Source organism: Cajanus cajan, chromosome 1 (genome assembly GCF_000230855.2).
Source record: "Cajanus cajan strain Asha chromosome 1, NIPB_CcT2T_4, whole genome shotgun sequence".
Taxonomy (NCBI): domain Eukaryota; kingdom Viridiplantae; phylum Streptophyta; class Magnoliopsida; order Fabales; family Fabaceae; genus Cajanus; species Cajanus cajan.
Genome location: NC_138517.1, coordinates 83,846,983 through 83,991,161, shown reverse-complemented (window position 1 = coordinate 83,991,161; position 144,179 = coordinate 83,846,983). Strand labels below are relative to the sequence as shown.

The following is a 144,179-nucleotide window of genomic DNA, read 5'->3' as shown; positions in this document are numbered from 1 at the left end:
GGTAGAAGTTGTAGTTGTTTTTAGTTGTTTAACCAACAAATTAGAATTTTTATTTTTAGTACTAAATGATTGTATTTATATGATCGTATATACTTTTCAGATTTTACTTCTGCCGTGCATTCAAGTATTGCTATATATTAATTCTAGGTGATTAAATTTTTTTTGTTACTAGTAGATAATTCTATAAAATATAAAGATCATGACGGTTTATTATATTTTTTTAAAAAATATTGATAGAGTAAATTACTATATTTCGAAAAATATAAAAACTGTATGCATTGGATCAGAAACTAAAACCTCAATAAGAAAAAGTATCGATTACGGGTAAGATTTTTTCTCACTTGAATTACCTATTGCATCACTTAATATTATAAGAATAATGTTATATCTAGGAGAATTTGTATAACATCAATTTATTGTTTATTTCTTTTCATCACCAATAAATATTTTTTGTAATAAATAGTATCAGACATTTTTTTTTTTCATACAGCATATTAATACCCGGTTGTGAAAGGGAATTGTGATGCGACTTAGAGATTTATACATAAGATTGTGTCTTACAAAGAACGGTAGTGGTTCTTACAAATTTAGGTCCTCCTCTTTATTTTAAGTTTCTGCTTAGTCATATGCAAGTTTGCTTAAAACAACAACATTTAGGAACATTTTATTATTAGCTAAGACTTAGACTATTTTTGTCCATTTTTCTATTTAAAAGATATTTTAATGTTAAAATTTAGAATAAGAACTAAAAAAAAATTGTTTGACAAATTTAATTTTTTTAATTCAAAAGAAATGACGTGCAATAGAGTAAAGACAAAGGAGAGACAGATAAAAAAGGTGAGGAAGAAAGTAAGAAGAGAGGGGAGTGAGAATGGGAGAGAAAATATATATTTTTAAAAGATTTTATTTATCTATTTTTTAAAAATACTTATTATTTTTATATAGAATAAGTACTTAATTTTTTTTTAAAAAAAACTTTTTTTCCTTTTAAAGAAAAAATCTTAAAATAATTTAAGCCAAATACACGAGATATTTGATAGGGAAAAAAAATCTCCTCTATATATAAACTATTATTATTATCTTTAACGACAGTGTTTTAGCTATTATTTTTCTAGCGAGAGCGTTTTTATATTTTTTCTTAACATATTATCTCTCTCAATTTATTATTTCTATTTTTATTTTTAATTAAATTTAATATTTTTAAAAGAAATTATCAATAATTAAAAATAAATTTATATCATATAATTTTTATGTCACAAATTTAAAATACAACTTATATATTAAATTTATTATTTATTATAAATTTTAACAACGATATATGAATTTCAAACCTTTCATTTCAATTGAGTAAGAACTAATTTCGTTATCGTGATTATTAGTCATTTAAAGGATTTTGGTACATGCCATGATGATCCGTATAATTTTACCTTCGATCTAACAACGTTTTAAAAGTGGCTTACATGCTAAAATATTAAAACTTAAAAAGTAATAATAATTTATACAAGTAATGAATCAACATGTTCTCCACCTCACCCACAAAATTTGACAAAAAATTGTATTATTATCTTATAATAACGTGGGACGTGGGAAGATGTATAAAATTGAAAAGAAATGAAAAAAGTTACGCAATATATACACCAAGTGCCTCATTCCTATTTCTTAAGTGGAGCTTCACTTCCTTTACCCATTCACTTTTTTTATGTTGTCCGCTTTGGACCCAGTCTTCACGATTTTATTTTTGAATATCACCAAAAAGACCTATTAATCAATAGAAAAAATTGTGTGTATATAAACTTATATCCATCTTCTTATTTGAATAATGTGAAACTTTATTTACATCCCAACATCATATTATATAAGTTTTATGATTTTCTTTGTTCAACTTTTAAATTATAGCTTTTATTTCTTGAGTTGAGTTATACTAATAATCTATGACCCACATGTAATTTGCAATGAGAAGGGTAATTTTCTCCTATGTGAAATAAAAGCCACATGTAATTTGTTAAAAAGCATTCTATTGTTAAGAATAGAAAGTAGGTAGCTTGAATTCCTAATCTCTTGAATTGTTGACATTGGTTGGTTAGTTATTATATATGATGGTAGATACTAAATATAGAATATTTAGATAAATAAATATCTAAGAAGTTAGATGTTTGAAGAGTGAAGAGGCACAATAAGAGCATAGTGTGTGGATGGAATTACAGATAAGCCAAAAGCAAAGAAGAAAATGACAAAAAGGAAAGACCACATGAGATGGAAACAAGAGTTTAGAACAAATTCGATAAAAGAAAAAGAAAAAGAAAAGTGATATTATAGGTTGAGTCATACTCATAGTAGCACTAGCAACTTTATTACTCACCTCTTCCAACTCCACAGCTTTTCAACCCATAAATAAATATTGTTTTGAGAGAAAAAAACAAAATAAAGTTAATGAGGTGATGCTATTGCTAACACAGATATCATATTATTTCTTTTTCCATGGCGAGAGATGGTCACAGATATAATATGTGGAGTTTTTTTCCAGCTAAAAAAAAGTTTAATTTTTTTCATTCTTTGTTATGTTTTACAATGGATTAATCCTTGATTTTTTTTTATCAATTTTTGGTTTTAGTTTTTAAATATTTTTTTTACTAAATTTAGTTTCTAAACTTTTATTGATTTCTACTTTTAATCTTTGAATTTTTTCTTCGGTTAATATTTTAGTCTCTGATGTCAATTATTTTTTTCATAGAAAGTTTTTTCAAAAATATTAAACATATTTAATTCTTTTATAAATTTGTTCAAGGACTTAAAAATAAAAATTACAAAATTTAGGAATTAAAAATATATTTATTTATTTATTTTTATAAATTTGACTTGATGCACAATAAAATTCTCAGCCACATTACATTAAATTTATATTATTAATCTTAAATTTTATTCTTAAAAATAGAATAATCTCTCTATATATTTACTTTCTTATGAATTCACTCACGTCTTTTTATATTTTGCATCTTATAAATTTATATATCAAATTTTATTAGTCATTTAGTTTAAGATTATTTTTGTTTTGTTGATTATTTGAATCAACATTTACATATCCTACATATTAAATATTAAATATATAATGAAATATTTGTGCAATATTATTTTATTAGTAAAATATATGTTAAGGATTATACATTTTTGCATTTATATATACGTACACATATTTTAAAATTTATATATACATACTTTTAAATTATACAAATTTACAATTTATTAGTAGAAAAACCATTTTATATAAGAATAAAAAAGTAAATTCAAATCATTCAATCATATTTAATTAGTTAAATTTAATAACATGTAAACTTAAAAATATCACTTAATTTATGTTTTAGTCTTAGTCATTAATAATAAAATATAATTAATGTTTAAATATATTTTATACACAGTTGATGAAACGGAAAAGTGCACAAAATCCACCAGAATAGAAACAGGTGGCGCACCACCTCCTGTATGCATTAATTTTATCTCCATCCGTACAACCATTTCTAATATTGTTATATTGCTTATTACTATATTCTTATTTTTTTTGTGAACATTTTTTAATTTTATAATAATTTAATCGTCATCCGTACATTAAAAAACAAAAATTTTGCTACATTAATTTTTATTATATTAAAGATTTGTATTTACAATGAATTTAAATAAATTTTGGCGACAATCTATGTACCACTCTTGTTCTTTTAGTGTACGATAACTAATAAAGTTCGAATCTGGACATTAAAAAAGAACTACAAGAAAAAAATAGTAAAAAGAATTAAAATATTTAAAAATAATTTTATAAGGACTAAAAAGTATATTAAAAAAATGAAAAGCATATTTTAGCTTAAAATGTATAGAATAACAACAATAAAATAGCGTTAGAAAAGTAAAGTAATTTTTTATCTTCACCGATGTGAAATTAAAATAAAATATCTTGGGATTCTTTGAAGAAAGCATTAGCCTACTTGCAATCAGCACGTGGTATGATGTCATCTAATACATTCAAATTAAATTTCGAGTATTTTGTTGATTTATTTTTCCAGGTGGCATAAAGGAAGAATCTGCTTTTAGATATTTAAAAGATTTGGATCAAATGTTGACAATCCCCATCACAAGAGACAAAAAGCAGTCCATGTCTACGGCCATGACTCATGGACAGGAACACCAATTGAAATCATATTTGCTATGAAAAATTCTACATCCTCCGAATTGCAGTCCAGAATTTGTTCTAAATACTTAAAAAATTAATTTAAACTATAAAATATTAAATTAAATAATTATTTTATAATAAATTTATTAAAAAAATGAATATTTTAAATATTCAAATATCTTTTTTCAAAAAATGTATTGACAATTTACAAATTACCAAAAAAAAGAGCATAATAACATGTTTAAATAAAATACCTGAATTCTCGTTGAATTGAAGCATTGATTCTTATCACACTGCAAATTTTGTTAATTAGTATATTTTTTAATAATTGTGTTTGACATGTAATTGAGTGATTATCAGAGTAAAGAATTCTTAAGAGTTTGATTAGTTTTGAGTTTGTCGAGTTTGAGGTCTAATTGACTTTGTAAAGAGAGAATATATAAGATTTCTTTGGAACTTAAGCTTCATAAACTCAAGTCTCAAAGAACCCTAAAGTGAGAGAGAGGTTGAGAGAAGGACTTTGGAGCTAATATTCCTTCTTCTTTCTAGGATTCCTGGTGGAGTAAGAGATCCTTAAGAATTGGAGTGTGTTGATTCAAAACTTCTAGTTGAGAAACAAGTGTAGTAGGTTCGAAGTTTGGAAGCTTGGAGTTCTTCCATCTTCCTCTTCTCCTTTCTTGTTTAACTTGGAGTTGAGATAAGGGAAGCTAAATACGTGTTTATGATGAGTTGTGTAGAGTTACTTGTGGTTTGATTGTTATCAAATGTGGTCATGTGTTGAATTTTTGGATAGTATGATGAGAAGGAGGTTGTCTGGGTGCTTTAAGCATGTGTGGATGAGTTTTGGATGATTTGATTTCATTTGTTGTTGTATGTTACCATTTTGGTGTGAAATAGTTTGTTGACGAGCTATATGGATGATTTGTTGCATTACACATGGAAATTTTGTCGAGTTTCAAGTGGTTGGAAGAAATTTGTGAGTCTACTAAGTGCAAAACTCACTATCACATAGGAGGCACCTTCATGGTGTCAACCATTGTTCAGTTAAAGGCACTCTCTAGTTCACGTCGGGTGCAGGATTGATGTCACAAGATGTGAAGAAAGAGTTTTGTCTCGGATTGAACTAACATTGGACGAGGCTTAAATGACACATGAGGTGAAAGAATTATCTCGGGTTAGATTGACATTGAGAGTGAGGAGAGAGAATTGTTTTGGATTGGCGTGAGGCTAATTATGGGATTTTGCCACACTAGGTGTGAGGTCCTAGGGGTTCCCTACCTCAATCACATTGTGAGAGTTAAGTGGCGTCTGTAACGACCCGTCATGGTCTCTACACTTAGTGGAATCGCACTACTACTAGTGAACTAAGAAATATTAAGCTGGATAACTCATACATACATGTACAAAATAAAAATAAATTAACTAAATTTTTGTTATAAAATAAATCTACATATATGTACAGTCATCCAAAAATAATATTCCCTAGTGTCGGTCAACCACAGACAAAACCGTTACCCAAAATGGTAACTCCAACACGAGGATCAAAACTCCCCGTCTCGCAGCGGACACCTCAACTCCAAGCTAGTATGATCATCGCAATTCCACCACATGGAAACAGAAGGGTAAGCTAGAATTCACAAATCAATCATACAAGTATAGAACAATAATCTATATTACACAATCATCTAACCATCAATCATATTCATAGAGTCTCACCATACACTCTATCCAATACTACTCATGCATAACATACAATGCACCAATCATGAAGTCAAACACCACACTTCATCATATTAATAATCATGCAATAAATGCATCTCATGATAGATATCAATGCATATCAATCATCAAATGTGTCGTCACGCATACACCTAGGAGATCTCCACAACAATAGAGCTGTATAAGTGACATTCCATCCTACCGAAACCACCCCAACCGTTTTCACGCCCAATGCGCCCGCTCGGTCACAGCTAAACAGGATATATAATCCTCACTCGAGTTTACTCGGATGATGTCACTTACACACTTGGAAGTCCAGATCCACCGTCAGGTATAGCACAGCTGGGTACGGGCTTACCACGACCTTGGCATGCATTAACCAAGTCAATTGTGGAGTTCGCCCACCGACTATCCGCAAGGATCCACGCACCTTCCCGAGTACTTGGTTAAGGGAATAACCCTGACCTCATACCCCGCTCCAACACTAGCTAAGGACTTAGAGGAGACTCACCCAACCCAGTGGCCTATCTGAGCACCACTCTCCCAAATCCAGTGGCCTCCCAGAGCACCACTCTCATATATCAGTGGCCTATCCAAGCACCATTCTCAAGAGACTCTATGTGAGCTCTTCCCGTTCGAAAATATTTTTCCTCTCCTCAAGTCCTAGGCTAGACTCATGCCATAAGGCATCACATGCAATCATGCATCATACATCATATATGGTCTGCCCACCATCATGATCAACAGTCATACACATGTCATAAGACATCACATGCAATAATGCATCATACATCATACATGGTCTACCACCATTATGATCAATAAACATACCATATGAACATATACACATGTCATATCATATTCAAACATTCATATATATCATCACTATGCATACATATGAATCACACCTCACCATACATCATATATCATACATACATGATCCAAATCTTTAACTTTAAACATGCATAAGCATCAATTATTTATAAACATATTCGCGCTCGCGTTCAACTCACGCTCGGTGTCCCTGAAACAGAGACTCTTAAGAGTATCCACGCTTGACGCAACCAAATCACGTCTGGCCCAACATCCAACCTAAGAGCCCTAAGCTCTTCCATGCCTGGCGCACTCAACCTGCGCCTAGCCTAATCCCAGTCAGAGAGTTTAGAAACTCTCATCCAAACCAACAAATCCAGCCTATACATCAAAATCATCAAAATCCTCCTTTTTCTCAAAACCCCAAAAGATGAGATTTTCTTCAATCCATCTATGGATTCTCAACATTCACGCACCTATTGAGTTTCTAAACTCACATGCAACCTACACAACAAACATTCTAGCTTCCCTTACCTGAAGGTTGGCTCAGAATAGCCAACAACTCTGACGAAATAGAATCCCCTTCCAAAGCTCAACCTGAAACTTCAATCATCCCAAAGCAAGCTTTCTAATCTGAATTTCAAGAAAAGTCAGAAGGCATTAGTGGTCTAGAGGAGAAAAGGAGTCAAACATAGAAATTTGGGAGAGAAAGGAGCTCACCGACCCAGAGACCTTCTCTCTAAAAACTCACATTTTCCTGAAGGCCCCTAACCCCTATTTATATATTTTCGGATTGCCCCAGAACGGCCCGTACCGAGTTCGGAACGGCCCGTTCCGGGACTCATCCAGAACGGCCCGTTCTCCCTCCGGAATGACCCGTTCTCCATCCGGAACGGCCCGTTCTCCTTCCCAGAACGGTCCGTTCTCCTTCATTTTTGTAAGGCCAAATCAGTAGTTTGGAACGGCCCGTTCCAATTTGAGAACGGCCCGTTCTGGCTACTGGATCATTTTTTCATTTTTCATTTTTTTTCTACGTTACAGCGTCGGGTGTGAGCAAGGCAGAGAAATCCTTGCCTCAATGGCGCCAAGCATGAGTTGTGTGGCATTGTGTGTGGATTATTTTGAAAATACTTGTAGATTGGTGAACATAATTAGAATTGTTTAATCTATTGCATGTTGTATGTTGAATGATGATGATAGTTCTATGTATACTAATTTGAGATAATATATGTAGATTTCAGTATGTTGAAATTATTGATAAGCATTGATATGTTGTACTTGAATGATGTTGTTGGATCTCTATACGTATTGACCTGGGGTAATGCATATAGGTGATGTACGTTGAGGTGTTAATGCTAAAAATATTATGGGCATTAAAATATTTTGATTAACTTAGGATTAGAGAAGAGGATATTGATTTAAAAGTTGAATATCCCATGTAGGGAATATTATTGTGGCGCTTTGGGAGACTAGTTGTTGAAAATCCTCCTTATGTAGGTGTGAAACTCTTGGAGAAGATTTGTTTAGTCTTTTTTAGGTCTTTAGTCAATGTTGGAGTAAGGTATGAAAATGAGGGCTACAACCCTTAATTGATTACTGAAAAGGCTACATAGTTCCTCAAAGATAGTTAGTGGGCTAATTTCATAAGTGACTTGATAATGTCTATCCAGATCATTGTATGCATATACCCAACTATACTAGTCTTGACGGTGGAACCAAACTTTTCTAATTTAAGTAATGACACGCGAGAAAGCAAAGGAAAGGAATTGATATCCCAATTTAGTTGTCGATCTAGTGAACACATGAGGCATGAAAATGAGCAGGTTGGTTTAATAAGTCAAGTCACTTATACTACTCAAGTGTGTTAGGAAATCTTTGTAGGTGAATATGTGACGATACATCATTGTGATGTATGCATATGATTTGGTTTGAATTGTTGTTGTTCATATGCGTTGGGTGAATATCTTTTTGTATAATATGGTTGTGGTGCAAGTTTGAATTGCTTGGGTGTTGAACTTTCAAACATGTTGATGTTATGCTAATGATTATATGATGAGCCATGAGGTGTTGCTTGTTTGGTTTACATGTTAGTGTCTATAATATAATTATATTTCTTCTATATTTGTTATATGTTTGATCTTTTTTAGAAATCTAGTTTACACTTGCTTGTTTTTATTTGGTTGGAGTACAGTGATCATTCTTGAAATGAGACTAAAGTAGGGATAGTAAAGGTGTTCATGGATCAAGTTTTTGAAAAATTCAAACCGAACCTATCCATTTTATAAAAATGGATCAGTTTATTATAAAGTAGATCAATTCAAATTTTTAAAATATGGATCGATTTTTTTTTAAATTGTATTGATACAATGCAATTATCTATTTTATACACATAAATAGATTAATTTTTATAATAAAAAAAATCAAATTGAACTAATTTACTTTATAAAAGTAAATTGAATAATTGAATAATTTTGCAAAATGAATTAGTTTGAATTTATTCTCAAAACAAATTGGATTAAATGACATGGATCAATTTATTTATAGATCGAAATCGGTTTAAATTTTATTTTACAACCCTAAGGAATAGGTTTGAGATGTGTAATAAAAGGCCATCAGACAAATGACACCGCAATTAGTTGTTTTGACGATACTTTGTGCAACTTTTGCATAAATGTTTTACCAACTTAAATTATATATTTATATAGTTATTTTACATATACATGTTATATATTTTTTTTTAGTAAAAATAGGAAAGATTACAAAGATGATCGCAATAAGAATTGAACTTAGGTGTTCATGCTTCTAATTACCCAAACCCCTCCCCACTCAACCACTAGGCTAACCCTAGTGGTCTATATACATGTTATATAATATATATCAAGATATTTATAGATATATAATTCTAAATATTTATAGTGTTTCCGTGCTAGTTAATGATTCCAAATAGTATAATAATCATAATGTGTCATTACAATTCACCACTCGCATCGAACCTTCCGTTGGTAAGGAGAATGTGGTGAATATGCTACAATGTTCATGTTAAGCATGAAATTGCACGAAAGAACAACGTGCTATAAATATTAATATATTTACTATGCTCGCCGAAATACAATAAAACAGAAGGTAACTGTTCCTAAAGTGTGCTTTGCGCGACACGCCTTTCTTTTTCCATCTAAACTACTTTAAAAACTAAATTCAAATATACACCACTGAATTTTCAAATATACAATCACAAATTCCCGGTTTCTTTTACGTACCGTAACTCGCAATAAAGCGAGGCGGATTCTTTGCTGGTCCACAATAAAATAAAAAGGAAAACAAAAACGAGTTGACAAAGATAACCTACCTGAAATTTTGTATTTATCAATACGATAATCATTATCAACAGGCCATATCTGATACCTGGCCCAGACCAACAAGAACTGGACTATGAACAAACCGAAAAAGAGTTACCCTGTTTGGCAAATTTAATTTAGCGTATAATTTTCAGAATCCTCAGAAGAAAAATATAAAATTTGTAATAGAACTTGCAAATATAGCATTCTGTGATCCTGGATAAATAGCATAACAGATTATCTCCAGAAATATTCTGTTTTCAACAATGCTTTCAGAAAAACCTGGAGATACAGATTCACCAACATGAATAATAAAGTTTTAGTCTGATTATCAACTGATCATATTGATTACCAAGCCCAAAACTCTAAGAGCATCTCCAAGCAACCCCCCTTGCCACATCAGCCCATTTTCTCCTTTTTTCTTAAGTACCGAAGCTTGTACAAGAAATTTTGATAAAATTTAAGCAACTCAAATGGGCTGATGTGGCAAGCAACCCCCGTTGGAGATACTCTAACAGCTGATAAAATCGTAAAATCTTCATGTCCAATTACAAATATATTCTTAAGAAATCTAGAAATATCAAGAATGATGCAATCTGTTACGCAATGGGCCTGACTTACAGGATATAAGTAGTTCAGCATCGATAACAGAAGAGAAAGTAACGACTAACAGAATATAGAACTAACAATTTCTTCATTTCCATCCATTATATGACAAATTTGTTTTCATTTACAAAGCAGATAACAGGATAAACAATTTGAGTAATTTACTTTATCAGCTTCAAAAAAGGAGCTAAATCCTAACATCATGTATTGGTTACCTGTACCATCACCTACCCAAAAAAATTCCACCAAGATTATTAAATAACAGGAACACTCCCATTTGGTTGCTGCATTTTTCCCAGTGAATTTCCTACAAAAAGACAGCAACTAATTCTTATCAACAACTTATTCCCATAATCATCGTAGTGTAACTGTAAATTCAAAAATAACAAAACAAAAACAGAAAAAGAAAATGCATAACTACAAGTAAAACATGCTACATATAGTTAGAAACACTCTTTTGATGATTACTAAATTTCTCATTTCAGCATACAATAATTGGCTCATGCAGTTAGTATAAGAATAAAATAAAGACAACTCAATAACAATTAGATTACCTGTGTTGCTTGCAAAAGAATAAGACGCTGGAAGAAAGTTGCTTCTAGTCAAACCCACATGAGTGGCTGCAGACCTTGAAACATTATCAAGAAGAAACTGATTTGACAAGCCACTACTTGGCAGGCCTCCTGCTTTTAGCAAGCAAATTTCAGAGCTTTTTGCAAGAATATGATCAGATTTTTTAGCAGGCAGTTGGCTCTACGTTTGAAAAACAAAGAAAAGAATCAGAGTCAGTTTAGTTAGCATGGAACGAAGCTTTTCTTGGTAGGATTTGATTGGATCTATTTTTTCAAAAGAAAGAAATGATCAGAGTCAGTTTCATTAGCATGGAACTAAGATTTTCTTGGTGGGGAAGGGGGTTGATGGAAGGTATTTCCACCTAGCCTTCAGACAGAAAGTCATAGCCAGCCAGTAGAGTGTAAAGCCTAATTCCTCATAATTTCCATTTCTAACGATCAAAAGATTTAAAAAAATAATACCCGAGTAAATAACTTGCAACATAATAAATTATTACAGTCTGATATGTACATCTAGTATTCTGCATAACTTAGGTCACAAGACTCGACCTATAATTTAAATAGTCCACCATAAATAAGAGTAAAGAATATCACACATTCATACCTCATGCACATTGTCCATTTGATCAAATGAAGGGTCCTTCAGAGATGAATCATGGAATGCAACCATCTCTGCATGTGATGTCTTTGGACACACAACATCAGTACACAATTGCTCATTTAAGCCCTGGAAGTAAAGATGACGAAATCTGGCACGCAGTCGATTGGTCCTTTGTGAATAATATATCTTTGTAGCCAGGGGTGCAGGAAAATCTAATTCAACAAAAGAATGTGTTGTATCAACACCAAGTCGGATTAGAAACACACTTAAGTAACTGAAAAATTAAAGGAGATAAATGCCTGAGGAAAGGCATTCCAGTTAACCAGTTGCCAAAAGTTAATGACTTTTAATACACGAATTATATAATTTTTTAATACCATTCTTCATTATGTGCCGATGTTGCACAAGGACCTGCCCAAGGGCTTTATGGTTAGGATCTCCATGTTCTGAAATACTTCTTCCAAGCAAATCCTTGCCTAAATGGAATCCCGAAAAATAATTAGGTTATTCATTCCATGGCAAGGTCCCCTACTGCCAAAGAGCTAACAGAATATAATACAGTAAAAGCAATAGCAGAGTTGTCATTAATCAGACTCGATTTTAAAAAAAAAAGTGTTCACTGTTCTTTCCTACATATAAAAAGTCAACATGAACTCGACTACAAACAAAAAATGAAATAGAAGAGGACAAATTCCACTACTATTTTTAATATAAAAAGGATATAAAAAAAAACTTTGCTAGACTAAAATTTATCTGCCCTGGACAGCCACCAAAGGAGGCCCTTGGTTGGTTGTGTAAGAATATTGTGAAAAAATTACAAAGTATTTTCTCAATAAAATGTTCAATATCATTTGGTGTCCATATACATATAATTTTAGAAGTATGAAAAGAACTTCTACATTTGAACACAGTTTTCTTATTTGACGGATACATCTATGTTTTGTTTGGATGAGGGGTGAAATAGAAAGGAAAGAAATAGGAGATAATGAAATAGGGATGATAGAAATAGAGAAGAAATAAATACAATGAAAAAATTATGTTGTTTGGAAAGATAGAAATAGGAAGGAGATGAGAAAATATAACCTTTTAATATATTTTTTTTTTTCTGAACATAAATTTTTTTTTTAATTATATAACAAAATTTTAAAAATTAAACCAAAAAAGCTGAGAAAAAAGAGAGATCATTTCCCTCCCATTTCATTCCAATTTGGGGAGAAAATGTTTTCTGGTGTGATACCCAAAAATAACTTCCTCTCTCTTTCTCCCCTCAAACAAAATTAAAATTTAGTATTTCTATCATATCTCCCTGTTTCCTTCCACTTTATTTCTACTCAAACAAACAGGGTTATTAGAGGATTCTAACTTTGAGCATACACAGATGAAAAAATAGCTTGCATACAAATTTTAATTTATGAATGAATCCAGAGCTTTATTTAACTAACTCTTGATATTTATCAAATTGTAACTTTTGTGAAAAGGAATTTTTTAACAATTCATGCTACCTCTTGAATTTTGATTCATGTTTTGGCATTCAACGTGCCCACACTTGCACAGTAGGATGTCTGTGTTCTAGTGCATTTATAACAATGAAATATGATGAATTAAAATTGATAATTGAATTTTTACATCAAGAAAAGCATTTATTTTTTAAATGATAGTTCATTGACCAAAATCTAGTGGAAGAAACTCATCATGGTAAGTCCTGCAAGAACAAATGATCTCAGCACATAAAATTGCACACTTACAAGTGACTCCATCTGTGAAACTCACAGCTTTTGTCTCAGCAGATTCTGTTCCATGGCTTTCTAGTACAGGTAGATTTGTGCTTGCTATCCTGCAACCAACATAATAGATTGGGTATAGATTTATGAGGGACTGTCAAAGGCTACAAGATGAAATGGGAAGAAATATTGAATTTAAAACATGATTTTTTAACAAATATGTGCATTAACCTAATAGATGAGGTTTTCTAGTTAGTAATGATTAATCATAAATCAATATTTAATATAATCAGGGCAAGTCATACTAATCATAGTTTATCCTGTTTCAGAAAAGAGAAGGCATACTGGTCATATGGCAAGCATTCACTCTGAGCTCAAGCCTTTAAAATTGATTAAAAACTTCTTATTATCCCCGCAGTTTGCATATAGTTTTCCATTTAATATTATAATACTTGCAAATGGAGAGAAGAGAAATGGAAGTCTTATACAAGAAATACAAAATTTCAAATTCATTTTCTATTAATTATGAATTTATGATTATTAGCAAGCAAAGGCACCCCAAAATCACAAAAACATCAATATATTTTCTAGGGACAAAATTAATGACAATGATAACAAAATAACGATACTACAAGTTACAATATATATGTGCCCATCAGATGAACTAAGAAAGCATACAATTTATGACGTTTTGTTGGAGGATGCATTACAGAAGCTGGGTGATCTCTATTTCCAGGATTAATTCCAGTACCATCCATCAAAGATGCTGCATCTACACAAGTTGAGTGTCCCAAGGAAATTGGAAAAAATGAATCAAGTTTTTAAATTGATTGGCATAAGAGACATTGTATCTTATGTGATATACACCCAACCATGTTCCCAACAATATAGGTAAAAATGGATCATGTCTTATGCAATATTGCGAGAGGTTTTAAACAAAACCTCTGAGCCAATGAAAAAATACCTAACAAAACAAGAATAGAAAAAAATTTCCAGGATTGCAGATAAAATAATACGGGGAGGGACAAAATTTAATTGCATAAAGATCATAGTAAAAGGACAGCAGACTTGTTTGGTTGTTGGGGAGCGTCTGAGTGAAAGTCAAAAACACAAGAAGTGACAGAAATGGTAAACTAATAAATCAGATTAACACCACTTATTTGTTCAACAAATACTTGCAAGATAGATTCAATCTTATCAAAAATTAAAACAAGTAGCAATATTCGTAAAAGGAAATATACATCAACTTTCTTTGTGAGAATTCCACCAAATTAGAAAGAGGAAACTTGCAAAAACTTTGGGCTTTTACCTTTTACCTCATTGGAAAAGGGAATCACTCTGATTTGACTGTTCAAGTGGGATTGTGACAAAGCAGAGTCAATATTATCCATAGACTCGGACCTTCTCTGCTCCCCAACTGCAGAAGCTTTGTCTATGAGGGGTTATGAGGCACAAAATGAATATTACAACAACCTATCATCAGAATGTATTAAAAAAAAAAAACTACAAGAGTCCCTTTAAAGATGAAATCTCAATCAAGAAATCCAAAATACAATTTTAAAATAATGTGATTACTGATTATTATATATAGTATCTTTAAAAAGCAATCAGCAGAAGATTAAAGTACTGAATACTAAATTTAAAATATACCAAGTAAAAAAATCTGACACTGAGAATATAGTATAGTATCCAAACAGTATGTTTAACTGAATAATTAATTCCTATTTCAAGGATACGTGCACAAGAAGTTGCTAACTTTTTCTTTTCCTTCCTAGGAGGTTTTCGATTCCCAGTGCTGCCATCCGGCTCCAACGTAGCATGTTCTGTGAGCTTTAATGACCTACAAAGTTCTGGAAAAAAAAAAAGGAAAAAAAAGAGGGGAAACAAGGTTCAATATTAGTACCTTTATAAACAAAAGGAGACCAAAAACAGAAGTTGGCAGTAGACTAGCCAGCAACATATGCAGGTCAATGTGTAACTCAATAATTTGAAAATCAAGAGGATAATATAATGAGCAAAGGGTGTTCGCAGATTAGATTGGATCAGTTCTTTAAAGAGAAAAGACATTTGATCCAATCATTTCAGCTTTCTTAATTCATCATCTTGGCTTAAAATTTAAATTGAATTTGATCTAAACATAATAATAATAGTTTAAAATATCAGATATTTTATGTACAAGTCATTATATAGCTAATAATAGTATAAGTCTTCAAATATACTATTAAAAATAATTTACATAACTTGAAAATTATACTTATATACTAAAAACCATCTTCAATTAAATATATTTTTCATACATAAGTATGAGTTATGTAATAATTTTACAAATATATAAGAAATAAAAATGTAAACATGATTCATATTACAAATTTATATATAAAAATATATATGCATGTGTAAGTTTGGTTTAGATTGGTTTCTAAAATCAAATTTGAAATTTGATGCAATAAAAAAAATTGTTTTTTTGGTTTAATGGATTAGTTTACAGACACCCTGAGCATATAAAGCCACATGATAACTGGTTGTCAAACCTCAGATATCATACAAAAAGGACCAAAAGTTTTATAACAAATAGAAAAGAAGTCGTCAAACCTGCATGAGCAGCAAATTGACTGTCCTTGATTGGTTTCTTGCAAATGTTGCAGCATACCTCAAAAAGGATACCAAACAATCAGTTAAATGAATTGCTTTAGATTATATTTTTTAAGCAGCTAAGGCCTTCAGATGAAGAAATTTATAACATCTAAATCAATTCCCCAATTTAGAAACTCGATATAAAATGTATAAACTGTTTACAAACTGTGTCAGATGAGTTGCTGTGTGCCATTTATGATGAGTATGCCAGTAAGAAAGCAATTAATTATTCAGTAAAAAAGGAAGCAATAATTACTGTTTCCAAACTTAAGGTAACCTAAACTATAAGAAGCAATAACAGGCTATAAATATTATACCATAAAATATCCAATAACATTATGGTGATTCATTGAATTCATGCGAGCCCATGATACCAATAAAGAAACCACATGAAGGGTTAAGCAAGGTACTTGGGAAGAAACCCATACTAGTCCACTAACACACAAGGAAAAGTAGAAATGAAGCAAACCTTACCAGCTGCAACGTATCAGTCATGGGACTCTCACCATAGACATGCATATCTGTGATATAAAAATATGTGAAGCAGCATTTTAAGAATCCCCAAAAGAAAATGAAGATTGTAACCAGACAAAAAACAAGAAAAGGATTGCAACAACAACAAAGCCTTATCTCACTAAGTGACGTCAGCTACATGGATCACACAGTGCCCAATCAGCATGGTTAAAAAGTAAAGCTTCAAGAATATTATTGACCATGGAAAAGAAACGCAAATAAGGAATTATACTCAAGAAATTCAAATAAGGTAATAATAGATAGAAAGCTAAACCCAAAAAACAATAATCATGAAAATTAAAGATGCTTGTTCAAGCATTATATGCAGTTCCACATTGACAAACACTTATCCTAAAAAAATATATATATATATTTACATTTATTCATTTTCAGCATCTAACAATCATCATCTTCATTTTTTATCAATTGAAGTCAAGTAAAACCTAAATCCCATTGAACTAAACAAATCCACAAATCAAAGTTAAAAGGTTTGATTCACAATAAAGGGAAAAAAACCTTCTTCATGAAGCAAATTTGCATCATCTGCCTCGCGTAGTTCTCTACAAATATACTCAGCAGCCAACTTCTGACGGGCAAAGTCATCTTCCAAGCCATGTACAAACAAATGAAGTCCATTTAATTGGAAAAGAAAAATCCAGACTAAAAACAACAGGGACATTATTACTTACTGCGTGTATTATATATAGAAACAAGATCAATTAACACCCAATGTCAAACTTACTTCACCGGTTAATAACTTTTTAAGTAAAATATGCATTTAACCAATCCACCTGTTGAATTGAAACTTTATATAAAGTTGATTAAATTTGTAAACAATCATGCAAATCAAAGACTAATAAGTAGTTAAACATACTGCTTTATTTTAATAGAAAATATACTATTCAAAATATAAGAAAATGTCTATTCCTTGATAACATATGAAAATGTCCAAGTTATATAAAATTTTATATACATGATGAATTTTATATAGATCGATTAAAATTCCTTTTCTATAAAAAATTAATAAGTGGAAAAGTTTGACATGCATAACATGTTGGTAATAGGCACTATGGGTAGGGTGTGGTTGTACCTGCTACGGTCTGAGAGGAACTTCCAGCGGCCAGAAGCCTTGCCATGACTTCCATTCTCCCACTTCCCGGGGAACATACCATGGAGAGGCGAAAACAATGCACCAGCTGCAACAACGATGAAGGCGGAAATATTAAAAACGAAGGAGCAACAGACGAAATTGACGCAAGGAAGGGTGGGAATTGGCGAAATGCCGGAAAGGATCGTAAGCAGGGAAGGGGCTTACCTGGCGGAATCGGGAAGAAAGCGATGAGAACCCTAGAAATTAGGGAATCGGAATCGAATAGGGGAATGGAGATGATCGGAGAGCAATGGGTGTAGAGAAGAGTGGGGAGGAGCAAGGAGTGAGGTGGGCAATGGCGGAAGAGAAACCCTAGAAGACGAAGAGGGAGAAGAGGATTTACCTTTTCTTATATTTATTTAGTTTGGAAGGGAAAGGGAAGAATCTGTTTTCTCTCTCCTCTTCTCTCCTCAGCGGGGGAGAAGAGGGAGAAGAAGAGGCTTGTCACTTGTGGGAGCGACTTCAGCCCTGCGTCTGCGTCTGCGTCTGCGTCTGCGTCTGCGTGTGAAAATTGAAATGCCTTCTGCTGTTCTGCACCACACCACACTCCACTCTCCAACTCTACTGTACCATCAATTGCCACTTCCTTTTTTTATTACTCCACGCCATGCCTTTACCTTCCCTCCATCTAAATTATTACACTACTTACAAATTCAAAAAATAATCTCCAACTAATTTCTTTCTTACATCTCTCTTATTTTTTAATTATCTCCCTATAATTTTTTAGATTTTATTTTTTAAATATTTATAATTACAAAATTATATACCATATTTTATCCTAATAATATAATGATAAAATAAATTATACAAATACTAATTTACTTATTGCTTTTCAGACATATTCTAGACCATTGATAAATAAAATTTACTTGGGAACCTTCATAATAATTTTTCACTTATTTATATCATAACATACAAATTAAATATATTACGATTATACATACTTCATGTTGTTAAATAATAAGAAGAAAATTTAAAAATTCAATTTTTTTCTCCCTTAAACGTTCTAACAAATAGTAGTAATTTGTATTCTTTTAACTATAAATTGTTAGATTATGTTGAAAGGTACATATATACCTTATGCCTGACAGATATATTAATATTATAATTATCCAAAATTCTAAATGTTATTTTATCAATTATTATTAATTAGTATTAGTAATTTTGATATAGTTTAATATTTTATCTTTTTAGTAGCAATTTAATGATAAATATGGAAAATAAAATTAGTACATTATGATTTTTTTTTAAATTAATAAAATAAACTAAAATAGTTATTTATATGTATTCCGACCATAAGCAAGAGAGTAGTATTATTTTTTAATTTTTTTTGTAATGAGAGAGTAATATTATTTTCTCACTCGTTTTCTTATGACAATATATATTTTTCCTCTCACAGCCCCTTTTCTTAAAGCCAAATAAACCCACAAGATCTTTCCCTTCCCTCCTTTTTTCTCTTTTTTGTTAGTCTGACACCTTCCTTTATCCATCACCAAACCGTTGGACGAACTACACTTGAGTTATGAACAAGAATGTTTCGAAAATTACCTCGCTTCGCTTTGTCAATCAAGAAGCCTATAATTTTAGCTCCAAAAATCAGATGGCCGCATATTATTATGCTTCTCTTAATAGATGCAGTTCATTTTACAAGCATTTCAGAAAGGTTCTCACTTATCACATATTAACATTCGTCGAGTATAACCATCACAATTAACAACGAATTGTCCTCTATCGAATCATTAAGGAGAACACCATGATTTTGAAACTTCTGCTACTATACACATTTTCCCCCTTATGGATGAATATAATATCCCACGGCCATACTGACAAGAGAAACCACACAAACAAACAGAAATGGGAAGCCTCCCTGAGCTCTTCTCATCTTGATTTTCTTCTTCAACATCTCCTAATAAAGAAAATGAAAAAACAAGTGTCAAATAGTCATTCAGTAAGTAAAAATTAATTTCAAATATAGTTGCATTTCTTTCAAGCAACAGTGAGTGATGAAGCATTCCAAAGAAACCTCTCCTGGTTTGCGCTGCCAATCAATATCACAATTCCATCGACTAGATAACTATATTTCAGTATGATATATACCATAATTATTTTTTTCAATAAGACAGGAAAATGAAAATCTATTGTTCATTGAAAGGGTAGATAATTTGTTAGTCCCTACCAAGTTAATTGCCATATAGTTCTATTGTAGGAGACATTGTGTTGAAAAGTGTCCTGGAGATGATTCAAAAGTGTTTAGAGTTGTTTGTGATAACTTAAGCCTTTAGTATTGATTGCAACAACAAAAGCTATTCACCTTTTATGTTTAGATCTTAACGGGGTGAGATGATTGAAAAGAATCTACCAATTTATTGCTTGTTTATTCCCTACTTTTTATCATGCTCATTGGTACTGCCTCGACTGTTTCCATTCATGGTGCAAAAGGGGCTATTGAACATGAAAAATGGAATTCATGGAGTTGTTAATTATTTTTTTGCCATGGACGTGCCAATAGAAAGAGTACGTACCAACTCTTGCTTGAGCAATTCTTTTTCTCGTGTGTTCTTTTGCTTCTCTGCAATCAACTTCATGATGGTTTCTTCGGCCTGCAAAGATAATAATCAATTGTTGATTACTTCCATCTTTGAAGGTTTAAGAATATTAAAAGGCCAAATTACAATCCAAGGGACTTATTTAAGGAATTGAACCACATGCAGAGACAAGGACGGAGCCAAGGGGGGACCTACGGGTGCCACGGCCCCCCCAACAATTTTAATTTTTTTTTATATACATATATATTACTATATGGCACCCCCTATTTTTAATATAAACTCATATGTATAATTAAATGAATAACCCAAATTTATTTTTTTATTCAACTTTTGGACTTCTGGTACGGCCTGCTATGTGGTATCACTTTGGAATTTTTTTTTTTTTAAAAAAATGTAGCGCCTCATTTGATCATTCCAATTCTTGCCTTCTCAATTCTCAAGTAACACTGGCAATAGGAATAAGATTGGGTAGTGACTATTGACTAGTTAGCATCACAATTCACAGCTTGCACCACGTCAATCAATAATCATCAATTCGTCATTGATTCTTATTTCATAACAACACCTGCACCGCATCATTGGTTCTTCAATCTCTCCTTGGCTCCTTGCGTCTTCAATCTCTCTTTTTATTTTAGTTCTTCAAAAGGTAAATTAACACTTCTTTTTTGTTACTAATATTTTAATGAATGTTTTCTTTTAATTGTTTTAATATTTTCCCCTTTGCTATTATGCTGAAAACCCTTTTCCCCTCAATTTAATTAGAATTTGTTAAGAGTGTTACTGTGTTAGTGTTGTTACCTATTTCGTATGATTTTTATAGTTTTAAATTCTTTTAGGTTCAATGAAGATGAGGAAGACAACTATTGAATCATTTTTCAAAAGAAAAGAGAGAGATGATGAAGAAACACTGTCTAATACACCAATTTCAAATTTAGATACAAATGTTGATGATGTTGCTGAAGTTGATGAGCAACAGCCACCTCCTCCCAAAGCTTTGAGGACTGAACAAGAAACAATTGAGAGTGGTACCTTGATTCGCGATCCTGGAAAACGTTTACAAATTTGGAACTATCCTATTAATCAACAAGATGATATTCGTAGGGCGTATGTGAAGTTTGGACCATATCAATTTTTAATGGATTTGTATCCACTTTCAGGTCTTGAAGATCATCCTCGCCGATTTCAAGCTCATTGGTTTAGAATGTTTTCTTGGTTAGAATATTCACCGGAAAAAGATGCTGCCTATTGTTTTCCATGTTTTTTATTTTCTAAAAAACCAAGTCCATTCACTTCGGCAGGATTTAGAAATTGGAAGAAAGTGAATAATGGAAAAGATTGTGCATTTTTATCTCACATGGGGAAAAATATTAATTCTGTTCACAATGCTGCTCTTAGATGTTTAGAAGATTTCAAGAATCAATCATGCCACATTGATAAAGTGTTGAACAAGCAAACTTCACAGCAAATTCTAAGCAATCGGTTGCGTCTTAAAGTATCCATCGATGTGGTTAAATGGTTGACATTTCAAGCTTGTGCTTTTAGAGGACGTGATGAGAGTTTGTGGTCAACAAATCGAGGTAACTTTCTTGAAATGATTAAACTCTTAGCTTCTTATAATAACGAAGTAGATCAAGTTGTCTTGGAGAATGCTCCTCAAAATGCAAAATACACTTCACCTACTATTCAAAAAGAAATTTTAAATGTTTTTGCTAGAAGGGTGCAAAATGAAATTCGAGAAGAGATTGGTGATGCAAAATTTTGTTTGATTATTGATGAAGCTCGAGATGAATCTAAGAGAGAACAAATGGCTATTGTTATTAGATTTGTTGATAAGAATGGATTTGTTAAAGAGCGCTTCTTGGATTTAGTACATGTGAAAGATACTACATCATCCACTCTTAAGCAAGAAATCTGTTTAGTATTGTCTAATCATAATCTCAACATTGAAAATATTAGAGGCCAAGGATATGATGGAGCTAGTAATATGCGTGGAGAGTGGAATGGTTTGCAAGCTCTTATTCTTCAAGAATGTCCTTATGCATATTATGTACATTGTTTGGCTCATCAGTTACAATTAGCTCTTGTTGCTGCATCTAAAGATTCAAGTGATGTTCATGCTTTTTTTCAAAACTTGAGTAGGATTGTTAATGTTGTGTGTTCTTCTTGCAAATGCAATGATGAGTTACATGATGCTTATGAGACTGAAATTGCACGTTTGGTTGCAAATGATGAGATTGAAACTGGGAGGGGAGCTAATCAAATTGGCACACTACAAAGACCTGGAGATACTAGATGGAGTTCTCATTTCAATTCAATATGTAGCCTTCTACGCATGTTTAATGCAACTACTTCAGTTCTTGAAGATTTGGTGGTTAATGTAACTGGCTCTCAACGAGGTGATGCTACTTATGCTTTCAGAGTATTGATGTCTTTTGAATTTGTTTTCATTTTACATGTTATGAAAGAAATTATGGGAATCACAGACAAGCTTTGTCAAGCTTTGCAGCAAAAGAATCAAGACATTGTGAATGCTATGTGTTTGGTTTCTAGCACAAAGTCACTAATTCAAAAGTTAAGGGATTTTGGTTGAGATTCTCTTTTAGAAAATGTTAACTCTTTTTGCAATAGCCGAGGTGTACCAATTCCTGATATGAGTGCTACTTACTCTGATATAATTCGAACTCGGCTTAAAAAGGATTCTGTGACAGTTGAGCATCATTATCGTGTAGATATATTTACTGCAGCGATAGATTATCAATTGAAAGAATTGAATAGTAGATTCAGCGAGCAATCAACTGAACTTCTTATGTTGAGTGTAGCTTTGGATCCTAAAGATGCATTCAAATCATTTAATGCTTGTGATATTTGTAGTCTAGCTAAGAAATTTTACTCTTCAGATTTTTCTGACCAAGAAATGATTCATATGGAATATGAATTGCAACATTATGAGTTTGATGTGCCAAAGGATCCCAAATTTCATAATTTGTCAACTCTTGGTGAATTATGTCAAAAACTAGTAGAGGTTGGCAAATCAAATGTTTATCCTTTAATTGATCGATTGATACGACTTGTTCTTACTCTGCCCGTGTCAACAGCAACTACAGAACGTGCTTTTTCAGCTATGAAGATTATAAAAACAAGTTTGCGCAACAAGATGGAAGATGGTTTTCTTACTGACTACATGATTGTTTATATTGAGAAGGAGATTGCACGAAGATTTACAACTGATATGATAATTGATGATTTTTACTTCATGAAACAACGACGGGCACAACTTAAGAAATAAAGGTACATACTTGAATAACTTGATCTTGCAATATGTTCGATATATTTATCAAATGTAAATATGAGAAATAATTTTTATTAAATTATGTTAATTATTATCTAGTTTTGTCAGATAATATGCTTTTGATACTTTAATTTTCATTTATTATAAATTATATATTATTTATTCTCGGCCCCCCAGTATTGAAATCCTGGCTCCGTCCCTGTGCAGAGATAACATCTTTGTAAAGCAAAATGATACTGCATAAGCATTTTACAAGCTTATGCACTTGGCAATGGGCAATCATTTTGCTTGGCTTATATATGAGGATATATATATATATATATGAAGAGTGTTCAAACGATACTAGTGTGACTTTTATTAAGTATTATATCATTATATTAAATGTGAATTTTGAAAATTCAACCGTTAGATTAAAAGTTCATATTTTTTAAATCATATATGTCAAATTTTGTTAAAATTAAACAACAACTTAAAAGTAATCAAAGTGTTCATATTTTAGTATATTTTGAAATGTATATATTACGTTAATTTTGTTTTATGAGAATGAAATATCAAATCATCTTAGATTAATATAAAATTTGATATATATGATATAAGAGATATGAACTTTCAATCTAACTGTTGGATTTTCAAAATTCACATTTAATATAAAGTTATTGAGCAGCGTAACACTTAGTAAAAATTACACGGTGTCGTTTGAACCTCTTCTATATATATATATATATATATATATATGTGTGTGTGAGAGATATAGATTATTGATGTTATACTATAACTAACCAACTGACGGCAAACGAAACTTAAAACCAAAGTTACTGGTGATAACTGTTAATTTAAGTTAAGAAAAACTAACCTCTCTTAGCTTTGCATCCACTGCACTCAACCTGGAGTTCAACCCCTCTGAATCTTTAGCTAAAGTCAATTTGACAACATCATTCACTCCATTCATGTCACCCACCTTCTCAACACATCTTGGAACATTATCCTTATCCGCTTCATCCTCCATATCCTCCGCCGCTGCCTCAAGACGTTTTTCAACCTGACAAAAGGATGAAGAATATTGTCAAAGAACAATGCTTCCAGTTCACCAAAGAGACGTACATGTTCATAAACTTGTACTCATAAATTGAAAAACACAAACACAAGCAAAGCATGGACAGTGAGATCCTTAATGAGGGAGAAAAGTAATGACTGTTAGAGGGGGAGGCATTTGGTTGAAATGTGCATTGACAGGGGAAGAAGGTGGGCTAATGAGGAGGACCCTTAGCTTGGTTTCCTGGACACGGCTTCCATTATCTTTGAGAAACTGTGGAAGTGAAAAGCGAAGGAGTTAATTAATTAGTTAATTAGGAGATGTGATATGATATGAGTTACGAAGGTGACCATGTGAGAGGAGATTTGATCCTGGGTTGTTCCAGAGGGGACAACGGCGGTTTGAAGGAGGAACTTGTCTTTGCAGTTGAAATCGGGTGGGGCAGTGCGCTGAGCCTGCATAGTGACGGTGAAATGGCATGTTCCGTGAGGGTTGACAATGCCGAGGGTTGGCCTGACGCAGTATTTCTTGGGAGAGGTGGTCTTGACCTTGAAGGCAACATGGTGAGAGGCGTTGTTGGAGAGATGAAGCAAGCAGGAACTCTGTTTGTTGGGTTCAACTGAAAGAGAAAGAATTGCAGGAGATAGAAAGTGAGAAAAAGAAGTGGATGAGAGTGGAATGAGTTAATAATAACTTACAGACAAAGGTGAGTTGAGGAGGGTGAACGTGGAGAAGCTTGTGGTCCGTGGCCATGAGAAGAATGGAGAATGAGAATGCGGGAAAGGGAGAGAGAGAGAGAGAGAAAAAGGGGTAAGAGTTGGTGTTGGTTACGTGGGGAAGGAGGGTGTGGGACTGCGACTCACCACCGCTTCTAAAGGGTGAACTTTGTAATTCCGTTTTGTCCAAAGCAATGGTATTTTCGTTTACTAAACATGCCTTAAAAATGAAAAATAAGAGTTTAAGTCCTTCAAACAATAAATTAGTCCATAAAGTATAAGGCATTTTACTCTTTCTTAAGTATTAGTTAAAAATAAAATAAAGGATAATGTTGCAACAAATAAACACTTATATCCATGTTGATCCACGCTTAAGCAAGGTCAGGGGTTCGAATCCTGCCTTGTGTATGCAGTCGCGTTAAATCTTGGGGCCAGCTATCCCACCCTTTGAGGTGCCTCCAACGTAACGAGGAGATTAATCACTGCTGTCGGCGGTGGATACTCCAGGATCGAATCTAAAAAAATAAAAATAAATAAATAAACACTTATATATATATTATTTTGACAGTTTTGCTTTCTATTCATTATGAATGTGTTCATTTTACATTGGTGATAAATTTAAACTAAGTACTAAAAAGAAGTGAGAAGCCTAACGTTTAAAAGTATCCACTTTTTTATCTCTATCTTTATCTTTTTCTCACTTTTCTTTTTGTGATTGGAAAATGGTAGGACCCAAACTACACGTAACGAGAAAGAAAAGAAGGGAAGAAGGATGTCAAGCATTCCATATAGGATCATCAACAATCACACCACCCATTCACTGTTTATTGCTTTGGCTATATTGAATTAACTAGTATTTTAGTATTTTTTATATTATATAATTAGATTTTTTAATAAATTATATATAAATAAATATTATATTTAAAATTAGTATGCATAAATATATTTTTTTACTTAATATATATAAATATTTAAAATGTATAAATTATATTTTAGATTTATAATAAAAAAAATTATATTATATAAAAAATAATTTGTTATTGTTAATTTATTTTAAAATATTAACATTTAATTCATAAATAATCATGATAAATAAAAAAAATAAATTACATAAAAAATTATAAAAAATTACAATTAAGTAAAAGTTTCTAAAAATATTAGTTTCATATTTAATATATAAGAATTAATTAATTAATATTACATGATGATATTTAGTTTTTGCTGCTTGTAATATTAATTAAGTGGAGCAAAGGAGATCTAATGCAAAGTTTCTTCACTAGGTGTTCAAGAAGAAGAACTAATGCAAAGGAGTTTATCATTTGAGTGGTGATGGGAAGAGGATCAAGCAAAAATAAAAATGGGATGAAATAGTTTTTTGTTTTCTATAACAGATATGAAGAGAGACGTTGGAACAGATAAACTTAGATGGGGTGCCTTTTAGAACCATTGACGAGGAGGAAAATATGATGTTAATAATAAGAAGAAGGTTTGATGGTGGGAAAAATTAAAGTGTAGTATAGGATTGTGATGGGTGTAGGAGCCTCAAACCAGATGAGTATAATTTTAATTTTACTAATTTCTCTTGTTTCGTATGAAAACCTGATATTTAAAATAATTTTGGAAGCAAATTTAATGTTAATGGAGTGTATATTGTATGTTAAGGGTTTATTTGATTCCAAGAAAAAGAGAGGCAAGGGAATAATAGAGAAGATACAGATAACAATTTTAATTATATTATTTTTAAAATGTTTAATTTAATTATCTAAATTTCAAAAAATACTTAATATTATCATTTTATATAACTTTACTAACATTATTAATGTATATTTGAATTAAAAAGATAATATTAAACATTTTTTAAAATAATAAAACTAAATTAAATTTTAAAATAGTTAGGTTAATTAAAATACGTGCGTTCCTCCAAAAATAAAAGAAAATAGGTGTATTATACGGAACCATAAAATGGTATCGTAAAAGGCAGGTAAACTCCTTCGGTTGGTGTTGCGCATCGATTGTGCCGTTGGAACATAAAATCACGACGGGTCATTCTAAAATTATTATGGCTAAAACTCTATTTTGGTCCCTTATAATTTTTTTTTATTTTAATTTAGTCTTTCATTAATTTTTGGTCTTAAATTGGTCCTAAATTAATTAATTGGTTTCAATTTAGTCCCAAATTAATTAATTAGTTTCAATATGGGACTTCCGTCCAAATTATTTAAACGGAGTTAACTTTTGGCTACGTGGATGTCACGTAGATGCATACGTGGCATTCACGTAGATGAGAAAATTATTTTTAATGCAATTTGGACGGAAAGTCCCACATTGAAACCAATTAATTAATTTAGGACTAAATTAAAATCAATTAATTAGTTTGGGACCAAATTGAGACAAAAAATTAATGAGAGACTAAATTAAAACAAAAAAAAATTATAAAAGACTAAAATAGGGTTTTAGCCAATTATTATCGTACTGTGTATAAGAAAACCTTTTCACGCTATCTATCAAACGCCAATTTTACCATTATCGATATTCTCTTATTTCACAAACTTATCTCTCGTTGGAATTTTTAAACGTAGCTGAAACTTAAAAAACAAGCATTTTTATTTGAAACTTAATATAGAGTTAAATAATTGAAAAAAAATATTTAGTATAATTTAATTAATATAAAATTATATGAAAGAAATATTTATATGATTTTTATATATAATTAATTAATTAATTTTAATATAAATGACACAATGGCTTGTGCAGATTGGTGAGTTCAAATCCATTTATCCGACCAAAAAAAAAAAAACCTTTTTTTAATAATGTTGCGGGTTGCATCAATTGTCCCGTGGCGGAGGCTAGGTGGGCCAAGTCACTGTCGAATCATGATGCTTGGGCTGCTGCGTTCTTAAGTAAAAAGAGTTGTGCCCTGACGATCAACTATAGCTTTTGGCCTAGTAGTAAGCGATCCAACAAATAAGTACACCTTCTCTCTTTTTTAAAAACATTAATAATATTTTTTTAAAATGTTACATCTGTAATATTTAATTTAATACTTTTTTCTTTTTCTTACACTTTTTTTCTTTTCAGTTTTTCATGCATTTTTTTTTCTCTTTTTTACTTTTACCTATTTTAGTACGTAATTTTACTCTCTTCTCTCTTCCCTTCTTTCAATTTTTACAAACATTCAAGTTGTAAAATTGGTGTGTAACACAATTGTTAGCACAACTATCTTGACAGTGTCAAGAGTACTAAGCTAAACATGAATTCTTTTTCAAATATTTTTTCTCATTTTATACTTCAAGAAATCTTAATATTAAATTTAATATTTTAAAACATTAATTTTAGTATTCTGTAAAGTATTTTTCAGAATAATAAAATCAGTAATTTAAAAGTATTTTATGAAATTGAATTTCTTTTACATACTTTCATAACATTAAATTTACTTTTTCATAATGAAGTCAAAGAACTTTTCAAAATTATGTAAAACTAATATTTTAAAAAGTACTTTTCAAAGCTATATAAAAAACATAACTCTGGAAAAAAAAATTCGTAACACTAATTTCACTACTATGAGAAATACTTCTCAAAATATTAAAATTAATATTTTCTAGAAAGTGTTTTCTATAATTAAATTTAATATTATATTTTCTCACACCGTGAAAGGGAAGGAGGAAGTGTTTGAAGAAAAAAATATGTTTGTCACCTTGAACACTATTAAGAAAGTCGCATTTACTTACGTTGTTGCATACCAATTTTATGTCTCGAGTGTGTTTGAAAACTGAAAAAGGAGAAGAAAAAAAAGTAATAATGTGAAAACTAAAAGATGGGAGAGAGAGTAACGTAAAAATTGAAATAAGGAAAGAAGTGTATAAAAGAGAAAAAAAAATGCTAAATTGAATGTTAAATGTGTAAAATTAAAAAAAAATTAGTTTAAAAAGAAAAAAGAAAAAATGTACTCATAAAAAAAAAATGAAATACACGGTATAAAGACACATCGAGGTTAAAGGTGGGCAAGAAAACCACAACCCAACCCAAATCGACAAATCCCCAGAAAACGGACTTTTTTTTTTTAACGGTTTCAGACGAATTGTCAATGCTGGTTAAAATTTTGGGTAATGATGAGTTTAGATGAGTGAGTTCAATTTTAAAATTTGAAACCCATCAAACTCAATTTACTCTTAGTTAGTTTAAACTTCAAACCAAATAAAGCCCATAGATATATTTTTTTTTGCTCGTAATGGTCTTATAATGTTATAATTAAAATAAAACACTACAAATTGAATAACCAATGCAAAACTTAAGTTGATAATTAAAATTAAACTTTAATATGAATAAGAAATGAAAATAAAAAAAGTGGGTGTTTGCATTTTAGGCTATCAGAAATAAAAACTAAATTTAAAATTATCTAATTACATAATTATGATAGATTTTTGTTTTGAAAAATTTAAAAGTATGTTAAAAAATGTAAAGAATCCAAAAAAAAAAATTGATTGGACATATTTGAGTCAAAATCATTTTAATCCGATTTAACTTACCCGAAATTGTTCAATTTAGAACTCAGAATTTGAAGTAATGTTTAGCGAAAATAAGATTAAAATTATAACATGTGATTTAATTTGGATTAGACATTTTAGAAATGAGTTTACTCAATGTTCAATCCTAATTAGAGTTAATAGTATAGAACCCATCTAAAGAATTGTTGATAAATAAATTTACCCCCCTTGCAATTATTCCGCTAACACTTATGTATAAAGGTATATTCATAAGAAAGGTTGCCTAACAAATTAACATTAAGAAGTTTCACTTAATTCTAATTATTTAACTAGTCACTAAACATCAACAAATCTCATTAGAGAGAGTTGAGTGAGAAGAATTCAAATCTACACTCAAAAAAAGTGAAACTTTATACCAAATTCTTAGTCACTTGGGTCAACTCAATTTCACAAAATTAAGTTTTTATTTTTCACTACTTACTGTATTCAAACTCCTATCAAGAAATTTACAGCAACTCAAATACAATGCCACAATCCACTAAGGTAAATACTTTAACCCATTTGAAAAAAAATTGTCTTTCTTTGTCTCGGACCACTCAACCTGTTACTAGCATAAAAATTTACTGATAATTGTAATGTGCAAATTATATTATTTGCTTAGACTTATGCAATTGACGTTAACCGATGGTTATAATTTTTTGTGGGAGTAGTGTTTAGAAGAAGTAAATTAAATAAAAATAATAATAATGTATTTGGTGGGTGGAATGTGAGTGAATTAATCAACAAAATTGCAAAATTTGTGCTGAATGCCAACCGTCTTGCCGTCCAACACGAGTATAGCGATGTTTTGGAAACCTACCAAACTCATATACATTCAATAAATACATTAATAGCCTTTGCCCCCTTTGCTTACACACAAAATAATATTATTTTTTTTTAACATTATCGATGAGTCATATGGTGAAGAAAATAAAAGGTTCAAATATGAAATAGAACAAAGTCTGAATTGTTACAAGAAGGGTCACTAAATCTTTCAATGAATATTGCTATTTTGAACCTAAGAAAACAATGAAGATAGGATATGGACCTCCGCCCAATTACACACAAATGGAAATCACAATGCAAATTGGACCATTCTTATCACGTGCCTTTTCACCTATTAAACACATTTTAAATCATAAACATACACATTATACATGGAAAAAGTTTAGTAATATTTAACATTATTTTTTTACAATCTCATTCATTTACAAGCTGATGTGGATTTAATAAATTTATTGACTTTATAGAATAATAACTAACTTATTAATCATATAAAAATGTTTTTTAATTAATTGATAATATATATTTTTAACATAAACATCTAGTCATATACGGACATGGATGTAAAAATAATATATTTAACTAAGCTTAGTTTGACTTTGATTAATTGACACACACCGTTTCGAAATTAACAATCACTTATAGTGTCAGCCAAAAAAAACATACATAACAAAAAAAAAATTAGCAATTTAAAATGGTATAGGCTTAGTTAATTATGTTAATGCCATCATCTATTTAGTCAGTTTGTTTAATTTTATATATATATATATATATATATATAAAAGTGCTTTCAAATACAATATTTTTTTTTAAAAGTACTTGTTTAAAAAAATTTCTTTTTAAATTTAAATAAATAAACTCGTTATCTTCGAATAGCATGAGGAATTTAGATGCCTCTTACTTCACCGGCCTGTAAAGAAATTATAAGCATAAACTCCAAATATATATATGTTTGAAAAATAAAAAGAGCGGAAATTAAATGAATTTATCTAACTTTTGTCAGTTTTGTGTATATGCGGCATGTATCACAACAACTTTTTTACATCTAATTTTCAACTTAATTTTATATATTATAAGAATAAAATATGTGTATTATTACTAATTTCACTCTCTTTAAATAATTTTATATATTATAAAAAAAATGTGTATTATCATGTTGGGAGCACCTTCTAGGTGTTGGCTTCAATCAGGGATCTTTGTCTTGCCTATATTGAACACATGATTAATAGTGCTAAATGTGAAGAGAAATAACTTCATTGGATTAGAATTTCGCCAAATGTGAGAAGAAATTCTCATTTATGTATATAGTTTGAGGTCGAATGTGGGACTTTGTTATGCTAGGCATGAAGGATTAGGGGTATTTGTCCCATCCACGTCGTGCATGAGTTGTGTGGCACTAGGCATGAGCGAGGTAGAGAGCTCATTGATTCAATGACATCAGATGTAGGTTGGATAACATTAGGTGCAGATTGCCTTATAAGAATGTATTGCTCGCATCATTAAATGAGAAACATGGATATATTAGATGAATCTATTGCATATTATATGTTGATAAGTGATAATTGGTCTATGTATATTGATATGAGATGATATATATATATGACTATATGGTTGAATAGTTGAGGTGTTTTTATATGTATAAGATGATTAATGTTGTTAGATCTATATCCATTACCTTGGGGTAATGCATATAGATGAATGTTGTTGAGGTGTGATGTTAATGATGCTTTAAGGCATTTAAGAATGATTTATTAACTTGTTGAGGTGTTGATGTTGAGAAAGCTATAAGCATTTAGACATGTTAATAAACTTAAAATTAGAGAATAAAATATTTTTTCAGTGTTAATTTACTATTAAAATTTTGGTTATTTAAGTGCATTTGAAACATTTTCTTAGTGTGTAATTGTCGAACGTAATTTTGTTGTGATTTTTGAAAAAAAATCAGTCATTGACTTGGCCGAACACTATTTAATAGAGATGAACATTACTTGTCATAAATGTTCTTTCGAGTTTAAGAATCGATAATATTTTAGCTTGGAGACCTATTTGATATAACCTTTATCATTAGTTTCTTTGTAACACTATTTATGTGTAATGACATGAACTTATTAAATCAACATGATATATTTGATTTGGTAGGTGGTGATGTGTTACTCAGTGATTTGGATGAAAAAAATGAAGAGTTTGGATGACAATCAATATTTTCTTATGACCAAATGTGATAAAGATGAACAATCAAATTACTAATAATTATATAATAAATTATTAAATGATACATTGTCTAAAAAAAATCAAATACAGTACTATCATATAAATTTAATAATTCACATTACTTAAGAAAATGATGTTATAAAAAAGTTAACAAAATTTAATTTAAAAAGAAGAAGTAAATTTTTAAAATAAAAAAAGAAGAAGAAGTAATTTGACGAATAATGAATTAATATTTGGTGAGTGAAGCAAAGCAAAGCAAAGAAAGGGAAATAGAGGGAAAGGACATGAAAGAGGAGAAAGCATCGAAGTTGAAAGGCAGGAAGGGAAAGAAACAGAAGAGGTTCCACGTGGCAATCCTCGAAAGTAACGAAGCGAAGTTGAACCAACCTTGGAATCAGAACCTTGACATCGCACTTATGGTTTTCCTATAAATACCATAACACATTGTCCCTTACTCCCATCATTTAAAGTTTCAACACTTGGTGCTCTCCGTCCCTCGATCCAGATCTCCAATGGCTTCCCTTTCGCAATCTTCCATGTCCCTCACATCTCTTTCCAATCAATCTCTGGTATATACAAATCTCCCTTCTCTTTCTACCGTTTCCTTTTCATCTTCTTTGCATGCCCAATGCCTTTATTTTTCCTTTTCCAGATATATTATTACATTCTAATCTATTCACCTTGAGACTTCCTTCACCATTCATCTTCCAATTGAAGGGCTCCGACTCTAATTTTCCTTTAAAACCCTACCTTTTTTTCATTATCTATTTTTATGCAAGTATGTTAGGTTTTTAGCAGCTAAATGCTCTTGGTACTGGCTTTTGAATATAATTTATTTCATATGAAAATCTGTTTTATTTGATTGTCCTAGTTTTGAATATATATTCTTAATTTTTAGTCGAATTGTCCTGCAACAACCGCATCCGCCCTTAGAAATAAATTACTAGCATTTCATTGCTTGTGAGTTGTGAGATTTTAGTTTTACATGGTATGGTAGCATCATGATGAATTTGGGATTGATTCTGTTATTTTTTGCTTTATGACTAAAAAGTATAAACTAAACGGCTCTTGTGTAATATTTTGTGGTGCTTCAAATTATATTCTTATATACTGCCTGCACTCATTCAGTTCTTGTTGGATTCGTAAATAGGTACCTCGTGCTAGTTTTTCCAACCCAAGTTCAGTTTCCCTTTCAATTAGGGGGAGAAATTTCCCATCCATTGCTTTGCAATCTAGAGGACGTCGGTTTCAATTCAGATGTGCGGTAAGATTTGCAGATAAAAACCCATATTTTACCATCGCCTAAAGTCATTGTCTCAGCCATGGGATCATGTAGCTTAAATTTACTCTGTCGCCTCTATCTTTAGTTTAACATTCTAAATGCTTAAATAAGTTTTGGATTGTGGAAAAATTACCTTTCAACTTTGGCTTCTGCTATTGAAATTTGCAGAATATCTTTTCATGTTTAATTAACACTGTTGCCGTATGCTCATAATTTTTTTATTATGTGCTTGGAATTATGGATATCCATAACCAAATGTTACCATACGTTATGCAGGCAAAACCAGAGACAGTGAAGAAGGTGTGTGAAATTGTCAAGAAGCAGTTGGCACTGCCAGAGGGTTCAACTGTTACTGGAGAGTCTAAATTTGCCGCACTTGGAGCTGATTCTCTTGACACGGTATTTTTGTATTCATCTATTTATTTACTGGCTTAAAAAGAAAAGAGTTAGGCTACAGTTCATACTGCTGATATAACTGGAAATACTTGGATCAATTTGTTCAACGTCAATGATAGACTACAATTGTTTTCCTTATAAGCTTGAAGTTGTCTATTTATTTCTCACCTTACTATTATCCTGTCCGTGATGGAAGGCCTCAGTTTGTTTAAGCAATTTAGTTCTCTTTTTCTGCGGTTGCTTAATTCCATTAGTCTATAATGTATATCATGGTTATATTCCCTCACCTCACCACACTCTACACCACTCTAGACTCAATTGGCATGGCGTGCTAAACTTTCGTTCTTGTATCGGAGAGATCAGAAGACAATATCTGTAGTTTATGTTTGATGATCTTTTACTTGATTAATGAATATTTCCTTTTCAATTTGTGCAGGTTGAGATTGTGATGGGACTTGAGGAGCAATTTGGTATCAGTGTGGAAGAAGAAAGCGCCCAGAGCATCACCACCGTTCAAGAAGCTGCTGATATGATTGATAAGCTCCTTGAAAGCAAGGCTTAAATTAGTAAAGAGGACATGCATGTCCATTTTGGAGTTTTCTGCTATTTTGGTAGAAGGGAGTTTAAATGTTTTAGTTTTTATCTTTGGTATTACAGTTTGATTGTTCTTCAAGTAACTGCTAGTTCTTTTGTGGTTGCATATGGATTGCTATAATAATAGTTTTAATTTTATAGAACTCGAGCCTTTCTGTTCCCATTGAATGATATTGGTCCTCAAAAAGAATAAAATCACTTCCGTCAGGTATTTCCATTATTTAGGCACTTCTTGTGTTCTTTACTTCAAAATACTTAAATATGCATGGCAACAAAAAATGTGTGAACGATCGCTACAGGCTTTTCGATGGCTGATTACATATCAAATAATTAGGTGGGGCAAAGCTTTTTGTGCTTGTAATTTGTCTTTGTTGAGAAATTAAACTAACCATTAACTAGTGGTTTCTGAATAGTTTTTTTATTGTATAAAATCTGAATAGGCTAGAAGTAAATATTTACTCTTTTCTTGAACCAAGTCTTGGTACATCTTAGCATCCTACTGAGACTATTGGAACAATTAAGGTGCAACTTTGTTAAGATTCAATATTATCACTGCCCTCTTCCCAAAAAAAAAAAAAAAAGTGATGTAAACTAGCTTTAACTTGTCTCTCTGTGACTGTATGTCAACTACTTAAATAGTGTGCAAGGAATGGCAGATTAAGCATTATAGGTATTTTACCAGAGAAAGGGAAGATATTAAATAACATCTTGTTATTGAATAGGATGGAAAAAGAGAAGGAAGGAGTCCTTGTTAGTGTCTGTCACAGTCTAAATCTAAGTTCCTTTTCTAAGTTAAGGATCGAAATCAAATGTTAATGATATGAAGCGCAGTAAAGAATCAATCAGTTAGACATGGGCTAGAACTTGTTATTTATTATTATTTTTGAGTACTTATTATTTAATTTTACTTTACATCTCTAACTTCTTAGCTTGGAGTTGGTGTAACAAAGATCTAATTCTCTTAAAACTAAGATTCATAGATTCCAAATTAAATCCATCCCTGTTAAAATAAAATAAAAAATACTTTATAATAAATATTTTTTTTAAAAAAAGAAAGAAAATAAGCACACACCAAAAACATTTGATTATATTACCGATATATATATGGGAATGAACTCCCTAAACAAATATGAACTACTAACAATATCCATTATCAAATATAAAAAAAAAAACTAACAATATCACAAAACTAGAAATATTAACATAATCTGAAGAACTTGCTGGGCTTAACATTGGATAAATTATTACATGATCTATGAACATTTTCATCATTCTCTACATGAGACATAGTCAAGTGTTGTTAATTATTTGTCGTAGATTAAATCATACAGAGATTAGTCAAAAGTAGTTGAAACTCGCTATAAAGCCGTGAGAGTTCTCTTGACATTCGGAATTGCGAGCAGGTTGAACTCCGATAGATGAAAATGCTCATCGAGAAGACAAAAAACGCAGAGTCCAAACTTCGTATGGCACATTTATATTCATTATTCAACTCTAACTGGAACGTATTATTCTCCTAAATTCACTCCTTATCATTATCTTTATTCTATCTCTCTCTTGTCTCGTGCAGTGCAAATAGGACTTATATTCAACTCAAAGAATCATCACTTACACAAACATAATTACCTTAATTTTTATTTTTAGTATCAAATACAATAACTTGTAAAATTCTGAAATATAACATTGCTACACAGTGGATTATATGGAGCTACACCCATCACAACAATCACTTGCATATAATAATACGATTGGAAACTGTCATTAGCCTAATTAGTATCTGTATTAAGGCCCCAAAAAGCAAAGGATATGCTTCAACTGGTGGTTCCGAGCTAAAATAATTAATCTCAACATTACCTAAACGTATAAGAAATAATTTTATATGTTTTCAACTACATATTTATAATATCAAGTCCTCAAAAAATAAATAAATAAATAAATAAAAAATAATATATATATATATATATATATATATATTCTCAAACGATGAAATATTATTATAGATATAATTTTTAAAGTAATTATTATAAAATTAATATTTATCATATTTGACAATATGACAAAAAAAATGTTTACATTGTCTATTTATTGACTATTTTCTTAATAAAAATTGTAATAATTCATATTCAGGAGTATTTTGTCACTCTAACGTATATGTTACCTTTTTATTCCATCCATTTTTATTTGAATTTTTTTTAATTAAAGTCATAGTTATCAAGGAATTCTAGCCTGATTGATTGAAAGATGCGTGTATGTTATAAATCTCTTTAATATTTTGTTTGATTTAAGGTCATAATTTAGAAGGAAAAAAATTAATTATACAAGATTGATGATTGATACTACCTACAAATACATATATTTGTACATTACAATTTTTTTTTTCTTAAATACAATATTTTACAATTTTTTGCGCAGAGTCCATAGATCTTTTAGACTTCAATATGCAAATAGAACTTCGAGTATCAATATGGATTTCAGAACGAAACATTGACTAACGCTAAATATTTTACGCACTACTAATAAATTTGGGAGTCCATGTCTTGTGTAACAACATTCACTAGCAGAGGACATCTCGGGCATCGAGTAGAACGAACATGAAGACATTTTTTCAAAGACCATGTGTATTGTTTAAGAGGACACGAAAAAATTATGTTGGAGTCGTGTAAAATCTTATACGTGTTTAGGAAGATGTGAAAATTAAATTATTTTAATAATTAATTATAAGTATAATCAATTGTTGTTATAGTTGATTATAATCATAATATATTTTTGTTTAGATGAATTTGTTGAAAAACAACAACAAAAAAATTAACTTTTATGAATTTATATCTAAATATGTTCTAAATAAATTAGCTTTAAGAGAAAAAAAAAAAGCAATTGAAAAAATATTCATAAGCTTCAAAGTTTTATATTCATAAAAAAAAACTGGTTATAAATTAAAAACCGTTGTCTCAAGCAACAAACTTATTTTACAAAGTTTTTTTTTTTCAATAAAAAACAATTGAAACTCGGGAGAAAAAAGCTTTCCCAAACGCACAGTATATATCTACAATTCAAATTTAATATCACTTGGTTAAGTCACGTTAGTTGATCTACTGTGAATAGTGGTGGTCATACAATACATTGTACACTAAATATGATATCCAAGGAATAAGACAGCAAAACCAGACAAGACAGGATTACCTAAACACTATATTATTGAAATTTGTCACTTGATTTGGCAGCATGTAATCGATAATTGGAGGAAAAACAATAAGAAAACGCCTGATTCCTGCTGATTACGTGTTTGTCACGTGCACTTCAGTTGCAAGTTGCAACTTGGAACATATTGGCACTTGCTCAAAACATGTACCGTCACCTAAATTGATTACATGCAAACATGACAGCCGGAATCAAATAAATCTTACATTTTGATCTGAACGAGCGTTACAGCTATACGCAAAGTGAAGCTGGAAATGCAAAAAGGCTCCTAAAAGGTTCAATCATAGGCCTCTGATTGGAAAGATAAAGGATCATTTAACATAATGGGAAAACAAACCAAACAAAAAAGGGCTAACCTCAATAATTACACCTGGTAAATCAACAGTAGAATTATGAAAAAGAAAAATGATACTGTTGGGAAAGTTATAACTTATTCTCAAGCTAATCAAGAAAGAAACAGGGGGTTTATTATATTATCATATGCTACAAGGTAAGAATGAAAAATTAACATACAAGAAAGAGAATCTAGTCTACAATAATCGGAATCTGCCATATCCCAAATCACTCATACTCTCATATACTGCAAAGACCAATATGCTGCTAAACCTGCAAAAGCAGTAGTGGCTAGGTTACCAACTAGAGTTCTAGGAGCATTGGAGGAAGCCTGCATTGATCCAAATGGAGAAAAAGCAGAAAGTGGTCCAGGAGCGATCATGTCATCTGGGTTTGGAGGGCTTGGATTGGAGGGAATGGTGGGAATGTCAGAGCCAGCAGGAGTTGGCAACACACCACCAGGGGAAGGCAACAGTGGAGCAATGTCTGGGGACAACTCTTGGAAAGGGGACAGTGAAGATGGAGGAGGATCTGTTAATGTTGCTGGTGAAGATGAGAGTGTGGGAACTTTGGGAATAGGCTGTAAATATGATGAAAGAAGAAATGAGGGCATGAAAGCCATGATGATCATGAGTCTTAGATAAACAATGTATGATGCTATTCTCATCGTGAAGAATATCCAAGTTACACTGCCTGAAAATGGATATAATTGTTTGAGGGTTTTTCTGAGGGAGATGAAGATGTGTGAGCAATTAGTGGAAATAATGATGGCGAGCCTTTAAATCGTCAGGCCCTTAAGGTCTGCAGGTTCTCGTTTCTCTCTCAACTCCTATCTAAGACTATAGGTGGGTCAGATGGGATACCACGTGGCAAGAGTGTATTGGATGATGACAAGGAAACATAGTTTTTAACCTTGAGGAAGAGACAAAGATTGGAAAAGGCTTCCATGTGATGCGTTTGGTGAGAGAGAATCCTTTTCGCCCCGTGATATTTGGTGCCCTACAGCTCTTTATTTTCTGTTGATTCTTAAAGCTAATTTGTTAATTATAGCAAACAAGAAAACTGACTGTAGTCTTGCTTTACAAATTGCATAATCATAGTGCTTCGTCTTTCAAGGGTGATTTAAAAATACCCGGCAAAGAAAAAACAGAACTAGGATGATGCAAATTTTACTGCGTATTTCTTACTCCTACGAAATGAGATGTATGACATGACTTCATGCGACTATTTTGCATGGCGCATCAAGTCAAATTTTTAACGCTAGGTTGTCTCGTGACGAACATTCCTATTAGCATAAAGGAGGCTAGGCTGGAAATTTTTGTTGCTTTAGCAGTATTATTGTCTTATTGAAATGATTCTTCTTACATAGCTGACAATCTGTCTTTGGATGTTAATGTAATGAGGTACCAATCAAATAGGAATCTTAATCATATTCATGCAGTTTCATTTTAGTGTTTTTTACGCAGTTTTATAATTGTGCCCTATATACGTTGCTTCTTTATGTGTTTAACTGATTGAAAGGAGTCTAAGCTTGGGAAATTTCCATCTCAATCATGTTAATTTTCTATTACATAGATATTAAAAAAATGGAGCGAAAATTCTAGCTTAATCAATTTAAGGAAAAACCTTGGAGATGAAAAAATTAGTTGACTTATATTTTAATGTTCACGAAGATATAAAGTACACATACTTTACATAGAAATACAGTGAAGCCTGGGTGGAATTCACCAAATTGATCAACCTTTATCTGGAATTTAATAAGACCTGAAATAAGGGTAAACGGTGAACTACAGAAGTTACAGATTCTAATGAGAGGAACAGGGCACAAAATGAAACCTACAATTATTCAAATGCAGCGAGGAAGCCGCTGCAATTCCATGGCTGCCAGCCCAGCTGTTTTGGCTAAAGCTGGTACACCTGAACTTTTGAGTTCAGAAACTATGACTTCAATTCTTGAAATCTCTGGTATGGATATTGATAATATCATTGCATGCAGCAAGTATTGTTTGCAAGCATAACCTAAAGCATGAAGCATTCGCTGCACCATCAAGTGAGGAATGCCTCTATTCCAGGTCTCTAGGATCACAGTGACCTTGGGGAGATTGGTTAGTATACCAGTGGTGGCTTCTCTAGGTGCTGCCTTGAGCAGTAATACGACACATTCAGAAGCCATATCAGCAATGGTGGTTTCTGTGGAGGCACTCAACTCAAGCAAAATACTAACATTGCTTCCAAAGTCTGCTATATCTTTTATGCATTGTTGGGGATCAATAGCACCACCACTCAACTCGGGAGGACACTTACCTAAGAGAGTTGGTTCTGTTGTGTAGCTGAAGCCTTTGGTACAGCTGACTGAACGTGCTAGAAAAGCCCTACACAGCCCAAGAGTTGGTTCCAGCAAATCGTCCATACCCTTTGCATATACAAACTCAAGAAAGTTGCCAATCCTCCTAACCACTTTCAAATGAGAGAGTATTTTGGACTCCATCTCAGGAGCTGAAGCCAGAGCAAGACACAGCTTAACATTATTCACATTTGCATTTGAGAGATCACCAAGCAAGAACTCAAAGCATTGTGAAATTGTCTTCAGATGAAGAATGTCCGGAATTGTGATGAAACTGAACTCCAGTAGCATGACAAGAAGCTTCTGTGCATAGATAGGAATAGGATCTTCATCTTCAATCAAGGTCGGGTAGAGAGGAAGAAAACGGGTATTTGATATGAATTTCAGATCCTTCAATCTTTGCTCTTCTTCAATTGGTTCACTCAAAAGTACAATCATCACATCAAAAAGAATTTTAAGGCACAAAAATCTGGCATCACCATCCTTGTTACCCTTGTAGAGAACTGTCAAACTCGGGAGGATTTCACGTATGAAAATGTCAGGATTGCCAAGAATCACAGGAGATTCCTCTGTGAGAGACTCGAAAATTCGAAGAAGGGTTATTTGGAAGTCATCTCTTCCCTGAAATACAATCAATGAAGACAATGATATCAAATACTAATTGTTACCTAAAAGTGAACCTGGTTTTGCTGAAAGTGCCATTTGTCATGCAACTAATTGTATGATCCAATCAACGGTAATCAGTGAAATAATTGATGAAGGACCGAAGGAGAGAGATTAAGTAGCCAAACAATATGTGAAAACTAGGCAGGCCATGAATAAAATACAATTGCTCATTATAATTAAGTTAAAACCTAAAATTAAGCTAAATCAAACATACACTATCTATCAAGGGAAAAATTACCATTTAATGTTGTTAATTACTCAATGTGAACAAATAAGATTCAATAACAAGTAATTCTTCACAAATTTCTTCTTTAAGTTCATAAATCTGATACAAAACTTCATTTACAACTATCACCTGCTCAACTAGAGCAAATAAACATTCTACTGAAAAAAAAAATTATAATCATTCTCCCTGAGCATGAAGTTGAGATTCAATACACCACTTTACTTTTATTGACTGATCTGATAAAAAAGAATTACACCTCTTTATCATATAAAATAAAATCTAAGATGACACCATTTTTTAATGATTCATGGTAATAAATAACAGCTTTTTAATAAGAATTTTCATTGCACATTTTCTGGAAGCCATTTTTTTTTTAACTTTTAAAGAAAAATACTATGCTAATTTTCATAATTTTTTTAGGACATTTTTATTAAAATTATTTTTTATCTATAAAAAACAAACAATTGGCCTTAAACTTTTAAACTGCCTTATGATCAATTATTTATTCTTGGCGGACATCCTTAGACATTAATTTTCCGTAAACCAAGTTCTTAATCAAAAAACTATCTCATGTTTTCAAAAATTCATTGGTATCTATCTAGCGACTATATCTTGTCACACTTGATATCTAAAGAAATTTAGCAGATCCACTATGCTAGAGACATATTCTTTCAACACATTTAAAATTATTATTAAGTGACATTCAGGCAGAATTTACTAAATAAAAGTAAGACGCACGAAATAACCCCTAGGACTTATTTAGTTGCGTAAAATCCACTCGATAATAAAAAGAAAACTAGTTACAAAAAGTATAGAAAAGGTGCTAGCATTTCTCTTAGAAGGACAGAAGATACAACGGCTGAGCCATATACCTGAAACGGTGTCTCCACGAGTTTGATTAGATTCGCTAACTGCCGTAAGACTTGTGGTGTCACGACTTTGTGCTTAAATGTTGAACTTCCAAGAAGATGAAGGACAACGGGAAACAAATGGATGTTGGTTTTTGAAGCAGATCTGCTGGCAAGGGCAGAGATGTGTCCGTGGCGCCTTGCTCCCATCATTTGCTGGACATCCCCTGTTATTATATCCAGTAAGCCAGGAATACTGGATGCCACAATAGGCACAAATGCATCCAAACATTGCCTCACATAGGCATCCTTCTCTTTTCCCAGCCTGTCTACCACAGAAAGTAACTTTTGGCTACAAAAAAAGTGTGGAAGCCACCTCCTGCCATGTTTACACAGGAGAGCCACAAGGACTAGTGCCTTTCCTCTTAAAACTTCAGTACCTTGCTCGACAAGAGCCAAAAGACTTGGGATCAGATTTTTATCCTCAGCGAGTGGTAGAAGATATCTTCCAATATTTGTGAACGTGTTTCCAAGGATTGCCATGTTAAGAAGATTTAAGCTGATTTGTTGCTCTCGTGGACTGCCCTTGACAAGAGCAGAAGCTAGATCCTTGAATGAGAGTTTCTCTATAACCGACTGAATGCTAGGAGGATTAAAACGGACTAAGCGCACCAAACATGATCCTGCAGTGAGCCTCATACTCTCTTGTTTCCCTGCCGCTCTATAGATATAGCAGAGATTACTAATAACATCTTGACTGGTCAAACGCCCTACCCAGAACCCTCCTTGACTGCAAATATTCTCAATTGTTCTCAATGCATACAATTGAGTTATATCATCCTCACCCTTTCTCAATATTGATGACACAAATGATATTAATGAATTTGGAACCTGCAACCAGTTGGAAATAATTGAAACATGAAAAATGTGCACTTAGAAAGCAGGCGAACAAAGTTTAAAGGGCTGACAGGAGGGGACAAATTTGACTAATGACTACAAATACATTACCATAATGCAAGCAACGTGTCTAGAAAATTTTCAATTCTTGTATACCAATATTAGGGATGTCAAGCTTCAAATGACCTAGGGAGGTGGACAACAAACATAATATGCAACAAGCTCGGAAGCTAACCTGCCAGCCATACGTAGTCCTATTGTCCTTTGATGGAGATTCAAGTTGACTGTTATCCTTGCCATCCGCATTTTGAGTGGATATATAAAATAGTAACTCACCCAAAGCAGCCATGGAGAATCTCCTCACCTTTTCCTGCCTATCTCTAAGACCATCAGTCAGCGCACCTAAAATTCCAGAATTAGCCAAACTATCATCAACAAAAGTAGAGTGCCTAATCAACAGACCGATCAGTGAAGCAAGTTGAACACGCAAAGCAGATGCCTTGGATTGACGCAGCAATTTTACAAGCATGAGCATTATTGGCCCATTGGTCAAGATATTAGCTGCGTCAGCATTACTGCTTAACATCTCAAGGTACCTAATCACATTCTGTTTCTCTCCAATGCTGGTATTTCCATTCAAAATGGCTAATATTCGGTTGAGGACTGCCTCCAATTGCTCTTTAGGCATCTTGACAAAATCAGATGCTTGCAATGCCTCAAAAGGGAGAGAAGGAATGACTTCTAAGACTTTATCAACTTTTCTGCTAGGCATTACAGGTCTGACCGAGAGATCAGATGGATGCCAAAGAACCTGGGAAAGGTTGTTAGACAACCTTGAAGAATCAGATTCAAGGCCAGATCCTGAGTCTTCTTTAACTCCTCTATGTTTCTTTACCTGAGGACTCACGCTGGGAGAAATAGCGGATATGTCAGGACAGTCAGGAGCTGATTCATGATCAAATGACCTGGGATCATCTGAGGCTGGAGTGTTAACAACAGATGGGGTGTCCAACTGGTGTGTATTATTTTCAATCTCCTCCACTTTTCCCTGATTAAGGAAATGATTGTCCATTTTCTCACTGGGCACAGGAGTTGTTTGTTCAGCGCCATCAGAGTCTTCATGCGCATCATCTTCAGTATTCTCGTTAAAATCAAGTTCCATGTCAGTGTTCTCAATTTTAACTTCAGAATCATTCTCAGAGTTATTAGGCAAGGGGCGTCGATAGTTTTCCTTCTCGTTTTCTTTCTGTAAATTTGATTTTGCTATCCTTGACAGTCTTAAAAGATTCACACCCTTGCTAATATTGGAAGGATCTTTCTGCTTTACGTCAAGTGTTCTGCCAGAACCCTTTGTCTGAGTTCTGTGGCCATTTGGTGTTGCCCTTGTTGGTGTCTCAATGCCTCTGGATCCTAAAACAGAATTTTCATCCTTCTTCAACACCCCTTTGACATCTTTTTCACGATATTTAGGAGGGGTCCTGTTATGCAAAGCTTTATCTCCATTACGTTCTGATAAGCATGGTTTGGCATGTAGCCCTATCATATCATCAAATGCAGGTTGAGCAGGCAGAGGCACCAGAGTAAATTTGGTTCTCCAAAAGGCATGTCCACAAAGCTCAGGCCAATGTATTCTTTCAGCTGGATCTTTTACCAACAGGGAATTAATTAAATTCACAAAAGGTCGACTTGGATTACCAGGGAGAGGTGGAGTCGGATCAGAAATGATTGATTTTACAAGCTGAGTTAATTCTCTTGCCACAAAGGGAGGCTTCCCAGTATAACATTCATATAGTACACAGCCTAGGGCCCAGAAATCAGAAGCATAAGAATGGACTCCACCATCCTCAAAAAGCTCCGGAGCCATGTAATAGGGCGTTCCACGTTTTGCTCGCGATGACAACTAAAAAGGTATACAAACTTATTAGAAATTAACAGATATTTTAATTCATGGAGAAAAGTGACAAATATTTGAGTAATGATCCGTGTAATCATAAAGATGTCAGAAACTGGTAGAGTTAGTTAAGCATACCAAGGGAGAAGGAGCTTTTGATATATCTTTCAATTTCCTAGCCAATCCAAAATCACATAGCTGCACCAATCATGTTTAAAGTTCACACTTATTTCAAATTAGATTTAAAAAATCTGAAGCGACTGAACCAACCAACAAACACGCACACGGAGCATAATAAAAGGTACCTTTGCACATCCATTTTCATCTAACAGGATATTTGATGGTTTCAGGTCACAATAAATTATTCCATTTGAATGTAAAAATCTGTACAACGTATCAGTTTTAGTGGGGATATAAGAATAATACAACCTAACGGTAGGAAAAACAGAGACAGAAAATTAAGACTTGTGAACCTACTGCAAAGCTTTGACTAGATCATAAGCAAGATCATGAACCGAGTCTTCGGGAAGTTGACTATCCTGCAATTCATTTCATCCACATAATCAATACTAAAGCCAATTTAATATTGCATAACATAGCACAAAAATTACCAGGGTCCACAGATTACAACGGATAATTTAGAAATTAATAGTTTACAGTAAGATGGGGGATCCAGAACAAGCAAACAACCTAAACACAATCACTTGAGATTTTTACAAAGCTATGTGTAACAGTAAGTGTGATTCCCACTTCAAACGAACGAAGCTACAATAAATAAAAAACGCTAAAAAAACTACAAGCAAAGAAATCGGTACCTGTTGTAATATGGAAAGCAGATCCCCTCCAACACAGTACTCCAAAACCAACCATAGGTGAGCAGAAGTTTCATACCTACACAGCATTATTGGACCATACTTTAGAAAAATACTAACCCGAATTAAGAAATAAACATTTAGACGAGACGATTCCCAAAAAAGGAAGTCTCACACAATATATTATTTATTCATACATAATATAACAATTAATAATCACTTCAATATTCATAATTCAAAGGATAAAAGGAAGACTATCCTCGTTTTTATAGTCTTCAAAATTTCAATTCGGAGCAAACATTTTTAATAGGATTTCCTAATTTTTGAATTCTTCCTAATTGCTTCTGTCTGTGAAATGATAACTCTTACCATTCATGAAACTTGAGCACATTTACATGATCCAATGTGTGAAGAATCCTGACCTGCAAGAGGATTAAAGAGGTTAATTCGCGGTGTCAGTACATATCAACACGCACGATACAGCTGAGGATCTGCTAGAGATGTGCGAAAAACACATCACCGATGCAAACAACAACAATTAACAATTAATTAAAGGAAAAACAAAGTCATAGCATATTAAATGAACTGTATCACAAAAGTAACAAAACCTGAATTAGTTTTCCGAAAATGAATTACTTACCTCTTCAAGGACCTTAGTCTTCTGTAATTTATCGACGCTTTTGATGGCGAAATACTCGATAGTCTTCTTCTTCCTGCCTTTGTAAACGGTCTGCGCATACACAAAAAGAGAGAGAGAAAAAAACGATCGCGCGTTAAGACGCTGATTAGAGCTTAAAAACGAAAGGGGGAGCGGAAGAAGGAAGAGAGAGGTTGCGTTACGGAGTGTTTGCCGCGACCGATGGCTTCGTAGATGTGGTATTGGTTCATCTCGATAGGGTTTTTCTTCGCAGATTTCAAATGTTGCGGAGGAACATGAGAGAGAAATGAACTTGTTGGATACGATTGAACGAAGAGAGAGAGAGAGAGAGTGAGACCGTGCGAACGGGCGGGGTATTTCAAAAATCAAAATTATGGGATAGTTCTATTTGTGCATCCAAACAGAGACTAAGGACACAACGAGCGCAATTTTGAAATTGGGAAGGGAATATACTTTTGACTCGAGTAACGTTCACTATCTAGTAAAGTTGTCATTTGTTAAAGTGTTTCCACTTTGGAAGATCGTTTGTAAAATTAATTTTAATTTGTAAAATTAATTTTAATTTGTAAAATTAGTTTTAATTTGTAAAATTAGTTTTAATTTCATATTCTTTCAATTTTACATATAAATATAGAGTTAATCACTTATACATTGTCAGTGTAAAGTTTTTTTTACACTGATAACCAATTATATTTTTTAATTGTGTCATGTCACTGTAAATATATTTACTTTTAAAAGTGACATAGTACAATTAAAAGATATAATTGGTTACTAGTGTAAAAAAAATTTACACTGATAGTGAATAGGTAATTAACTCATAAATATAATATAACCACCCGGTTGAGTCAAGAGAAGTTTGAATACTATACACAAAAAATTTATATTTAAATATTTTTTTATATTATAATTTTATAAATAAAAATATACATAAATATAATATTAATAACTAAGATTAACATGAAGATGAGAATTAGAATAATAAACATAATGATAAGATCATAAATTTGAATTACGTAAGAATAATAAATGGATGAATTGAATAATTTTTTAGATAAATCATAATAAATCGGATAAAAATAATTTATTAATCTAATTAAATCAAATTAAAAACTCATATAAAAATTTAATTCATTCAATTCATTTAAACTAAAAAAAATTCATCCATTGATGATTTCTTTTTTTCAAATGCTAAGTTTTTAATCGAAAGGGTTTGCTTTAAGAAATAAACAAACTTATGAAGACACTACTTCCTGAATTAAGTTTTTCTTTCGCTATCTCTAAAAAAAGCACTCCTATGGCCATGCCTTTATCGATGCAACTGTCAAGTAAAAGATGCACTAAAATAAGATTGGAATGGGAGATCTGGACTCACAAGTAGTTCTACAACTTACTTGTTTTAAGCAAAAAAAAAATTAGTTAGATTAGTTATATCCGATAGGAAATAAGTTTATATTGCTATCTTCCAATCATAGCTTCTACTTGTCTAGTTGACTAATAGAATAAGCAACTCATTAATGTTTTAAAAATAAAATAATTTGTATTTTAAAAATATTTTATTTATCTTTTTTTTCTTTATAAGCTGCTATATTTTTACACGACCTTTTATAATTCACAACTTTTTTATGTTAGAATAGTCTTATAAAATTTCAATCTAATAAATATCTCATTGTAAGCCAGTGAATTTTGAAAAAGTAATGGATAGATCACTAACCATCCAAAAAATTAAATGGATGAATTAGATCTTATCCATTATTTATTTTTATTGTAATAGATAGATTAAGTGGATTTACTTGTGGGTGAATCACGTGGGTGATGGATAAATGGATTAATTTGTCATCCCTAAGTCTATAGGTAAGCATGGTCCAACTCAATCCAACCTAGGGTTTATTTGGATGGGATTGGGCTTTGAAATTGGATTTGATGCCTTTTTATGATAGATTTGAGTTACATTCCAAATTGCCCAACCCAATTTAATACATAATATTTTCTTACACAATGTAGATTTTATTGAATTATAATGTATTCATAATAAAAAAAAGTTGAATAGTTATTAATATTATAACATATTTATAACGAAACTATTTATTTAAAAAACATGTATTACAAAATATACCTTAATTTAAGATTTTCACTTTTTTTTAATTTAAAATTCTAACTAACATAATGTTAAAATTAATACATTGTATCAAAGATGCATCAAACTGGCCTTGTTCTCATGTATTTTTGGACTTCAATCGAGTCGAAATTAGTTTTTAGAAAATAATCCAATTAAAAATTTGGCTCAGATTTAGGCTAGAATTGGTCCAGTCCAACCTGACCTATGCTCACTCCCAGCTTAAACCTTTTTGTCTTTTATTTAATTTCAATGGATAAAATAAATAATATAAATATAATATAAAATAATAATAACCTTATAAAAATACTATAAATAGTAACTAAAAAAAGAATTCAAGTTTTGTAACGTGTAACATTGTACAAAGTTACTAAATATTGTTGATTTTATCAATAATTATATTGTCGTGATTTTAGGGTTAATTCCTGAGAAAATCCTAAGAATTAAGGAGTTCTCAAGAGTTTTGGGCATTTAGGGCATTGCTCTTATCAGAGGTTGAGTTTGACCCTTAAGGAAAAATATATAAGGTTCATTTTAAGGCTTAAGCTTCATATTCATTTCTTAAGAAATCTTAAAGATATAGTAGTGAGAGGAACTTTGGTTTTCTCAATTTTTTATTTTTCTTTCTAACTTTCTTGGGAGTGTAGAATATCTTAGTCAATTAGTTGGTTGATGATTCTAAGCTTAGGAGATTAAGAGTCTTAGTTGGTGCAAAGTTTCAATATTAGCTCAAAATCATATTTTTCCTCTTATCTCTTTGATTCTTTAGATTTCAAGATAAGGAAAACTATAACTTGTTTAATTGTTGAATTGGTTGAGTTGCATGTTGATTGATGTCCACAAATTGTCGTTATGTTTGTTAATGTTTGAGAATTAAATGTCGAGGTTGGTGTTTTGTCGTTCATCAGGTGTGTTGAGGTGAAATTTGATGTGTTTATCGATTTATAGTGTTGCATGTTGGTTTTGAGGATGAAAACGAGTTGTTTTATATGTAAGCATGTTTTGTTCTATATTGCATGTTTGGTTTCTTCTGAGTTTCAGGTGGATTGAGTGAAATCGTGATTTTGCAAAGTGCAAAAATTACCATCAAGTTAGGTGCACCTTCACGATATCAAATGTGGCTCAAATTAGGGGTTTTCTACTCTTATTACGTTGAGCACATGATTGATGGCGTCGAGTGTGAGGAGAGATTAGTCACGTCGAGTATGATTTGAATGGTTATAGGCATGATGAGGGATAAACGTCTCTAACTTGATGGCATTGAACCCCTAGTTGAGAGACATCATACGTGATTAAGATAAATTGTAACTAAATATTTTTTTTTTTAATTCGTAGTCCATTATACCCACTTTAATAAATCAATGATATTGTTTTAATTTTCATTACGTGATTTAGTTTATTACATTTTACTATGTGGACTGCAATCAGAAAAAATATATCAAAATTTGGAATAAAGTGTAAGACAATATTGAGTATTCTTGATAAATTATGGTTGAATGGTTCATTTTAGCATTCAACAGCTATATGTGAATAAGATCAAGAATAGACAAGTGTATTTTAAAATAGCTCGAGAAAGATCCTTAAGTTAATTCATAAAAATGGAAAGTATAAGTTGTTATAAACGATATTTTAAAGATTGAGTTTATACGATCGGTTGGTGAAGCAACTATATGAAGTTTTGTAATTGCAACGGTTAAAATGGGCTGATTTGCATCATTTGGTCCGACTCACTTCATTTTTTAATTAACTTAGTTTTAACTTATTAATTTAAATGTTCAAATTTTTTTAATCTGAATCAGTTTATCATGGGTTAGTAGATTAAATGGGTCGATCTATTAATTCATCTAATTTAAAAATATATATAATTTAGAATAACTTATAATTTAAAATAAAAATTTTCAAAATAAACATTATGCATACAACTTAAACTAACAATTTTAAATAACCAAAAAAAAATGTCATTAAAGTAGTTGTTCATTAATATTAAATTTCATTAAAAACTTAAATAGATAAATCTATAACAATTTTATATTGTTTAACATCGACTATCTTCTTCTACAAAAAAAAAATATCTTGTTAAAGATATATAGTAATAAATAGTTAGGTAGATCATTGGTAAGTTGGATTAATGAGAGGTGTAAGTAGATTCAAAAAAAAGTCTGACTCACTATAAGTTCAACCCGTGTAGATCAGGTCAAAAGTAGGTCAAGTTAATTTTTTTTACCAATTAAAAAAAAAATTTCGAGATTCAATCTGCTTTCAAAAAAAATTGAATTGACGAATGAATTGAAACCCACTTTTCAAGCTCTATTTATAATGGATCATATTCATATGTGTGGTTTGGAGCACTTTACCACGCTCCCAATGTGCAAATGTGCGCATTTCCTCGTGGACACTCAAGATGTTAAAAAAAATATTATTAAAATGAATCATGTTGGTGATGGGTTTTGATCCCATGTACAATGGATGTTTAAAAGTTCAATAACTACAACATCGACACGTCTAATTAATAATTGTATGACTTTAATTATCTTTATAGTATATATTGTATTGAAATTATATATTTAATTATTATATAAATTTTGTTAGATTTTGAGATGTGAAGAATAGATACAAATATGTAAGTTTATTATGTTTTATTTAATTAAGTAGTGAGGAATCATATTAAGATTAAGAAAATAACTCATTATTAAGAGAGAACAATAACAAAATACAAAGAAGAGAAGAAAAGAGAAAAAATTTATTATTTAATTCACATATTTACTAGATAAACGGTTTTTAAATCATAACTGAAGATTCTTCCACCGTTAGATCAAGCTAATTTTTGGATAGTAGAATTATGAAACATGATTATTCGTTTTCAACGATTGGATCGTCAAAAGGATTTAAAGTCATAAAAAACATTTCGCAATAACAACTTTATTTTTAGGATTTTTTATCTTCTCGTTTCTCATTTGTAAGTAATCGTGCTTTATTGGTTTTGTCTGATTGTAAGTATTGTTGGTGTATTCATTAAAAATTATCTTGTACCATTCGTTGATCATAGTGAAGTTTTGGAGGACTCGTGATTTTTATTTTCACATCAAGAGGTTTTTCACTTTAAAAATATTTGTGCCTTTTGTGCATCTAGATTATTATTTTTTCTCTATTTTGTTGGTGTTTTTTTGTTGATTATTGAAAGTACAAATATTTAATTATTGTTATATATTGTTATTTTATTGAGTTGTTGTTATTATGTTAGACTTTTCCATCAAAATTATGTAGTTCAATTAATGATCTGCTAATTCAACCAATGACCCACTAATATGGTACTTTGATTAAGTAAATTATTAGTTCAAGTTTTAATATTGAGCACATAAAAACAATAATCAAGTTAATTCATAAAAATGGAAAGTGTGTAATTTATGACTCAAGTTATAATATGATTATGTATCCATTAGAAACTAATCATGTGATGCCTTCACACACAAAGTTTTACAAATCCATTTGGCTCACAACTTTGGTATAAGATCGAAAAGAAACCCATTAATTGATTAACAAATAAATTAGTGGGAGAAATACACTTATGAAACAAAACCAAAAGAATATATTTAAAGCAAATAAAGTAAGAATTAGCCTATAGTAAAGCACAAAGTTTGGTTACACATTTTTAATAAGGAGGGATTAATGGTCGAGTATGGTCGATTTCAAATAAATATAGTCCAAATTGATATAATCCATGGTTGTATCATTTAGACTTGACAAAATGATTTATTAGTTTAGGTGGATCTTAATTTGAACGGTTATTAGTTTTGATGAAATGTTTTTTATGGATAGAAATACATTAGATTTTGAATCATTTAATTGATCTAAATAAAGTTTTTATCTAATTTATTATCTTGGTTTCTTCAATTATTGTATCCATTTTTTATATATTCAACCATTTCAATATTATTTAGTTGCTTAAACTCAAAATGAATAAAATTATTCAAGTTTCAAATAATTTAAATACTATAATAAGTTTTTTTAGGTACATGATACAAAAAAGAAAGTTACAAACTACACCCTCTAGAGTTTTTTTATGCACCAACAATAAAGATTAAATATGAATCCAAATAAGTTTAACTTTTTTAGTTTGACTGATAATTACTTTAGTCTGTAATTCGTTTAGACGATTGAATTTAAGTATTGATGGATCAAAAAATTTGAATTAAGTTCAATTGTAATTAATTATTTTGATTTTTAAACCATTTTTTTTAACTCGTCTAAACTGGTAAACTATTCAAATTTACCCACTTATCTTTTTTCTTTCTTTCAATTTTTTCCATTTTGAGTAGTTTTGAATTGAGTCTCAAATTGATATTCACTCCTATTTTTAATGGTAAGTCTAGATAATCTTTATTTTTGTTATATTATACAATTCAATAATTATAACGTATATGTTTTTATTATTACTATTATTATTATTATATTGAGTAATATAATTACTTTTGACACCACATATCGCACAAACAAAAAAGAGAACATTTCAATGAATATGATTATACTTAAATATAACGAGAGTTATAATATTTAGAAAAACACATTTAATAATCAAATAATACATTATGAACATTTCTTACTAGAATCAATCATAATAAAAAAACAATTTGATTATTAAATTATTCATATTGTGTGTAAAAAGAAAACATAGTGATTAACATTCAAAAGAATCATTTATACTGATAATTGTTTCAATCATCGTTGTTTAATATATCATTAATTAATTTTGGGTAAGATATAAAAGTTTATCTCCGATAACCCAAAGCGTGTGGTTCAGCGGTAGGGGTTGATCCACGCTTAAGCAAGGTCAGGAGTTCGAGTCCTGTCTTGTGTATGCAGTCGCGTTAAATTTTGGGGCCAGCTATCTCACCCTTTGAGGTACCTCCAACGTAGCGAGGAGATTAGTCACCACTGTCAGTGGTGGATACTCCAGGGACGAACAAAAAAAAAAAATTTATCTCCGATAGTTGATTATAACTAATATTATTACACTACAAAATAAATGTCATTTATGGCGGTTTAAAAAATGTATTTTCTGACAATTAGAAATCGTTACAAATAGTTTTTATTTTTTATTTTTATGAAGTTAACTGATATTATTTGTCTCATTTCTGGAGTCCCTTATCTAAATATGATAGTTCAACTATTTTTAAGTTATTTCATTTCTTTCAATTACACTATTAACCACAACCTTTCACATATATACCAAGCATCACTCTAAATAGATAAATAATTATGTCATTTTCACATATATACAACATCTCTACTAAAGGTATCAAGCTTAATCTCAAAAAGTCCAACTCTATAATTTATAAAAAAAATTAAACAAAAACTTCAACTACAGTCAATCAATACTAAAACTACAAATATATTAAAATAAAATGCACTACAATAAAAAAATCTTAAATATCTTTGACAAAAAGTCTCTCATGTTAATAATTGTTACGATGATATAATAATAATTAATAAATATTCTATTTGATTTTGAGCTCCAAAACATTGATTGTTTGAGAAGTCTATACGTACTCATCACAATTTAGACAACAAATTCACCTTAAATAATTTTTATTAGTAATTTTAAAACGAGTTATTGTTAAAAATGTCAAACATTTAAATTTAATACAAGCTACATATTATCATAGTAGAATTTTACTTATGCAAATTGTAAGATCATAGTTGAAAGTTCAATATTGCCATTAACCATTAATCGTACATTCAAAGTTCAACATATGTAGCAAATAATGCACATTTACTTTTATCTTGTATAATGATGATAATCATACATCGCATTTAATCAATATAAATTAAGAATAAAAATAAATAATAATATGATGATTACCTTACCAAATACTTTCATTAATATAATCTGTATTACTTTTCTATTTTAACAAATACTTTCTCAGCATAAAAAGAGTCCAGATATTTATTATATATAATTCATTGATATAATAACACACAAAGACATGATATTTAACTAAATACCATTACATAATTTAAGTTTTTTCATTTTATTTACGTATAAAATTTAGCTAAATAATATTTCGTACAAATAGATAAATGGCATCGAACAAATAATCAATTTCACCACTGATTTAACTATCTTTTTCACATTTGGTATTTGTTAGTTCATTCATTAAAAAAAAGGGCTTCATCTCTAAGTGTAGCTATATATAATATAAGTTCCATTACTTTACATTTATTTGATATAATATAGAGTTTGCCCTATGAATTAAATGTAAATGCTCATAGGTACGTTGTTCTCACTATAATTCATAAGTACTCTAACTATAAAGATGACGTCTTGGTTGACCTAATACCTGGACAGTAGGAGCATTTACAAAACACTCACTACAATAAATGTTACATATAGTAACATATAAAAAGTGTCATTATAAGTATAATATATGTAAGTATATATTTATTTGGTATATAGTTACACATAATTTTAGTGTTGATTTTAAATGAGATTTAACAACATATTTTGTGTGTCACTATAGTTTATACCCATACTTTTTAACAATATATCAACATATATTATTTTATTGTGTAGGTAAAAATAATTTTTAGTTACACATATTGTGTTACTATAAGATGTGTGTCACCATATGACAATTTTCTTGTAATGACTTTAACACTTAAGTTAGAGAAAAATTTAAGTTAAAAATAAGAGTAAGTTAGAATAATACACGATATCACATATATATAAGTGATTGATTTTATCTCTAACAATAATGTTGTATGATATTTTTAATGCATGTAGATATTGTTATATTGATTAATGGAGACATTATATTTGATAAGTAAAAATATTATATTAAGTGAATATAATATATTTAATTATGATACTTTTAAAAGATATTCATGTCAAGATATCTCATTAGTTATTAGAAGTTAATCACCTAAAGTTTTATTTTATGACGATGAACTAGAAGTCGAGTGTAAACGAGTCAGAGATACAATAAGGCTAGCTCGATCTTATCTAGTTTGACAATACAATAATGAGTTAAACTTATTTCTTTGTCAGCAAATAAATGCTTTTATATTTGATCAATAGACATAAAACATAACTATAAATATTGTTTAGAGTGATTTTTTTTTTAATTTTATTTCATTTAACTAATTTTTGTTTTCTTTTAAAATAAGTAGACATTGCAAACTTACAAAAATGATATAAATCCGGTATAATGTGTGTTTAGGCAAATATATTTATAAACTTATAGAATTAAATAATTTAAATTTTATAACATTAACAATTATATTATAAAATCAATATATTTAATATTACATGATTCTACGTAACCTGTTTAAAAAATAGTAAAAGAATCTTTTGACTAATAAATTTATACTTTAAGTTTATTTTTTTTTAAATTAGTAAACAATTATTAATAAATGAAAATATGTAAGAGACAACTAATTATAAAAACATATTTAGCATGAGTCAAATTTCAATAATAATAAAAACACTTTATGCCTACTTCCTGGCTAAAAAATAAATAAAGACCATGAATAAGTATAATTTAGTTGATAGTATAGGGTATGTTAGGGTTTTTGTGCATTAACTATATATTTCTCTTATTCATTGATCTTTATGTACAATAAAAGAGATAGAAAAATATTAAGTATGTGTATATATGATCTATTTACTTTAATAATAAGTATAGGTAAAGTTACTTAAGGAAATAATTTATGGTTTATATTAAATTTTAGTTATTTAATTATTGAATTAAAGCTTTATTTCAATAAATTAAGTTTACTTGTAAAAATTGAAAATGTTTAATACTTTTATAGTGTAATTTAAATTAAAGTATATTCATAAAAATATATTATATGTTAATTTGAATTTATACAATAAAGTATTAAATAATTTTTAAATTTTATAAAAATTTGTAAATTTGATATACTTATTAAAAAAATTTAATTCAATAGTTATATAGTTAAAATTTAATATAAATTATAAATTATTGAATATAGTAACTCTACCAAAACTTACTATATGAATCTTTTTTCACATATATTAAATTTTAATAATTTAACTATTGAATTGAAAGTTATTAATATAAATAAATGACATTTTTTAAATACCTTTTGGCTAATAATTAATTTAATGAAGTGAAAAATGGATAGCAACTTCTTAAATGAATAGGCTTTTAAATCAACAAGTAGATATCTTTATTATTTTTAAGATGATATTTAATTATTGACACATTGAAATTTATAAACTGAAAGAACAAATTAATAATATTAACAAATAAACCAACTAATCTTATGAAATATACTCTAGTGTAATTTATTTTCTATAAATTAATACTTAATTTAAAGGCTTGACTTATATAGAGTTTGTCATTTAGGTTTGTATCTTCGACATGAGGTATAATATTTTTGCATGTAATAACACTTGCATACACCACCATGTTTTTATTCTCATGTCTTCTCTAAAAATTAAGTAACCATGTATGTTAGTCACTTGTATTAAAATTTTAGCATCATTTTTTTTATCACACATATATGGTCACTCATCAGATAACATCATATTTACTTTAGATATAAGCTTCATTTGGAGTCATACCGGCTCCTATTTGCCACTTTATGACTCAAAACAAATTGCAAAAAAAAAAAAAAAACATATAACCACATATTACCCTACACATGTACATAAAATGCTTACCTATTTCAAACTCCAAAATTTTGATTTTCAATGTTCACCTCTTCAATATTTGAACCATTTTCCAGTGCTTCAGTAGCTTTAGCATGTCTATTAATAATTATTTATTTGATTTCTTTTTTCTTTTTTTTTTTACTTCTCAATCCGAAACAAAACAGAATATGAAAATGAGTAAGCATGATAGCATGTTAATCATGTACGTTATAACTAAAAAAAAATATACATATTGATGTGTGTTCCAAGTATAATGATACTTTAGTATATTTTTTTTTTATTGTTGAAATTAACTTAACACTTGGATGGATAACACATTCCGAACAATTTATAATTAAAAATTCAATTACAAGTAATTAACATAAGTTCAATGAGAAATCATGTAAGGTACATTGTAAAGTATTTTCAAACAAGTTAGTCGCGATCAGATAATTTTTTTCCTTTTCAACCTTAATCCCTTATTTTTTTTTTTGCATTTAGTTTTTGTTTTGGCCCATTATTTTGGTCATACAATTTTTTATATATATCAATTACTCCTCTCTTTTGTTTCTAATGAAGAGGTTTCTTGTGTAAAATTTGAAAAGTTTAAGTATCCAAAAACACAAAATCTTTTCAACATATTCATGAAAAACAACAAGCAAAGACATGATAACTTCTCTAGATATGAGCTCCAATTGTGGAGGAATTGATTCATTTGCCACTTTTGGATTCAAAAAACATTGCAAATTAAATGAGTGAAGTTGAACATAAGTCAAATAAACCAAAGCCTATCATGAATTATTTATGATCTTCATTTATAATTTAAAAATTTGAGTTTTTTCAAGTCATTTGCCACTCCTCACATTCAAAGTTTCATACAAAATAAAAAGTTCAAAAGTCATTATAGAAACAAGTGTAATCCAAAAGTTCAAAGCATAGCTAACTAATAGAAACTTTACATCTTACTAGTGTTAAAAAAAACAGTTTATATTTCCATGTATTTTAAAATAAAAAATAAAACTGAGTCATTAATAATCTAAAAAAATAAAATAAAATAAAATAAAGTTGTTAAAGATATAGACAATTTTGAAGCAATTATAATTGTATAAGTAATTTTTTAGTGATTTTGAAAAATTAAAAAATAAAAATGGTGGGAAAAGAAAAGTAAGTAATGTAATTATAAGAATAAAATTGTAATGTGAACGCAAAATGGGATAATTTCCTTATTATTGGTATAGATTAAAAAGAATAAAAAATGTTTTTCCTCGGTAAAATGCTTAACTTGCAAAATCTAGAGTTTGCACCTCTAAATGTCCAAAGACCGTATTTTTCTTACAAATGATAAGATGAAATCCATTTTGATATATTTTCTTAATTATTTATATCTAATGTGTTAAGTCTCAATTTTACCCCTTTTTGGATGAGACTTATACAAGATTTAATGATCAAATTCTTCCATTCTTTGTATCATTGCATTTTAATTGTTCTCATTTTGGTTTCTTTTGTATATGCAGGTATTCAAGTAGAGAATTGAGGAAAAAAGGGTTAAAGGAGTGGAAAACCTAAGAAGCTAAGGAGCAGAGAAGAGACTCTGCGCCGGGCTCAATATAATCTGCGCTGGGCGTGACAAAAATAAAGTATTTCATTTCTGCCAGGAATTAAGCCGGGCGCAAAAGGAATTAAGCCGGGCGCAAAAAGGAATTAAGCCGGGCGCAAAAGGAATTGCGCCGGGCTTGTGCTGAGACAGAGAGTCTCTGGAAGAACTTGCGCCGGGCGTGAAGAATTGTGCGCCGGGCGCGGAACCCTAATCTGATCTCCCAGGTTCGTATTTAAAGCTATTTTCGGGGTTCTCTTCCCCAATTCGCCGAGGGGCGCCTCCAGGAGCTCTGCAGGAGGGATTCTCAGGCTTCGGAAGCCTCCCATGGTGGATCATTCCTTCGGTTCTTCCTTTCCTCTTCCATCTCTATTTTAGTTTTCCCCTCTTTGTTTTGAGAGGTTCTATCCATTGTATTGGGGTTTTGATGTAACCAACAAACTCTATTGTAATCCCTTTGTGTTTAATGATATATATATGTTTTGTTTCATTCCTTGTTGTGTATGATTCCATGCTTAATGCTTGCTTTGGCTTGATCACCCTTTGCATGATTTAAGGTTTCATTGAGTATTGGGAAATATCCTTGAAACTAGTTATGAACATATACCTAGTGGGAATTGTACCTAGGGATAGGGCTTGACCCATTAGTAGTCTTAAAACCCTAACCGGTAATGCGGGTGGAGGTATTGAGTATTCAAGGGATTGATATTCAATATTTTGCACCTAGGCTCTTTCTCTAAGGAATTAGGTCTGAGTAAATTTATGGTTGACTGAACAATGAATGTAACAAGAGACATAGGATTCACTAGTGTTTGTTTGGTGAAATCAAACCCCCACAACTTCAAGTGTCCATTTTACCATTTCTCACCCCATTTCATTTCTAATCCATTTATTTGTGTTTTAACAATTCCAGTAGTCTTGTTCTTAAATTCACATTCATATTTATTGGGATTGTTCTCAAGTCACAAGTAGCCAATGAATGCTTAGTTTACCTTCTAATCCCTGTGGATACGATATTTTTACTACTTGTACGGCCGGTACACTTGCCGTGTTTGAGTCCGTTGAGGGAAGTAATCTAATCTATAATTATAAATAAAAGTACTTCAACGGAAATCTCAACATAATGGAATGCTATTGGAATCAACCTTACCTCACATGAAATGAACACATCAAACAATAATGAAACATGGTAAATTTCAAAAGACCTATGTTTTTAATAGACATCAAAATACATTAAGATAATAACTTTTGGCTTCAACAATAAAATTCCAAATAATTATCACTTAAGTCTATTAGCCATTTCAAATATATTGAATCTCGCGCGTCAAATGTATTTGAACATGTTTAACATTTTAAATATTATCATTTTTTCAGAATTTTTTTTAAGTGGCTATAATTTTCTTTCAAAATTGATATTATTTAATCATTAACGTCAACTTAGTGGTTGAAAAAAAGAGAGGTAAAATACACAGGTATTAGATTTGAATCCAAGTGTCATCATTATAATTTTAATAGATATTATAAAAATTAATGATAATTATAAAAATACAATTTTAATACTTTATTATTTGTACTATTATTACATAAATTTAAAGTATTAAATTTTAAATAAATAATATATATTATTATATATTAAATATAATTTTGTATTTAGTAATAGTTTTCATATATATTTTTTATTTTCATTTCGTTACCCTTTTTCTTCTCTCTTTTTTTCATTTCATTTCATTACTCTTAATAGGTACTTTTTTTTACAGGTTCTTAATATGTATAAATTATAGTTTTCAGAAAATTTTAATATATATATATATTAAAAATAATATTGATTTAATTAAATCAAATCTTTACATATTTACTTGTACAATAATATTATTGATGTAACGACTCGACAAATCCTTTCATTTTATAACATATCTATAATTGTGGAAAATATATTTATAACAACCTAAAGTTAACATGCAAATAATTTTTGGATATACATGCATCAATATATAAATATATGTATAAACTTCACCATATTGAATCATAAGGAAGTCCCTTAGTGGGATTATATTTATAAGTTATGCATCATACACACACACACAATAATCCAAAATCAGAAAATATAAACCTAAGTTACTAGTTAAGCAACATTTACCAAACTAGCTACACCAAGTTGCACAAAAATCAACATCGTCATTCTTCAACATGATTTCCAAATATGTACTACTCCTCCAACCTATTCTTGTCCTATTCGCATACTAAATATGATCATCGAAACACAATCACAAAGAAACATGTAAGGTTAAGCTTACATTAAATAAAATATCAAGTAGATAAACAAAGTACAACTATACTACCGACATTAACATATAAACCACACAACACAACTCGTCATGGTTTCAACTTTAACAACATATAGTACAATTTAACAAGGTACTCAACTTAACAACACAATCAACTTTGCAACTCAACAACATAACATATGAACAACACAACACATTCAACACATCATATGTGCAGCACAACAACTATATATGTCGTTACGTGTTCAACACTCAGTCAATAAAACAACAAGTCTTTCATTGAGCATCTCACACTCGACGCTATTATTCTCGTACTATACATGTTTAGGTAAAGTGCCTCTGGCTTGCCCACTCCCAACGCCAAATTACCCACGCTCAAAGTAAATGAGATTGAAAACCCCTATGTTAATCACGTCTAACATGACTTAATCCACTTTCAGTCCCATCTTAGGTAGAAAGCATCTACCTGACTCACACTTAGCATCATAACACTAGCAATTGACGTTGTTTAGGCTGAGAGTTTTTACCTTGATCAGGCTTAGCACCACTCAACTAGGATCTGACATCATCAAATTAGAAAACTTTAAAGGTATCCACGTCAAATACCATTCAACTCGCGTTTGCCATGATCAAGTCATAGAGCTCCCCTCTAACTCACACTCGACGCCACCAATTATCCACTCGTCGAGAATGAGACAGAAAGTGTTTGGCTTACATTACGCCTAAGACCTTGAAGTCGTGTTTGACATGATGACAAAATTGTACACTTGGCATATTCACATTTTTGGCTTTCCACGCTTAAAACACTGGAAAATCTAACATGTAACACTATAAATGTTATATACGCTTCATAATTACCAAATCCAACTAAAACAACAACATGCAACAATCATATGTTCAAGACACCAATTTTCTCCCCAACAAGGTTCAAAACACCAAAAACTCACATATGATATCTCATGTCTTAATCATAACACAACCATGAATTTAGTGAAATTCAAGCAACTTATATGCAACTCTATAATTTATCAGAAAATCAAGTTATAACTATCTCTATCTTTGATTCAACTATAAAAGAAGAAAAGGAAAGAATGAGGTCACTTTGAGTTATCTTCGCACGAAATCACAACCACTCGATTCTTAAGTGCTCAATTACGATTAGGGGAAGGTTCTCTACACTCTCTAAAAGGCTAAGAAAAAAGAAGAATCTTGACTTAGAGTTTCTCTTTCTAACTTATTTCTAATTTTTTTTTTTAAATTAGCTTATGAGATCCACTTCTTAAGAAATACCTCGTATGTTTTTCCCTACTGGTCAACTTGACCTCTCTACTCAAAGTAACTCCCTAACAACATAACTTATTAGAATTGTTAAATCATTAGAATTTTACAACAACTAATCAACTAAGCACAACAACATGTAAATTAATAAAAATCAACAATAACTCACAAAAACACAATGATACAATTGATATTAAAATATACTCTTTTATAGCTTTAATATTTTATTAAGTTTATTTGAATATGATATTTACGTGTTTATTGAACATTTTAAAAGCATTTTATTATATTTTATACTATGTTTAATTGTTTTGTGTTATTTTAATTATATGTTCATTTATTATGAAACAATTTCATTTGGTTGATAATTATATATATATATATATATATATATATATATTATTTATTTAAAAATTATCTTTAGACTTGTTACATTGAATATTAACATAAAATTATTTATTGATCTTGGAAAATACAAAATGCATGATTTAAAATGATTGGACATTTACCAACAATTCATTGGTTTGAGTGACATTCAACTATTAGTCTCTTTCATTCAACTTTTGAGTTTGAATATTGTGGATGAAAAAAAGTGGTGAGAAGGGAGACCTCACCAAGATGATCAAACAAGTTTTCAATACAGAATAATCATAATCAAAATAGGTAAATATTTCGTAGCAATATACATAATTAAAAAAGCAATTAAAGTTTCAATTCTTTTCACTTAAAAAACATTAATTTTAATAAATGCAATATTTATTGCTTACATTTATTGATGCAATTAACAAGGTATTGAATTTGACTAGAGGTTTTACTCTCTCCAAAAGAAATATCTCCCAAATGGTAACAAGGTTTTGTTAATTTTTTTTTTTTTTTGTCACGTTCATGAGTATTATATATTAACTGTGTTATAAACAATTGTTAGCTTAAATGATTTTCCACTTGCGCTCCTTAATTAAGAGTAAGAGTTTGATCTTTGATTTATGTATGTATTCATAATTGAAAATATCACTTTACTATGTTTAAAAATGTTGTAATTTGCACTCCATAATTTTATATATTGAACCCACTCATGATTATTTTTGAAAATTATTTTTTGTTCTTTGTATATATGATGATAATTATTAACTTTTTCTAAAATGTATCTACTTAACCTAAAGTCTTGAATCTGTCACTAACTTTACTCCTATAAGAACTAACTTATTTGAAAAGAGTCATACTTTCTTACTAGATTAAAAATAGTTTTTAGTAGGACATTCAATAAGTTTGACCAAAATAAGTTTGTATGGTATGAGAATTTATGCAAACTTATTTTAGAAGCTTATAGCTTATTTTTATAAATTAATTGAAGTAACTTATAACTCACACGCTTTTAAGTTTTTTTTATCCTCATTAATTTACTTGAAATTATTTATTTACCCTATTTAAGTTATAAAATATTTTGACTATATTGACATTCTCCCACTCTTATTATAAAAACTATTTTATGTCATTTTATATTTATCAACTAATTTTATCAAACAACCTCAATTCAATTAGCTAGCTTATAAGCTGATAGTTTGTTCTAGCTTTCAATTAATTTATGTTATTTTTATCACACCCATGAAGTGTCTTTGTCAAGAGTTTATAAGCTTATTTTATTATTTATAAACTAGCTTAACCAAAATGTGTTTGTTTGGTACAAAAATTTATGGAAATTTATTTTAGAGACTTATAACTTAATTTTATAAACTAATTTAAGTAACTTATAAATTATAAGCTTTTATTTTTATTTCTTTCTCTTTTTTTTATCATCATTAATTTATTTAAAATATTTTTTTTTGTCATTTTTAATTTATAAACTATTTTATCTATCTTATTATTCTCTCATTCTCATTATAAAAATTACTTTATGTAATTCTCAGAAGATGAGTTTAATATATATTTTTGGAAGTAATGTTGTATGAAGCATGTGCTAGTAAATATAATTCTTTGGTGAGTGTTTATTAATTTTAACCAAAATTTATTAACTACGTTAATTTTTTATACACAATATGAAATTTTAGTGTTTAATTTAAAGGAAGTGCGAACTCATCTAACACAAACCTAAGCATTCAATGAACAAAACCAATAATCTTATAATGTATGAAGCATTTTTTTATTTTCCAAATTTTAGATTAGTTTGAAAATAAAGAAGAAGAATGGTTAAAACCCTAAAGTAAGCATCCCAATAAAAATTAAGAAGAAGGTTACAACAAATGCAGAACGTGAAAGCAATCTTTAAAAGGTCATTTTTTTTATACATAAAAAAAAATAAAGATCAAACAGATAACTACCCAATCTTCCTCCACCAGATTCTGCACTTGTTTTTGAATCAAGTCCAAGGCAATGATCGAATCAGATTCACAAATGACATAATGCCAATTGCCAACTGTCATTCCAAGCTTTTTGAAGACCATGATAGATGATGAGAAGGTGAAAAGTAGCTATATATGATATCAGCATATTAATTGATAATCTGCCATGTATCCCAGTTCTTTAAAGGGTCATTAAAAACATGAAAGATACAAATTAAGGTCAAACTTAAAAGAGGTAAGTCACAATGTTAAAACAACAACATAAGCAGAGAAAAAAAATCAATATTTTCCTAATTATATTATACTGTGTTTTTTCACATCTCTTGCAACAAATATCGCACAATATTTTACTTGAAGGATAACAATTGAAAGAGGGAGGGGTCGTGATTTTTAAAGATAAAGAGATCAACAAAGAGAAAAATGATTTGGTAATTCGGAAAAGAGATTACACAATACTTGATTAATTATTTTTAAAATATTTGAAAAATTCAAACGTAAAAGTTTAATTTGTTAAATAGTTAAATGATGGAGATAAACTCAGTTTATTACCATCTTAAGTGAGAAAGCTCACTCTGGAATAACTGCACCCAAATATATACATTTTTTTTATTAGAAACCTATTATTCATGTGTAAATAGCTTTATATAATAAATATAGTTATGAGTAGGTCAATAAAGGTAAAACTCGTTAAAATAAATAACTTGTATGCAAATATTGTAAAACTTAATTCCCAATGTTAGGGATTTATATTACTGAGTCTGCAAATTTTGGATATCTAATCTTGCTTGGAGGTGTTTGAACTTCAAACTTTGGCTAGCTTTACACAACTCAAATTATTTATTTTTTTTGCTTAATTACATTTTTTTTACCTCAAATATTATAATTATGTGATTTTAATTTTTAAGATTCTAATTGAGTAATTTTAGTCACCCAAAAGTATCACAATTATATGAATTAAATCTATCAAGTATTACAATTATATAATTTTTTTGACATATTTAAGTTACATGTATTATAATTTTTATTCATATATTAAATAATATATTTATTATTATTAAAATTATTGATACATGCAATTTTAATAAATAAAAACTTGTATAATTATGATATTTAAGTGATTAAAATGACAGAATATTATAATATTTGATTAACTAAAATTACTCAATTAAAAATTAAAAAATTAAAATTATACAATTATAATATTTAAGACACAAGTTACCTATCTATTATATTTCAAAGACAAAAATCACATGTAATTCAATTTATTAATGATAACTTTTCCGCATTGTCTCTCATATTACAAGTTTCATGACTCTGAGGCCACATTAAAACACAAGAAATTTGACATGATATTTAGTTGAAAGTGAAACTATTTTTTTTTTCATCGTAAAAAGGTAGTGTTTTAAATGGTACACTGATTTTGTAACACCGCTCACCCAAAGATAAAAAATAATAATTTAAAGATAAGGTTAACATAGGTTTTCACTCTACAATATATTGTTATTGGAATACAAGGATGTTAAATTAAAAATTATGATCATTACAACTTCAAGCACACAACTTATCTTAAAATTTCCAACAATTCTTTAGTGTACACCACACATTCCAAATAAGTTTTGATGACATTATTATATAATTGTTGATGAAGTAAAAACGTATTTATCCACCTCAATTTCAAAAGAATAATTGAAATACAATTGCAATTTATATTTTTAAGATAATAGTAAATATTTAAAAATAATAAATGATAATTTATTTAATTCTGTTCATCACAAACAAAAAAATGATATTTTTGTGTTATTCTATCCTAATGAAAGAAAAGTTTGATTCATTATATTTTATTTTATTTTATTTTAATTTGATTTATTCCATTCATCCCATACAATTCACTTTTACGTATTAAATATGAAAGATTATTTAACGTTTTTAGATACTTATCTTTAATAAAAATATTCTTAAACATTTTTTATGGACAAAAGAGATTTTAAGATTTCTTTTAATTTTTTATCCATTTTAATTTTTTATATTATATTTATTTATGAATTAAATTTTAATATTTTTAAATAAATTTTTTATATTTAAAAATAATTTTGTATTACATAAGTTATTCATCATAAATCTAAAATATAATTTATATATTTAAAAATATTTATTTATAAAAATTTAATATATACATATATAATTTATTATAAATTCTTATTTTATATAATAAATATTTTGTATGCGCAATACATATTAAAATACTAGTTTCATTAATCCATTCATATCCAAAATCGAAAAATTTAGAGAGATCAAACTTTTTAAATGAATAAAAAAAAGAAAAAATTTTTGTCTATCACATTACATCTATAACAATAAATATAAATAATATATATCCCTCTTTTGCTTTTTATTCTTTTTAAGACAATTATACCCTATAATAAACTATAATGACATGGAAATATATATTTTCTTTATTCTTTAACCACTAATCATCAAAGTGAACTTTCTTATATAAAGAAGTTTTTTTATTAATTCTTTTGTGTAATTTTTTCATTTAACTTTTTTAATTTTTTTTTTATAAATGTGTTTCTTCCTCACTAGTTCAAATAAGGTCAAAATTTTATTTCATCATAATTTCATTAATCCATATATACCTTAGATTAAAAAGTTATGGTCTTTAAATTAAAAAGTTGTGGACCATTAGATCAAACTCTTTAAATGAAGAGGGAGGAAAAATGGAAAACTTTGTCAGTGTAAATGTACCAAAATGCCCCTAGATTGAAAAGGTGTGAACCGTTGGATTAATCTCCTTGGCCAAACATCAATAGGAAATAAACCCCTTGATATGGAGTAAATTACAATGGGAACAACATTGGAACCCAAAAATTGAAGGGGTAATATGGGTAAAATTGAAGGGCAATGCTAATAATAAATAATAAATAGTGATAATATTAATTTGGGGTTTCACTTGAAGGTTTGCAGTTTACTCCTCTTTTTGGTGCGGCATCTCTCGCCTCTCAACTCCCAATTACTCAGCCAGGTCCGTACACATTTCTAAAACCCTTTTTTCTCTATTTTATGGATTTCACCGTTACTCAATTCTAGAGATTGAATTATTTTTGCCCCATGTTGCATGTTCAAAATTGATGACTGCATTCACTTATTCCCCCCCTTGACATGAGGAGCAATGAGTGCCTTCCTTTATAGTAAAGTTGGATTTTTATTTTTTTTTAAATTTATTTTTAGGGGGAGGGTTTGTTTAAGCCCTTTTACTTTTTTTTTTTTATCTGTTGAAAAAAATCGTAATTTTGTGATTTTGGTTGTTTGTATCGGAATAGATTAGGGTTTTGTTTGTTAATTTTCTCTGGAGTTTGAATGTTGCCTCTGTTTGGTGCTGTGATGGGTTTGCAAGAAAAAAAAGTGTCTATTGTTTAACATCCATGCAGAGTGAAGCTTTCAGAGTGTTGGTTTTATTTTATTTTAATTTGTTTTCTCGTTTGTGATGGTGTACTTTTGTAAATGGTCTGGTTTTGTTGGGCTGGTTTTTAATGCTGTGGTTGTACGGAAGGATTTTTTTTCTTCTTGGTGGAAGTTTAGGGTGAAGGAGTGTGTTACATCAGCTCATACAAATCAGGTTTTCCTTAATCCTAAGCAATAGAGTACAAACACTGTAGTTGTAACTTGTAACCATGTTGGATATATATCTGTGCCTGGCATTTCAAATGCTCTTTATTACATTTTACAATTTTTCATTTTTCGGCCAATAGATAGATATGGAAATATCACAATAATTGAAACAATCAAAACATTTTTATTATGTTTATGGTTATTTACCCTAATTCTTAAAAGATTGATTCTCTCTTTAGATTTAACATTTGTTTTTAAATTTATTTTATAGTTTATACTAATTTTATGTGTTGAATTGTAGTCGCGTCATATTCTATAATTAATAAAATTTGTCGTGTCTGTGTAAATTTTTCTGTCTTTATCCGTCATATCCGTTTCCATGTCCCATGTTGTATTTGTGTTTACTAGAGCCTAGGTTAATGGCAATGCTTAGACCTTGTTTGTTACTATTTTCAAATTCAAAAACAGTTTTCTGTTTTCTAAAATCTGTTCAACTCCTGAGCATATTTGACTATTTGAATGTGTTTGTTCCCTGAGCACATTTCTGTTTTCTAAGAGTCTGCCCCTACTCCCTAAGCACTTGAAGAAAGCAAACGAATGGGATGAGAAAACATCTTCAAACTGTTTCTGTTTTTTGTTTTGGGAGGAATTTTCAAAACTAAATAGATTTTGGATAAGAAATTGATTGTTGAGTTGTTTTAGAAAACAAACTTTAAAGCAAAAAGTGAGAAGGGAATCAAACAGGCCCACTGACCGTACTCTCAGTTTGTTTATTTTGCTTGGTCCCAAAAAAAAAAAGAAAGTTAATTGAAAAGAGGGGTTGGATAATACAAAGAAACCACCTTATCTTGATAAATTCTTGCTTGGCCATAGAATAAACAAAAAAGAAAGCTAAATGAAAAGAGGGGGAGAATAATATAAAGAAAACACCTTTTCTTGATGATTCATTCTTTAGCTATTCTGCTGTTTTATGTGATAATTTCTCACACATACAGCTCTAGTGCTCTAGAAAGTGTGTCATGGATTTCTACTGTGTTTGCATTGCTGTTGTCCTAACGAATTGAAAGATTTGGCCCATCGACTGATGCATTAATTTAATGTTTAGAAATGTGTTTGTAATATCAATAACAACTTCATTTTTCAAAGTTATATTTTGCTAATTGTGGGATCTAATAGTTGCAAGTTATACAATATCTGCAGGATCAATCTGAATGTGCGGACTGTAATCTTTTGAGGGGTAGAGTCTTGGAAGATTTATTCAGTATCTGCATTTTGATTTTGGCCAGCCTGTTCTGATTGCAGCTATAAAGTAAATGTAGCTTTTTGTCAGTTTGCTTGGTCATAGCACTCGCTTTCAGGTTTTGAAATCTGGATTTTTGATGGAGTGCAATAAAGAAGAGGCTTTAAGGGCTAAGGAAATTGCTGAAAAGAAAATGGAAAGCAAGGATTTCAATGGGGCAAGAAAATTTGCCCTTAAGGCTCAGCAGCTATATCCTGATTTGGAGAATATCACTCGAATGCTTATTGTTTGTGATGTGCATTGCTCCGCTGAGCACAAATTGTTTGGTAATGAAATGAACTGGTATAAAATTCTTCAAATTGAGCAGACGGCTAATGATACAACAATTAAGAAGCAATACAGGAAGTTTGCTCTCCAACTTCATCCTGACAAAAACAAGTTTGCTGGTGCAGAAGCTGCATTTAAGCTGATTGGGGAAGCTCAAAGAGTTCTTTTGGATAGAGAAAAACGATCTCGGCTTGACATGAGTTTGCACAGGTTTCCAATGAACAGAACCACTATGCCATCTCATCATCAGCAGAATGTTCAGATGAAATTTAATCCTGTGATGCAAACCAGTATCAGGCCCAATTTTACAAACTTCAATCCTCCACAGCAACAGCAGTCTAGGCAGCCATCTAAGCAGGGGCCTAATGGTGTCCGCCCTACTTTTTGGACTGTGTGCTCATTTTGCTCTGTTAGATACGAGTATTATAGGGAAGTTTTAAACAGATCTCTTCGCTGTCAGAATTGCAATAGGCCATTCATTGCATATGATGTGGATATACAAGGTACAACACCAGCAACTAATACAAGTCAGCAAGCTTTTGCTGCACAGAACTATAGTCAGAATCATGGTGCTTTCAAGGTTGGTGTTGGATCTCAAGGTAATTTGCATGCCCGCAGGTCCAATACAGAACCACATCAGAAAAAAGGTCCTACTGCTGATGTCTCTGTAAAGACAAATGAAAAAAAGAGGAAAAGGCGGGCATCAGAATCCAGTGAAAGTTCCGAATCTATAGGCAGCACTGATTCTGAATCTGAAGAGGATATACTCTATGAGAAAGATGTTTCTCCCAGTGTTTCTACTCATAGAGAAGGGAATCCACGTAGATCTACTCGACAAAAGCATAAGGTTTCCTACAGGGAGAATGTGAGTGACGATGATGAAGGAAGTGGATCTCCATCTGGTGCAGGTGAAAATGGGGAGGCAGCTAAAATGAATGATCAGTATGGTTTGGCTGCTGATCTGAAAGATGATCAACAAGGGGTAAAGCAGAAGCAAAACTCTTGTTCTGATGAGAGCTTACAAAATACAAAGGAGGAAATTGTGGAGGTGAGAGGGAAAGAAGCAGTGGGCAGCTCAAAGATAGATAAAGGTTCAGAGCAGTCGACCTCGGAACCAACAAATCAACCAGATAGTTTTGTTTATCCAGATGCAGAGTTCAGTGACTTTGACAAGGACAAGACAGAGGGGTCTTTTGCTGCTGGGCAGATTTGGGCTATTTATGATACTATCGATGGTATGCCTAGATTCTATGCTTTAATCAGAAAAGTCCTCACTCCTGGATTCAAATTGCGGATAACGTGGTTTGAACCAGATCCAGATGGGAAAGATGAATTTCAGTGGTTCCATGAGCAATTGCCAATTGCTTGTGGGAAATATAAACTAGGTATAACTGAATTCACTGAAGATCATTTGATGTTCTCTCATCTGATTTTTTGTGAAAAGATTGACCGCCGCACATATAAATTATATCCTAGAAAGGGTGAAACTTGGGCTATTTTTAAAAATTGGGATATCAAATGGCATATAGATGCAAAATCTCATCGGCAGTATGATTTTGAATTTGTTGAAGTCTTATCAGATTATGTTGAAGGTGTGGGAGTAGTTGTTGCATACTTGGCTAAGTTGAAAGGTTTTGTGAGTCTCTTCTCTCAAATTGAGGGATATAAACGTACATTTCAAATTCCATCAGCTGAGTTATTCAGATTCTCTCACAGGGTTCCATCTTTTAAAATGACTGGTCAGGAAAGAGTTGGTGTTCCCGTAGGATCTTATGAACTTGATCCTGTATCATTGCCATTGAATATCGAAGAGATTGATGTTCCTGAAGATTTAGAAGTAATGGCTGGTTGTTTTCCATCTACTGGGACGAGCACAAGGTCTTCAGATATGTCAAAATTCAAGAACTCCGAGGGATGTACATCTACTGCAAAGGTTAATTTGAAAAGAAGCAATTCAGAAGAGGAGAACAAGGATCCCATTGATCATAATGGTAATGATAGTAGTGCTCCATCAGCTTCAGCCGAAGATGATGCTTTTGAAATTCCCGACCCTGTGTTCTGCAATTTTGATGCTGAGAGGTCTCTTGAAAAGTTTCAGATCGGTCAGATTTGGGCATTTTACTGTGACGAGGATGGACTGCCAAAGTACTATGGTCAGATTAAGCAGGTTAGGACTAGCCTAACTAGCCCAGAACTTGAGTTACAAGTTACTTATCTTACTAACTGCTGGTTACCGGGGAACAGTGTTAGATGGGAAGATAAGGATATGCTTATTTCCATTGGAAAATTTAAAATCAAAGCGGGTGCTCGTCCCTGCACTTATATCAACACCTATTCTGTTTCGCATCAGGTGCACACTGTAACTGATGGTAAGAAGAAGGAATATGAAATTTTTCCAAGGAAAGGCGAAATTTGGGCATTGTATAGGAACTGGACGGCCAAAATAAAACGTTCTGATTTGGATAACTGGCGGTATGACATAGTGGAAGTTATTGGAGAAAATGATTTGTGGATGGATGTTCTACCCTTGGAGTTGGTAAGTGGTTACCATTCAGTTTTTAAGGGTAAATCAAATGAAGGATCACCTAGGACCATGCGAATATTGTGGAAAGAGTTGCTTAGGTTCTCTCACCAAATCCCTGCCTTCAAACTGTCAGAAGAACATGGTGGCAATCTGAAAGGCTTCTGGGAACTTGATCCGGGAGCACTACCCCTTCATTATTTTTCCAACAAATAAAAGAAGCCTTAAACTGAACTTGCGTAGTTCATCTGTATTTATGTACAACTCTTTTGCTGGGAAGCAAAATTTGCTATCCTAAGGACATTTTTGGACTCAGCTTTTTTTAGATGTTTAAATTAGATAAAAACTATACAACAGTTTCTGTGTATATGCAGTAGTAGTTCCTGCATGATCACAGTTGATATGATATTACCTGAGCCCTAAGATATTGTTCCAGCTACCTTGAGGTAAATTGGGATTGCTGATTCTCATTTGCATTCTTTGTTTTGTTTCTCATCCTTTAGAATTTGAGTTGCGTTAAGTGATATGCTACAAAATTAGTATTACTAAAGCAATTGAGTTTAACTAACAACCGCATGTGGGCGCATTTGCCTCAAGTATGCAAGGTATCTTGCACTGTGTGTTTTGTTTTGGATGGTGGCAAGAGCTATGCGATGTATCTTCCCATTATTCAGATTTCCCAAGCTCTAAGGTGGATCTTCCTCTGCCAGTTTCCAGTTTTTAGGCACAAAAATTGCTTTCCTTAGTTTGAAAGTGAAGAAAGATGTTTCCCTGTGACATTTGTTCAATGGTTGGATGGTACTTAACTATAACATCACATCAAACTCTTTTAAGGGTATGTTTGGGAAAAGTGGAATGGGTGAGAAATAGGTGAGGAAGTTAAGAAATAGATGGGGAAAAAGTGAGTGTGTTTGAGAAGATAGAAATAAACAGTGATGGGGCTTACCATTTCTGTTTTCATCGCTGAAAGGAGCGGAAGCGGAAATAGCAACGAAATTAATGTTATTTGCGGTTTAATCGATTAAATTAAAGTTGTTTTTCATACGCAAAACAACTCCAATACAGTATCACGTTATAACGTTTACAATCGATTAAAGTATTACATCATACTCTTATTTTGATATTTTATAATCGATTACAGTATGACTTTAATACTCCTATATCAATCTTTTATACTCCTATTTTGATATTTTTATGATCAGGCACAGTATTGCATTGTACTCTAACTAGGGTTATAGGTCATTTTAGTAGTTTAAAACGGCCCGTTTTGGATTATTAAATATAGGTCTTTTTAGTAGTTTGGAACGGTCCGTTCCAGTTTGGGAATGACTCGTTCTGGGCTACTAAATCACTTTTATTGGATTTCGAGTCTTCGTATAATATATGAAAATCGGGCTATTACAATCTATATAACAATAGACAATAAGGACTAAAAGGTGTATTGTCGAGGAATTAATTTATTTTATTTTGTGAGCTTAAAGGGAGAATTTGAGTTCCTTTTAAACTGAAATTTCAATAATCATCATTTGCTTAGACATTTAATAATCACATTTGTGTAATAACTATCTTGACATTATGTACTCTTGATTACCAATAAGGAAATGAATTTGTTTGAAATAAGTGTCTATTACTAAAATGTAATCTAGAAATTGAATTGACTCTCCCCTTCCTCTTTATTTATAGGCAACATCATGTATTATTTTGCCTATCTAACTAACTAATGTAACTTACTAATTATTTGGTGGCAACATCGTGTCTTGTTTTGTCTATCATGTGGCAAAGGAGTATTTCTTGTGTGGAGAGGTTTGATTAGCAACGTGGGTCTTGATTGAAAAATGGTGTGGTTTTCTGCCCATATTCTTTAGTTGGTAATTCTAGTTACCATATTTTATTTGCTAATTCTAGTTACCTATTTATCGAGGTGAGAAATGTTTGCACATTTTGAATGGTGATCCTTATCGACATTATTTGCATTGAACAACAAGATACTTATTTATCAATTGTTATTTGTTAAATTTAATTTTAATACATATTTAAAAAAATTCCAATGATTAAAAGAGTTTTATATAATAATATAAATTATTTATAATAAATTTAAAATATAATTTTTATAGAAAAATATTTATTATTTATAAATTTGAATTACATAAAATAAATATTTATATTTATATTAAAATAATAAAAAAATATAACAATAAAAAAAAATTAATATTTAAAACTTAAAGGGGTTGTTTCGTTAAGTTGTAATTTTTGTTACCAATTTTTTAACAAAATATTTAATATTGTTAACTTACTAATAAATGCGAGAAATTGTTCGACATAATATTTATTCCCCGAATACATTCATGTTACTCTCTTCTCAACCAGATTGTCGGGATGTCAGGAGATTTTTTTGAATTAGATTATGTTCATGTTCTTCGAGAAGTAAATCAAGTAGCTAATAGTTTTGCTAAGTTAGGATTAACTTTCCCTGAAGGAGTGCATTATTTTAACTCTCCGCCAAGTTGGACACATTTTTTATTACTAGCAGATAGACCTGCTATTTTTTTCTCTCGTGGATTCTATTTTATTGTTGGGAGTTTAAGCCCCCTTATTAATAATAATAATAAAAAGTTTGATAACAAGTTTGATCAATTACCTGAAGAAGGTTTTATATCTTATTAAAAAATGTGTTAGTAACTCAAAATAAAATAAAAATTAAAGCAACATTACTTTTAAATTATATTTTTTTAAAGATATTTTGGATTTAAACAAAGAAAAATATCTTGATTGGTTAGTTGATTTAATATTATATTTCTTAAAATCATTTATCTTCTATATTATATTTTTTAAAATTATTTATATTGTTTATTTTAAATTATTATTTTTTTCACTTATTTTGTTTTAAATATTCTATTTCTTTAAGATTTAAAGTATTGATTTATTTATTTTGTTAAATTATAAATATTAATTTATTTAATATTTGATAGTTTACTAACATGTTAAATCTATATATGTTTTGATCAAAACATAATTTTAATGACTTTATTATATTAATTTTTCAATAGTTTACCAACAAATATAATATTTTGGTTAAGTTTGGTAAATTCTAAAATTTGTTTAATTTGTTAATTTATGTATTGTATTTATGATAAAAAAACAAATTATTTATGCAGGAGAAAACTAGAAAAAGTAGAAATCATTTTGTTAAGTTGAATATTCAATTTCTTTTTTATATTTTTAATTATGTTTTATCTATTTTATACATTTAAATATAAAAATTATAAAAATTATTTATAAATTTTAAATGTTAATTTTGATTATGATAAAGTCAAAATTGTTATTGAATAACAAAATTTTTATGTTATTTAATATATTTGGTTTAATTGATAAAAAAATTATATCTTTAATTTAATTAATGTGTTTTAAGATGAATTAAAAACTTTAATTTTACCTTTTTTTTCTACCATTTTTGATTTTAAAATAAACAAAAAGTATTAGTATAATATACATCATGTTATATAGAATACGATAAAAAGTAGTTTTATTTTTTAAGTTAATGATCATATTTTGTGATAAATATATTCATTAAATTGAATCAAATTAACTTCAATTTCTGAGAATTTAAAAATAAAATTGAATGTTTAATCAAAGTGTTTAATATATCTATTAAATAAATAATTAAAATAAATAATATTTTAAATTAATGGAAAAATTTATATGTATTAATAAGATTAGCCCAAAATAAAAAAAAAGAAACTTTTAACAGAAAATTACAATATTAGAATCAAATCTTAATCTTTACGATATTAAATTTAAACAATGACCAACAAATTAAAATTAGTATTCATATAATTAATTCATTAAATTTTATAAGTAACAAAAATATTTTGAGTTTAAAAATAGGACTTGTTCAGTTTTATGCTTAAATTAATCTTATATATTAAACATTATAATTTTTAATATTATTTTTAACTTATTCTTAATATTATTATATTTTATATTTATTGATGTTGTTGATATTTATTTATATAATTAATTAAATATTATTTCATCAAATTTATTAAAATAAATCGTGAATCGTGCTGTTCTAAATTTTCAATTATAAAAAGATTTGGCGGGAATGAGTGATGCTTTCTTCGCGAACCCTTTAAATTTGTTCGAAAACAAACCCTTTACTTTCTTAATTCTATTTTGCTTTTGAATTTTCTTTTTCCTCCATTCCCGAAAGCAAAAGGGGATCTTTCTTTCCTAATTTTAATTTATAGCAAGAAATGCGACGGAGGGCAACAACAAATGTTCGCACCAAGTGATTGCAGAAATGATTGAAATGGGTATTGAGTATTCAAATATCGTCGAAGCCATAAAAGAAGTGGGTCTCTCTGTTCCTAGTGTTGTGGAGCACATCCTCAACACCCCCAAGTTGCAAGAACGCAACAAGAACCCTCTCAGAAGACAACCTTTGCGCACGTGTCGTCTAGTTCGGAGTCCAAGATATTCGACCATTTCCACTCCAATGATGCCCAAGAACACACGGAGGATTTCCCTGATCCCATTCCATTTGTGCTTTCAGAGCCATTTCAAGTTCAAGATTCGGATGTTGCATCAGATTGGGAGCGGAAAGTTAGCAACTTGATGCAAAAGCATTTTGGGTTTTCATCCTTGAAGAGTTTTCAGAAGGAAGCCCTCTCTTCCTGGGTTGGTCATAAAAACTGTCTTGTACTCGCTGCAACAGGATCTGGTTTTGTTCTTTAATTATTCAATTTGCGCCTTACCACATGTTTGGATAATTTTTTATTGAATCATTTTTAAAAAGAGAAAAATAGAAAATGAAAATAAAAATAAACTTTCCTATAAACTAAAACTAACTGATGAATGAATTCAAATAAGATTTTGAAGAAGTTAATACAAAAGAACTTCTATAATATGGCTTATGTATAAGTTAATTTTAATTTATAAAGAAATTTATTTATTTTTACTTCTTAACTTGCTACACTAAAAGTAAAGAGATCCTTACTTACTAGGTACTATAATTTTTGTGCATTAATTTATAATTATGTTTTTGGCACAGGCAAGTCTCTATGCTTTTAGATTCCTGCAATTGTTGTCTGAGAAAGTGGTGGTTGTGATTTCGCCCTTGATAAGCTAACAAAACATGGAATCAGTGCTTGCTTTCTTGGCTCGGGGCAACCTGATGATACTGTTGAACAGAAAGCAATGAGAGGCTTGTATAATATAGTTTGTCTGCCCAGAGACAGTGTTGAGGTATGGTTTGGAGCCTTGATCTGCCTGACCAGTTTCAATGAATAAAAGTTGATCTTGAAGTCCATCGCATGTCTTAGAAGTCGGCTTTTTGACTCTTTTAATGTTTTGTAACTACAATGCAATGTTTTGTAGATTGATTCAACCACTGCAAAAGCTTGCAGAAAGCCGCGGTATTACTTTATCTGCAATTTACGAGGTACATTGTGTTTCTAATCTTGTAATCGTGTCCTAGGATGTGTTTAAAAAATAATTACGTTTAATTCAACAGGGTTGAAAAAAAAATTACATTCACGAATTTTTATTTTCTACATTAGAATTTAGAATGTGTTTTTTTTTTTAATATGATTTTAAATTGGTATCAAAATACATCATCGGTGTCCGATTTGAATTATGCTACGTACTAGTTACTACTCATACAAACAGCTGGAGTACTACCGACTCGTCTCACATGCACTCACTTGAAGATCATTAATTAATTTTAATTGATCTTCGGAGTGACAAGGAAACAAAATAAGAACAACCTATTACTCACAATAGACTAATTAAATCAGTTGATACGACAGGTCAGTTTGACTTTTTTACTTGATTTTCCTTCAAGTATTTGCTACATCTTCAGATAACAATTTTACTACCAATTAATTTGTTACTTTGAAAACCGTAAACCCCCACAATCAGTAGCAACTTGATATATTATTTATTTATTTATGAGAATTGAACTCAGTACAAAAACAATTTACGACACTCACGCATCATTTCAACCAATTGACTATACTTTCTTGGTATATCGTAAAATATATTTTAACATTTCTTTTGTTTTTAAAAATTCTGTATTCTTTAAATTGGCATAGCTAAAATGTTTCTGTTTTCCGTTAAAACTACATTTTGGGTTTATCTGTAATCTGCTGGATTGCATGAAACCCACTGGTTTTGTTCCGTGATGGAGTCATTAGCTCAGTTTATGCATTATTAACATTATGAGATTTGCTTTATTGTGAAAAAGTTTATCCAAACATGCCCTTACAAGAGAAGAAGTTTGAGGAGAAAATGAATTGAACTTCTCCTATAAGCAAATTAACTATTGTACTTCAGATTTTGGAGAAATTACATGGGAAGAGTTTCTATAAAAGTGAATTAGATGATTTTAGCTTATAGGAGAAACTAAGTTCATTTTAGTTTTATTTTCTTCTTCAATAACTGTTTATGAGAAAGTATAAAAATAGGGAGTAGTGATAAGTGATAATTCTTTCAGTTGGATGGTGATTATTGTTAGTTATGGTTTACTTGTTTTTAGGTACTCGAACTTTTCAGTGGAAGAAATTAAGAGGATATGTCCTGCTTGCCGAGGTATATGTAATTGCAAGACTTGCTTGCGGAGTGATACTTCGATAAAGTTATTTGAGTGTTGCTAGCTTAGAAGTCAATGAGGCATGCGGTTGAAGTTTAGCATTTGTAATTTATTTTCCTGTTTGTGAAATTTTGGTTTTGCTGGGATTTAGGTTCGGATACGAGAGATACCTGTTCTCGATAAGTTGCAGTATCTCCATGTGCTGCTGTCGTCGGTGCTTCCAGTAGTAAAGCAGATCCACCATGAACGGTGTTTTGAAGTTGAACCTGAAAAGAAGTTGCGTGGTATGATTCATTTTAAGATATAAGTTTAAATATGCTTTTAGTTCCTCAAACTAAGATAAATTTATTTTTAGTCTCTTAAATTTAAAATTGATCTGTAATTTCAAAAAAATATGTTTTTAGTCCTTATACTCAATTTTTTTAGGGAATTTGTCAAATATTGTCATACAAAATTTACATACTAGTGTCTAATATAACATTAAACACATTACTATTCCAATTTTTACTTCCAGTTCCAGATGTGTTATTAGTGATTTAAGGGATTAAAACAAGATTTTTAAAAATTACATAGACTAAAAAAAAATAATTTTAAATTTGATGGATCAAAAATAAATTTAGCTTAAATTTGGGGGACTAAAAACACATTTAAGCCTAAGATTTATTTGGATTTGCTTCCAGCTTTGTACTCTTAGTGGTGGTTATCTATGTTGCTTTGCTTTATGTGTGGTGAACAAGTATTTGATGAAGTTTTCAAAATGGTTTCCCTCTCAGGTGCTGAAATAGATCTTCCAAGGATAAAATTGAACACAGATGAGCAGATGTGCTGGTACGTTTATAACCAATTTCATAGAATTGTTGGTTTTAGTTAGTGCGAAGCATTATGCATATGTTCCTTATTCATGGATAGTATAGGGATCATTAATTATTTTGATTTGTTTTCTTGCAGCAATTTCTGTAGGATACCTATTACTGATTATCATCGTTGCTGTCCAAGTTCTCATATGATTTGTGCCTTAATTGCTGTCGAGATCTTTGAGATGCAACTGCAAACTGCAATAAAGAACCCCAAACAGAGCAAGCAAAAACTTCTGATCGAAATTTATTAAGTTTCCTCATTGGAGATCCAATGACAACGGAAGTATTCCATGTCCCCCTAAGGAGTATGGTGGATGTGGTTATTCATCATTAAATTTAAGCCGAATTTTCAAGATGAACTGGGTTGCAAAGTTGGTGAAAAATGTAGAGGAAATGGTTAGTGGCACTGGCTGCAGAATTAGTAATGCTGATGGTCCACCAGAAACTGGGCTGAATGCTCTCAGTCTTTGCCAGTATTCTCATAGAGAAGCTAGTGATGATAATTATCTTTATTGTCCAGCATCTGACGATATCAAAACTGATGGGATTGGAAATTTTAGAAAGCATTGGAAAACTGGGGAGCCCATTATTGTGAAGCAAGTATTTGATGGGTCATCCATTTCAAGCTGGGATCCAATGGTCATATGGAGAGGGATTCTAGAGACAACAGATGAGAAAGCGAAAGATGAAAACAGAATGGTTAAGGCCATAGACTGCTTAGATGGGTCTAATGTACACATCTATACCTTAACCCTTTTTAGTGATTGAGATTCTGTTGGTTTTATCTATTTCACTGTGTTTTTGGTTCATAATTTATGCTAAATTTCTCTGCATTATGGCTGCATTTTATTATTTTTATATTGACAGATTGATATTGAGCTCTCTCGATTCATGAAAGGATACTTTGAAGGGCATATTCATGAAGATGGTTGGCCACAGTTATTGAAATTGAAGGATTGGCCTTCACCTAGTGCATCTGAAGAATTTCTATTGTACCAAAGACCTGAGTTTATCAGCAAACTACCTTTACTTCAGTATATTCACTCCAAGTGGGGCATTCTCAATGTTGCAGCTAAGTTGCCTCATTACTCCTTGCAGAATGACGTAGGACCCAAGATATATATATCTTATAGGATTAGTGATGAACTTGGTAGAGGTGACTCGGTGACAAATCTCCACTTTAATATGCGTGACATGGTATGTTACTTTATCCTCATTATGTTTTTTATAGTTTGAGTTTGAATAAATGAAGTCATTATCAACTACTTTATGGTATTCTGGTTCCTAGACACACTGCAACTTTTTTATAATCTTTGTTCAAATTTCAAGTGTCTTAAGAATATCATTTGATGCTTCACTGTTAACTTATGTTTGGTTATGTATTTATCATGGTTATGTAGATGAGTAATTGAGGTTTCTTTATAATCTGACTTCTCATATCAATAAATGCAGGTTGACATTTGTAAATAATTACAAATTGTTAATGATAAGTGTTTAATGACAATTTATAATGTGCTATTTGAATTCAAATGTCTCAACATGTGGATTGGTTACCCAAACTCTGCTAGATACTTTGCATTTGTGTTTAATATTTTAAAGTTCTTTCCCTCACTCGCTGTCTCTAGCGCCGCCCCCCCCCCCCCCCCCCCGCGGTCACCCTTTCCCGGTCTCTCTCTCTCTCGTTTCAGTTGGGTTCTTCTCCCATCGAAGTTCAAATGGCCGCAGAGAAACAAGAGTATGACGATACAAAGAAGCCAAAGAACGGCCGCAGAGAAACAAGAGTATGACGATACAAAGAAGCCAAAGAACACAGAAAAGCGTAAGTAGAACCTTTAATAAATGGATGGTACCTCTTCCATCTCTCTCTTTTCTCTTCTTTACCTTGTGACTATTTTCCTTCTTTGATCTTGCTTTTCTCTTCTTTACCTTGTGATTGCTTTTTCTTCTTTGATTTTGAAGTGAACTCGATTCTTGTTTCTATGTTTTCTGATTGTCTCTTTTTTTTTCTCGTGTTTGGAGTGCTATGAGAGACTGGATCCTTTACTGTCCTTATTGCTGTTTTTGATTCCTCTTTCTGTGTCTTGGTTCTTTCTTGAACTTGCGTTTTCTTGTTTTCAAAACAGGTATTTATCTTTTTTTATTGATTTTGATTGCATGCAAGAACAAGAATGATGACAGAGGATACAAATCTGACATATGCAAATTTGAATGGTCATGATTTTGAATGCATGCAAGAACAAGAATGATGACAAAGGATACTAATTCGCTATATGCAAATTTCAATGATCATCAATACACAAATGAATAACTCCCCAGTCATTTTAATTGCACTTATATTCATAACTGTAGGAATTGGGTTCAAGCTTTCCCTAGCCCATTTTTGTTGTATTTCAGGTGTTGGGACTTGGGGTTGCTGGCTAGGCTGGTGTGTAATCTTGCATCTCGACAAGAAGTGTGTTGTTTCTTCTTTGGTGAATTCAAGAATTGTTTTCTGTCACGTGAGTAATTTGAAATTAAATTTAATTTGCAAAGTTCATGATTAAAAGTTACTTAATTATATGAGTACTGATGACATTTTTGTTTTTTTGTAGGTTTAATTTAATCTGTACTGCTTTTTCTACAAAATGACCGGAGTGCTCATTTCTGGAGATATCTTTGATCTTCAGGTGAATTACTTTCTAAACATATGTATGACTAACTATTTGCCTCTGTCCGTTATTTTCTGGCTCTAGGCTATGAGATTTGGTCTAAAATAATCAAAGTTTTTCAACATTCATGAACAATTCAATGTTGTATCCCTTCTTGATTTAAATTGAAAAGCTCTTCATTTTCTAAAGTTGTAATTTTTTACCCATCGAAACTCAAGAATACCATTCTTGTTGAAATTCTTGAATGTGTATTTTATTCTTTTTTTTTTTGGTTGGTTGTTTTTAACCATATTTATAAAATACATTATTTCTAGCCTCTAATGTATTTGGTACATTCTATTTTCAATCTTTTTGTTTATTTCCTAAGGTTTTGTTCATATAAATGTTTTTATTCCAATTTTTTTGATTTCTTTTATATATATATATATATTATATTTTATATTTATATATAATGATAATGATTTTATATTATGTTTCGTGAATTTATTATATGTGGGTATAACCGCATCAGCATACTTACCTTTGATGTTAACAAGGGAAAAAGAGAGGGATAAAGTGTCAATAATTTAAATCCGTTTTAAAGTTGATTATCATTTCAAACTGGTTTTAGAATTGTGATTATAGTTTTCAACTAGTTTATGATTTGAAATATATATTAAAACTAGACTGATTTTAAAATTGATTTTGAACCGTAAATTGATTTTTAGGCCAAATTGGTTTCACAAGAATTTAAACCATCAATTAATTTTAAACAGATTTAAAAATAATATACAAGTATGCATTTAAGATAAATTTGAATATCATTTATTTTGTTAAAATTTGTTTAAAAAATTGATTTATGATTTTAACCTAGCTTTGAAACTCAACCGGATTTCTAATCATAAACTGGTTTTAAAACCAATTTTAAACCTGATTTTGAACATCCAAACAAATTATTTTCCCAATTAGAATGAACAATGTTGGAATTGCTCAATTAGCTTGATGGTTTCAGTAGTGATGACAGAATTAAGACTTGTCTTTATTTGTTATTGTCTATATGTTTTTTCTTGATTGATGCGATATAAATAAGTTTCAAAAATTTTTGCTGTCTGTGGTAAGTCTCATGTTTAGGAGCTGGTCCCGTAATTTTTTATTTTTATAGCATTTTATTTTAACACATTTCTTTTACATCATGTTAACATCTCGAATATCAATATACTAGATTTAACAGTTGGCACTAAACTTACCGGATTTTGTTCATTTAGACTATGTTATTCAATAATCATTTTCATTTATTCTTGTCAATTGCAGGTTATAGCAGTAACAAACTGTGCAGATATTCTTTACCCCGCCCTTATGCCTCTTTCAAGACTTCCTAAGATTTTGTTCATATAAATGTTTTTCATCCAATTTCTGTCATTTCTTATATATATATATATATATATATATTATTTTTATATAATGATAATGATTTTATATTATATATCATGAATTTATTATCTGTGTGTATAACCAGTTCAACATACTTACCTTTGATGTTAACGGGATAAAAAGAGGGATAAAGTGTCTACATTTTAAATCCGTTTTAAAGTTGGTTATCGTTTCAAACTGGTTTTTTTAAAACAATTATAATAAATTTTAGTCTTAAAATTGATTATAGTTTTCAATAAGTTTATGATTTGAAATATATATTAAAACTAGATTGATTTTAAAATTGATTTTGAACCGTAAATTGATTTTAAAGCCAAGTTGGTTTCACAAGAGTTTTAAACAGATTTAAAAATAATAAACAAATCTGCATTTAAGATAAATTTTAATATTATTTATTTTGTTAAAATTAGTTTAAAAAACTGATTTATGATTTTAAACTAGCTTTGAACCAACTGGATTTCTAATCATAAACTGGTTTTAAAATCAATTTTAAACCTGATTTTGAAAATCCAAACAAATTATTTTCCTGATTAGAATGAACAATGTTGAAATTGCTCAATTAGCTTGATGATTTCAGTAGTGATGGCAGAATTAAGGCTTGTCTTTATTTGTTATTGTCTATATGTCTTTTCTTGATTGATGTGATATAAATAAGCTTCAAAGATATTTGCTGTATGTGGTACGGAGGCATAATAATTTATATTCTGAAATCTCATGTTTAGGGTTGGCCCCATAATTTTACTTTTTTTTTTATGACGTTTTATTTTAACACATTTCTTTTATAGGTTAGCATCTCCAATATCAATAAACTGATTTAACAGTTGGCACCAAACTTACATGATTTTGTTCATTTAGACTATGTTATTCAAGAGTCATTTTCATTTATTCTTGTCAATTGCAGGTTATAGTAGCAACAAGCTGTGCAAATATTCTTTACCCTGCCCTTATGCATTCTGGGCCATAGGATCGTCAATTGAGTTTCTGCACCCAATTGAGGAAGTGCTCGGAATCTACAGGTTTAGAGTCTTCAAAATTTATCTGCTGACATATTTTTGGTACAACACATTTAGTGACTGCTATCACTTTGATATTCTAGATCTATTCAAGGAAGGATGAATGTTCACCCTGATGTTAACTTTGAAGAACTTGCTCCTTCTGGGTTGAGCCTGGCATGTTGGGTTTGCGCTGTGATGCAACTGAGGTTTGTTTTCTTTCGATATACAACAACATAAATAACTTAAAAATCAATTTTTGTAAAAGAAAATGAGCACCACTCCAAATATAAGGGGCATTAATGGGTTAATAAATAGTGTTAGATACAATACATTGTTTGAAATTTATTGAACACAATAAATCTTAATGAGATGCAGGACACATCGAGATTTATGATTTTGAATAAATTTCAGAGAATAATAAAAAGTGTTCGACACAATATTTGATATTGTTTGAAATTTATTAAAAATAATAAATCTTAATGAGATGTGGGAGTCACCTAGATTTGTAATTTGTCAATGAATTTTAGCTATGAATAGTGTTAGATAAAATATTTGATATTGCTTGAATCTTATTTGATATTGCTTGAATCTTATTTGATATTGCTTGAATCTTGTTGAAAATAATAGTTACACAAAAATGTTGCAGGTTGCTTGAAAATTTATTAAAATAGTAAATCTTTGTGAGATGCGAGGGTCCCTAATATTTGTAATAGTTAATGAATTTCAACTATGAATATTGTTAGACAAAGTATTTGATATTGCTTGAATCTTATTGAAAATAATAAATCTTTGTGAGATGTGGAATTGAAATTTATAATTTTCAATAAATTGTAGCTAATAATAGTATTAAGATAAAAAATATAGGAGTTTATTGAAAATAATAAATCTTAGTGAGTTGCGGGAGTCATTGAGATTTGTTATTTTCAATAAATATAAACTATTATTAGTCTTAGACAAAAAATATTGGAGATTGTTGAAATTTATTGAAAATAATAAATCTTAGTGAGATGCGGGAGTCACCAAGATTTATAATTTTTAATGAATTTCAAGTGTGAATAGTATTAGACAAAATATTTGATATTGCTCGAATCTTATTGAAAATAATAAATCTTAGTGAGAAGAGAGACTCACTGAGATTTATAATTTTCAATAAATTCCAACTATTAATAGTGTTAATATATAAAAATATTGGAGTTTATTGAAAGTAATAAATCTTAGTGAGTTGCGGGAGTCATTAAGATTTGTAATTTTCAATAAATTTCAGTTATTAATAGTCTTAGACAAAAAATATTGAAGATTGCTTGAAATTTATTGAAAATAATAAATCTTACTGAGATACGAGAGTTTCCGAGATTTATAATTTTCAGTGAGTTTCAAGTGTGAATAGTATTAGACAAAATATTTGATATTGCTTGAATCTTATTGAAAATAATAAATCTTAGTGAGAAGCGGGAGTCGCCGAGATTTATAATTTTCAATAAATTGCAGCTTTTAATAGGGTTAAGATAAAAAATTATTGAAGTTTGTTGAAAATAATAAATCTTAGTGAGATGCGGGACTCACCGAGATTTATAATTTTTAATAAATTTCAAGTGTGAATAGTGTTAGACAAAATATTTGATATTATTGCAATCTTATTGAAAATAATTAATCTTAGTGAGAAGCGGGACTCACCGAGATTTATAATTTTCAATAAATCGCAACTATTAATAGTGTTAAGGTAATTGGAATTTATTGATAAATCTTAGTGAGTTATGGGAGTTATTAAGAATTGTAATTTTCAAAAAATTTCAGCTATTAATAGTCTTAGACAAAAAATATTGGAGATTGTTTGAAATTTATTGAAAATAATAAATCTTAGTGAGATGCGGGAGTCACCGAAATTTATAATTTTCAATGAAGTTCAAGTGTGAATAGTGTTAGACAATATATGATATTGCTTGAATCTTATTGAAAATAATAAATCTTAGTGAGAAGCGGGAGTCACCGAGATTTATAATTTTCAATAAATTGCAGCTTTTAATAGGGTTAAGATAAAAACTATTGGAGTTTGTTGAAAATAATAAATCTTAGTGAGATGCGGGACTCACCGAGATTTATAATTTTTAATGAATTTCAAGTGTGAATAGTGTTAGACAAAATATTTGATATTATTGCAATCTTATTGAAAATAATTAATCTTAGTGAGAAGCGGGACTCACCGAGATTTATAATTTTCAATAAATCGCAACTATTAATAGTATTAAGGTAATTGGAATTTATTGATAATTCTTAGTGAGTTATGGGAGTTATTAAGAATTGTAATTTTCAAAAAATTTCAGCTATTAATAGTCTTAGACAAAAAATATTGGAGATTGTTTGAAATTTATTGAAAATAATAAATCTTAGTGAGATGCGGGAGTCACCGAGATTTATAATTTTCAATGAAGTTCAAGTGTGAATAGTGTTAGACAATATATGATATTGCTTGAATCTTATTGAAAATAATAAATCTTAGTGAGAAGCGGGAGTCACCGAGATTTATAATTTTCAATAAATTGCAGCTTTTAATAGGGTTAAGATAAAAACTATTGGAGTTTATTGAAAATAATAAATCTTAGTGAGAAGCGGGAGTCACCGAGATTTATAATTTTCAATAAATTGCAGCTTTTAATAGGGTTAAGATAAAAACTATTGGAGTTTGTTGAAAATAATAAATCTTAGTGAGATGCGGGACTCACCGAGATTTATAATTTTTAATGAATTTCAAGTGTGAATAGTGTTAGACAAAATATTTGATATTGTTGCAATCTTATTGAAAATAATTAATCTTAGCGAGAAGCGGGAGTCACCGAGATTTATAATTTTCAATGAAGTTCAAGTGTGAATAGTTTTAGACAATATATGATATTGCTTGAATCTTATTGGAAATAATAAATCTTAGTGAGAAGCGGGAGTTACCGAGATTTATAATTTTTAATAAATTGCAGCTTTTAATAGGGTTAAGATAAAAACTATTGGAGTTTGTTGAAAATAATAAATCTTATTGAAATGCGGGAGTCATTGAGATTTGTTATTTTTAATAAATATCAGCTATTATTAGTCTTAGACAAAAATTATTGGAGATTGCTTGAAATTTATTGAAGATAATAAATTTTAGTGGGATGAGGGAGTCACCGAGATTTATAATTTTCATTGAATTTCAAGTGTGAATAGTGTTAGACAAAATATTTGATATTGCTTGAATCTTATTGAAAATAATAAATCTTAGTGAGAAGCGGGAGTCACCGAGATTTATAATTTTCAATAAATTGCAGCTTTTAATAGGGTTAAGATAAAAACTATTGGAGTTTATTGAAAATAATAAATCTTAGTGAGAAGCGGGAGTCACCGAGATTTATAATTTTCAATGAATTTAAGCTATGAATTGTGTTAGGATGAAAAATATTGGAGTTTATTGAAAATAATAAATCTTATTGAGTTGCGGGAGTCATTAAGATTTGTAATTTTCAATAAATTTTAGCTATTAATAAATAGTGAATTGTGGTGGTTAACAAGATTTGTGATTTTTAATAAATTTTAACTAATAATAAATAGTGTAAGGTAACAAATAGTTCATATTTGGAATTTAATTGAAATTCATATCTTAATGTCAGCATATGTGTGATGTTTCTTTGTGTCAATGCATTTACTTACTCATTCCTTAATATTTCAGTCTTTTTCACTCAATTTCATTTTCAATTATTCTATTTGTATTTTGTTTCTCATTTATATTTTTAATTTTCAAGAAATACAACTTTTGAACCTTATTTATTTATAATTTATGCTAGAATGTATATGCATCTACACAGTTCATTTGTCTCTGCACTATTTCCTTCTATAATGATTGTTGCCTATATAGTTTCTATGTTGCTATTAACAAGGTAGGACCAGATGCATACTATATGGAACCAACATCATGTAACAATGATGTTGGTGAGATATATTAAAGAATCTTTTTTGCTCTTATAATAAGAAGACTTCATCTCCTTCCACAAAGGTTCTTCTTTTTTCTTTCAAGAATTATTCTTTTTATCTTGATTCACCTTTCTGATTCCTTTTGATTCTTCACAGGTCAACAATAGTGTTGCTGCCTTGGAGAAACCATGCTAGCAGCCAAAAATCCCAACAAATAGAGGAATATGTTTATTTTGGGTAATAATTATGTTCATGTTGTAAAATAATTACAACATCTTTTTGTTGCCACAGCTCCTTGTATGTTGTTCTCCTTGTTGGCACTTAGAAGGCTAATGCAGTGCGGCCAATGTTGAGGGCTTTATTCTTGGGTTCCTCATAAAGATTGTCTTGTCCTCGCTGCAACAGGATCTGGTTTTGTTCTTTAAGTATTCATTAATTTTGCCTTAGGACATGATTGGATAATTTTTTATTCAAACACTTTTAAAAGAGAAAAATAGGAAATAAAAATGAAAATAAACTTTCCCATAAACTAAAACTAACTCATGCATGAAAGAAAAGATTTTGAAAAAGCTAATAAAAAAAAACTTCTACGATATGGCTTATGCATAAGTTAATTTTAGTTTATAAAGAAATTTATTTCATATTTACTTCTTAACTTGCTACACTTAAAGTACTGCCAAAGAAGTTATACTAAAGACCCTTGCTTACCATGTAGTGTAGCTTTTGTGCATTTGTTTATAATTATACTTTTGGCACAGGGGAAGTCTCTATGCTTTCATATTCCTGCATTGTTGTTTGGGAAAGTGGTAGTTGTGATTTCGCCCTTGATAAGCCTCATGCATGACCGGTGTTTAAAACTAACAAAGGTGAGCTCTAATTCCCTCTATTTATTTCAATAATTTTAGCTTGTCAGTTTGGGATAACTTGACTGCTTAAGTAAATCCCTGAATAATAACTTTTTTTAAAAAATCACAATTATTGAAAAAATAGTTTGAAAAGACTCCTCTCTCTTGTATATGCTTTTGCTTGATTATATTTTGGTACGGGTGCATTTGTGTGCAAGATGAACAGACTACTCGGTTTGTTAGGGACCCAAGGCTTGACTCCTTTGATGCTTGGTTACCTTGCCTATTTAAGAAGAAATTTGGCCAAGACTTTTTTTAAATCCTTGTTATCTTAAACGGCCTTTTAGGTTGTTAGAGTATTTAAATATGTCTTACCACTACTAATGTTACTTGTTAGAGTATTTAAAGTGCCTTTTGGCTTGATTAAAGGTTCCATTGCAAAGTAAGGCTTCAAATTAAGCTTTCAGGCATAACCATCCTTTCAAAAAGACTGTTAGGTAAATATGTTAAGCACATCATGTCTGTTTAAGGCAAAACACATGTGAACAAGTGTATCAACTATCAAGTGATTTATTTTCCATCCTACATACTTGTATGAGTGTATCAATTGCTTATTTTAACACAGATTTATCTATCATCAGACATCTTTCTGTTTTAATATTTCATAAATTATTAAACCCTTTTTTCTGATTGTAGTTGAGAACAACTTTGTGGAGGCAGAGCTTAAAATAACCATATCAAGAAATGTTGTATACCAAGGCAAAACAAATATTGTTCTTGGTATGAAGCTTGCATCCTTTGTTCAACCAGCATATGGCTAATAAGGTTTAAGTATTGTTTTCAATTTGCTTTGGGTATCTTAAGTTCAATTTGACATGATGTTTAAGGTAATGACACTTATCTAAAGTGTAATATGTAAAAATCCTTGTTCATGTAGAAAATTTGGTTTGGTTTTAGTTAATATATGGTGTAAGTGCCCTTTTGGTCCCTATAATGTCATAACCTTTACCTATTAGTTCCTACAATTAAAAACATTTCATTTTAGTCCTTTACAGTTAGTGTTTTTGTTTCTTTTTAGTTCTTATAGTTTCATAAATTTACCTTGTAGTCTATATAACAATAGACGATAGGGACTAAAAGGAGTGTCCTTGAGGCATTAATTTTATTTTATTTTGTGAGCTTAAAGGGAGAATTCCAGTTCCTTTTAAACTCAAATTTCAATAATCATCATTTGCTTGGACATTTAATAATCACATTTGTGCAATAACTATCTTGAATCTTGTAAAATAGCTAAAAACCTAGAAACTTCAACATCTGAATGTTGTGTACGTAATTGTCATCAAATAGTTTAATTGATCAGAACTTAATTTTATTGTAATCTATACTATATTGTAGTATTCCCAGCATTTCTAAATTTTTTTCTAGTAATTTATCTATTTATCTATCAAAAGAAGAAATTCATTATGATTTTTAATGATTTTGGAGGATAATAGTTATCCTTAGTGTAAGTGAATAAAAAAAACACAACGACAAAAAAAATATGTCATAACTTTCATTTCCTCAACATATTTGCTTGGAAATCTCCTTTTTAAAGGACGTGCTTTGCACTACATGTTACAGGAAGAAGAAGTCAAATGCCTAGTCTTAGCTAATTTGCAATTAAATTCTTTTTCTAGGTTTTATATAGTTCTCACATACTTGAATGTCGAGTGTCTTCACTATAAATATATGATAAACAAACTAACGTAGGCTTGTGTACTAATATCACAATTGATTATGCAGCTCTTGGGAAACATCATGCTACTATATAATAGGATTTTTTCAATTGTCATATTATAGTGGTATTCTTTTTCTTCATAACTCTAAATTTTATTTCTTAATTTTAGCCCTTGTCTTTTACTTGAATTTCCTTTTTTAGTTTTTGTAGATTTATTTAATCATTGTTCATGCTCATTGTAGGATGGTCACACGATTTATTTAGGTAAAATCTTTGACTCCAAATTTAAATCAAAATTAGATATTTGAGCATTTGTGACTCAGTACGTGGTAAGTGAGTATTTTTTTTTTTTGGTGAATTCAGGAATTTCTTTTGTCTTGTGGCAAGTGAGTAATTTGAAATTAGACTACTGCATCAAGATTTTTTTACTATTGCCTCATTCAAAAGTTAATTGAGAAGTGTATACTAGTATTCAAAGTTATTTAACTGAGTATTTTTGGCATTTTTTCTGTAGGTTTAATTGAATCTTGTGTTACTTTTTTTTTCTACAAAATGATTGAAGTGCTCATTTGCAGAAGGATATTGTTGACCTTGAGATAAATTACTTGTGAAGTTTTTGTATAAATTACTATTTACATACCTGTATGACTAAATACTTGTCATTTGTTTGTGTTTCAATATCATTTAGATGTAGGCCCCTTGATTTGGTCTAAATTGGCGAAAGTTGTTGCAATTACTAGTTTATAGTCCCTAGCATGCCGATCTGAGGTTTGATGTATGCATTATGGATGAAACTGATCAAACAACACTACCAATATGCTTATTTGTTTTTTTCATTTATTTTATATGGCACATGTGATGCTTCTCGTTGTGCTCATTGTTTACACTATATATATATATATATATATATATATATATATATATATATATATATATATATATATATATATATATATATATGAGTGTGTCTATGTCTATTTTATACAACTGGAAATAAGAGCTAGAAATCTTGTTACATTAATATCAGAATTCATTATTTGTTTTTTATGTTCTCTTGATTACCAATAAGCACATGAATTTGTTTGGAATAAATGTTTGTTACTAAATTGTAATCTAGAAATTGATCTGGCTCTCCCCTTCCTCTTTATTTATAGGCAACATCATGTATTATTTTGCCTATCTAACTAACTAATGTAAGTTACTATTTATTTGGTGGCAACATCGTGTCTTATTTCGTCTATCATGTGGTAAAGGGGTTTTACTTGTGTGGAGAGGTTTGATTAGCAACGTCGGTCTTGATTGAAAAATGGTGTGGTTTTCTGCCCATATTCTTTAGTTGGTAATTCTAGTTACCTATTTATCAAGGTGAGAAATGTTTGCACATTTTGAATGGTGATCCTTATTGAAATTATTTGTATTGAACAGGCAGATACTTATTTTTCCAAAGGAGAATAACGATGTTAGCCTCCTAGATGGAGTAAATTTACCATGTTTAGCTTGACTAGTGTTAATCAAATCCATATTCAATACTCGATCAAAAAAGATAATTTATTTGTAAAGTTTAGGGACTGAAGGTAATTTATTTGTAAAGTTTAGGGACTGAGCGATTTGAGCAATTGTCATGGATTGCTTGAGATTTCAATTTCTTGAATTTCTTTTCTGAATTTAACATGCCAGTCGCTTTAGGTTATTAATAAAATGGTTTTTATGCTTATATAATGCTGTTTTTTTTCCTTTTTATTTGCATTTGTTATACTCAGTTTAATCTCTAACTAGCCTCATGGACAGGTGTTTTATCATAAAATAGTTGATATCTTTTTAATTTGTACAAATGTCCCAAAACCTTGGTGGTCCCAGACCTGCATGTGGAACATCCTTGATGTTTGTGGTCGAGCAATGTTAGAGAGCTTCCATTGAGGTTTTAGAAGAGCACTGAGTGGGAATGAAGATAAAAACCATTACACTATGGTAGATACGGATCATATCTACAAGGTAATTTTTCCTTTAATTTTAAGCTTTTTGATTGCAATAAAATTTCTATTTTTCTTTCCTTTATAACTTTAAACTTTTATTCTTTTCATATTATTATTAAATAATAATTATTAAAAATATCTTTATTTAAATAATTTTTTTATTCTAAATACTAGAGGATATAGCAAATCAAACTACATCACTAAATAAAAATATCTATCTTCAAATCACATAATGGAAAATTACATGTCTCTAATTATTTTTTTATCTGTAAGATCTATGAAAAGATTATTTTGATAATTCTTATAAATGTATTCATGTGTGTAATTAACCTAGTGTGAGACAAAGAATTAGTTTATGTTTTTTTATTTTAGTGTGCTATTCCTTTTTTCTTCTTATTTGTAATAGAGTATAGCATGTAGATATTTTGGTTGAGCTAGTTAGTGGGTTGTTTAAACTTGTTTCGTTACATATAAATTTAAATTTTGAATTTGAATTAAATTCACATGTTTAATCCAATATAATCATTCACTGGAATAAATTAATTTTTAAAAAGAAAAACTTATAGTAAAGATCATGCCTTTTTTTTTTTCTTCTATTTTTGAAATTATTATAAGCCGACAATATAAAGTTTATTATATTCTTTTAATATTGTATCATAAACCGGCGCAAAATAATTTTTTCCTCTCTATATATTAATGATCCATTTATTTAATTTAATTTTTATTAATAAAACAAATATTTTTCTATCTGTTTGTCGAAGTTGATTATTTTAAAAATATGCAACTTTCAATCTTTTAAGAAATAAATAATAATTTTATAATTATTTTTTTAAAATTTTAAATAAATTGTTCTCGGTATCAACTTATAGCATAAAGAATAATTAAATAAGAGAGCTTATAAATTACTAGAGTCTATTTAATGGTGAGGGATTACAATTATATATGTAAGATATGAAGTTTGAACTTCAAAATTATTATTGTAATTTTTATTGGTAAATTTATGAAAAATAAGTGCATGGCTGAGTTTTAACTTTAGAAAAACTCAATTTATTTTATACAATTATACTTCACAGATTTGCTTTATCTTTTAGAAGAAAAAAATATTAAAATACTAATTATTGATTATTTATTTAACAACTATAACTATATTAATTTAATTTTTGAAATCAAATCCTTTATTATTATTTTTTAAAATGAGACCACTAAAGGAGTATATGGAAAGAGAAAAAAAGAGTAGAATAAGATAATTTTTAGAGTATATTTTCTGTAAAAAATAATTATATATTAAAGATTATAAAAACTATTTATATATAAATTAGATAATTATATTAAAACGAGTTTAGGAAGTCTTTTTTTAATGAAAATGTTTTTTAAGAGTTTTCTTTAATTACTTATTTTTTTTATTTATCAATTGTTATGTGTTAAATTTAATTTTAATACATATTTAAAAAAATTTCAATGATTAAAAGAGTTTTATATAACAATATAAATTATTTATAATAAATTTAAAATATAATTTTTATAGAAAAATATTTATGATTTATAAATTTGAATTACATAAAATAAATATTTATATTTATATTAAAATAAACAAAATTATAACAATAAAAAGAATTTAATATTTAAAACTTAAAGGGATTGTTTCGTTAAGTTGTAATTTTTGTTACCAATTTTTTTAACAAAATATTTAATATTGTTATCGTACTAATAAATGCGAGAAATTGTTCGACATAATATTTATTCCTCACTCGCTGTCTCTAGCCCCGCCCTTCCCCCTCTCTCTCTCTCAGTTTATAACTATTGTGTGACTCTGTTTCAGTCATCAGTCGTTTGGGTTCTTCTCCCTTCGAAGTTCAAATGGTCGCAAAGAAACAAGAGTATGACGGTACAAAGAAGCCAAAGAACACAGAAAAGTGTAAGTAGAACCTTTTATAAATGGATTGTACCCTTCCATCTCTCTCTTTTCTCTTATTTACCTTGTGATTGCTTTTCCTTCTTTGATTTTGAAATGAACTCGATTCTTGTTTCTATGTTTTCTGATTGTCTCTGTTTTTTTTTCTTCTGTTTGGAGTGCTATGAGAGACTGAATCCTTTGCTGTCCTTATTGCTGTTTTTGATTCCTCTTTCTGTGTCTTGGTTCTTTCTTGAACTTGGGTTTTCTTGTTTTCAAAACCGATATTTTTCTTTTTTTCTTTATTGATTTTGATTGCATGCAAGAACAAGATTAATGACAGAGGATACAAATCTGCCATATGCAAATTTGAATGGTTATGATTTTGAATGCATGCAAGAACAAGAATGATGACAGAGGATACTAATCCACGGTATGCAAATTTCAATGATCATAAATACACTAATGAGTAACTCCCTAGCCATTTTAATTGCACTTATATTCATCACTGTTAAGAATTGGGTTCAAGCTTTCCCCAGCCCCTTTCCGTTGTATTTCAGGTGTTGGGACTTGGGGTTGCTGGCTAGGCTGGTGTGTAATCTTGCATCTCAACAAAAAGTGTTTTTTTTCTTTGGTGAATTCAAGAATTGTTTTCTATCACGAGAGTAATTTGAAATTAAATTTAATTTGGAAAGTTCATGATTAAAAGTTACTTAATTATATGAGTACTGATGACATTTTTGTTTTTCTGTAGGTTTAATTTAATCTGTACCGCTTTTTCTACAAAATGACCAGAGTGCTCATTTCTGGAGATGATCTTTGACGTTGAGGTGAATTACTTTCTACACATATGTATGACTTACTACTTGCCTCTTTCTGTTATTTTCCGGCTCTAGGCTATGAGATTTGGTTTAAAATAATCAAAGTTCTTTAACATTCTTGAACAATTCAATGTTGCATCCTTTCTTGATTTAAATTGAAAAGCTCTTCATTTTCTAAAGTTGTAATTTTTTACTCATCGAAACTCAAGAATACTATTCTTGTTGAAATTCTTGAATGTGTATTTTATTCTTTTTTTTGGTTGGTTGGTTGTTTTTAACCATATTTATAAAATACATTATTTCTAGCCTATAATGTATTTGGTACATTCTATTTTCAATCTTTTTGTTTATTTCCTAAGGTTTTGTTCATATAAATGTTTTTATTCCAATTTCTTTGATTTCTTTTATTTATATATATATATATATATATTATATTTTATATTTATATATAATGATAATGATTTTATATTATGTTTCGTGAATTTATTATATGTGGGTATAACCGCATCAGCATACTTACCTTTGATGTTAACAAGGGAAAAAGAGAGGGATAAAGTGTCAATAATTTAAATCCGTTTTAAATTTGATTATCATTTAAACTGGTTTTAGAATTGATTATAGTTTTCAACTAGTTTATGATTTGAAATATATATTAAAACTAGACTGATTTTAAAATTGATTTTGAACCGTAAATTGATTTTTAAGTCAAATTGGTTTCACAAGAATTTAAACCATCAATTAATTTGAAACAAATTTAAAATAATAAACAAGTCTGCATTTAAGATAAATTTGAATGTCATTTATTTTGTTAAATTTAGTTTCAAAATCTGATTTATGATTTTAACCTAGCTTTGAAACCCAACCGGATTTCTAATCATAAACTGGTTTTAAAACCAATTTTAAACTTGATTTTGAACATCCAAACAAATTATTTTCCCGATTAGAATGAACAATGTTGGAATTGCTCAATTAGCTTGATGGTTTCAGTAGTGATGACAGAATTAAGACTTGTCTTTATTTGTTATTGTCTATATGTTTTTTTTGATTGATGTGATATAAATAAGTTTCAGAAAATTTCGCTGTATGTGGTAAGTCTTATGTTTAGGGGCTGGTCCTGTAATTTTACTTTTGTATTTTTATAGCGTTTTATTTTAACATATTTCTTTTACATCATGTTAACATCTCGAATATCAATATACTAGATTTAACAGTTGGCACCAAACTTTGTGGATTTTGTTCATTTAGACTATGTTATTCAATAATCATTTTCATTTATTCTTGTCAATTGCAGGTTATAGCAGTAACAAACTCTGCAGATATTCTTTACCCCGCCCTTATGTCACTTTCAAGACTTCCTAAGGTTTTGTTCATATAAATTTTGTTATTCCAATTTTTGTCATTTCTTATATATATATATATATATATATATATTATTTTTATATAATGATAATGATTTTATATTATATATCGTGAATTTATTATCTGTGTGTATAACCATTTTATCATACTTACATTTGATGTTAACAGGATAAAAAGAGGGATAAAGTGTCTACATTTTAAATCCGTTTTAAAGTTGGTTATAGTTTCAAACTGGTTTTTTAAAACAATTATAATTAAAATTTACTCTTAAAATTGATTACAGATTTCAATAAGTTTATGATTTGAAATATATATTAGAACTAGATTGATTTTAAAATTGATTTTGAACCGTAAATTGATTTTAAAGCCAAATTGGTTTCACAAGAATTTTAAACAGATTTAAAAATAATAAACAAATTTGCATTTAAGATAATTTTAATATTATATATTTTGTTAAAATTATTTTAAAAAACTGAATTATGATTTTAAACTAGCTTTGAACTAACTGGTTTTAAAACCAATTTTAAACCTGATTTTGAAAATCCAAACAAATTATTTTCCTGATTAGATGAACAATGTTAAAATTGCTCAATTAGCTTGATGGTTTCGGTAGTAATGATAGAATTAAGGCTTGTCTTTATTTGTTATTGTCTATTTTTTTCTTGATTGATGTGATATAAATAAGTTTCAAAGAATTTTACTGTCTGTGGTAATAAAGCATAATAATTTATATTCTGAAATCTCATGTTTAGGGCTAGCCCCATAATTTTACTCTCTTTTTTATGACGTTTTATTTTAACACATTTCTTTTACAACATGTTAGCATCTCCAATATCAATAAACTAGATTTAACCGTTGGCACCAAAATTACATGATTTTGTTCATTTAGACTATGTTATTCAAGAGTCAGTTTCATTTATTCTTGTCAATTGTAGGTTATAGCAGCAACAAGCTGGGCAGATATTCTTTACCCTGCCCTTATGCATTGTGGGCCATTGGATTGTAAATTGAGTTTCTGCACCCAATTGACGAAGGGCTCGGAATCTACAGGTTTAGAGTATTCAAAATTTATCTGCTGAGATATTTTTGGTACAAAACATTTGTTGACTGCTCTCACTTTGATATTCTAGATCTATTCAAGGAAGGATGAATGTTCACCAACTGCAGGCTGTATGTCTGTGTTGAGCCTGGCATGTTGGCTTTGCGCTGTGATGCAATTGAGGTTTGTTTTCTTCCGATATACTCCAACATAAATAACTTAAAATCAATTTTTGTAAAAGAAAAATGAGCACGACCATAAATACAGGGGGCATTAATTGATGAATAAATAGTGTTAGATAAAATATTTCATATTGCTTAATCTTATTGAAAACAATAAATTTTATTGAGATGCGGGAGTTATTGTGATTTATAATTTTCAATAAATTGTACCTAATAGTAGTGTTACGATAAAAAATATAGGATTTTTTTTGAAAATAATAAATCTTAGTGAGTTGCGGGAGTCATTGAGATTTTTTATTTTCTATAAATATCAGCTATTATTAGTCTTAGACAAAAAATATTGGAGATTACTTGAAATTTATTGAAGATAATAAATCTTAGTGTCACCGAGATTTATAATTTTCAATGAATTTCAAGTGTGAATAGTGTTAGACAAAATATTTGATATTACTTGAATCTTATTGAAAATAATAAATCTTAGTGAGAAGCGGGAGTCACCAAGATTTATAATTTTCAATATATTGCAGCTATTAATAGTGTTAAGATAAAAAATATTGGAGTTTATTCAAAATAATAAATTTTAGTGAGTTGCGGGAGTCATTAAGATTTGTAATTTTTAATAAATTTCAGCTATTAATAGTTTTAGACAAAAAATATTGGAGATTGTTTGAAATTTATTGAAAATAATAAATCTTAGTGAGATGCGGGAGTCACCGAAATTTATAATTTTCAATAAATTTCAAGTGTGAATAGTGCTAGACAAAATATTTGATATTGCTTGAATCTTATTGAAAATAATAAAACTTAGTGAGAAGCGAGACTCACCGAGATTTATAATTTTCAATAAATTGCAACCATAAATAGTGTTAACATAAAAAAATATTGGGGTTTATTGAAAGTAATAAATCTTAGTGAGTTGCGGGATTCATTATGATTTGTAATTTTCAATAAATTTCAGCTATTAATAGTCTTAGACAAAAATATTGGAGATTGTTTGAAATTTATTGAAAATAATAAATCTTAGAGAGATGCGGGAGTCACCGAGATTTATAATTTTCAATCAATTTTAAGTGTGAATAGTGTTAGACAAAATATTTGATATTGTTTGAATTTTATTGAAAATAATAAATGTTAGTGAAAAGCGGGAGTCACCAAGATTTATAATTTTCAATAACTTTTAGCTTTTAATAGGGTTAAGATAAAAAGTATTGGAGTTTGTTGAAAATAATAAATCTTAGTGAAATGCGGGAGTCATTGAGATTTGTTATTTTCAATAAATATTAGCTATTATTTGTCTTAGACAAAAATTCCTGGAGATTGCTTGAAATTTATTGAAAATAATAAATCTTACTGAGATGCGGGAGTCACCGAGATTTATAATTTTCAATAAATTTCAAGTGTGAACAGTATTAGACAAAATATTTGATATTGTTGCAATCTTATTGAAAATATTTAATCTTAGTGAATAGCGGGAGTCACCGAGATTTATAATTTTCAATAAAATGCAGCTATTAATAGTGTGAAGGTAAAAAAATATTGAAGTTTATTGAAAGTAATAAAAAAATTCAGCTATTAATAGTCTTAGACAAAAAATATTGGAGATTGTTTGAAATTTATTGAAAATAATAAATTTTAGTGAGATGCGGGAGTCACCGAGATTTATAATTTTCAATGAATTTTAAGTGTGAATATTGTTAGATAAAATATTTGATATTGTTGTAATCTTATTGAAAATAATTAATCTTAGTGAATAGCGGGAGTTACTGAGATTTATAATTTTCAATAAATTGCAGCTATTAATAGTGTTAAGGTAAAAAAAATATTGAAGTTTATTGAAAGTAATAAATCTTAGTGAGTTGTGAGAGTTATTAAGATTTGTAATTTTCAATAAATATTAGCTATTATTTGTCTTAGACAAAAATTCCTGGAGATTGCTTGAAATTTATTGAAGATAATAAATCTTAGTGACATGCGTGACTCACCGAGATTTATAATTTTTAATGAATTTCAAGTGTGAATAGTGTTAGATAAAATATTTGATATTGTTGTAATCTTATTGAAAATAATTAATCTTAGTGAATAGCGGGAGTCACCGAGATTTATAATTTTCAATAAATTGCAGCTATTAATAGTGTTAAGGTAAAAAAATATTGAAGTTTATTGAAAGTAATAAATCTTAGTGAGTTGTGAGAGTCATTAAGATTTGTAATTTTCAATAAATTTTAGCTATTAATATTGTTAGAAAAAAATATTGGAGATTGTTTGAAATTTATTGAAAATAATAAATCTTAGTGAGATGCGGGAGTCACCGAGATTTGTAATTTTCAATGAATTTTAGGTGTGAATAGTGTTAAACTAAATGTTTGATATTGTTTGAATTTTATTGAAAATAATAAATCTTAGTGAGAAGCGGGGAGTCACCGAGATTTATAATTTTCAACAACTTGTAGCTTTTAATAGGGGTTAAGATAAAAAGTATTGGAGTTTGTTGAAAATAATAAATCTTAGTGAAATGCGGGACTCATTGAGATTTGTTATTTTCAATAAATATTAGCTATTATTTGTCTTAGACAAAAATTCCTACAGATTGCTTGAAATTTATTGAAGATAATAAATCTTAGTGAGATGCGTGACTCACCGAGATTTATAATTTTTAATGAATTTCAAGTGTGAATAATGTTAGATAAAATATTTGATATTGTTGCAATCTTATTGAAAATGATTAATCTTAGTGAATAGCGGGAGTCACCGAGATTTATAATTTTCAATAAATTCCAGCTATTAATAGTGTTAAGGTAAATAAATATTGAAGTTTATTGAAAGTAATAAATATTAGTGAGTTGTGGGAGTCATTAAGATTTGTAATTTTTAATAAATTTCAGCTATTAATAGTGTTAGACAAAAAATATTGGAGATTGTTTGAAATGTATTGAAAATAATAAATCTTAGTGAGATGCGGGAGTCACCGAGATTTATAATTTTCAATGAATTTTAAGTGTGAATAGTGTTAGACAAAATATTTGATATTGTTTGAATTTTATTGAAAATAATAAATTTTAGTGAGTAGCGGGAGTCACCGAGATTTATAATTTTCAATAACTTGTAGCTTTTAATTTGGTTAAGATAAAAAGTATTGGAGTTTATTGAAAATAATAAATCTTAGTGAAATGCGGGAGTCATTGAGATTTGTTATTTTCAATAAATATTAGCTATTATTTGTCTTAGACAAAAATTTATGGAGATTGCTTGAAATTTATTGAAGATAATAAATCTTAGTGAGATGCGTGACTCACCGAGATTTATAATTTTTTAATGAATTTTAAGTGTGAATAGTGTTAGACAAAATATTTTGATATTGTTGCAATCTTATTGAAAATAACTAATCTTAGTGAATAGCGGGAGTCACCGAGATTTATAATTTTCAATAAATTGCAGCTATTAATAATGTTAAGGTAAAAAAAATATTGAAGTTTATTGAAAGTAATAAATCTTAGTGAGTTGTGAGAGTAATTAAGATTTGTAATTTTCAATAAATTTCAGCTATCAATAATTTGACAAAAAATATTGAAGATTGTTTGAAATTTATTGAAAATAATAAATCTTAGTGAGATGCGGGAGTCACCGAGATTTATAATTTTCAATGAATTTTAAGTGTGAATAGTGTTAAATAAAATATTTGATATTGATTGAATTTTATTGAGTTTTAGTAAGAAGCAGGAGTCATCGAGATTTATAATTTTCAATAACTTGTAGCTTTTAATAGGGTTAAGATAAAAAGTATTGGAGTTTGTTGAAAATAATAAATCTTAGTGAAATGCGAGAGTCATTGAGATTTGTTATTTTCAATAAATATTAGCTATTATTTGTCTTAGACAAAAATTCATGGAGATTGCTTGAATTTTATTGAAGATAATAAATCTTAGTGAGATGCGTGACTCACTGAGATTTATAATTTTTAATGAATTTCAAGTGTGAATAATGTTAGACAAAATATTTGATATTGTTGCAATCTTATTGAAAATAATTAATCTTAGTGAATAGCGGGAGTCACCGAGATTTATAATTTTCAATAAATTGTAGCTATTAATAGTGTTAAGGTAAAAAAATATTGAAGTTTATTGAAAATAATACATCTTAGTGAGTTGTGGGAGTCATTAAGATTTGTAATTTTCAATAAATTTTAGCTATTAATAGTCTTAGACAAAAAATATTGGAGATTGTTTGAAATTGATTGAAAATAATAAATCTTAGTGAGATGCAGGAGTCACCGAGATTTATAATTTTCAATGAATTTTAAGTGTGAATAGTGTTAGACAAAATATTTGATGTTGTTTGAATTTTATTGAAAATAATAAATCTTAGTGAGAAGCGGGAGTCACCGAGATTTATAGTTTTTAATTACTTGTAGCTTTTAATAGGGTTAAGATAAAAAGTATTGGAGTTTGTTGAAAATAATAAATCTTAGTGAAATTCGGGAGTCATTGAGGTTTGTTATTTTCAATAAATATTAGCTATTATTTGTCTTAGACAAAAATTCCTGGAGATTGCTTGAAATTTATTGAAGATAAGAAATCTTAGTGAGATGCGTGACTCACCGAGATTTATAATTTTTAATGAATTTCAAGTGTGAATAGTATTAGACAAAATATTTGATATTATTGCAATCTTATTGAAAATAAGTATTCTTAGTGAATAGCGGGAGTCACCGAGGTTTATAGTTTTCAATAAATTGCAGCTATTAATAGTGTTAAGGTAAAAAAATATTGAAGTTTATTGAAAGGAATAAATCTTAGTGGGTTGTGGGAGTCATTAAGATTTGTAATTTTCAATAAATTTCAGCTATCAATAGTTTGACAAAAAATATTGAAGATTGTTTGAAATTTATTGAAAATAATAAATCTTAGTGAGATGCGAGAGTCACCGAGATTTATAATTTTCAATGAATATTAAGTGTGAATAGTGTTAGACAAAATATTTGATATTGCTTGAATCTTATTGAAAATAATAAATCTTAGTGAGAAGCGGGAGTCACCGAGATTTATAATTTTCAATAAATTGCAGCTTTTAATAAGGTTTTAAGATAAAAAGTATTGGAGTTTGTTGAAAATAATAAATTTAATTGAAATGCGGGAGTCATTGAGATTTGTTATATTCAATAAATATTAACTATTATTAGTCTTGGACAAAAAAATATTGAGATTGCTTGAAATTTATTGAAGATAGTAAATTTTAGTGAGTCGAGGGAGTCACTGAGATTTATAATTTTCAATGAATTTCAAGTGTGAATAGTGTAAGAGAAAATATTTGAAATTTGAATCTTATTGAAAATAATAAATCTTAGTGAGAAGTGAGAGTCACCAAGATTTATAATTTTTAATAAATTGCAGCTTTTAATAGGCTTAAGCTAAAAAATATTGGAGTTTTTTGAAAATAATAAATTTTAGTGAAATGTGAGAGTCACCAAGATTTATAATTTTCAATGAATTTCAGCTATGAATTGTGTTAGGATGGAAAATATTGGAGTTTATTGAAAATAATAAATCTTAGTGAGATTCGGGAGTATATGAGATTTATAATTTTTAATGAATTTCAGGTGTGAATAGTGTTAGACAAAGTATTTGATATTGCTTAAATCTTATTTAAAATAATAAATCTTAATGCGATACGACCGAGATTTATAATTATCAATAAATTGCAGCTATTAATAGTGTTGAGATAAACAAAATATTGGAGTTTATTAAAAATAATAGATCTTAGTGAGTTGCGCGAGTCACTAAGATTTTTAATTTTCAATAAATTTGTTATTAGTAGTCTTAGACAAAAAATATTGGAGATTGATTGGTATTTATTGAAAATAATAAATCTCAGGGAGATGCGAGAGTTATTGAATTAGTAATTTTTAATGAATTTTAGCTATTAATAGTGTTGGACAAAATATTTGATATTGCTTGAATTTTATTGAAAATAATAAATCTTAGTGAAATGTGAGTTATTAAGATTTGTAACTTTCATTAAATTTCAATTATTAATAATGTTAAGAAAAAAAATATTGGTGATTGCTTTTGTGACACCCTCTACCCCAACATATATATACAGTAATTATAAAAAAATATATATATAATTTTACATCAATAAAAATCAAATTTACAACCATGTAAGGGTAAAAAGTTCACATTCATAAACTTAATCCAAATAACATGCCGGTAAAATTACAAAGAAATAAAACTGAATTTTCCAAAATAATTTAATAAGAACATCTTAAACTAATCCTATCTATGTCCTGATGTCACATGTCCTATCAGAGCAAAACCCAACATAGAAGCCTAAGCTTCATCACCAACATCTTAGCCTCACGCTGATGATCACCTGTATAACAGTCAAAACAAAACAACACGAGAAAAGGGAGTGAGAAACATCTCACTCTGGCTCACAGTGTAGAAATGTACGCCGAATAGCCAAACACAAACAAAACAGGTATAACATAGATAAATTAATAATCACATCACACTCATCCAAGACATAAACCATCACTTAATTATATAACATTGAAAATGCACATGTATGGACACGGACTACATATTATCATGCATGTGGCGCCAGTAAAACATCACATGGCATATTGTCGCTAGCAATATACGAAGAGTAGTCTAGGAGTACATGCCGGGTCACACCCTATGCGCACTCTCATTAGAAGGATATACTACCAGAGTCTCGTCGGGATAGCTAAGCCGCGCAAGATACATCCCATGCACACAATGGGCGAGACTGGGACTTCCAAACCGAGCTATCCCCAAGGACTAATCCCCAAAGCTTTTACACTAGGGGGCCTTCTCTGGCGGTGTATTCCATATCGTACCCTTAAAACACTTATACAAATGATGCATGTCAATCAAAACTCTATGCATTCTCATATCACATTATCATGTCTCATTCTCATATCACATTATCATGTCTGAACACATCTCATCATCACATCTCCTCATTACATTTCATCATCACATTGGCATTATCACATCATATTCACAATTTTCACTAAGCACTTTTATTCATATCAGAACTCATATATTTGCAAAGGTAAACATATATTCATACATCTCGTATAACAAAGAATACAACAGAACAATCAGAAGGTAAAACGGAAAATATTATAAATATGCCTATTTCTCATAGGGTTCCCACAGGAACCCACAGAGCAAACTAATTCATATCAAAACTTATTTATTTTCAAAATTAGACACTTATTTACACTCTATAAACATTAAAGAACACAACAGAAAATTCAAAAGGTAAAACAGAATACATTTAAAATTTTTCTGTTTCTCATAGGGTTCCCACAAGAACCTACAGAGCACTCTAATTCATACAATAAATATTTAAAATAATATAATTTACTTATATAATTACTCTTTAAACAATCTCCTCTTACAATCACTAATTCATTCCCTTAGGGTTTCCCATAAGAACTCACAGAGATCTCAAATCATATATTTATTTACATATAAAAAGAGCAAATAGAAAAAACAAATATAATTGGGAGAAACTCCTCATACATAAGCATACAAAAAATGCAACAAACACAGGATTGGGGGCCAATCCCACTACCCATCATACAATCCCACACCCAGAGCGAGGTTTCTCACTCCCCCTTACCTGGATGAGCAGAAGACGGATGGTCTTGGTGTGATCTAAGATCGTTCCTGAGTACTCTTCCTTAGAGCTCTTTGTTTCTTTTTTTTTTCCTAACCCTTCGGAACGCAAATGAAGTAGATAGGGTTAACGCTACCTGACTCCTTAAAATTAATCCATTGGGCTGGGTCAACCCAACCCATTTTCCTTCTCTTCTAACCCACTTCTCTTTTTCCTCAAAATAATTAAATAAAATAAATACATGTATATTATAAAATATTTTTCATCTATAATAATAATATATTTCTGACCCAAAATATAATAATATAATTTCAATAACAAAATATCATATAAAATCAACCTTCTCTTAAAATATATAAATATTTATTTAAATATGCTAATAAAAATACTTATTTAATACGTACAAAATAATTGTCCAAAACAATAATTATTTAAAACGTACAAAATAATATTCTTCTATAATTATTAAAATAATTATGACCAAATACCATATAATAATAATAATTATAATAATAATAATAATAACTTTATTGAAAACTGGGATGTCACAGCTTTCAATTTATTGAAAATATCAAATCTTTATTAGTTGCGGGAGTTACAGAGATATCTAATTTTCAATAAATTTCAGTCATTTATGTGTTAGACCAAAAATATTGGAGATTGTTTGAAATTTGTTGAAAATCATAAATTTTAGTGAGATGTAAGAGTCACCAAGATTTGTAATTTTCAATAAATTTCAGCTAATAATAGAATGTTAGACAAAATATATTGAATAGTATTTGAAATTTATTGAAAATAATAATTTTTATTTAGGTGTTGGAGCCACGAGATATGTGATTTTCAATAAATTTAAGATATGAGATTTGTAATTTTAAATAAATTTAAGCTATTAATAGTATTAGACAAAAGATATTGGAGATTGCTTGAAATTTTTTAGAAATAGTAAATCTTAGTGAGATGTGAGATTCATTGATATTTATAATTTTCAATAAATTTCAGCTAATAATAGAATGTTAGACAAAATGTATTGTATATTGTATATTGTTTGCAATTTATTGAAAATAATAAAAATCTTATTTAGATGCTTATTGAATATAGTAAATCTTTGTGTGATGCGGGAGTCACTGAGATATGTGGTTTTTAATAAATTTCAACTAAATAATATAGAGGTTTGAAAAAAAATATTTTAGACCTAAAAATTAAGATTATTTGAAATTTGTTGAAAATAATAAATCTAAGTGAAATGTGGTAGTTAACAAGATTTGTAACTTTTAATAAATTTCAATTAATAATAAATAGTGTAAGGTAACAAATAGTTCATATTTGGAATTTATTTAAAATTAGTATTTTAATGTCAGCATATGCGTGATGTTTCTTTGTGTCAATGAATTTACTTACTCATTCCTTAATATTTCAGTCTCTTTCACTCAATTTCATTTTCAATTATACTATTTGTATTTTTTTTTCTCATTTGTATTTTTAATTTTCAAGAAATATAACTTTGAACCTTCTTTATTTATAATTTATGCTAGAATGTATATGCATCTACGCATTTCATTTGTCTCTGCACTATTTCCATCTGTAGTGATTGTTCCCTATATAGTTCCTATGTTGCTATTAACATCATGTAACAATGATGTTGGCGAGATATATTAAAGAATCTTTTTTGCTCTTACAGTAAGAAGACTTCATCTCCTTCCACAAAGGTTCTTCTTTTTTCTTTCAAGAATTATTCTTTTTATCTTGATTCACCTTTTTATTCCTTTTGATTCTTCACAGGTCAACAATGGCATTGCTGCCTAGGAGAAACCATGCTAGCAGCCAAAAATCCCAACAAATAGAGGAATATGTTTATTTTGGGTAATAATTATGTTCATGTTGTAAAATAATTACAACAACACCATCTTTTTATTGTCACAGCTCCTTGTATGTTGTTCTCCTTGTTGGCACTTAGAAGGCTAATGTAGTGCGGCCAATGTTGAGGGCTTTATTCTTGGGTTGCTCACAAAGATTGTCTTGTCCTCGCTGCAACAGGATCTGGTTTTGTTCTTTAAGTATTCAATAATTTTGCGTTAGGACATGTTTGGATAATTTTTTATTCAAACACTTTTAAAAGAGAAAATTAGGAAATAAAAATGAAAATAAACTTTCCCATAAACTAAAACTAACTCATGCATGAAAGAAAAGATTTTGAAAAAGCTAATGAAAAAGAACTTCCACGATATAGCTTATGCATAAGTTAATTTTAGTTTATAAAGAAATTTATTTCATATTTACTTCTTAACTTGCTACACTTAAAGTACTGCCAAAGAAGTTATACTAAGAGACCCTTACTTACCATGTAGTGTAGCTTTTGTGCATTTGTTTATAATTATACTTTTGGCACAGGGAAGTCTCTAGATCTATGCTTTCAGATTCCTGCATTGTTGTTTGGGAAAGTGGTGGTTGTGATTTTGCCCTTGATAAGCCTCATGCATGACCAGTGTTTAAAACTAACAAAGGTGAGCTCTAACTACCAATATGATGTCAGTTGTGTAGGTGAGCTCTACTTGATGATAATGATTGTAGTCATAGTTGCAATGGGGATGTTGGTAGTGGTGGCGGGATTGCAATGGGAATTGTGACAACATTAGTAACAAAAATGATATGATGATGAAGGTATGAGATAAATTTATTTCTAATATTTTACTTTTGACCATTTAATTTATTTCAATGACTGAAATGAATCCTTATCACAATCATATAAAAAACCTCCCTCTATTTATTTCAATTTTTAGAAAATTTACATTAACAAATCTCTCCATAATTATTTTAGGCAATGTCTAACATAATTTTCTTTTCGAAATACAAATGTTTCTCAAGAAATTCTTATTAAAAATATGTATTTATATTAAGATAATTTTAATCAATATAATTTTAATAATTTGTACATTAAATTGAATATGCAATTTATTTTTTTTGCAAATTTATAGAGTAATTGAATAACAAATTTTCATATAATTTAATTGTAATAGTACGGAAGAAAATATCTAATCAACTCAACTGTAAACATTTATAGAGTAATTTATTTTTTTTATCTAATTTTTATATTATTTTAATGTTGTAAATAACTAATTAGAATTTCTATTTTAGAGTGTTTCATTGAAATTTTCGGGAATAAACCTAGCTGGGAAAAGGTTTTCTAATCTTGATGATATATACTTTTAACTCTAAAAGAACTACCTAGTAGTATACTTTACTGTTTTCTCTATGTCTTGTTTTTTCTCTGCTTTTTTCTTTGTTTTGGGGTTATGCTGGATAGGGGGAGGTAAGTTACCCCCTTCTGAAGTTGTGTTTGCTTTGTGTGTTGGAACTCGGTAGTCAGATAACCGTGATTTAAATAAAGGATCAAATAATTTGAAGGTTAATTTATTTCTTTCTAATATGGGACAAAGTGCTCATCTTAGTTATTCTTTTTGCTGTGCTGATGGCCGTTTTTGAGGCATTTATTTGAGGTATACACATAGATCTACAAACTTTACTTGATTATTTTGGGGCTTATGTCTTTTTGGCAGGAGAACACTTTTTTTTTTTTGCTTTTGAATGATTTTCTTCTTTTATAATAAATAAATAATCAAAGATCTTAGGACAGTTAAATATATAAGCTTTCCAAAAATAGAGAAAGGAAAACAAGAAATTTTGATGAAGTAAAATGTATTAAGATATGAGAGTGATGGAGAATTACTTTGCATCCTTCACATGCGACATGTTTTGGGCACCCTCTTAATAGTTAAAAACTTTGTGCGTTTACTTTCTTCTGTCTGTCATGATGATACAATGGGGATATTTGTTGAATTGGTAAAGCTTGTCATCTTGAAGTTCTAGTACAAATTTTGAATTAGGCAGAGTCTATTTTTTGCAGGTTCTTTTCCATACTTTCTTCAACTGAACTTGTTCCTGGAGAAATTGTGTAACTTTTTGGTAAGCTGATTATGCAGTGCTTTAAAGCAAACTGGTTCTGTTGATTATTTAATCCTGGAAAGCTGAAAGTTAACTCTGTTCTGGTTGTTAATTAAAAATTAGGGTGCAAAATTCCTGCTGATGTGAGCATGATTGAGATGCTAAGCAATCAAGTGCGTGTTGATCTATAGCTATTCTTCAGGTATTCCTGCTGCACATCTTTTATACATTGAATTGAACTATTGAATGTTTCCACCTGGAAATGACTTCACTTGTGTGATTGTGTATGAAATGTGTAAAGACGGACTACATATGCTCACGTGTTGACAATGTAGGTAATTGTTTGTGATTTGTTTGAATTCTGTCTGCGGATCCTCGAGCAAGTGAGATATTGTAGGTGACTTTTGTTCTTATTATTGTTAGTAATATCAGATGCTATCCTTGTTAACAAATCAATAATTTTAGCTTGTCAGTTTGAGATAACTTGACTGTTTAAGTAAATCCCTGAATAATAACTTTTTTTAAAAAAATAACAATTCTTGAAAAAATAGTTTGAAAAGACTCCTCTCTCTTGTATATGCTTTTGCTTGATTATATTTTGGTACGGGTGCATTTGTGTGCAAGTTGAACAGGCTAGTCGGTTTGTTAGGGACCCAAGGCCTGACTCCTTTGATGCTTGGTTACCTTGCCTATTTAAGAAGAAATTTGGCCAAGACTTTTTTTAAATCCTTGTTATCTTAAACTGCCTTTTAGGTTGGATGGGTTGGCCTATATAATTAAATATCTTACCACTACTAATGTTACTTGTTAGAGTATTTAAAGTGCCTTTTGGCTTGATTAAAGGTTCTATTGCAAAGTAAGGCTTCAAATTAAGCTTTCAGGCATAACCATCCTTTCAAAAAGACTGTGTTAGGTAAATATGTTCAGCACACCATGTCTGTTTAAGGCAAAACACATGTGAACAAGTGTATCAACTATCAAGTGATTTATTTTCCATCCTACATACGTGTATGAGTGTATCAATTGTTTATTTTAACACAGATATATCTATCATCATACATCTTTCTGTTTTAATATTTCATAAATTATTAAACACTTTTTTCTGATTGTAGTTGAGAACAACTTTGTGGAGACAGAGCTTAAAATAACCATATCAAGAAATGTTGTATACCAAGGCAAAACAAATATTCTGTTCTTGGTATGAAGCTTGCATCCTTTGTTCAACCAGCATATGGCTAATAAGTTTAAGTATTGTTTTCAATTTGCTTTGGATATCTTAAGTTCAATTTGACATCATGTTTAAGGTAATGACACTTATCTAAAGTGTAATATGTAAAAATCCTTGTTCATGTAGAAAAATTGGTTCGGTTTTAGTTTATATGGTGTAAGTGCCCTTTTGGTCCCTATAATGTCATAACCTTTACCTATTAGTTCCTACAATTAAAAACATTTCATTTTAGTCCCTTACGTTTAGTGTTTTTGTTTCTTTTTAGTTCTTATAGTTTCATAAATTTACCTTGTAGTCTATATAACAATAGGCGATAGGGACTAAAAGGAGTGTCCTTGAGGCATTAATTTTATTTTATTTTGTGAGCTTAAAGGGAGAATTCCAGTTCCTTTTCTGTCTTGTGGCAAGTGAGTAATTTGAAATTAGACTACTGCATCAAGATTTTTTTACTATTGCCTCATTCAAAAGTTAATTGAGAAGTGTATACTAGTATTCAAAGTTATTTAACTATGAGTATTTTTGGCATTTTTTCTGTAGGTTTAATTGAATCTTGTGTTACTTTTTTTTTCTACAAAATGATTGAAGTGCTCATTTGCAGAAGGATATTGTTGTCCTTGAGATAAATTACTTGTGAAGTTTTTGTATGAATTACTATTTACATACCTGAATGACTAAATACTTGTCCTTTGTTTGTGTTTCAATATCATTTGGATGTAGGCCCCTACATTTGGTCTAAATTGGCGAAAGTTGTTGCAATTACTAGTTTATAGTCCCTAGCATGCCGATCTGAGGTTTGATGTATGCATTATGGATGAAACTGATCAAACAACACTACCGGTATGCTTATTTGTTTTTTTCATTTATTTTATATGGCACCTGTGATGCTTATCGTAGTGCTCATTGTTTACACTATTTATTTATGTGTGTATACATATATATATATATATATATATATATATATATATGTATATGTATATATATATATATATATATATATATATATATGAGTGTGTGTGTCTATTTTATACAACTGGAAATAAAAGCTGGAAATCTTGTTACATTAATGTCAGAATTCATTCTGTTTTTTATGTACTCTTGATTACCAATAAGCACATGAATTTGTTTGGAAGAAATTGATCTGTCTCTCTCCTTCCTCTTTATTTATAGGCAACATCATGTATTATTTTGCCTATCTAACTAACTAATGTAAGTTACTATTTATTTGTGGCAACATCGTGTCTTATTTCGTCTATCATGTGGCAAAGGGGTATTTCTTGTGTGGTGAGGTTTGATTAGCAATGTGGGTCTTGATTGAAAAATGGTGTGGTTTTCTGCCCATATTCTTTAGTTGGTAATTCTAGTTACCATATTTTATTTTCTAATTCTAGTTACCTATTTATCAAGGTGAGAAATGTTTGCACATTTCAAATAGAGATCCTTATTGAAATTATTTGCATTGAACACGCAATACTTATTTTTCCAAAGGAGAATAACGATGTTGCCTCCTAGATGGAGTAAATTTACCATGTTTAGCTTGACTAGTGTTAATCAAATCCATATTCAATACTCGATAAAAAAGGTAATATATTTGTCAAGTTTAGGGACCGAGCGATTTGAGCAATTGTCTTGGATTGCTTGAGATTTCAATTTCTTGAATTTCTTTTCTAAATTTAACATGCCAGTCGCTTTAGGTTATTAATAAAATGGTTGTTATGCTTATATAATGGCCCTTTTTTTCCTTTTTATTTGCATTTTTTATATTCATTTTAATCTCTAACTAGCCTCATGGACAGGTGTTTTATCATAAAATAGTTTATATCTTTTTAATTTGTACAAATGTATCCCAAAACCTTGGTGGTCCCGACCTGCATTATGGGAGGTGGAACACCCTTGATGTTTGTGGTCGAGCAAGTTAGAGAGCTTCCACTGAGGTTTTTGAGGAGCACTCTGAGTGGGAATGAAGATAAAAACCATTACACCATTGTAGATACGGATGATATCTACAAGGTAATTTTTCCTTTAATTTTAAGTTTTTTTATTGCAATAAAATTTCTATTTTTCTTTCCTTTATAACTTTAAACTTTTATTGTTTTCATATTATTATTAAATAATAATTATTAAATAATTTTTTAATTTAAATATTAGAGGATATAGCAAATCAAACTACATCACTAAATAAAAATATATATCTTCATATCACATAATGGAAAATTACATGTCTCTAACTATTTTTTATCTGTAAGATCTATGAAAATATTATTTTGATAATTCTTAGAAATGTATTCATGTGTGTAATTAACTTAGTGTGAGACAAAGAATTAGTTTATGTTTTTTTATTTTACTGTGCTATTCCTTTTTTCTTCTTATTTGTAATAGAGTATAGCATGTAGATATTTTGGTTGAGCTAGTTAGTGGGTTATTTGTAATAGAGTATAGCATGTAGATATTTTGGTTGAGCTAGATAGTGGGTGTAACAGCCCAATTTTCAATGGGCCGTAGGCCCAATTCGTTGCCCAGAACGGGCCGTTTCAAAAGTGAAACGGGCCGTTCTGGAATAAGTTAAAGGTCCAAAATTTGAGAAGCAGAACGGACCGTTCTGGAGGGAGAACGGGCCGTTCCGATTTGGAGAACGGGCTGTTCCAGAGGGAGAACGGGCCGTTCTGGTTTGAAGAACGGGTCGTTCCGGTGGGAAAACGGGCCGTTCTGCTGGGATTGGGAACGGGTCGTTCTGGTTTTGGAACGGGCCGTTCCAGTTCAAAAATTTACGAAGATTTGAAGGGTCCAGAACGGGCGTTCCACTTTTGGAACGGGCCGTTCCAGTAGGTGAGCCTGAAATCCTATAAATAGCGCCCCTCACCTCTCATTTTCACACATCTCTCATTCTCTCTTCCTATTCTCTTCTGCTCTTTCTTCTTCCCCTCTTCTTCTCTGAAGACCATGGGGCACTTAGAGGAGGAGACCAAGAGATCTCTGTTGTAGTTTCAACTGCTGCTTATCCAGGTACGGGGGAAAAAGAGAATTATTTATATGTAGAATTACATGAGAGAATTGGGTTGAGGAAAAATCCTTTAGGATTATGAGCAATTTTATAATTATTTCTGTTTGGAGAATTATTGGCATTATTTGATTCTGTATGAATTTAAGATTATGAATATATGATTTATTTGTAAAAATGATGCTCAGGGAGAGAGAACGAAATTATAGAAAAGTGCCTGGAGGCTAGGTTTTGGAAAAATTGAAATATTTCTGTTTGAGGAATTAATGATACCATTAGATTCTGTATGTGTTGAGGATTAGAAATATATATTTAATTTGTAAGAATGATGATCTGAGAGGGAGAACGAAACTGTAGAAAAGTGCCTGTGAGTTAGGTTTCGGGGTTTTATTGTTTATGTTAAAGTTATATGAAATTGATAATTCCATTGTTTATAATATTAATTTATGAATGTTATTATTGTATTGATTGATAAGAATGAATGATCTTGATGTGAATTACTTGAGGGGTGTGTAAACCCTTATTTTGTTGGGCTTATCTGTTGTGTATGTGAGGTGAAATTGTGTACGTGATGTGAATTTGAATTATGAGATGAGATGTTGTATGAATGTGATTATGATTGTGATTGTGGTGCCTCACATCAGTGACTAGGGATGGCACGACCCCTGGGTAAGTGGTGCTACAGGGAGGGCGTGATCCTAACATGGTGTGGGATGAGTAAGACAGTTAACACACACCACTTATGTCGATTATGGCAGCCCTGGCATAGGGTTAATTGCAAGAGACTGTATGGATTGTAATTTGATTGTGGTTCCTCACACTAAAGGATCAAGGATGATACGAACCCTGGTAGTTGATGTTTTAGGGACGAGCGTACTCCCGGATGATCAGGGATGATACGAACCCTGGATAGGTGATGCTTCAGGGACGAGCGTACTCCTTAATGACTAGGGATGGCACGGCCCCTGGGTAAGTGATGCTACAGGGAGGGCGTGACCTTGGTTTGGTGTGAGAGGCAATTAACCTGTATCACTTGTGTCAGATGTGGCGAGGTCTTGGCATAATGTTAATTGTAAGATTGGTGTGAATTATGGATGTGGAAATGATATTGTTAATTGTAAGATTGGTGTGAATTATGGGTGTAGAAATGATATTGTTAATTGTAAGATTGGTGTGAATTATGGATGTGGAAATGATATTGTTAATTGTAAGATTGGTGTGAATTATGGATGTGGAAATGATATTGTTAATTGTAAGATTGGTGTGAATTATGGATGTAGAAATGATATTGTTAATTGTAAGATTGACATGAATTATGAATATGGAAATGATGTTGTAAATTGTATAATTGGTGTGGATTATGATGGATTGAGATATGTATGTGAAATGAGATATGTTAAATGTGAATTGAGATGTGAAGATGATGAATGATTGATATATATATATATAGATCTATATATATTTTATTAAATAATGAATTATGATGAGATTATATTGTGATGTGTTTGTATGTACTTTGCATATAGATATTTTCTTTTCTCACCGTATAAACTGTGGATATTTTAGGTGAAGAAGATCCGGCTACGAGTAGCATCTAGAATGTCAACAGTTAAATTATGGGAATGCTCTGATAATGTGACATCGGGACAGAGGATTTCTAGGACAAAATATTTATATGGATTTGGTATTGTAATAAATGATTTTAAAATTGTAAAGTCTTAAATTTTACCTTTCAAGTTTTATTTTTCAGTCATTTTCTTATATTGAAGAAAGAACAGTTTTGAAGTTTTATGTGAACCATTTTACGAACCCTTTGAAAGTTTATTCTTCTTAATTAAATTATATTATATATGTGTTGGGGTAGTAAGGGTGTTGGGTTGGGTTGTTTAAACTTGTTTCGTTACATATAAATTTAAATTAAATTCACATGTTTAATCCAATATAATCACACTGGAATAAATTAATTTTTAAAAAGAAAAACTTATAGAAAAGATCATGCCTTTTTTGTTTCTGTTTTCGAAATTATTATAAGCCGACAATATAAAGTTTATTATATTCTTTTAATATGTATCATAAACCGGTGCAAAATAATTTTTTTTCTCTCTCTCTATATTAATGATTCTTTTATTTTATTTAATTTTTATTAATAAAACAAACATTTTTCTATCTGTTTGTCTAAGTTGATTATTTTAAAAATATGCAACTTTCAATATTTTAAGAAATAGATAATAATTTTATAATTATTTTTTAAAACTTTAAATAAATTGTTCTCGTATCAACTTATAGCATAAAGAATAATTAAATAAGAGAGTTATAAATTACTAGAGTCTATTTAATGGTGAGGGATTACAATTATATATATAAGATATGAAGTTTGAATTTTAAAATAATTATTGTAATTTTTATTGGTAAATTTATGAAAATTAAGTGCATGGCTGAGTTTTAACTTTAGAAAAACTCAATTTATTTTATACAATTATACTTCACAGATTTGCTTTATCTTTTAGAAGAAAAAATATTAAAATACTAATTATTGATTATTTATTTAACAACTATAACTTTATATTAATTTAATTTTTGAAATCAAATCCTTTATTTTTTTAATGAGACCACTAAAGGAGTGTATGGAAAGAGAAAAAAAAAGTAGAATAAGATAATTTTTAGAGTATATTTTCTGTAAAAAATAATTATATATTAAAGATTTTAAAAACTATTTATATATAAATTAGATAATTATATTAAACGTGTTTAGGAAGTCTTTTTTTAATGAAAATGTTTTTTAAGAGTTTTCTTTAATTACTTATTTTTTTTTATTTATCAATTGTTGTTTGTTAAATTTAATTTTAATACATATTTTTAAAAATATTCAATGATTAAAAGAGTTTTATATAACAATATAAATTATTTATAATAAATTTAAAATATAATTTTTATAGAAAAATATTTATTATTTATAAATTTGAATTATATAAAATAAATATTTATATTTATATTAAAATAAACAAAATTATAACAATAAAACGAATTTAATATTTAAAACTTAAAGGGATTGTTTTGTTAAGTTGTAATTTTTGTTATCAATTTTTTTAACAAAATATTTAATATTGTTAACTTACTAATAATTGCGAGAAATTGTTTGACATAATATTTATTCGAAGTTCGTTTGGGTTGTTCTCCCTTCGAAGTTAAAATGGCCGCAGAGAAACAAGAGTATGACACATAGAATAGTGTAAGTAGAACCTTTCATAAATGGATTGTACCTCTTCCATCTCTCTCTTTTCTCTTCTTTACCTTGTGAGTTGTGATTGCTTTTCCTTCTTTGATCTTGCTTTTCTCTTCTTTACCTTGTGATTGCTTTTCCTTCTTTGATTTTGAAGTGAACTCGATTCTTGTTTCTATGTTTTCTGATTGTCTCTGTTTTTTCTTCTTCTTCTGTTTGGAGTGCTATGAGAGACTGGATCCTTTGCTGTCCTTATTGTTGTTTTTGATTCCTCTTTCTGTATCTTGGTTCTTTCATGAACTTGCGTTTTCTTGTTTAGGGTTTTCAAAACCGATATTTTTTTTATTGATTTTGATTGCATGCAAGAACAAGAATGATGACAGAGCATACAAATCTGCCATATACAAATTTGAATGGTCATGATTTTGAATGCATGCAAGAACAAGAATGATGACAAAGGATACTAATCCGTTGTATGCAAATTTCAATGATCATCAATACACTAATGAGTAACTCCCTAGTCATTTTAATTGCACTTATATGATATAGGAATTTCTTGGGTCTTGTACGAATGGGTTAACCTTTTCGTAACAATGGTATCAGAGCCTTGTTTACGAACCCGGTGTCTCGAGTTCGAACCCGGAGAGGGAAGTTACTCTTGATATTGGGGGAGTTCCGACTTCACCAAGCTGCCAGGTGTCAGCTTCTGAAGAAGGGGCGTTTGATATAGGAATTTCTTGGGCCTTGTACGAATGGGTTAACCTTTTCGTAACATTATATTCATCTTTGTAGGAATTGGGTTCAAGCTTTCCCCAGCCCCTTTCCGTTGTATTTCAGGTGTTGGGACTTGGGGTTGCTGGCTAGGCTGGTGTGTAATTTCTTTGGTGAATTCAAGATTTGTTTTCTGTCACGTGAGTAATTTGAAATTAAATTTAATTTGCAAAGTTCATGATTAAAAGTTACTTAATTTTATGAGTACTGATGACATTTTTGTTTTTCTGTAGGTTTAATTTAATCTGTACTGCTTTTTCTACAAAATGACCGGAGTGCTCATTTCTGGAGATGATCTTTGACCTTTAGGTGAATTACTTTCTACACATATGTATGACTAACTACTTGCCTCCTTCTGTTATTTTCCGGCTCTAGGCTATGAGATTTGGTCTAAAATAATCAAAGTTCTTCAACATTCTTGAACAATTCAATGTTGCATCCCTTCTTGATTTAAATTGAAAAGCTCTTCATTTTTTTAAGTTGTAATTTTTTACCCATCGAAACTCAAGAATACCATTCTTGTTGAAATTCTTGAATGTGTATTTTATTCTTTTTTTTTTTGTTGGTTGTTTCTATCCATATTTATAAAATACATTATTTCTAGCCTCTAATGTATTTGGTACATTCTATTTTCAATCTTTTTGTTTATTTCCTAAGGTTTTGTTCATATAAATGTTTTTATTCCAATTTCTTTGATTTCTTATATATATATATATATATATATTATATTTTATATTTATATATAATGATAATGATTTTATATTATGTTTCGTGAATTTATTGTTTGTGGGTATGACCGCATCAGCATACTTACCTTTGATGTTAACAAGGGAAAAAGAGAGGGATAAAGTGTCAATAATTTAAATCCGTTTTAAAGTTGATTATCATTTCAAACTGGTTTTAGAATTGATTATAGTTTTCAACTAGTTTATGATTTGAAATATATATTAAAACTAGACTGATTTTAAAATTGATTTTTAAGCCAAATTGGTTTCACAAGAATTTAAACTATCAATTAATTTTAAACAGATTTAAAAATAATATACAAGGCTGCATTTAAGATCAATTTGAATATCATTTATTTTGTTAAAATTAGTTTCAAAAACTGATTTATGATTTTAACCTAGCTTTGAAACCCAACCGGATTTCTAATCATAAACTGGTTTTAAAACCAATTTTAAACTTGATTTTGAACATCCAAACAAATTATTTTCCCGATTAGAATGAACAATGTTGGAATTGCTCAATTAGCTTGATGGTTTCAGTAGTGATGACAGAATTAAGACTTTCTTTATTTGTTATTGTCTATATGTTTTTCTTGATTGATGTGATATAAATAAGTTTCAAAAATTTCACTATCTGTGGTAGTCTCATGTTTAGGCACTGGTCCTGTAATTTTACTTTTTTTTTATTTTTATAGCATTTTATTTTAACACATTTCTTTTACATCATGTTAACATCTCGAATATCAATATACTAGATTTAACAGTTGGCACCAAACTTACTAGATTTTGTTCATTTAGACTATGTTATTCAATAGTCATGTAACAATGATGTTGGCGAGATATATTAAAGAATCATTTTTGCGTTGGCGAGATATATTAAAGAATCATTTTTGCTCTTACAGTAAGAAGACTTTATCCCTTTCAACAAAGGTTCTTCTTTTTTCTTTCAAGAATTATTTTTTTTATCTTGATTCACCTTTCTGATTCCTTTTGATTCTTCACAGGTCCACAATGGCGTTGCTGCCTAGGAGAAACCATGCTACCAGCCAAAAATCCCAACAAATAGAGAAATATGTTAATTTTGGGTAATAATTATGTTCATGTTGTAAAATAATTACAAAAACACCATATTTTTATTGCCACAGCTCCTTGTATGTTGTTCTCCTTGTTGGCACTTAGAAGGCTAATGCAGTGCGGCCAATGTTGAGGGCTTTATTCTTGGGTTGCTCATAAAGATTGTCTTGTCCTCGCTGCAATAGGATCTGGTTTTGTTCAAGTATTCAATAATTTTGCCTTAGGACATGTTTGGATAATTTTTTATTCAAACACTTTTAAAAGAGAAAAATAGGAAATGAAAATGAAAATAAACTAAAACTAACTCATGCATGAAAGAAAAGAAGATTTTGTAAAAGCTAATAAAAAAGAACTTCTACAATATGGTCTATGCATAAGTTAATTTTAGTTTATAAAGAAATTTATTTCATATTTACTTCTTAACTTGCTACACTTAAAGTACTGCCAAAGAAGTTATACTAAGAGACTCTTACTTACCATGTAGTGTAGCTTTTGTGCATTTGTTTATAATTATAATTTTGGCACAGGAAAGTCACTATGCTTTCAGATTCCTGCATTGTTGTTTGGGAAAGTGGTGGTTGTGATTTTGCCCTTGATAAGCCTCATGCATGACCATTGTTGAAAACTAACAAAGGTGAGCTCTAACTACCAATATGATGTCAGTTGCGAAGGTGAGCTCTACTTGATGATAATGATGGTAGTCATAGTTGCAATGGGGATGTTGGTGGTGGTGGCGGGATTGCAATGGGAATTGTGACAACATTAGTAACAAAAATGATATGATGATGAAGGTATGAGATAACTTTATTTGTAATATTTTACTTTTTGACCATTTAATTTATTTCAATGACTGAAATGAATCCTTATCACAATCACATAAAAAACCTCCCTCTATTTATTTCAATTTTTAGCAAATTTAAATTAACAAATCTCTCCATAATTATTTTAGGCAATATCTAACATAATTTTCTTTTCAAAATACAAATGTTTCTCAAGAAATTCCTATTAAAAATATGTATTTATATTAAGATAATTTTAATCAATATAATTTTAATAATTTGTACATTATATTGAATATATAATTTATTTTTTATTCAAATTTATAGAGTAATTGAATAACAAATTTTCATATAATTTAATTGTAATAATACAGAAGAAAATATCTAATCAACTCAACCGTAAACATTTATGTAAATATCGTTATTTTTATATTATTTTATTGTTTTTCAAAATGGCCATTAATTAACTATTGTTTTGGTTTTTATTTTTTTATCTAATTTTTATATTATTTTAATGTTGTGTTATAGAAGTATCAAACTTGTATTTTATACCATAATGTATTTTATTAATATACGTATACTTTTCAGTAAACTAAACAAAGAAAGTATTCAAAGGATAATGATACTTTTCAATTTATTAGTTTTTTATTTTTATAATTTACAATAAAATTCAAGTGTTAATAAATTTTTCTTTGATTTATTTTCATCACTCTTCCTTTCCTTTTCTTCTTTCTCTACAAGTCAGACTCAGTCATGCACTTCTTTTCAATTTCTTGATTATGACTTGTTTGGTGTTAATTTGTAAATAATTAATTAGAATTTCTATTTTGGAGTGTTTCATTGAAATTTTCGGGAATAAACCTAGCTGGGAAAAGGTTTTCTAATCTTGATGATATATACTTTTAATTCAAAACAACTACGTAGTAGTATACTTTACTGTTTTCTCTATGTCTTGTCTTTTCTCTGCTTTTTTCTTTATTTTGGGGTTATGCTGTATAGGGGTAGGTAAGTTACCCCTTTTGAAGTTGTGTTTGCTTTGTATGTTGGAACTGGGTAGTCAGATAACCGTGATTTAAATAAAGGATCAAATAATTTTAAGGTTAATTTGTTTCTGTCTTATATGGGACAAAGTGCTCATCTTAGTTATTCTTTTTGCTGTGCTGATGGCCGTTTTTGAGGCATTTATTTGAGGCATACACATAGATTGACAAACTTTACTTGATTTTTTTGGGGCTTATGTCTTTTTGGTAGGAGAATTTTTATTTTTATTTTTGCTTTTGAATGATTTTCTTCTTTTATAATAAATAAATAATCAAAGATATTAGGACAAAGAATGGAAAACAAGAAAGGAAAACAAGAAATTTTGATCAAGTAAAATGTATTAGGATATGAGAGTGATGGAGAATTACTTTCCATCCTTCACATGCAACACGTTCTGGTCTTAGTAGTTAAAGATTTTGTGTGTTTACTTTCTTCTATCTGTCATGATGATACAATGGGGATATTTGTTGAATTGGTAAAGCTTGTCATCTTGAAGTTCTAGTACAAATTTTGAATTAGGCAGTGTCTATTTTTTGCAGGTTATTTTTCAATACTTTCTTCAACTGAACTTGTTCCAGGGGATATTGTGGAAGTTTCTGGTAAGCTGATTATGCAGTGCTTTAAAGCAAACTGGTTCTGTTGATTATTTAATCCTGGAAAGCTGAGAGTTAACTCTGTTCTGCTAAAAATTGGGGTGCAAAATTCCTGCTGATGTGAGCATGATTGAGATGCTAAGCAATCAAGTGTGTGTTGATCTATAGCTATTCTTAAGGTATTCCTGCTGCACATCTTTGATACATTGAATTTAACCTGGAAATGACTTCTTGTATGATTGTATCTGAAAAGTGTAAAGACGTACTACATATGCTCACGTGTTGGCAATTTAGGTAACTGTTTGTGATTTGTTTGAATTCTGTCTGCGGATCCTCGAGCAAGTGAGATATTGTAGGTGACTTTTGTTCTTATTATTGTTTGAATTCATTATGATTTTTAATGAGTTTGGAGGATAATAGTCATCCTTAGTGTAAGTTAAAAAAAAAGCGCAACGACAAAAAAAATGTGACATAACTTTCATTTCCTCAACATACTTGCTTGAAAATCTCCTTTATAAAGGACGTGCTTTGCACTACATGTTACACGAAGTAAAATTCAGATGCCTAGTCTTAGCTAATTTTTCCCTGAAATAGAATTACTTGGTTCCCTGTTGACTCTTGACTTCTCCCAATATGCTATGATTGAATTAGTTTTTGGTAAGAAATCAGCATATTTTCAATGTAATGGAAAGTTAATCTAGTCTTCATTTTTTCTTTTTTCTTTCTTGCATTGATTACTTTTGTTTGATATTAGTTATTTGGCTCTTGGAACAAAGCATATGGCTAGGTTGAATGACATTGTTAGCTCCCTGCCATCGGTTGAACCTTGTGCAGCACTGCTGTTATTTGCAGTGACAAAATTGGACTCTAACTTCCAATATGTTGTCAGTTCCTAAGGAATGATCTATTTGACATTGAAACATCAAAATTTATATTTTTTTTTTAAAAAAATTGTATTGCAATTCATTTATTCTGGAAAAGAACTTTTTAATTGTTGTAGCAGTGTAGAAATGATTTAATTGTAGCTTCAATAAAAGTTGATGAAATTCAACATATGATAGAAGGTTAAAAAATACAATGATTTAATGTGTTGGTCACTTTTCTTTTATAATAGGTGTTTGGCTCTTGGAACAAAGCGTATGCGTAGGTTGAACGCCATTGTTGGCTCCCTGCCATTGGTTGAGACCTTGGGCTTCACCACTGTTATTTACAGTTACAAAACTGGAACTCTAACTACCAATATGATGTTAGTTGCAAAGGTGAGCTCTGCTTGACATTTGTTGAGAGAAATGATAAATGGAATAAACATTTCCTTGTGTATTGCATAATGAAAGATATGTTTATATACAAAGTAGTGGGCCTAAGCCCATGTGGTCAAACTATATCTAACACTCCCCCTCAAGCTGGTGTATATAGATCATATGCACCAAGCTTGTTACAAATATAATAAATTTTAGGACCCCGTAATGATTTGGTGAAGACATATGCCAACTGATTAGTGGAGTTAACAAACTGAGTAGTAATGTCCCCAAATAAAATCTTCTCACGAATGAAGTGACAATCTATTTTAATGTGTTTAGTTTGCTCGTGAAATACTGGATTTGAGGCAATATAAAGGGTAGCTTCGTTATCACATGAGAGTCATCTGTGTAACTTCGCCAAATCTCAATTGTTAAGCATCTGTTTGAGCCAAATAAGCTCACAAGTAGCAAAGGCCATAGCACGATATTCTGCTTCTACACTAGATCTTGCCACTTCATTCTGCTTCTTACTTTTCCAGGAAATCAAGTTATCACCAATAAAGACACAATAACCTGAGGTGGATCTCCTGTCAGAGGGAGAGTCTGCCTAATCTGCATCTAAGTACCCCACAACTTGAGTATGATTGTTATAGCCATATAATAAACCTTTTCTTGGAGCACCTTTGATATATTTTAGAATGCGGATGACTACATTCCAATGTACTACACATGGAGAATTGAGAAATTGACCCACCACACTAACTGCAAAGGAGATGTCAAAACAAGTTACCGTAAGATAATTTTCCAACCAATCTTCTTTACCTTTCAGGATTTGAGAAAGGCTCTTCCTGACTTGGTAGAAGTTTAGCATTGGGATCCATAGGTGTATCAACGGGCTTGGAACTCATTAGTCCAGTTTCTTTTAAAATATCCAATGCATACTTCCTTTGAGATATTACAATTCCATTTTTAGATTGTGCTACCTCAATCCCCAAGAAATATCTAAGTTTACCAAGGTCTTTTGTCTGAAAGTGATGGCAAGGATGTTGTTTTATCTGAGAAATGCCATGATGGTCACTACCAGTAAGAACAATATCATCAACATACACTATCAAGTAGATGCACCCAACAGTGGAATGTCGATAAAACACAGAATGATCAGCTTCACTTCGAGTCATACCAAATTGTTGGGTTACGGTATTAAATCGACCAAACCATGCCCTTGGAGACTGCTTAAGACCATAAAGTGATTTGCAGAGACAACATACCAAATTGGAAGACTCCCCCTGAGCAACAAACCCAGGAGGTTGCTTCATATAAATTTCCTCTAGCAAATCCCCATGAAGAAAGACATTTTTAACATCCAGTTGATAGAGAGGTCAACGACGAAGAGCAGTCATGGCTAAGAATAATCTGACAGAGGCCATCTTGGCAATGGGGGAGAAAGTGTCACCACAGTCTAATCCAAAAATTTGAGTATAGCCTTTGGCAACCAAATGAGCTTTGAGGCGATCAATGGTGCCATTAGGACCAACCTTGACTGTAAAGATCCATCAACATCCAACCACAGACTTCCCAGGAGGCAAAGAAACAAGATCCAAAGTACCATTATTTTGAAGAGCACACAGTTCATCAAGCATGGCTTGTCTCCAACCAGGGTGGGCTAAGGCATCACCTATAGTTTTAGGAATAGACACAGAGGAAAGAGAAGACAAGTATATTGGTAAGAGGATAACTTGTGATAACTCAAAGTAATATAATGAGGGGAAGGATTACGATTACCTTTCCGGAGGGCAATTGGGAGGTCGGACTCAAGTGGTGGCACCGGAGTAGAGTTGGGAGGGGGCCCAGTAGGAAGGTGAGAGAGTTGCTGACGATGATAAACTTGAAGGGGAGGCGCGGTTGGTCGGTCAGGTGACACAGTAGACACAAGAGGAGTATCAAAGATTAGTGGGGTGGGTGAAGGGGCAAGGACAGGTGCAGAAGAAGAGGAAGTAGAAGGAAAGTAGAAAGAAGACTCGAGAAAGGTGACATTAGCTAAAATTAAATAGTGACGAAGGGAGGATGAGAAACATTTATACCCTTTTTGAGACCTAGGATACCCTAAAAAGACACATTTATGAGATCGAGCGGATAGTTTGTCAAGACTAGGACTGTGATTATGGACAGAACAAGTAGGTTCAAAGACGCGGGGAGGTAGAGGGTGGAGAGGTTGATTGGGGAACAAAATAGAGTGAGGTATTTGATTGTTGAGAACAGAAGATGGCATGCGATTGATGAGATAACATGTAGTGAGAACAATATCGCCCCAAAAAAGTTGAGGAACATGACCATGAAGTAAAAGGCTGCGAGTGGTCTCAATTAAGTGTCTATTTTTGCGCTCAGCCACCCCATTTTGTTGAGGGGTATTTGCACAAGATGTCTGATGCAAAATACCATAGGAAGCCATAAAGGCTTGAAAGGAGTGAGAGAAGTATTCATGAGCATTATCACTACAAAAAGTACAAATAGAAACACCAAATTGATTCTGAATTTCATTATAAAAGGATTGAAAGATGGAAAATAATTCCGATCGAGTTTTTATTAAAAATAACCAAGTACATCAAGAGTAATCATCAATAAAAGTTACAAAATATTGAAATCCTAAAGTGGACCTAACTCGACTTGGCCCCCAAATATCAGAGTGAACTAAAGCAAAAGAAGACAACGCTCGGTTGGGGACACTCCGAGAAAAGGAACTACGACTATGTTTGCCTAATTGACACGACTCACGACAAATGAGACAACTTAGACAGACGTGGTACAAGGTGTTGAAGTTTGGCAAGGTTAGGATGACCTAATTGGGCATGGAGGAGAGAAGGGGAATCCACCACCAAACCAACAGGAGCAGAAGTGCGTAGGTGATAAAGGCCATGGGACTCACATCCAGTGCCAATCATCCGTCCCGAACTCCAGTCATGTAAGAAAACAAAATTTTTAGTAAAAGAGATAAGACAATCAAGAGAGCGAGTAAGACGACTAAGTGATAATAAATTAAAGGGAGACTCTGGGACATAAAGAACACTGTCAATGGAGAGAGAAGGAGAAAGATGGACAGTACCAACACTATGAGAGGTGGTGCGAGAGCCATTAGCCATAATGATAAAGGGTAAATAACTAGAAGTAGAAAGAGAGGAGAAAAGAGACTGATTACCCGAAATATGATCGGTAGCACCAGAATCTAGGATCCAAGGGCCAAGAGTAGTGGAATGAGTGAAACCAACAAACAAAGGGTATGCGTGCGCAATAGAGGCAGTGGAATTGGAAGCCTGACGTTTCTCATACCATTTAAGGAAGTCATGGAAGAGAGCTGGAGGTCCAGATCCAGACCTATCAGAGAGGATAGCACCAAATGTAGTAGAGACAGGGGAGGTAATGTGGGCAACAACAGTAGCAGGGTGAGTGGGACGACCATGTAAGACGTAACATTGGTCAATTGTGTGACCAAGTTTGTCACAGTGATCACACTTAGGACGACCTTTGCCTGATTTGCGAGAACGCTGATGATCATCACACTGATAAATCAAAGCAGAGGAGTCACCAATGGGAGCGGAAGAAAGTATGTCAGGGGAAGACTTGCAAGGCACACACAACAGGGTGGACCAAGCTGAGTTCAAGGTCGGGGCGAGTCCGGCCCCGATGATCGCCGCTGAAAAAGTGGCCGGATGCGTCAACGGTGGCAGCAATGAAGAAAAAAAAATCCGAAAAATGGAGAAAAACGGCCAGAAAGAGACACGGTGAGGTGGGTTGCCGGAAAACAGAATGAGACACGTTTTCCGGGCACCGATGAACAGTGGGTCCACCAGGAGGTCAAGGATTAGGCTCTGATACCATGTTGAGAGAAATGGTAAATCGAATAAACATTTCCTTGTGTATTGCAAAATGAAAAATATGTTTATATACAAAGTAGTGGGCCTAAGCCCATGTGGTCAAACTATATCTAACAACATTGAAACATCAAAATTTAGATTTATTCATTTGTTTTTCTTTGTAACTTCTTTTATTGCCACAAGTGTCCTGCTGAATCAATAAAAACCTACATGCGAGATGTATTTTAAATATGTAGCATCTTCTTGGTATTAATAGAGTTTGCAATTAAATTTTTTTTCTAGGTTTTACATAGTTCTCACATACTTGAATGTCGAGTGTCTTCACTGTAAATATATGATAAACAAACTAAGGTAGGCTTGTGTACTAATATCACAATTGATTATGCAACTCTTGGGAAACATCCAGCTAATATCATAGGATTTTTTCAATTGTCATATTATAGTGGTATTCTTCTTCATAATTCTAAATTTTATTTCTTAATTTTAGCCCTTGTCTTTTACTTGAATTTCTTTTTTTAGTTTTTGTAGATTTATTTAATCATTGTTCATGCTCATTGTAGGATGGTCACACGATTTGTTTAGGTAAAATCTTTGACCCCAAATTTAAATCAAAATTAGATATTTGAGCATTTGGGACTCAGTATGTGGTAAGTGAGTATTTTTCTTCTTTTTTTTTTGGTGAATTCAAGAATTTCTTTTATGTCTTGTGGTAAGTGAGTAATTTGAAATTAGACACTGCACCTCATTCAAAAGTTAATTGAGAAGTGTATACTAGTATTCAAAGTTATTTAACTATGAGTATTTTTGGCATTTTTTCTGTAGGTTTAATTGAATCTTGTGTTACTTTTTTTTTCTACAAAATGATTGAAGTGCTCATTTGTAAAAGGATATTGTTGACCTTGAGATAAATTACTTGTGAAGGTTTTGTATGAATTTCTATTTACATACCTGTATGACTAAATACTTGTCCTTTGTTTGTGTTTCAATATCATTTGGATGTAGGCCCCTAGATTTGGTCTAAATTGGCGAAAGTTGTTGCAATTACTAGTTTATAGTCCCTCGCATGCCGATCTGAGGTTTGATGTATGCATAATGGATGAAACTGATCAAACAACACTATTGGTATGCTTATTTGTTTCTTTCATTTATTTTATATGGCACATGTGATGCTTTATCGTAGTGCTCATTGTTTACACTATTTATTTATGTGTGTGTATATATATATATATATGAGTGTGTGTATGTCTATTTTATACAACTAGAAATAAGAGCTGGAAATCTTGTTACATTAATGTCAGAATTCATTCTTTGTTTTTATGTACTCTTGGTTACCAATAAGCACATGAATTTGTTTCGAACAAGTGTTTGTTACTAAAGTGTAATCTAGAAATTGATCTGTCTCTCCCTTTCCTCTTTATTTATAGGCAAGATCATGTATTATTTTGCCTATCTAACTAACTAATGTAACTTACTATTTATTTGGTGGCAACATCGTGTCTTATTTCGTCTATCATGTGGCAAAGGGGTATTTCTTGTGTGGCGAGGTTTGATTAGCAACGTGGGTCTTAATTGAAAAATGGTGTGGTTTTCTGCCCATATTCTTTAGTTGGTAATTCTAGTTACCATATTTTATTTGCTAATTCTCGTTACCTATTTATCAAGGTGAGAAATGTTTGCACATTTTGAATGGTGATCCTTATTGAAATTATTTGCATTGAACAGGCAGATACTTATTTTTCCAAAAGGAGAATAACGATGTTGCCTCCTAGATGGAGTAAATTTACCATGTTTAGCTTGACTTGTGTTAATCAAATCCATATTCAATACTAGATCAAAGAAGGTAATTTATTTGTCAAGTTTAGGGACCGAGCGATTTGAGCAATTGTCATGGATTGCTTGAGATTTCAATTTCTTGAATTTCTTTTCTGAATTTAACATGCCTGTCGCTTTAGGTTATTAATAAAATGGTTTTTTTTGTGATTCTACTTTTTCATTGATTTTTAGTTAATGCACTTATATTAGGTATGCTTCAATTAGGGAGAACATTCACATTGGTCTATGCTTTGGAAGCCTTGCGGACTAGAGGGACATCCTTTTTGCTAATCAGCTATGCAAATTCTGCTTTGGTAATTTAGTTATCAAATTAAAAGCACAGGTATCCATGTCAACATATTGGAATATATTTGCATGTGTGTGCAATTTATTTTGTTTGCTCTAATAGTTCATCAGTTTAAAAGAAAATATGTTTGATTGGAAAAATATTGATTATTTACTTAAATTTTTCCTTGTATTTGTGTCTGTGTGTGCTTTGTGTGTCTCTTTGCATGTGGTATGTATCTTTGCGTGTATGCCATGTCTTGGCCTTTTAGTAATTTATCTTTGTCTCTGGCTATCTTTATTTGTGTATGTGTCTGTATTTGGATGTGTTTGTATTTGTGTGTCTCTTTGCGTGTCTTTATTTGTGCGTTTTTTTTAATCTCTAACTCCCTCTATGTGGGTGTGTGTGACTTTATTTGTGTGTTTTTGTAGATGCTTTAATGTTATTTCATTTATTTTTATCTACTCTTTAAATAGCTCTAAGGTTTTGTTTTTAATTGATTTTTTGTACGTTATAAGATCAAAGAGATCTAAATTTTGATAGGATATAAATCGAGTTTGTTTTGTTCAAGAGTTTGAATGATATTTCATTGTTTATTACAAACTACATTTTGCAATTGGGCATTGCATGTGTAAGTATATTTAGTTGTGCTATTAATCTCATATACAAATTTCCAATTTTGCAGCCTTGAGTTGTCTAGTTCGGCTAAGGTTTGTGTGTTAGGATCCCACAACGGTTAGGCATATAATGGTTACAATAGTTTTGATAATGACTTACGCAATCCTCTTCCCTTGAGGCAAGCTTTCATAGTCGAGATGAATCCAATTTGTTCTCAATTGTAATATTGTTTCCCATTAGTCATTGGTATTTGCTTGATTGTAGTTTAGCTGGTTGTGAGGTTTTTTTTTTTTTTTGGTTTTTTTTTCCTTTAAAACCTTTGTCTTAGGGATATCTTATCCAGAAAATTTATGTATTTTTCCCCTTTTCTTCTTTTATTGGAAAAAAATTAATTGAGTTTGCATATTTAAGAATCATACCACCAACTCAATACTCATGAGAGTTACATGAATTCTCTTCTTCAAACACTGTATCACATTCCTTATTTTAGAAAGGTTAGCCAGTTTTAAATGTTCAAGCCTACTGTTCCTATGAAAGGAAGCACCTTGCATGCACTACTGTTATAGACTATAGTACTGTACCATATGCCTAGGATTGGTCTTTTTATATTTTATAATTTATATATTTTTAATATCTGCATATTTATTTAGAAGATATAAAAAAAATAAACATTTTAAAAATATAACTTAACAAAACATAATTTAAGTTTTTTAAAAATTGAATAATAAGATAAAAAGAAAGGAATTTATATAATTTTGAAACAATTTAATTCATGATGTACGGTAGGTCAATTTATTTTTATTCTTTTCTGAATTTATTTATTTATTTTACATTGAGCAACTTATTTCTTAATATAGTCTGTGAAATGTGCACAGAAAATTTAATTAATTATTGATATTTAATTATTATTGACAGTTAAATTCGGAATTAAATATTGTATTAATGCCTATTATATTTATTTGATATAAATTTAACTATTTTTTATAAATATATTTAAATAAAAAATTGAGAGCAATCTATTTGGAAAGACAAATACATTGTATGTGAGCTCTATGTGTCTCTTTGTGTATGATATGTGTCTCTATGATCATGTCATGTCTTTGTCTTTTTGTGATTTATGTTTGTCTTTATTTGTGTTCTATTTTTAAATGTTTGTTTTTGTGTTTCTATGTGTGTTTATTTTTGTATCTCTCACTCGCTATGTGTGGGTATGTTGTGACTTTGTTGGCCTGTGTGCCTTGGGTGTCTCTATGTCTCATGTGTGTTGATGTTTACTATGTGTGTTCATGTTTAATGGTTGTCATGACTTTGATATCTATTATGTGTGTATTATATGTTATTATGTGAGCATAAGTGCATTATATGTGGGTGTGCCTCTTTGTCAGTTATGTATGTATATTAAGAACATTTAGTGATTTTCTAGGACTTAATACATGATTGCTATTATAGGATGGTTACTATTAGTTATTGTGTGAATTACTTGCTACATATTTGGATGACTAACTACTCTCTTCTTCTTCTTTTTTTCATTATCTTATGGTTGTAGACTCCAAGATTTGGTCGAAAATGATCAAATTTGTTGTAGATACTTATTTGTAGTCCCTTTCTTATCAATGTGAGGTTTGATGTATCCATTATCGATGAGCATGATTAGACAACTCCACTGGTATGCTTATTTTTTGTGTTTATTTTATCGAGCAAATGTGATAATTATTTTTAATGTGCATTATTTACACTATATATATATATATATATATGAGAATCTGAGCCGAAAATCTTGTTACATTAATGTCAAAATTCACTCTTTAATATTTATCTAATCTAGATAACAAATAAACACATAAATTTGTTTGGAATAAATGTCTATTATAAAGTGTATCTTAGAAGGTGTCCCCATTATCTAATTCATCAAGATTAAAAAAAAAAGTTGTGAATTTAGGTGATAAAAATAAAATTATCCTTTTTATATATATATTTTAAAACTTCTCTTTAGTTACCTAATCAATACTTATATATCTTCTAATCAATTAAAGTATATGTCTATATTATTTTTCTCTTAATTAATATTGAATTTTTTTTCTAATCAATTATAGTTTATGTTCTTTAAAAATTTGTATTTATTGTCAATTGCACTTCTACTGAGCACAAACTTATATTCAACTATAATATATTATCATTACTATTTCATTTGATTTGAGAATTGTTATGGAATGAATTTGACTTCTTATATATATTTAAACATTTTCTATAATAATCTATTGCGAATTACATTTCTACCTAGTACAAACTTCAATTCAACTATAATATATTATCATTACTATTTCATTTGATTTGAGAATGAGAATATATTATCTCTTATGTAAATACTTCTTCTCGATCAGCAGGTATGAAATTGTTAATATCTATATATTCTTAATATTTTTTTGTTTTAAAACTAGTTATAGAAATTTTATTCTGTTCTTTTAGATATACAAGAAAACAAAATTCAAGGTTCTGTTAAGAAATCATTGGTCGATAAGTTTGATAACAAAATGAAAAAGTGACCAATTCACTATCACGCCCTCACCACATAAAGCGGGAAAGTGGGCTAGAGACGAGTTGAAGTTTTGAAAATAGTTACAAAATACTATTGAACGTTCACATCAATTAGCACGAGGTTGTTTTACCTCGAGGTAATGAATGGAGAGCTTTGTTAGGGATTTTGTTTCTGAGAACGCTACTAAGGATGATCCTCTACACGCGAGTACAAAAAAGGTTAAAACAAAGGCTTCAAGTGATGATACACCTAGTGCGGAAGATGCTTGTATGGAAGTTTTTGGAGATGATGTTGCGGAGAACAAAAGTCCATCCAAATCTTATATGGATAGTCTCATGTCATCTGATGGGGAAAAGTTTTTTCAGGTTTCAGAAGCTTAAACAAGGAGATGGAATGTCCATAGGATGAGTTTTATAAAGATCAAGATGCATCTAAGGGTGATAACATGGAGCTTGATCCCTGCCCTAAGATTCATGTCACCTAGGAAGAATTTGAAGAATGGTGTGCACCCTGGAAAAATTCCTTGGTCATCAATGTTCTGGGGAAACGAGTGGCATTTAGAATGCTGGATAAACAAATCCAACAAGAATGGGCAAAGAGTGGCACAATTAGATTAGTGAACTTATCCCAAGAATTTTATCTAGTGTAATTCGTGTCTGAGGACGATTACAAGCATGCTCTTTTTGAGGGTCCATGGCTCATTACGGATCATTACATCGTGGTGCAAAGATGGAGACCGTTTTTTTACGGTCACTGCTAAGTAAACTCGAAAGATTATTGCCTGGATTCGTATTCCAGGATTACCTATTGAGCTCTCTCAAGATTATCGCATATCAGTTAACCTTTCCTTGAGAAACTCTCTCAAGATCTATGGAGTGAATATGAACAAGTTTTGGTTCAAGAAGAGCTATTGTGGTTCCAAAAATCCCGTTGCAAATGGTTGGAACTTGGTGACTGTAACACAAAATATTTCCATGGAACCACATTGATTAGGAGGAGGAAAAATAGGGTGATTAAACTACAAAATGAGTTAGGGGTTTGGATTGAGGATAAAGAGGAGCTTGAAGAAATGGCAACAAGTTTTTATACGGATTTATTTGCAAAACCTGGCAAGCATGAACCATTTTGTTTACAAAATTTATTTCCAGAACTAAAACAAGATGATATAGAGAAGCTGGAAGCACCTTTGTCTCGACAAGAAATCCAAGCTACTCTTAAACATTTGGGGGTTTGAAAGCCCCTGGTCTGGATGGCTTTCATGCACTATTTTACCAATCCCAATGGCCTATAGTGGCACCATCTCTTTGTGAGTTGATTCTCTCTATTTGAGGAACCAAAAAAGGTGGCAGTTATTACCCTCATTCCTAAGGTCGACAATGTTATTTCTCTAAAGCAGATGAGACTTATAAGCTTATGTAATGTATCCTACAAGATACTTACAAAGGTGGTGGCTACTCGATTGAGAAGTATTATGAAAGATATAGTGGGTCCTGACCAAAGTAGTTTTGTACCTAATCGACAAACTACAGACGACATTATCATAACTCAAGAAGTGATTCACTCTATGAAACATAAATCAGGGAAAAAAGGATGGATGGCCATAAAGATTGATCTAGAAAAGGCTTAGATTTCATTAGAGAAACTTTATCTGATATTGGACTCCCACAAAAAACGATTGAGTTAATATGGTATTGTATCTCTTCTCCGTCTATGGTATTTCAAATATTGTCGAAGCCATAAAAGAAGTGGGTCTCTCTGTTCCTAGTGTTGTGGAGCACATCCTCAACACCCCCAAATTACAAGAACGCGACAAGAACCCTCTCAGAAGACAACCTTTGCGCACGTGTCGTCAATTTCGGCAGTCCAAGATATTCGACCATTTCCACTCCAATGATGTCCAAGAACGGAGGATTTCCTTGATCCCATTCCATTTTTTCTTTCAGAGCCATTTCAAGTTCAAGATTCGGATGTTGCATCAGATTGGGAGCGCAAAGTTAGCAACTTGATGCAAAAGCATTTTGAGTTTTCATCCTTGAAGAGTTTTCAGAAGGAAGTAGGCATGGCAACGGGGCGGGGCGGGGGCGGGTTTTACGTTCCCCGCCCCCGCCCCTGCAAATTTAAACCGCCCCCGCCCCCGCCCCCGATACCCGCCGGGGGTAAAATCTAGGTCCCCATCCCCGCCCCCGGCGGGGTTCGGGTTTCCCCGCCCCGTCCCCGCCCCCGCTCCTATTTTTTTTCTTTTTTTTTTCTTCTATTTTTCTTTTAAATAAATATGAATAATTTTAAAAAAATAAAAGAAAAGAAAAATAATATAAATTTTTACATATAAATACTTTTAATTTTGGTTTATATATATATAAAAATAATTTTTTAATTATATTATTAAGCGGGGCGGGGGCGGGTATGGGTGCGGGGGCGGGGTGGGTATTAACATCCCCGTCCCCGCCCCCGCCCCCGATTTTATCAATCGGGGAAAACCCGAACCCGATAAACACGGGTTTTCCCCGTCCAAATCGGGGCGGGTTCGGGTGGGTACCCACGGGGACGGGTTAGATTGCCATGCCTAGAAGGAAGCCCTCTCTTCCTGGGTTGGTCATAAAGACTGTCTTGTACTCGTTGCAACAGGATCTGGTTTTGTTCTTTAATTATTCAATATTTGCGCCATACCACATGTTTGGATAATTTTTTCTTGAATCATTTTTTCCTATAAACTAAAATTAACTGATGCATGAATTTAAATAAGTTTTTGAAGAAGTTAATACAAAAGAACTTCTATAATATGATTTTTTGCATAAGTTAATTTTAGTTTATAAAGAAATTTATTTATTTTTACTTCTTAACTTGCTACACTAAAAGTAAAGAGATCCTTACTAGCTACTGTAGTTTTTGTGCATTTATTTATAATTATGTTTTTGGCACAGACAAGTCTCTATGCTTTTAGATTCTTGCATTGTTGTCCGAGAAAGTGGTGGTTGTGATGTCGCTCTTGATAAGCCTCATGCACGACCAGTGTTGAAAGCTAACAAAACATGGAATCAGTGCTTGCTTTCTTGGTTCGGGCAACCTGATGATACTGTTGAACAGAAAGCAATGAGAGGCTTGTATAATATAGTTTATTTCTGCCCAGAGACAGTGTTGAGGTATGGTTTGGAGCCTTGATCTGTCTGTACAGTTTCAATGAATAAAAGTTGATCTTGAAGTCCATCGCATGTCTTAGAAGTCGGCTTTGTTTTTACTCTTTTAATGTTTTGTAACTACAATGCAATGTTTTGTAGATTGATTCAACCACCACAAAAGCTTGCAGAAAGCCGCGGTATTGCTTTATTTGCGATTGACGAGGTAGATTGTGTTTCTAATCCCGTAATCGTGTCCTAGGATGTGTTTAAAAAATAATTACGTTTAATTCAAGGGTTGAAAAAAAAATTACATTCACAAATTTTTATTTTCTACATTAGAATGTGTTTTTTTTTTAATATGATTTTAAATTGATATCAAAATACATCCTCAGTGTCCGATTTGAATTATGCTACGTACTAGTTAGTAGTTACTACTCATACAAACAGCTGGACTACCGACTCGTCTCACATGCACTCACTTTAAGATCATTAATTAATTTTAATTGATCCTCGGAGTGACAAGGAAACAAAATAAGAACAACCTATTACTCACAATAGACTAATTAAATCAGTTGATACGATAGGTCATTTTGACTTTTTTACTTGATTTTCCTTCGAGTATTTGCTACATCTTCAGATAACAATTTTACTACCAATTAATTTGTTACTTTGAAAACCTTAAATCCCCACAATCAGTAGCAACTTGATATATTATTTATTTATTTATTTATGAGAATTGAACTCAGTACAAAAACAATTTACGACACTCACGCATCATTTCAACCAATTGGCTATACTTTCTTGGTATATAATAAAATATATTTTTAACATTTCTTTTGTTTTTAAAAATTCTGTATTCTTTAAATTGGCATAGCTAAAATGTTTCTGTTTTCCGTGAAAACTACATTTTGGGTTTATCTGTAATCTGCTGGATTGCATGAAACCCACTAGTTTTGTTCCGTGATGGAGTCATTAGCTCAGTTTATGCATTATTAACATTATGGGATTTGCTTTTCTTAGATATAGTTTGTTTTAACTATAGATATAGTTTGTTAACAATATATATTTTCAGTTTTAATTTGACTCTCAATATAAAGAGGCAGATAACTTTGTAATTCAATTAACTCAAATTCATTTTGATAAAACAGTTTTTCTTCCAACTCTATCTTTTCTCATTCTTTCTACGGAAGGTCTGTTCATGAAGTCTCATAGGTTTTATGCAAATTCATTCATGAATTCTTATATGTTTGTTATGGTATGAGAGCTCTTCAATTGAAGAGCTCTGCTATGCCACTCTCTTTCTGCTCTTGATTCTTGCTTTCTCCCTTTGGTTGTTATGTCTCGTCTTTTTTTTTTTCATCATGAGTGACGTGGTTGAGAAAGACCAATCGCTCAATGTTCATAGCCCATATTATCTTCATCCAGGTGAGAATCCAGCCTTAGCCCTGGTCTCACCGGTGCTTGATTCAACCAATTATAATTCTTGGAATAGATCGATGATTACTGCGTTGAGTGCGAAAAATAAAGTTGAGTTCGTTGATGGATCGATACAGCGACCAGCACAAAGTGATACTCTTCATGCAGCCTGGAAGCGATGCAATAATATGGTGGTTTCTTAGATCGTGCACTCTGTTTCGCCTTCAATCAAACAGAGTATCTTGTGGATGGATAATGCACATGATATTTGGAAAGATCTGAAATCAAGATTCTCACAAGGGGATCTATTAAGGATATCTTAATTATAGCAGGATGCAGCTTCAATTAAACAAGGTGACAAATCGATTTCTGACTACTTTACACAATTACTGTTATATGGGATGAGTTAGAGAGCTATAGACCAGATCCGGTATGTGTATGTAAATCTAAGTGCAAATGTGATGCTTTAATAAGTGTTATTGAAAGAAAGAAACAAGATTGTGTCATGCAATTTCTTAGAGGCCTCAATGATCAATATAATACAGTGAAATCGAATATATTGATGATGGAACCATTGCCTTCAATTGCCAAAGTTTTCTCTTACGCTATTCAGCAAGAGAGGCAGTTGAATACGAATGATTCACTTGGACAGGTGAGTGTGATTAATGCTGCCACATCTTCTAAGTCATTCAATTCTTGTACGTATTGTGGAAAAGGGAATCATAGAGTTGAAAACTGTTACAAGAAGAATGGATATCCCCAAAATATTTCATCCTTTAGAGGAGGAAGAACTGGTGGCAGAGGTGTTTTTGGTAGAGGAGGTTCGAACAATTACAGTGGCAGTGGTAAAGTATGCACCTGTTGTGGGAATAATGGGCATATTGTGGATGATTGTTATAGAAAACATGGTTATCCTCCAGGTCATAAGTTTTACAAATCAGTTAACTCTGAAATCAATAATGTGACTGCTATTAAAGAGGAAAACGTGGCTGAAATAGATGACAAACAAACAGAAGGGGTGAAGCTTACTACTCAGCAATACCAAGCACTCATGACTCTCTTGCAGCAACAGAATAATGCAGCCTCTGGTGTTGCTCATGTCAATCAGATTGGTACCTCCAACAATGCTTCTCAAAAGGCACATGCTCAAATAGGTAATGTGTTCTCATTAACTTATAAAGCAAACAAAGACCAAGATGACTCATGGATCCTTGATTCAGGGGCTACAGATCATGTAGTTTCTTCCTTGCATTTATTTTCGAAATATAGAAAAATAACTCCTATTATGGTCAGATTACCCAATGGATCCCAAGTAGTGGCTACACATGCAGGCACTGTTTGCTTTTCAACAAATTTCTATCTTGATGGTGCCTAATACTTACCGAGCTTTCAATTTAATTTGATCTCTATATCAAAACTGGTTGCTTCAATGCCTTATAGGCTGACCTTTGTGTCTAACAAATGTTTCATACAAGATATGAACCACAAGAAGATGATTGGTACAGTTGAGATGGAAGGAGGTCTTTACAAATTCAACAAGTTGCTTTTTGACTCATCAACTCCAAACAAAGTTGTGCTATCTCAAACTACAATTGACTCAATTTTCTCTAATAATCCTAAATTCAGTTTCAATTGTAATAAACAGCCAATAGATTTATGGCACTATAGACTTGGACATCCCTCTGTTGATAGGTTGCATATGTTAAAGCAATCTTATCCTTCTATTACTGTGGATAAACAATTTGTGTGTGAAACCTGTCATCTTGCTAAACAGAAGAAGATTTCTTTTCCTCATAGTGATTCTCATTCATTGACCACATTTGCTCTTGTTCATGTTGATATTTGGGGTCCATGTGCTATTACTTCTATGCATGGTCATAGATATTTTCTTACAATAGTGGATGATCACACGAGATTTGTTTGGGTTTTTCTTATGAGATTTAAGGCTGAGACGTAGAGTATACTTAAGAATTTTGTTTCTTATGTAGAAAGACAATTTGAGATGAAAGTAAAAAGGATTAAATCTGACAATGGTTCAGAATTTATCATGCAAAATTTTTATGCAGAAACTAGTATCTTGCATCAAACATCTTGCATTGAGACACCTCAACAAAATGGTGTTGTTGAGAGGAAACACCAACATTTGTTAAATGTGACTAGATCATTATTGTTTCAAGCTAATTTGCCATCTGTCTTTTGGTCCTATGCCTTATTGTATTCTGCTCTTCTTATAAACTGCATACCTAGTCCTTTCCTCAATCAATCCTCTCCGTATGAAAAGTTGTTTCAAACCTCATATGACATCTCACAATTAAAGGTTTTTGGTTGTTTGTGCTTTGTAAGCACCTTGACTGCACAACGAAAGAAACTTGACCCTAGAGCTATTACTTCTATTTTTTTCTTGGTTTTAAACCCAACACAAAGGGTTACATTACCTATGACCTCAAAAATAGATCTATCACAGTTTCTAGAAATGTAATATTTTATGAGGATTGTTTTTCCTATATCAAAAATAATTCTCCTAATCCTTTGTTTATTTTACCTACATCGCATAGACCCGATTTAGTGTTTCATGATAATGCCACCAATTCTGCAGAACCTATACAATTTCCACAAACTGAACCTGTTTCCATTGATGAAAATTTTATTCCAAGAAGATCCTCTAGACAGTCATGTATACCAAGCAAGTATAAAGACTTTCAAGTTACGCTACCATCCTCAAGTGTAACCACTCACTCTTCGGGTAAACAATATCCTCTTCACACTGTTCTTTCCTATAGTAGATTATCACCATCTTATAAAAATGTTATTCTAGCTGTGAGTAAGTAAATTGAACCTAAGTCATATCATGAAGCTTCCAAACATCTTGATTGGATTCAAGCCATGAATGCAGAAATTCAGGCACTCGAATCAAATCACACTTGGGTTCTTACAGAGCTCCCTCTAAATAAAAGTTCCATTGGGTGTCGATGGGTGTATAAAATAAAACATAGAGCAGATGGTTCCATAGAAAGGTACAAGGCTAGACTAGTGGCCAAGGGATATACTCAGATAGAAGTACAAGACTATCTAGATACGTTTTCTCCAGTTGCAAAATTAACTACTGTTAGATTGTTGTTAGCTTTGGCTGCTACTCAACAATGGCATTTGAGGCAATTAGAAGTGAATAATGCTTTCCTACATGGAGATTTGCATGAAGAAACATATATGATTCTTCCACGAGGTATGTATCAAGATAAACAGGGGATGGTTTGTAAGTTACAAAAGTCACTATATGGTTTAAAGCAAGCTAGTAGGCAATGGCATGCTAGACTTTCAACTTTCTTGTCTTCTCATGGTTATACTCAATGTGATACAGATTATTCCTTATTTCTTAAGCATCACCAACAATCTTTTACTGTTATTTTGGTCTATGTAGATGATATTGTTCTTACAGGAAACGACTTGACAGAAATCAAAACCATTACCAATTTGCTTGATTTGGCTTTTAAAATCAAGGATCTTGGTGATCTCATGTTCTTCCTTGGTTTTGAAGTTTCTAGAACCAAGGCTGGCATTAATTTTTGCCAAAAGGAAATATGCTTTAGATATCCTTCGTGACACTAGAATGATTGGTTCTAAACCAGTGTCTACTCCAAATGATTACACCACCAAACTGCATCAACATTCTGGTTCTCCACTCTGTGACAGTGATGCCTCTTCCTATAGAAGGCTTATTGGAAGACTCATATACTTAACAAATACAAGACCTGACATCACATATGCAGTTCAAAATCTCAGCCAATTTGTTGCTCATCCCACAACTGCTCATCAACAAGCTGCCTCTCGAATACTCAGATATATCAAAAGTTCTCTAGGTGCTGGACTGATTTTTCCTGCCTCAAACACTTTGCAATTAAAGGCGTTTAGTGATTCAGATTGGGCAGGTTGCCTTGATACTCGAAGATCCATAACCGGTTATGCAGTGTATCTTGGATCCTCTTTGATCTCTTGGAAATCGAAGAAACAGGCCACAGTATCTAGAAGTTCTTCTAAGGCAGAATATCGGGCCATGGCTAGTGTCGTTTGTGAACTACAATGGCTCACTTACCTCTTACAAGATTTTCGTGTTTCATTCATTCAACCATCCACTTTATACTATGATAACAGATCTGCTCTTCATATAACTGCAAATCCAGTGTTCCATGAGCGCACCAAGCACATTGAGATTGATTGCCACATTGTAAGGGATAAAGCTTTGCAGGGACTTATCAAACTTCTCCCAATTTCTTCAGTAAATCAACTTGCTGACATATATACCAAACCTCTTTCTCCTGGAGCTTTTCAATTCTTGTATTCCAAGCTGGGAATGTCCAACATCTACTCCCAGCTTGAGGGGGGATCTTAGATATAATTTGTTTTAACCATAGATATAGTTTGTTAACAATATATACTTTCAGTTTTAATTTGACTCTCAATATAAAGAGGTAGATAACTTTGTAATTCAATTAACTCAAATTCATTTTGATAAAACAGTTTTTCTTCCAACTCTATCTTTTCTCATTCTTTCTATGGAAGGTCTGTTCATGAAGTCTCATAGGTTTTATGCAAATTCATTCATGAATTCTTATATGTTTGTTAGCTTTATTTTGAAAAAGTTTATCCAAACATGCCCTTATAAGAGAAGAACATTTGAGGAGAAAATGAATTGAACTTCTCCTATAAGCAAATTAACTAATGTACTTTAGATTTTGGAGAAATTACATGGGAAGAGTTTCTATAAAAGTGAAGTACATTAGATGATTTTAGCTTATGGGAGAAACTAAGTTCATTTTAGTTTTATTTTCTTCTTCACTAATTGCTTATGAGAAAGTATAAAAATAGGGAACAGTGATAATTCTTTCAGTTGGATGGTGATTATTGTTAGTTATGGTTTACTTGTTTTTAGGTACTCGGACTTTTCAGTGGAAGAAATTAAGAGGATATTGTCAAAACCTAGAGAAGATTAAGTCAAAGACTGTGTTCTCCTGTTGGAGAATTCTCATATAAATACAAAGTAATTACAATTTGTTAAGCTGATTTTCAGCCCACTAAATAAGCTAAACTGCCATATATACATTTACTACGGCTAATTATCCTAATTAAGAGAATAATCATTACAAATAAATATATAATTGCATATCTTTTGCCATTCATTCTGTTGACATCCCCCCTCAAATTGATGCTGGTGAATCTACAAGCATCAATTTGCCAAGTAGAAAATTGTGACGTTGGCGTGGCAACGTTTTAGTGAAAATGTCAGCAATTTGAATAGATGTTGAAACATGTGGTAGATTGATGACTCTACGATTATACGCATCTCGAATAGAGTGACAATCGACCTCGATGTGTTTCGTCCGTTCATGGTAAACCGGATTTGATGCAATTTGTATGGCACTGGTGTTATCAGCATGCAGTGGAGTGGATTGAGCTTGAGACAATCCAAGCTCTGTAAGAAGACCACGTAGCCATATTATTTCAGAACAAGCAGCAGACATTGCGCGATATTCTGCTTCAGTGGATGACTTTTATACTGAATCTTGTTTCTTACATTTCCATGAAATAGGAGCATTCTCAAGGAACATACACCAGCCAGTAGTTGATCTCCTAGTGTCTGGACAGCCAGCCCAATCAACATCACTATATGCTTGGAGTTGAAGAGATGAATTTTTAGGAAAGAATAAACCACGCCTTGAGGTGCCAAGGAGATATTTAATGATATGTTGTACTGCTGAAAAATGGAAGTGTTGTGGAGATTGCATGAACTTACTAACGGTGTGTACAACAAAAGAAATATTCGGGCGAGTGATGGTCACATAGATAAGGCTACCAACTAGTTTTTGATATTGAGTGGGATCGTCAAGAAGCTCTCCTTCATGTCGTCTATATTTAACATTAACTTCCATTGGAGTGTCAACAAGGGTAGCATTTGTGAGTCCAGCTAGTTGGACTAAATCTTGAATATATT

At 30.6% G+C, this 144,179-nt stretch overlaps 6 protein-coding genes, 2 long non-coding RNA genes and 2 pseudogenes across 19 annotated transcripts; 6 read left to right on the top strand and 4 right to left on the bottom strand.

Moving 5' to 3' along the window:
* Positions 1-10,700: 10,700 nt before the first annotated feature.
* Positions 10,701-18,411, bottom strand: LOC109803941 (uncharacterized). 7 transcript variants are annotated; one of them, XM_020365639.3, is made up of 14 exons: positions 18,164-18,407; positions 17,986-18,017; positions 17,761-17,866; positions 17,187-17,273; positions 16,632-16,678; positions 16,116-16,173; positions 15,260-15,373; positions 14,833-14,955; positions 14,202-14,295; positions 13,548-13,636; positions 12,180-12,278; positions 11,806-12,014; positions 11,184-11,382; positions 10,701-10,936 (listed from the first exon to the last, which is right to left on the bottom strand). In XM_020365639.3, the coding sequence occupies exons 3-14, from the start codon at positions 17,840-17,842 to the stop codon at positions 10,884-10,886; spliced, it is 1,254 nt and encodes a 417-aa protein (XP_020221228.1). In that variant the 5' UTR covers positions 17,843-17,866; positions 17,986-18,017; positions 18,164-18,407; the 3' UTR covers positions 10,701-10,883. The 7 variants fall into 7 exon arrangements, with proteins under 7 accessions (XP_020221228.1, XP_020221232.1, XP_020221230.1 ...); XM_020365643.3 differs by having other exon boundaries at positions 11,184-11,312; positions 17,986-18,411; XM_020365641.3 differs by having other exon boundaries at positions 14,202-14,289; positions 17,986-18,409.
* A 990-nt stretch (positions 18,412-19,401) lies between these two features.
* Positions 19,402-25,590, bottom strand: LOC109804143 (vesicle-associated protein 3-1). 3 transcript variants are annotated; one of them, XM_020365927.2, is made up of 6 exons: positions 25,387-25,583; positions 25,039-25,307; positions 24,917-24,961; positions 24,509-24,694; positions 20,343-20,420; positions 19,402-19,726 (listed from the first exon to the last, which is right to left on the bottom strand). In XM_020365927.2, exons 1-6 carry the CDS (start codon positions 25,439-25,441, stop codon positions 19,613-19,615), a joined length of 747 nt encoding a protein of 248 aa, XP_020221516.1. In that variant the 5' UTR covers positions 25,442-25,583; the 3' UTR covers positions 19,402-19,612. The 3 variants fall into 3 exon arrangements, with proteins under 3 accessions (XP_020221516.1, XP_020221515.1, XP_020221517.1); XM_020365926.2 differs by having other exon boundaries at positions 24,848-24,961; positions 25,387-25,580; XM_020365928.2 differs by lacking the exon at positions 20,343-20,420 and having other exon boundaries at positions 24,848-24,961; positions 25,387-25,590.
* Positions 20,801-22,514, top strand: LOC145952623 (uncharacterized; annotated as a pseudogene). The gene is made up of 2 exons (XR_014430097.1): positions 20,801-21,012; positions 21,203-22,514. The product of XR_014430097.1 is annotated as an uncharacterized LOC145952623 (transcript).
* Positions 25,591-33,307: 7,717 nt separating the features above from the next.
* Positions 33,308-35,413, top strand: LOC109803682 (acyl carrier protein 1, chloroplastic). The gene is made up of 4 exons (XM_020365366.3): positions 33,308-33,490; positions 34,072-34,185; positions 34,480-34,602; positions 35,036-35,413. The coding sequence occupies exons 1-4, from the start codon at positions 33,434-33,436 to the stop codon at positions 35,159-35,161; spliced, it is 420 nt and encodes a 139-aa protein (XP_020220955.2). The 5' UTR covers positions 33,308-33,433; the 3' UTR covers positions 35,162-35,413.
* Positions 35,414-38,833: 3,420 nt separating this feature from the next.
* Positions 38,834-39,689, bottom strand: AGP25 (arabinogalactan protein 25). Its single transcript, XM_020366221.3, has one exon. It carries the CDS (start codon positions 39,389-39,391, stop codon positions 38,957-38,959), a length of 435 nt encoding a protein of 144 aa, XP_020221810.1. The 5' UTR covers positions 39,392-39,689; the 3' UTR covers positions 38,834-38,956.
* Positions 39,690-40,351: 662 nt separating this feature from the next.
* On the bottom strand, positions 40,352-47,506 carry LOC109803942 (kinase family with ARM repeat domain-containing protein). The gene is made up of 10 exons (XM_020365644.3): positions 47,249-47,506; positions 47,049-47,138; positions 46,778-46,830; positions 46,412-46,487; positions 46,074-46,135; positions 45,902-45,980; positions 45,735-45,794; positions 43,941-45,605; positions 42,833-43,699; positions 40,352-41,689 (listed from the first exon to the last, which is right to left on the bottom strand). The coding sequence occupies exons 1-10, from the start codon at positions 47,294-47,296 to the stop codon at positions 40,571-40,573; spliced, it is 4,119 nt and encodes a 1,372-aa protein (XP_020221233.1). The 5' UTR covers positions 47,297-47,506; the 3' UTR covers positions 40,352-40,570.
* Positions 47,507-68,203: 20,697 nt separating this feature from the next.
* On the top strand, positions 68,204-73,504 carry LOC109803532 (uncharacterized). The gene is made up of 2 exons (XM_020365146.3): positions 68,204-68,350; positions 70,138-73,504. Exon 2 carries the CDS (start codon positions 70,317-70,319, stop codon positions 73,239-73,241), a length of 2,925 nt encoding a protein of 974 aa, XP_020220735.1. The 5' UTR covers positions 68,204-68,350; positions 70,138-70,316; the 3' UTR covers positions 73,242-73,504.
* A 3,695-nt stretch (positions 73,505-77,199) lies between these two features.
* On the top strand, positions 77,200-92,848 carry LOC109803856 (E3 ubiquitin-protein ligase JMJ24-like; annotated as a pseudogene). Its single transcript, XR_014430091.1, has 15 exons — positions 77,200-77,702; positions 78,076-78,269; positions 78,402-78,465; positions 79,561-79,613; positions 79,766-79,898; positions 80,388-80,442; positions 80,563-81,203; positions 81,339-82,290; positions 82,866-82,969; positions 83,063-83,137; positions 85,431-85,545; positions 85,626-85,730; positions 89,617-89,697; positions 90,219-90,326; positions 91,002-92,848. The product of XR_014430091.1 is annotated as an E3 ubiquitin-protein ligase JMJ24-like (transcript).
* Positions 92,849-93,058: 210 nt separating this feature from the next.
* On the top strand, positions 93,059-100,060 carry LOC145954259 (uncharacterized). 2 transcript variants are annotated; one of them, XR_014431439.1, is made up of 5 exons: positions 93,059-94,014; positions 95,815-95,910; positions 96,641-96,716; positions 97,999-98,067; positions 99,002-100,060. It is a non-coding gene; the product is annotated as an uncharacterized LOC145954259 (long non-coding RNA). The 2 variants fall into 2 exon arrangements; XR_014431466.1 differs by lacking the exons at positions 93,059-94,014; positions 95,815-95,910 and having other exon boundaries at positions 96,242-96,716.
* Positions 100,061-109,606: 9,546 nt separating this feature from the next.
* LOC145952611 (uncharacterized) lies at positions 109,607-117,734 on the top strand. The gene is made up of 6 exons (XR_014430090.1): positions 109,607-110,894; positions 110,997-111,075; positions 111,986-112,071; positions 112,819-112,938; positions 113,895-114,108; positions 116,663-117,734. It is a non-coding gene; the product is annotated as an uncharacterized LOC145952611 (long non-coding RNA).
* The last annotated feature ends 26,445 nt before the right edge of the window (positions 117,735-144,179 follow it).

What these genes read in the sequence shown, in the direction of transcription:
- LOC109803941 (XM_020365638.3), bottom strand. Translation starts at nt 17,842, where the DNA reads ATGGTATGTTCCCCGGGAAGTGGGAGAATGGAAGTCATGGCAAGGCTT. An exon ending in TTCCTCTCAGACCGTAGCAG is followed by an intron (nt 17,274 to 17,760) that starts GTACAACCACAC and finishes ATGGCTTGGAAG; the next exon opens with ATGACTTTGCCCGTCAGAAG. An exon ending in TTTCACAGATGGAGTCACTT is followed by an intron (nt 12,279 to 13,547) that starts GTAAGTGTGCAA and finishes GATTCCATTTAG; the next exon opens with GCAAGGATTTGCTTGGAAGA.
- LOC109804143 (XM_020365926.2), bottom strand. Translation starts at nt 25,441, where the DNA reads ATGGCCACGGACCACAAGCTTCTCCACGTTCACCCTCCTCAACTCACC. An exon ending in AAATGCCTCCCCCTCTAACA is followed by an intron (nt 24,695 to 24,847) that starts GTCATTACTTTT and finishes TCCTTTTGTCAG; the next exon opens with GTTGAAAAACGTCTTGAGGC. An exon ending in AATTGCTCAAGCAAGAGTTG is followed by an intron (nt 19,727 to 20,342) that starts GTACGTACTCTT and finishes TTTCTTTATTAG; the next exon opens with GAGATGTTGAAGAAGAAAAT.
- LOC109803682 (XM_020365366.3), top strand. Translation starts at nt 33,434, where the DNA reads ATGGCTTCCCTTTCGCAATCTTCCATGTCCCTCACATCTCTTTCCAAT. An exon ending in CTCTTTCCAATCAATCTCTG is followed by an intron (nt 33,491 to 34,071) that starts GTATATACAAAT and finishes ATTCGTAAATAG; the next exon opens with GTACCTCGTGCTAGTTTTTC. An exon ending in GGTTTCAATTCAGATGTGCG is followed by an intron (nt 34,186 to 34,479) that starts GTAAGATTTGCA and finishes TACGTTATGCAG; the next exon opens with GCAAAACCAGAGACAGTGAA.
- AGP25 (XM_020366221.3), bottom strand. Translation starts at nt 39,391, where the DNA reads ATGAGAATAGCATCATACATTGTTTATCTAAGACTCATGATCATCATG.
- LOC109803942 (XM_020365644.3), bottom strand. Translation starts at nt 47,296, where the DNA reads ATGAACCAATACCACATCTACGAAGCCATCGGTCGCGGCAAACACTCC. An exon ending in GTGCTCAAGTTTCATGAATG is followed by an intron (nt 46,488 to 46,777) that starts GTAAGAGTTATC and finishes AATGCTGTGTAG; the next exon opens with GTATGAAACTTCTGCTCACC. An exon ending in GGACTACGTATGGCTGGCAG is followed by an intron (nt 43,700 to 43,940) that starts GTTAGCTTCCGA and finishes AACTGGTTGCAG; the next exon opens with GTTCCAAATTCATTAATATC.
- LOC109803532 (XM_020365146.3), top strand. Translation starts at nt 70,317, where the DNA reads ATGGAGTGCAATAAAGAAGAGGCTTTAAGGGCTAAGGAAATTGCTGAA.